Below are 144,179 nucleotides of genomic sequence, written 5' to 3'. Positions count from 1 at the left end.
GGATGAGAGATCAGTGTGTGCAGTGTTATAGGTCCCTATGGGATAACAATGATCAGTATAAGAGATCAGTGTGTGCAGTGTTATAGGTCCCTATGGGATAACAATGATCAGTATAAGAGATCAGTGTGTGCAGTGTTATAGGTCCCTATGGGACCTATAACACTGCAAAAAAAATGTAAAAAAAAAGTGTTAATAAAGGTCATTTAACCCCTTCCCTAATAAAAATTTGAATCACCCCCCTTTTCCCATAAAAAAAATAAAACAGTGTAAAAAAATAAATAAATGAACATATGTGGTATCGCCGCGTGCGTAAATGTCCGAACTATAAAAATATATCATTAATTAAACCCCGCACGGTCAATGGCGTACGCGCAAAAAAATTCCAAAAAAGCGTATTTTGGTCACTTTTTATACCATTAAAAAATGAATAAAAAGTGATCAAAAAGTCTGATCAAAACAAAAATAGTACCGATAAAAACTTCAGATCACGGCACAAAAAATGAGTCCTCATACCGCCCCATACACGGAAAAATAAAAAAGTTATAGGGGTCAGAAAATGACATTTTTAAACGTATAAATTTTCCTGCATGTAGTTATGATTTTTTCCAGAATTTTGACAAAATCAAACCTATAAAAGTAGGGCATCATTTTAACCGTATGGACCTACAGAATAATGATAAGGTGTCATTTTTACCGAAATATGCACTGCGTAGAAACGGAAGCCCCCAAAAGTAACAAAATGGTGGGGTTTTTTTTCGATTTTGTCGCACAATGATTTTTTTTTTCCGTTTCGCCATGAATTTTTGGATAAAATGACTAATGTCACTGCAAAGTAGAATTGGCGACGCAAAAAATAAGCCATAATATGGATTTTTAGGTGGAAAATTGAAAGGGTTAGGATTTTTAAAAAGTAAGGAGGAAAAAACGAAAGTGCAAAAACGGAAAAACCCTGAGTCCTTAAGGGGTTAAAGGGGTACTCCGGTTGGTACTTTTTTTTTTTTTTTTTTTTTAAATAATAATTTGGTTCCAGAAAGTAAAACAGATTTGTAAACTACTTCTATTAAAAAATCTTAATCCTCCCAGTACGTATAAGCTGCTGAATACTACAGAGGAAATTATTTTCTTTTTGGAACACAGAGCTCTCTGCTGACATCATGAGCACAATGCTCTCTGCTGACATCTCTGTCCATTTTAGGAACTGTACAGAGCAGCATATGTTTGCTATGGGGATTTTCTCCTACTCTGGACAGTTCTTAAAATGAGACAGAGATGATGACAGAGATGTCAGCAGAGAGCACTGTGCTCGTGATGTCAGCAGAGAGCACTGTGTTCCAAAAATAAAAGAATTTCCTCTGTAGTATTCTGCAGCTAATAAATACTGGAAGGATTAAGATTTTCTAATAGAAGTAATTTACAAATCTGTTTAACTTTCTGGTAGGGATCAACCAATTATCGGTTTGGCCGATATTATCGGCCGATAATCACGATTTTGGACATTATCAGTATCAGCAATTACCTTGCCGATAATGCCCCGCCCCCAGCCAGAGACTATCATTGCCTCCCCCCATCCTCTGGCCAAATGCTGCTGCCCCATCGCCTCCCCCCATCCTCTGGCCACATGCCGCTGCCCCATCGCCTCCCCCCTATCCTTTGCCCATATACCGCCGCTGCCCCATTGCCTCCTCCCATCCCCGGTGTTATAATTACCTGTTCCCGGGGTCCGCGATCATTCTGGCTCCTGTGTTGTTGCTGTGCGCTGCGCAATGACGAGTGACGTCCCCGTCAGTGCGCACAGTGACAGCGTCGGACACCGACGGAGCCAGAAGGATTGCGGACCCCAGGAACAGGTAATTATAACACCGGGGATGGGGGGATGCGGTGGGGCGACGGCGGTATGTGGGCAGAGGATGGGGGGGCAGCGGCAGTATGTGGGCGGAGGCGATGGGGCAACTGTGGTGGTTAGACTCAGGACCCCAGGACAGGCAGGGGGAAAGAAGCGTGTGGCGGCTGCGGTCTCTGGCCCGGCAAAAGCCGCTGCAGTTCATTGATTTAAAGAGCCCGCTTTAAATCATTGATCTGCAACGGCTAATGCCCCGCCGCGGGGGGTTTGAAATAGCCGATAACTTATACCGGAATATCAGTATAAGTTATTGGCCGGAAAGGTGACAGATTATCGGTATCGGCCCTAAAAAATCGATATCGGTCGATCCCTACTTTCTGGCACCAGTTGATTTAAAAGAAAAAGTTTTCCACCAGAGTACCCCTTTAAGGACCAAGCGTTCTTCTGTTTTTCCATTTTCGTTTTTTCCTCCTTGCATTTTACAAATCATAACTTTCAATTTTGCACCTAAAAATCCATATTATGGCTTATTTTTTGCGCCACCAATTCTACTTTGCAGTGACATCAGTCATTATACCCAAAAATCTACGGTGAAATGGGAAAAAAATAATTGTGCAACAAAATTGAAGAAAAAACACAATTTTGTAAATTTTGGGGGCTTCCGTTTCTACGCAGTGCATATTTCGGTAAAAATTACACCTTATCATTATTCTGTAGGTCCATACGGTTAAAATGATCCCCTACTTATATAGGTTTGATTTTGTCGGACTTCTGGAAAAAATCATAACTACATGCAGGAAAATGTATACGTTTAAAATTGTCATCTTCTGACCCCTATAACTTTTTATTTTTCTGCGAACGGGGCGGTATGAGGGCTCATATTTTGGGCCCGTATCTGAAGTTTTAAGCGGTACCATTTTTGTTTTGATCAGACTTTTTGGTCGCTTTTTATTCATTTTTTATGGTATAAAAAGTGATCAAAAATACGCTATTTTGGATTTTGGAATTTTTTTGCACCTACGCCATTGGCCGTGTGGTTTAATTAACAATATATTTTTATAGTTCGGACACTACCACATATGTTTATTTTTATTATGTTTTATATTTTTTATATGGAATTTGGGGAAAAGGGGTGTGTATTAAACTTTTAACATGGAAGGGGTTAATGTGTTTTTTTTTTACTTTTATAAACTTTTTTTTACACTTTTAGTCCCCTCTGGACCACCAGGGAGCGTTTACAGGGTTCTTTAGACAAAGTTGACTGCGGCGATTAGAGATGAGCGAACTTACAGTAATTCGATTGGACACAAACTTCTCGGCTCGGCAGTTGATGACTTTTCCTGCATAAATTAGTTCAGCTTTCAGGTGCTCCGGTGGGCTGGAAAAGGTGGATACAGTCCTAGGAAAGAGTCTCCAGCCCACCGGAGCACCTGAAAGCTGAACTCATTTATGAAGGATAAAGTCAGCAACTGCTAAGCTGAGAAGTTCGTGACCAATCGAATTACTGGAAGTTCCTTCATCTCTAGCGGCGATCTAAAGGGTTAATTGCCCGCCGCGGCTATCGCCGCATTTCGGCTATTACTGCCGTCCCTCAGCTGGTATGACGCGGGTTCGAGTCAGGAGCCCGTGTCATACCCAGTTAACAGCACATGGACGAGTATACACGTCCATGATCGTTAACCAGTTAAATACACAGATTTTGTTCAATAAAGTTTGACTTCTTATTAAAGTAATACAATAATAGAAAAACAATAGAAATTGGGTATTATTTTAATCACATTGACCTACAGAATAAAGATAACATTTCATTTTTACTACAAAGTGCACTGTGCAGAAGCAATATTCCCCTCCCCCCCCCCCCCCCCAAATACTTTTTCATTTCACTGTACAGTTTATGGTAAATGAAAAGTGTAATTACAAAGTACAATTGACAATTGGACTCTGAGAAGTCAGAGGAAAAAGTGAAAATGCAAAAATGGACCTTAAAGGGATACTTCGCCCCTAGACATCTCCTATCCAAAGGATAGGGGATAAGATGTTAGATCGGTGCGGAGCCGCTGCTGGGGATCCCCGGGATCCCCGCTGCGGCACCCCGCTCTCATTACAGCACAGAGCGAGTTCGCTCTGTGCATAATGACGGGCGATACGGGGGACGGAGCAGCGTGACGTCATAGCTCCACCCCTTGTGACATCACGGCCCGTCCCCTTAATGCAAGTCTATGGGAGGGGGCGTGACGACCACCACGCCCCCTCCCATAGACTTGTATTGAAAGGGGCGGGCCGTGATGTCACGAGGGGCGGAGCCGTGACATAACAATGCTCCGGCCCCTGTACTGCCCGTCATTACGTGCAGAGCGAACTCGCTCTGCGCAGTAATGATAGCGGGGTGCTGCAGCAGCGATCCCCGGGGTCCCCAGCAGCGGGACTGCGGCGATCTGACATCTTATCCCCTATCCTTTGGATAGAGGATAAGATGTCTAGGGGCAGAGTACCCCTTTAAAGGGGTACTCCGCTCCTCAGCATGTTACTCTGCTCCCCAGCGCCCGGAACATTGAGTTCCTGGACACTGTGGGCGGGCTTCCGTGTTCACGCCGGCCGTCTGGTTACGTCATGTGACATCATGTCCCGCCCCTCAATGCAAGTCTATGGGAGGGGGCGTGACAGCCATCGCGTCCCCTTCCCATAGACTTTCATTGATGGGGCAGGCCGTGACGTCACGAGGGGGCTGGGCCTGAACACGGAAGCCTGCACACAGCGTCCAGGAACTCAATGTTCCGGACGCTGGGGAGCAGAGTAACACGCTGGGGAGCAGAGTACCCCTTTAAGGGGTTAAACAATACATTTAGGTTAAGAAACAACTGATTTGTTATATTCATCTTATCTCTCCTTGAATATAACATAAACCACTGTCCACCATTACTTCCATATCTAAAGAGACGTTTTATTGCCTCTGACCTGTTATCATTAAATGGGGTACTCCGGCGCTTAGACATCTTATCCCCTATCCAAAGGATAGGGGATAAGATGCCTGATAGCGGGGGTCCCGCCGCTGGGGACCCCCGTGATCTTGCACGCCGCACCCCGTTAAAATCAGTCCCCGGAGCATGTTCGCTCCGGGTCTGATTACAGTCGATCACGGGGCCGGAGCATTGTGACGTCACGGCTCCGCCCCCCCGTGTGATGTCACGCTCCGCCCCCTCAATGCAAGCCTATGGGAGGGGGCGTGACGGCAGTCACGCCCCCTCCCATAGGCTTGCATTGAGGGGCTCTTTCGCTCGCGTGGTCGGGATCCGAAGCCTCCAGTGTTGCCAGAAGCCGTTGAGGTGGGTGCTGCAGCCGAGAACCCGGGGGTCCCGCCGCTGGCATCTGATAAGATGCGATCAGGCATCTTATCCCCTATCCTTTGGATAGGGGATAAGATGTCTAAGTGCCGGAGTACCCCTTTAATACAGAGTGAGAAGGAAGCATTGTTTCCTCTGTGTTAGCCAGTAGTCACATGTGCCACATTGATTGTATGGTTAACAGCGGTTTCCCTCATATCTATGTGGTACCTGGTGAATGCCAAGTCTAATCCATGGCGTGTGTGCACAGATGACACATTTGTGGAGTGGGTAAGACGATTCTGAAAGATAATCTTGTTATGTAAGGAGATGAATATCTATGAAGATTATGGGCACATTAGAATACATGATCGCAATGTTCAGCAGTGCAGCACATTAAAGCCTGCAGTAAGCCATTAAGTGATGTTAGGATATGCCATCACCCTATGATCAGTGAGGGGACGATCTATGGAGCCCCCCTCTAAACTAGATATGAAAGAGGCTGCAGCTTCCTGGGAGTCCATAGAAAACCGTGAATGCATGCGCAGTTTATTACGGACCTCGTAGCGGCTTAGTGTAGCCGGAAGTCCGTAGTGAACTGCGAGCACATGCACAGCTTACTATGGACCTCAGGAGCGTAGTGGGAGCGAGACAAGCGTAGTTAAAAATCATTAAAGTGAAGGGACTACATGTAGTTAGTGTAGCTAGCTTAGTCTGTAGGGTAATTAGCATAAGTGGATTAACTACAACTCCCAGCATGCACAGACATGCTGAGAATTGTAGATAGCGTAGCATAGTTAGCGTAGGTGGTGGAATATAATTCCCAGTATGCCCAGGCAGGATGGGAGTTGCAGTTAGCGTAGCTAGCTTAGTTTGTAGTGTACCTTAGTTTTACAGTGAATGGACTACAACTCCCAGCATGCCCAGACAGCCAAAAGCTGTCCAGGCAGGTTGGGAGTTGTAGTTTTGCAACAGGAGACATAGTGTAGTAAGTGTAGCGTAGTGTAAGCATAATTTACACAGGTGTAGTATAGTTAGCTTAGTGTTAGAGGCAGAGGGAGTGTAGTTTTGGGAGTGTAGCGTAGGTGTAGTATAGCTTAGTCTTGCAGTGAAGGGACTACAATGCCCAGACAGCCAAAGGCTGTCCAGTCAGGATGGGATTTGTAGTTTTGCAACGGTACCAGAGGCACTTGCACTCTGCTACGTTAATGTAGCAGAGGTCATTGTGCTCTGGTACATTAACGTAGCAGAGGAAAGTGCGCCCTAAGCTGCACTAGTTAATTCATTAGGGGTATACAGCCATCTACACTGCTCAAAGAAATAAAGGGAACACTAAGATAACATCCTAGATCTGAATAAATAAACTAATTGTATGAAATACTTTCGTCTTTCCATAGTTGAATGCACTGACAACAAAATCTCACAAAAATTATCAATGGAAATCAAATTTATCAACCCATGGAGGTCTGGATATGGAGTCACACTTAAAATCAAAATGGAAAACCGCACTACAGGCTGATCCAACTTTGATGCAATGTCCTTAAAACAAGTCAAAATGAGGCTCAGTAGTGTGTGTGGCCTCCACGTGCCCGTATGATCTCCCTACAATGCCTGGGCATGATCCTGATGAGGTGGCGCAATCCTGGACAGTCTGTGGTGCCATGTGGCGTTGGATGATGGAGCGAGACATGATGTCCTAGATGTGCTCAATCAGATTCAGGTCTGGGGAATGGGCGGGCCAGTCCATAGCATCAATGCCTTCCTCTTGCAGGAATTGGTGACACACTCCAGCCATATGAGTTCTAGCATTGTCTTGCATTAGGAGGAACCCAGGGCTGGTGTGCTTGGCACTAGCATATGGGCTCAACGGATCTGAGGATCTCATCTCGGTACCTTATGGCAGTCAGGCTACCTCTGGCAAGCACATGGAAATGCCGCCCCACACCATTACTGACCCACCGCCAAACCGGTCATGCTGGAGGATATTGCAGGCTGCAGAACGTTTTCCACGGCGTCTCCAGACTCTGTCATGTCTGTCACGTGCTCAGTGTGAGTCTGCTTTCATCTGTGAAGAGCACAGGGCACCAGTGGCAAATTTGCCAATCTTGGTGTTCTCTGGCAAATGCCAAATGTCCTGCACGGTGTTGGGCTGTAAGCACAACCCCCACCTGTGGACATCGGGCCCTCATACCACCCTCATGGAGTCTGTTTCTGACCGTTTGAGTAGACACATTCACATTTGTGGCCTGCTGGAGGTCATTTTGCAGGGCTCTGGCAGTGCTTTTCCTGCTCCTCCTAGCACAAAGGTGTAGGTAGCAGTCCTGTTGCTGGGTTGTTGCCCTCCTATGGCCTCCCCCATGTCTCCTGATGTACTGGTCTGTCTCCTGGTAGCGCCTCCATGCTCTGGACACTACGCTGACAGACACAGCAAACCTTCTTGCCACAGCTCGCATTGATGTGCCATCCTGGATGAGCTGCACTACCTGAGCCACTTGTGTGGATTGTAGACTCCATCTCATGCTACCACTAGAGTGAAAGCACCGCCAGCATTCAAAAGTGACCAAAACATTAGCCAGGAAGCATAGGAACTGAGAAGTGGTCTGTGGTCACCACCTGCAGAACCACTCTTTATTGGGGGTGTCTTGCTAATGGCTTATAATTTCTACCTGTTGTCTGTTCCATTTGCACAACATGTGAAATTGATTGTCAATCAGTGTTGCTTCCTGCGTGGACAGTGTGATTTCACAGAAGTGTGATTTACTTGGAGTTACCTTGTGTTTAAGTGTTCCCTTTATTTTTTCGAGCAGTATATGTATATATATATATCTATATCTATATAGATGGCTGTATACGGTGATCAGAAGGTCACTTACCCACCTCCGTTCCCACTCAGTCACTTGATGTGGAGCTACACAGGAAAATGACAGAGCTAGAACAGAGGTGGTAAGCTAGGCTTTCCAGGGGAAGAACCCCCAAAAATGTACTAACCCATTTTATTAATTTTTTTTAGTTTTTCTTCTCTTCTCGTTTCAGATACGTGAATGCAGAGGACTATGCCAGATTAGGTAGACTTCGTGTACTCAGTGTGCTACTGCTCCTATGTCACCTCAGGGTACTAATTCCCCTTTGTCCCCTCAGGGTACTACTGACCCTATGTCACCTCAGGCTACTACTGACCCTATGTCACCTCAGGGTACTAATTCCCCTATGTCACCTGGGAGTACTACTGACCCTTTGTCACCTCACTGTACTACTGCTCCTATGTCACCTCAGTGTATTTCACCTCACCGTTCAACTGCTCCTATGTCACCTCAGGATGATATTGCTCCTAAGGGGGAGATTTATCAAATCCTGTCCAAGGAAAAGTTGCTGAGTTGCCCATAGCAGCCAATCAGATCACTTCTTTCATTTTTGACAAGGCCTCTGAAAAATGAGGAAGCAATCTGATTGGTTGCTATGGGCAACTCAGCAACTTTTCCTCTGAACAGGTTTTGATAAATCTCCCCCTATGTCTCCTGATCATTCACCTGCTTCTATGTCACCTCAGTGTACTACTGCTTCTATGATCTCGTGTACTACTGCTTCTGTGTCACCCCAGTTTACTACTGCTCCTATGTCACCTCACTGTACTACTGCTTCTATGTCATCTCGGTGTACTACTGCTTCTATGTCACCTAAGTGTACTACTGCTACTATGTCATCTCAATGTACAACTGCTTCTATGTCACCTCACTGTACTACTGCTCCTATGTCACCTCAGTGTACAACTGCTCCTATGTCACCTCACTGTACTACTGCTCCTATATCACCTCAGGGTACTACTGCTTCTATGTCACCTAACTGTACTACTGCTCCTATATCACCTCAGGGTACTACTGCTCCTATATCACCTCAGGGTACTACTACTCCTATGTTACCTCACTGTACTACTTCTCTTATATCACCTCAGGGTACTACTGCTTCTTTGTCACATCACTATACTACTGCTCCTATATCACCTCAGGGTACTACTGCTCCTATATCACCTCAGTGTACTACTGCTCAAATGTCATCTCGGTGTACTACTGCTCAAATGTCATCTCGGTGTACTACTGCTCCTATGTCATCTCGGTGTACTACTGCTCCTATGTCACCTCAATGTACAACTGCTTCTATGTCACCTCACTGTACTACTGCTCCTATGTCACCTCACTGTACTACTGCTCCTATGTCACCTCACTGTACAACTGCTTATATGTCACCACACTGTATGACTGCCCCTATGTCACCTCAGTGTACTGCTGCTTCTATGTCACCTCACTGTATGACTGCCCCTATGTCACCTCACTGTACTACTGCTTCTATGTCACCTCGGTGTACTACTGCTTCTATGTCATCTCGGTGTACTACTGCTTCTATGTCATCTCACTGTACTACTGCTTCTTTGTCACCTCACTGTACTACTGCTCCTATATCACCTCACTGTACTACTGCTTTTATGTCACCTGAGTGTTCTACTGCTTCTATGTCACCTCGGTGTACTACTGCTTCTTTGTCGCCTCACTGTACTACTGCTTCTATGTCACCTCAGTGTACTACTGCTTCTATGTCACCTCAGTGTACTACTGCTTCTATGTCATCTCGGTGTACTACTGCTTCTTTGTCACCTCACTGTACTACTGCTTCTTTGTCACCTCACTGTACTACTGCTCCTATATCACCTCACTGTACTACTGCTCCTATATCACCTCACTGTACTACTGCTTTTATGTCATCTCGGTGTACTACTGCTTCTATGTCACCTCGGTGTACTACTGCTTCTTTGTCACCTCACTGTACTACTACTTCTATGTCACCTCACTGTACGACTGCCCCTATGTCACCTCAGTGTACTACTGCTTCTATGTCTCCTCAGTGTACTACTGCTTCTATGTCTCCTCAGTGTACTACTGCTTCTATGTCTCCTCAGTGTACTACTGCTTCTATGTCATTTCAGTGTACTACTGCTCCTATGTAACCTCGGTGTACTACTGCTCCTATGTAACCTCAATGTACAACTGCTTCTATGTCACCTCACTGTACTACTGCTCCTATGTCACCTCACTGTACTACTGCTCCTATGTCACCTCACTGTACAACTGCTTATATGTCACCACACTGTATGACTGCCCCTATGTCACCTCACTGTACTACTGCTTCTATGTCATCTCGGTGTACTACTGCTTCTATGTCATCTCACTGTACTACTGCTTGTTTGTCACCTCACTGTACTACTGCTCCTATATCACCTCACTGTACTACTGCTTTTATGTCACCTGAGTGTTCTACTGCTTCTATGTCACCTCAGTGTACTACTGCTTCTATGTCACCTCAGTGTACTACTGCTTCTATGTCACCTCAGTGTACTACTGCTTCTATGTCACCTCAGTGTACTATTGCTTCTATGTCACCTCAGTGTACTACTGCTTCTATGTCACCTCAGTGTACTACTGCTTCTATGTCATCTCGGTGTACTACTGCTTCTTTGTCACCTCACTGTACTACTGCTCCTATATCACCTCACTGTACTACTGCTTTTATGTCATCTCGGTGTACTACTGCTTCTATGTCACCTCGGTGTACTACTGCTTCTTTGTCGCCTCACTGTACTACTGCTTCTATGTCACCTCACTGTATGACTGCCCCTATGTCACCTCAGTGTACTACTGCTTCTATGTCACCTCAGTATACTACTGCTTCTATGTCACCTCAGTGTACTACTGCTCCTATATCGCCTCACTGTACTACTGCTTTTATGTCACCTGAGTGTTCTACTGCTTCTATGTCACCTCGGTGTACTACTGCTTCTTTGTCGCCTCACTGTACTACTGCTTCTATGTCACCTCACTGTATGACTGCCCCTATGTCACCTCAGTGTACTACTGCTTCTATGTCTCCTCAGTGTACTACTGCTTCTATGTCACCTCAGTGTACTACTGCTTCTATGTCATCTCGGTGTACTACTGCTCCTATGTAACCTCGGTGTACTACTGCTCCTATATCGCCTCACTGTACTACTGCTTTTATGTCACCTGAGTGTTCTACTGCTTCTATGTCACCTCGGTGTACTACTGCTTCTTTGTCGCCTCACTGTACTACTGCTTCTATGTCACCTCACTGTATGACTGCCCCTATGTCACCTCAGTGTACTACTGCTTCTATGTCTCCTCAGTGTACTACTGCTTCTATGTCACCTCAGTGTACTACTGCTTCTATGTCATCTCGGTGTACTACTGCTTCTATGTCACCTCAGTGTACTACTGCTTCTATGTCACCTCAGTGTACTATTGCTTCTATGTCACCTCAGTGTACTACTGCTTCTATGTCACCTCAGTGTACTACTGCTTCTATGTCATCTCGGTGTACTACTGCTTCTTTGTCACCTCACTGTACTACTGCTCCTATATCACCTCACTGTACTACTGCTTTTATGTCATCTCGGTGTACTACTTCTTCTATGTCACCTCGGTGTACTACTGCTTCTTTGTCGCCTCACTGTACTACTGCTTCTATGTCACCTCACTGTATGACTGCCCCTATGTCACCTCAGTGTACTACTGCTTCTATGTCACCTCAGTATACTACTGCTTCTATGTCACCTCAGTGTACTACTGCTTCTATGTCACCTCAGTGTACTACTGCTCCTATATCGCCTCACTGTACTACTGCTTTTATGTCACCTGAGTGTTCTACTGCTTCTATGTCACCTCGGTGTACTACTGCTTCTTTGTCGCCTCACTGTACTACTGCTTCTATGTCACCTCACTGTATGACTGCCCCTATGTCACCTCAGTGTACTACTGCTTCTATGTCTCCTCAGTGTACTACTGCTTCTATGTCACCTCAGTGTACTACTGCTTCTATGTCATCTCGGTGTACTACTGCTCCTATGTAACCTCGGTGTACTACTGCTCCTATGTAACCTCGGTGTACTACTGCTCCTATGTAACCTCGGTGTACTACTGCTTCTATGTCATCTCGGTGTACTACTGCTTCTATGTCACCTCGGTGTACTACTGCTTCTATGTCATCTCAGGGTAAAGGACAAGACACAAATATTCAGCCTGGAAGAATCCTGAAGACAGTTCATGATGATTTATCATCTCCTGGGATCCTGTTATATAAATATCTGGCTGAAGTATTATGTCATCCTCAGCGAGGTGGTGAATGGAGTTATACAAGACATTCATTGCTGTCCATTTTTCCATGACCATTCCTTAGTGCTATATCAGTGTATGTCTATCACATCGTGTGTACACGCCGCGGCATGTGAAAGAGTCCAACATGTTCTCTCAAAGTCACAGGTGTTCTCTTGTTACAGTACATACTGCAGGCGAGCGTGCATTTCGGTCTTGTATGAGATCACACTGTGAGCCGTATGCTGCCATGGAGCCCTGACAGAAAGGGGAAGTTTACTTAAGCTGGTTTGATCGTCTACAGTTATGTTCACACAGAAGAACTTCTGTGCGGAATTCCGCATTGGAATCTCACACAGAGATTCCACAGGAGCAGAGTCCAATTGATTTCAATGAGATTCTACTGCGCTGTTCCCATAGTAGAATTTCCTCATCGGAAACATCTGGCACAGAAATTCAAATGTCTATTCTTTCTGCGGACTCCATGCGGAAATACATTGCCCTCTTCTAGACGATGCATTCCCGAGCGGTCCTAGCGCTGGCATGTTATACCGGTGCTCCGCATTCAGGGGCAATGTCCACACGGAGATTTGCCGTGCGGACATTGCCCTGTGTACATAGCCTTATGCTGCATTCACACAATGGAAATTCTGCTAATCTACATCAATTCTGCATCTGCAGTGCAAAATTCTGCAGATTTTAAACACTTGCAGAATCGGTGCAGAATGCATACAGAAATGTCCGCGTGGATTCCACGTGATTCCACATCTCAGGAAAAAAAAAAAAAAGATTTGATTTAATTAGTGATAATTTGTGCTGATTCCGTATGGAATCTGCATGCATTCTGTGCAAATTCCGCACAAATTTGGCAGAAAGTCAGCCCCACTGACTTCAATGGGATTCCGCAGCCGAAGTCCGGAAAAATATGAGACTAGACTTATATTTTTCCGGACCATGGAAAAAAGAATTTCAGCAGTGTAATTCGGAATCCCATTAAAGTTAATGGGCAATACATTTTGGTGGAATTCCGCGCTGAAAATTCATGCAGAATTTCCGCGGCCTTAAAAGCCGTAAGGTCCCTAGAGTCTCATGCACCAGCCCCAGGACCTGACAGCTAAGGAGAACATAATGGGGATGCTAATCTCTTCAGTTCTATGTGATACTGCATAGAGAGGAGGAAAAAAAATGAAATGATATGTGTCTTGGCTAGTATAACTAGCTTTTTTAATTACTTTTTTTGTTTTGTTATGGTCACACTGTAAATAGATGTTGCATAAAATGCACTATATATGTTTTTTTTTTGTTTGTTTACTTTTTATTTTTCAACCCCATATACCAGTGTCTTCCAAACAGTGTGCCTCCTGCTGTTGCAAAACTATAAATTTCCGCATGCCCGGACAGCCTTTGGCTGTTTATGTGTTTTTCCAAACAGTGTGCCTCCAGCTGTTGCAAAACTACAACTTTCCGCATGCCCGGACAGCCTTTGGGTGTTTATGTGTTTTTCCAAACAGTGTACCTCCAGCTGTTGCAAAACTACAACTTTACGCATGCCCGGACAGCCTTTGGCTGTTTATGTGTTTTTCCAAACAGTGTACCTCCAGCTGTTGCAAAACTACAACTTTACGCATGCCCGGACAGCCTTTGGCTGTCCGGGCATGCGGAAAGTTGTAGTTTTGCAACAGCTGGAGGCACACTGTTTGGAAAAACGCATAAACGATACATGTGCAAAATAACATTAAATTAGGAAGAAAAAAAAACTGGCATTATAAAATGGGTGTAAGGGTTGGTTCACATCACGTTTTCTCCCATACGGGAGCGCATACGGCAAGTGAGAGTTAAAACCTAGCGCTCCCATATGCCTTTCTATGCGCTCCTGTCTGTTATTCATTTCAATGAGCCGGCCGGAGTGAAACGTTCGGTCCGGTCGGCGTGAAACGTTCGGTCGGCTCATTTTTGCGCTGTATGCGCTTTTTCACCGGAACTAAAACCGCTGTTGTTGGTTGAGCGATGATCTCTCTCTCTCTCTCTCTCTATCTCTCTCTATCTCTCTCTATCTCTATCTCTCTATATCTACCTATCTATCCTGGGAGGATACACACATCTCCTATTTGGGCCCCTTTAGGGTATGTTCACACTGATTCATATTTGCGCGGAATTCTCGGTGAAAAAATGCGCTCAGAAATTACCGTACTGCATTCCGCACAGAAATCAGTGCGGAATTCAGCGCGGCATATGATACATTTATTTATTTTTTTAAAATCTGCGCAATTTCCGCACTAATTACGTGCGAAAGTGTGGCGGACTGAAATTTTTTTTAACATTGAGTTCTATGGGGTTAGGACGCAAATTCCTCATGAAGAAAGAACATGTTCATTCTTCATGCGGAACGTAATTCAGTGACAGAATTCCGCTAGCATAAATTCCTCAGTGTGAACTGAGGAGCAGAAATTTCATTACATACTATGGGGTTTTTCACTGCTGAATGAATTGGAGATGAATAAGCGAGCAGAATTACTCGAGTAAATTCCTCTCCAAACCTTCAGTGTGAACGTACCCTAAGGCTCTCAAATCTCTACAAGAGAAGCTTGGAGAAACAAATGAATTCTATGGCTGCTACTTACCCAGAGCACCAAGGGTGTATTCACACTGCGGAATCTCTGCTCGCTGAGTTCAGTGGGCGGAGATTCCGTCTGGGGGCCGCTGCCCGAAATACTTTGGCGGTAGGACCAGGCGGCACTGCGCACTAACCATTGACTGCTATGCAGTGCCCGCGGACTTCCACGCAAAGAATGAACATGTTTTTTCTTTGCGCAGAACAATTTCAGGGAATTGTCCACTGCTGAAATTTCGCAGTGTGAACGTGTCTCGCGGAAGACCCATTCACACTGATGGTAACGTTCACTGCGTGGAATTCCGCTCTTGGAATTCCGCAGTGTGAATATACCCTGAAGGTCCTATTCACATGAAGAGGGCTGAGTTTCAATACCATAGTCGTGCACATACAGAATAAAGGGGTTCTCCGGAGGAAAAAATAGTTTTAGAAAAAAAGTGGTGATAGAAAGTTAAACAAATTTGTAAATTAGCAACAAAGAGTGTAGAAGCCAGCGGTAAAAGTAACTTCACCTTTATTCAGTCCAAGTGAAAACATCGACATGGATCAATCTCAAGAACAATAGAAATGGAATAAAACTCAAACGCTCGGCACGACGCGTTTCAGGTCACGTGACCCTTCATCAGATGCATGATAGGTAGTGGAGAGGTGGAAGATTATATAGAGCTAAATGGAACAGGCGTGTTGACAGCAGCTCAGGGATTAACCCTATAAATTCCACAGCCTAATCACCTCTCAACTGAAAATCATGATTACAAACATGACAGGGGGTTCCATTACAAAATCAATAATTGAAAGAAAAATAATGCACACATAGAAAAAATGTTATACAAAAGAATAATATTCAAAACAGCTAATACATCTAATAATGTAATAGATTACTTCTATTAAAAAATCTTAATCCTTCCAGTAGTTATCAGCTGCTGAAGTTGAGTTGTTCTTTTCTGTCTGGCAACAATGCTCTCTGCTGACATCTCTGCTTGTCTCGGGAACTGCACAGAGTAGAAGAGGTTTGCTATGGGGATTTGCTTCTACTCTGGACAGTTCCTGAGACACGTGTCATCAGAGAGCACTTAGACAGAAAAGAAAAACTCAACTTAAGCGTTCAGTACTTATGAGCTGCTTAAAGGACATCTGCAGCGGTACAAACACTTATCCCCTATCCTCAAGATAGGGGATAAGTGTTTGATCCCGGGGGTTCCAAACACTGGGGCCCCCGGCGATCTCCTGTACGGGGCCGCGGCTCTCCCGTGCAGGGGGCGTGCCAGCCGCAGCATGACGTTGTGGCCGGCACGCCTCCTCCATACATCTCTATGGGAGAGGCGGGGAGGCAGCATTCGTGCCTCCCCACATCCCCCATACAACTGTATGGGGAGGGGGAGGAGACGGGGCGTCACCATCGACCTCTAGGTCGACGCTACGTCACCATGGGCGCTAATGCCGGCGCCCCATTAGGGAGATCGAGGGGGGTCCCAGCGGTCGGACCCCCCGCGATCAAACACTTATCCCCTATCCTGTGCATAGGGGATAAGTGTAATTCCGCTGCGTTGTTCTTTTCTGCTTAAAGGGGTACTCCAGTGGAAAACCTTCTTTTTTTTTTTCTAAATCAACTGGTGCCAGAAAGTTAAACAGATTTGTAAATTACTTCTATTAAAAAATCTTAATCTGTCCAGTACTTATTAGCTGCTGAATACTACAGAGGAAATGGTTTTCAGCTCTCTGCTGACATCATGACCATAGTGCTCTCTGCTGACATCTCTGTCCATTTTAAGAACAGAGTAGGAGAAAATCCCCATAGCAAACATATGCTGCTCTGGACAGTTCCTAAAATGGACAGAGATGTCAGCAGAGAGCACTGTGGTCATGATGTCAGCAGAGAGCTCTGTATTCCAAAAAGAAAACCATTTCCTCTGTAGTATTCAGCAGCTAATACAGTAACCTCCCGACCTACGATGGCCCCGACATATGATCAAATCGACATACGATGGCCTCTCAGAGGCCATCGCGTGTCGATGTCGGCATCAACATACAATGCTTTTTTATGTCGGGGCCATCGCATTAAGTGCTATCCGGCAGCGCAAAATGCTTAAGCTGCTGCCGGATAGTAGCTTAATGTTCCCCGTGTGGTGCGGTAAGTATTACTTACCCCTCCACGATGCTCCGGGGTGCCCTCCGGGTCCAGCGCTGGTCTTCCGGTGTCTTCTCGGCCCTCTCCGATGACGTCAATACGCTGCTGCGCATGTCCTCCAATAGGAATGGCGTACGCAGCGGCGTAATGACCTCGCTACGCAGGCTCAGTAAGGCCTTGCGGAAGACAGCAGAGGACCGGAGAAGACAGCGGAGGACCGGAGAAGACAGCGGAGGACCGGAGAAGACAGAGGAGGACCGGAGAAGAGAGAGGAGGACCGGAGAAGAGAGAGGAGGACCGGAGAAGACAGAGGAGGACCGGAGAAGACAGCGGAGGACCGGAGAAGACAGCGGAGGACCGGAGAAGACAGCGGAGGACCGGAGAAGACAGCGGAGAGCCCAGCGGAGGCCCGGGGTCACCATCGGGAGCGGCGGGGACAGGTGTGTACAGCTTCCTATACTTTACATTGCACGAATCCCTCAACATACGATGGATTCGACAAACGATGGCTCGTTTGGAATGAATTACCATCGTATGTTGAGGGACCACTAGTACTGGAAGGATTAAGATTTTTTTTAATAGAAGCAATTTACAAATCTGTTTAACTTTCTGGCACCAGTTGATTAAAAAAAATTAAAAAAAGTTTTCCACAGGAGTACCCCTTTAACAGTGTTTTATTTTTATTATAGTGTTTTGGACTAGATAAAGCTCTTATGACAATTGTCGGTCCTTTCTGTGGTGGATGGGGGTCAGCATGGGTTCTTTGACTGTTCTGTAGATACTCTGCCCCATACGTAGCAAGCAGCGATGTCCTGTGTGATCTGACACCTTTCTATCATAGACAATAGGAACTTTTTCAGTAGTTTGCTCACATCTGTGGGATCTGAACAGACAGGCTAGCCTTTACTCCCCAGTTAAACAGATTTGTAAATTACTTCTATTAAAAAATCTTAATCCTTTCAGTACTTATGAGCTTCTGAAGTTAAGGTTGTTCTTTTCTGTCTAAGTGCTCTCTGACGACACGTGTCTCGGGAACCGCCCAGTTTAGAAGCAAATCCCCATAGCAAACCTCTTCTAAACTGGGCGGTTCCAGAGACAAGTGTCATCAGAGAGCACTTAGACAGAAAAGAACAACCTTAACTTCAGAAGCTCATAAGTACTGAAAGGATTAAGATTTTTTAATAGAAGTAATTTACAAATCTGTTTAACTTTCTGGAGCCAGTTGAGATATATATATATATATATATATATATATATGTGTGTGTTTTTTCCTGGATAACCCCTTTAAAGAATAACTGGCGAAAAATTAACTTATCTCCTATCCACAGGATAGGGGATAAGTAGCTGACTGCTGGGACCCCCTGCGATCTCTGGGACCCCGACTCTCTTACTGAGGAGCCCTTGTCGTCTATCCACAGATGGCACACGCTTCATTTATTTCTGTGAGAGTGCCGATTTCCCATATAAATGAATGGAACGCTTGCCAGCTGCAGCACACGCTCAGCAACGGGTCCCGTCCTGGAGATTGTGGAAGGTCCCAGCGGTCGGACCCCCCCCCCGCGATCAGCTGCTTATCCTCTATCCTGTGGATAGGGGATAAGTTATTTTTACACATCCCTTATTCATTTCATGTACAACATATGGCAACATGTGTTTTTACTTGATTATGTTTGTGTATATTTGTTTTTATGCATTATTACAAATCTTGTAATCAATCTGTCGCCCGGAGAGGAAAGGGTTAATAGAAACAAAGGTGGAGATTTCTCTCGCCGCTAGGATATAAAAACCCTCACCTGTGGACAGTTTGACATCACCGAAGAAGAGTGCATGCGCTCGAAACGCGTCTGATGATCTGGTTGGTTTTATCTGCATCCTGTGATCTTCAATAAAGCTGTTCGTTTTTTGCAAGTGCTGGATCATCGTTCTTTTGTTCTTCATAAGTTATTTTTCACCTGGAGATCTCCTTTAAACCTCTTTTTGTAGGTACTGACCATTGCGTTCAAGGAACACCCCACAAGACCCGCAGTTCCGGACATGCTCTGACCCAATCGAATAGTCTTCAAAATTTGGCCTTGGTTACTCAGAACCTTATGCTCGCCCATTTTTCCTGCTTCCAACATCTCAATGCCAAAAACTGACTGATCACTTGGTGCCTAACATGTTCCACCCCTGACAGGCGCCATTGTTACCAGATAATCCGTCTTATTCACTTCATCTTTGTATCTGTATCCCTCTATTTCATCATGTCTCTAAATTATAATCTTAATATCCCCCTCAAGGTGCCTCCAGCTGTTGCAAAACGAAATCTCCCAGCATACCTGGACAGTCTTCGGCATGCTTGGAGCTGTACTTTTGCAACAGCTGGAGGTGCCCTGGGTGGGAAACACTGCTATAGAGGGTACAGTTGGACCCAGTCCTAGGGGCCCCATGAAAGCAGGAAATAATTCAGAAGCACATTGTGGTTGTTATTCTCGTGGCCTCCTGGCATGGCGCTGTATCGCGTGGGTATTATTTATTACTTGCACATATAGTCCTATGTTACTGGTTGTCCTATTCATTTTTGCTGCAACTTTATTGTTCATTGTAGGGTGTGTGTGTAACTGAAGGGCAGTGTTTTCCAGACAGAGTGCCTCCAGCTGTTGCAAAACTACAACTCCCGGCATGCCTGGACAGCCGAAGGCTGTCCAGGCATGCCGGGAGTTGTAGTTTTGCAACAGCTGGAGGCACACTGTCTAGAAAACACTCTTAGGGCTGATTTATTTGCGGGTTTCCCGCTGCGTATTTAAAAAGGGGCGGCTTCTCGGCTATCCACCGCAGACTCTACTGACTTCAATGGGGCTTGCGGCGGATTTTCTGCAGCGTAAATTCCGCCACAGAAAATCTGCTTCGGACAGCCGAGAAGAAACCGCCCCTTTCGAATACGCAGCGGGAAACCCGCAAATAAATCCGCCCGTGTGAACGTACCCTTATAGGGAGGGGGTACAGAGAGTGCAGATGCACCCAGTGCCAGGGGCCCATAAAGGTATTTCTTTCCTACATGAGGGGACCAGCACTATAAATAAAGCATCATAGCTGGGGGTCCTGTTACATACTTTGTATTGGTGCCCAACATATGGCACTGGCTGCAGTGGTCACGTGTCTGTATTGAGAAGAACCATATTACCTCTACCATAATACCTTATCTGACCTTTCCAAATTCATCCAGAAATATGAATAACAAGAAAATTCCCAAACTTACCCTAAATACATGATCTTTGATAGAAAAAGGTTTAGTACTTTGAAGCTATACATGTCCTTTTCAGTAAATTTTTCATATAAAGAGAGCAAAAGGTCTAAAAATTCCATTAATTCAATATCTGCTAATCCAGAAAACTTGGTTACGCAGCAATTGTCTCCATAATTTGGGACTTCAAAAGACTGGAAGCAGAAAAAAACATAGAAAATTATTCTGTGTAGCCACAATTATGTAACACCTGACATATAGTGACATCTAGTGGTTAAAGAAGGTATCTGCACATAAGGTTCTTAAAGGGGTATTCCAGGGAAAAAAAACTTATATGTATATATAAACTGGCTCCAAAAAGTTAAACTGATTTGTAAATTACTTCTATTAAAAAATCTTAATCCTTCCAATAATTATCAGCTGTTGAAGTTGAGTTGTTCTTTTCTGTCTGGCAACAGTGTTCTCTGCTGACATCTCTGCTTGTCTCAGGAACTGCACAGAGTAGAAGAGGTTTGCTATGGGGATTTGCTTCTACTCTGGACAGATCCCGAGACGGGTGTCATCAGAGAACACTTAGACCGAGAAGAACAACTCAACTTCAGCAGCTCATAAGTACTGAAAGGATTAATATTTTTAATAGAAGTAATTTACAAATCTGTTTAACTTTCTGGAGCCAGATGTTATATATAGTGGATCTACTGTACATTTGTGATTTGTAAACTTTTGGGTACATTCACTTGTAGCAGTTTTGCTCCAGATTTGATTTTCTGTCCGAATTTTTTGGACAGAATATCTGCAGCGGAATATAGTGGCAGCAAAGCGGATAATATTGTAACATATGTTGTCCCCAAGTTGCAAGAACTTATCTATGTGGATTTTTCAACCTACAAATTTTTTATGTTAAAGGGGTACTCCGATGAAAAACTTTTTTTTTTAAGTCAACTGGTGCCAGAAAGTTAAACAGATTTGTAAATTACTTCTATTAAAAAATCTTAATCCTTCCTGTACTTATTAGCTGCTGAATACTACAGCAGAAATTCTTTTCTTTTTGAAACAGAGCTGTCTGCTGACATCATGAGCACAGTGCTCTCTGCTGACATTTCTGTCCATTTTAGGAACTGTCCAGAGCAGCATATGTTTGCTATGGGGATTTCCTTTTACTCTGGACAGTTCTTAAAATGGACAGAGATGTCAGCAGAGAGCACTGTGCTCATGATGTCAGCAGACATCTTTGTGTTTCAAACGGAAAAGAACTTCCACTGTAGTATTCAGCAGCTAATAAGTACAGGAAGGATTAAGATTTTTTTAATAGAAGTAATTTACAAATCTGTTTAGCATTCTAGCACCAGTTGATTTAAAAAAAATAAAGTTTTTCACCGGAGTACCCCTTTAATGTCATTGACCGTACGGGAGATATATAATGTTATATTTTAATAGTTCGGACAATTACACATGCACCAATACCAAATATATTTATTTTTATTATGTTTAAATATTTTTATATGGAAATGGGGGGAGGTGTGAACTTTTAATATGGAAGGGGTTAATGGGTGTTTTTAAAAACTTTTATTAAACTTATTTTAAATACACTTTATTAGGAGAAATCATTAGATTTCTCATACAGATCAATGTAGTTCTATTGAACTCCATTGATCTGTGTTCATTTGGTTGAGCCTGCTCAAGGCAGGCTTAATCAAATGCAGATCCACATGGGCAGCCATGGAAGGAGAGGTGAGCCCTCTGGCTACCTCCAGAATGGATCGCCCCCTCCGTGATTGCATTGCGGGGGGGGGGCGATCCACCCCACTAGACCACCAGGGATGGTTAACAGGTCTCTTTTGATGACGCTGTCAACTCTGACAGGGGCGATCTAAAGGGTTAATAGTCTGGAGCCCACTCCATACACCCTGAGCGCCGGTGTAGCCCTCCAGATGTTGCAAAACTTCAACTCCAAGCATGCCTGGCCAGGCATGCTGGGAGTTGTAGCTCGGCAACATCTGGAGGGCCATATGTTGCCGAACTACAACTCCCAGCATGTCTGGGCATGCTTGGAGTTGAAGTTTTGCAACATTTGGAGGACTACATTTTGGACACCACTGTATAGTGGTCCCATAAAAATGAATGGAGAGCATGCCAGCTGCAGTACACGCTCAGCACTGGGTCAGCTGCTTATCTTCTATCGGTGGCCGGGGACCATCAGCCGGGGGCCGCTGGGTATGGAGCGGGCTCGAGTCGGGAGCCCGCTCCATTCACCCTGAGCGCCGGTGTGAGGTGCATACTTGCGTCCCATGCAAGTCTGCGTCCACTGCTCCCGTCAGTCTGCACCTCACACCGGCGTTATAAAAATAAAGGGGAAAATCGGTCCAGCTCTGCTTGCCCGATACAGGGCTAAATGCAGGAAAGATTCACCTGCCCGTCACCCGGAAGTACATGTCCCGGGCATCGGGCAATAGGATTTCCACATCCCTGAATTTACTAGAGGCTAGATGTTACAGTGTAGTGAACATGTTGCAATTCAATGGGAAAATAGCAGTCCTGAAAACCACCATGACTGCTGTATATCAGCGGTCTAGTGTTTGATGCTTTCTCCACACACTCCAGTATTAGATGTCTGCACACGTGTGACATTCTCCTTTCAAGTCTATGAGAGTAACTGATCTAAAGTCTTGGCCACTAGGTGTCTCCCTCCCTGCAATCTGCTGTCCACTGCCTGTTGTTAGGGGAAATCGGTGTCTAGTAACAGCCTCAACAAGACAGGTTACAGAAAGTGGGGTTGGGGCTCAGCATGTTCTCTGTGTTAGAGGAAAGGGAGACTGAGAACCATGCTAGGTAAATCAAGGCTTCCCTTATCGCAACAGTGCTATGTGTAACCCTTTCCGTGCTTTGCTGTTCATTTCCTTTCTGCTCATAGCACCTTACATATCCAGTGTATTAGTACCGCCTTCTGCCTCACATGTCGTTTGTAGTAATGTACTGTGTAAATCATCCCCAGCACAGTTACAGCCTGTTAAGTGCTTAGGGTAACTCTTTCCTTGCCGTCCTGTTGTTTCTTTTATGGTGGCTGATCATATAGCACCTTGCAAAAATACAGAGCATCAATGACCAATTTTCCCCCACATGCCATGTATAGCAGTGAACTGTGTCAATCTCCCCCCCCCCCCCCCCCCCCATTACAGTGCCAACCTGTTCAGTACTTAGGGCAACCTTTTCCTTGCTATCCTGCTATTTCTTTCATGTCTGATCACATAGCACCTTGCAAAAAGTTCATTAGTAACCCTTCTAATCCCCCTTGTTATCTATAATAGTGTGGTGTGTGAATAATCCCCCAGGACAGTACAGCCCGGTCAGTGCACTTTCACCAGCACTATGTCATAACAAGGCAGAGAGGAGTATATGATGTGTTGTTCTGTTGGCCAGAGGAGTAAGAGAGGAAGAAACTGTGTACTATGGGCAAACAAAACAAGCCTGGGTCCTGGCCCCTGATATTGAGTGAATGAAAATTAGCTGTGCACCATGGAAAGGGTCAATCTAATAAAACATGTATGTTTTGAAAACTTTAAGGATACCCCCAGTTATAAATCCATAAGCATTAATATGGAGTTCATCCTCCTTTGTAGTGATAAAAGCTTCCACTTTGTATTCAATATACGGATCTTACCCAGTTGAGATTTCAGGTGCTCACTACACAGAACTCCACTGTATAAATAGAATTTCTCTCACCCCCTACAGTGGAACTCTATGAACTTTTCTCTCTTAATGTACATACCTTTCTGAACAGCTGGAGCACACCATTTATACCTCTTGTTCTCCACTCTTGTAGGTTTGGGCTACTACCTCACAATTCTACCATACAGCATCATATCTTGCACTTTACATGCCAGGTTTGCATTTTACCAGCCGGTAACATAGATCTTTCCAGTAATTGATATATATATATATATATAATTTTTTTTTCCAGCCCCAGAGAAATATTAAAATACCCATGTACTTTACTTTTCCCTGCCATCTTCCTCATTACCCACTCCAGGTACGTTTTTATTATAAAAGTCCTTTTTTCTTTTTTTTTTTCTTCCATAAAGTATATTATAAAGTAAATGAAGTCATTACAAAGTACAATTGGTGACGCAAAAAACAAGACCTTATATGGGCCTGTAGGTTCAAATTTTACAGCATTATGAATTTTAGAAGGGAAGGAGGAAAAAACGAAAATTTGCTGCGTCCTTAAGGTGAAAATAGGCTGAGTCCTTAAACCTGTTAAATCCTGTTGTTAGGGGAGTGTGCATGAGATAAACCAGGTGACCTGCCAGCCCCAATGGGAATCCTCCAAATTTGCCCCATATATAGGAGTTCAGAGTTCAGATTTAGCGCTTAGGTAGAGCCTGAAGAAAGTCTGAAGAGACTCAACCTAACAAGTCTTATCCTGCAACCACACATCTTCTAAAGCAAGTCCCCTGCGATCAGGTGAACTTCAAAGCCTAGCGGTAAGCACTCAGTCTGGGGCATTCAAGTCAGTCATACAAGTCAGTCATTCTGCAGCACTAAAGTCAGCATGGATTGTCATACAGCCAGTCAGTCATTTACAGCACAATTCAAGCTACTACAAGTCCCAGCAAAGCAATAGGCTTCCAAGGTTTACCCTGCACCTCCCTTTGTACCAATCTGAGCTGTAACAGATTTTACCATCTATCCTGCCTCAGTAAAGTAAGTTTATCCGTAACCTTGCGTCAGAGTATTTATTGCCCCGTGCCTGGACCAGGAGAAGCTGGCTCAACCTCAGACAGTGTTTAGGTTAACCATGCTCTGGCATCACGAAAAGGTTAATATTCACATTACCATCACCTGACACCACACTACCTCTGGATATGGGGGGGGGGGGTTCTCAAAACCTGAGCAGAGGAAAAGTGGTGCAGTTACTCATAGCTACCAATCAGATTTCTTTTTTTTTTTAAAGTCCTCTGAAAAATAAAAGATGCAATCTGATTGGTGGTTGCATTGGGCAATGGCACCATTTTCCTTTGAACAGGTCTTGATAAATCTCCCCCTTAGTGTATGTAGAATTCTAACATTGTCAGCAAACTTAGTCACAATCAGCAGGAGTTATGCTGCCACCTGCTGGCAGCACAGAGTATATTGCCTTTAGAACAGTTCTTGCAGGATTCTTGAACTTCGAAGGGTCTCCAGCTTACAGAACCTTTTGTAACTTGGCCAAATTAAGCGAGGGACTTCCAGGACAGTGGAGATGGGCCCAGAAGCCACTTAAATTAATATGCAATGGTCGCAAACTGTGGCCCTACAGATGTTGCAAAACCTCAACTCCCAGCATGCCCGGACAGCCAACGGCTGGGAGTTGAAGTTTTGCAACATCTGGAGGGCCAAAATTTGAGACCACTGCTGTAAGGCAAGAAAAAAGTGTCCTTGTTTGCCCACATGTATTAAAGAGGTGCACCACATTCTTCATAAATAGCAAAGTAGTTTAGATGTAGACACATTTCGGAGTGTTGTGGCATGAGGTTGTGCAAAAATCTTTTCAAGTCAACTGGTGCAAGAAAGTTAAACAGATTTGTAAATCACTTCTATTTAAAAATCTTATCCCTTCCAGTACTTATCAGCTGCTGTATACTACAGAGGAATTTGTGAAGTTCTTTCCAGTCTGACCACAGTGCTCTCTGCTGACATCACTGTCCATGTCAGGAACTGTCCAGAGCAGGAGAGGTTTTCTATGGGGATTTGATTCTGACATGGACAGAGGTGTCGGCAGAGAGCACTGTGGTTAGACAGAAAAGAAATTCACAAATTTCTCTGTTTTATACAGTAGCTAATAAGTACTGGAAGGATTAAGATTTTTCAATAGTAGTCATTTACAAATCTTTTTAACTTTCAGGTACCAGTTGATTTGAAAACATTTGTTTTCTACTTGTTTTCACCGGAGTTCCCCTTTAAAATTAAGAAATCACGACCACTGCATTAAAGGAGAATTCCGGAATAGGAAAATTATCGTCCATACTGCTGGCAGTAAAAAATAAACAGGTACATACCTCCCTTCGCTCCCCCGGTGCCTCTGGTAACCGGGTCTGGCCTCCGACACGATCCTCTTCCTGGTTGCCGGTGGTCAGGAAGAGGATCGCGGCGGAGGCCGGAGCTGGTTACCGGAGGCACCGGGGGAGCGAGGGAAGGTATTGCCTGTTTATTTTTTTTTTTACTGCCGGCAGTATGGATGATAATTTTCCTATTCCGGAGTTCTCCTTTAAGCAAACCATGCACAAAAATATGCAACAAATGTACACAAAAAAGCAGTGTAACTACAATGATAAACTCAACCCATAATAATAACATCAGATGGAAAAAAAATTACATGTGAACTAACAAATGTTTTCCTATTGAAATGGAGATTTAAAATATTGGCAGAAAAATCAGTCGTGGAGATTCTAATTTTGGACTCGTTGAACACGTTCATTCTTTCGGTGAAATATGCGAGGACTGCGCTGCCGTCAATGGTGACAGCGCATATCTGCACGGTCCTAATGCCGATGGATCATGGTGGTGCCCGCTGCAGGGTCCACCCTCCACCCAAAATATCTCTGGGCATTAATGTAGTGTGAATGTAGAGATCAAAGGAGGCGCTCAATTCTGGCTATCGTAATGTAACCTGAACAGTACAGGAACCTCCGCTGAATGTGTAGTATATAGAGGTCTACTGTAAACCATGCAGAGCGCATATAGATAGATACAGGAGCATAATATGGCGTCCACTGAAAACAATGTGCCCTCCACATAGCACAGAAAAATGCAAGACCCACCCAAGCACAGGTCACTGTTTCTAGCAGATTTTCTCATTGGCTTCAAAGGGTTGTAGGCCCTCCTTTATTAACCCCTTAAGGACCAGGCCATTTTACACCTTAGGACCAGAGCGTTTTTTGCACATCTGACCACTGTCACTTTAGTCACTTTAGTTATCATTCTGATTCCGAGATTGTTTTTTCGTGACATATTCTACTTTAACATAATGGTAAAGTTTTGTGGTAACTTGCATCCTTTCTTGGTGAAAAATCCCAAAATTTGATGAAAAATTTGAACATTTTGCATTTTTCTAACTTTGAAGCTTTCTGCTTGTAAGGAAAATGGATATTCAAAATAATTTTTTTTAATTCACATTTCCAATATGTCTACTTTATGTTTGCATCATAACATTGACGTGTTTTTACTTTTGGAAGACACCAGAGGGGTTCAAAGTTCAGCAGCAATTTTCCAATTTTTCACAAAATTTTGAACCTCGCTTTTTTTCAGGGACCAGTTCAGGTTTGAAGTGGATTTGAAGGGTCTTCATATTAGAAATACCCCATAAATGACCCCATTATAAAAACTGCACCCCCAAAGTATTCAAAATGACAATCAGTAAGTGTTTTAACCCTTTAGGTGTTTCACAGAAATAGCAGCAAAGTGAAGGAGAAAATTCACAATCTTCATTTTTTACACTCGCACGTTCTTGTAAACCCAATTTTTGAATTTTTACAAGGGGTAAAAGGAGAAAATGTATACTTATATTTGTAGCCCAATTTCTCTCGAATAAGGACATACCTCATATGTCTATGTAAATTGTTCGGCGGGCGCAGTAGAGGGCTCAGAAGCGAAGGAGCGACAAGGGGATTTTGGAGAGTACGTTTTTCAGAAATGGTTTTTGGGGGGCATGTCACATTTAGGAAGCCCCTATGGTGCCAGAACAGCAAAAAAAAAAAAAACACATGCCATACCATTTTGGAAACTAGACCCCTTGGGGAACGTAACAAGGAAGTGAGTCTTAATACCCCACAAGTGTTTCACGACTTTTGCATATGTAAAAAAAATATTTTTTTTCACTAAAATGTGTGTTTCCCCCCAAATTTCACATTTTTGCAAGGGTTAATAGCAGAAAATACCCCCCAAAATTTGTAACCCCATCTCTTCTGAGTATGGAGGTACCCCATAAGTTGGCCTGAAGTGCACTACAGGCGAACTACAATGCTCAGAAGAGAAGGAGTGATATTTGGCTTTTTGAGAGCAAATTTTGCTCGGGGGGCATGTTGCATTTAGGAAGCCCCTATGGTGCCAGAACAGCAAAAAAAAAACACATGGCATACCATTTTGGAAACTAGACCCCTTGAGGAACGTAACAAGGAATAAAGTGAGCCTTAATACCCCACAGGGGTTTCACGACTTTTGTATATGTAAAAAAATATATATTTTTTTTCACTAAAATGTGTGTTTCCCCCCAAATTTCACATTTTTGCAAGGGTTAATAGCAGAAAATACCCCCCAAAGTTTGTAGCCCCATCTCTTCTGAGTATGGAGGTACCCCATAAGTTGACCTGAAGTGCACTATGGGCAAACTACAATGCTCAGAAGAAGAGGAGCACCATTGAGCTTTTGGAAAGAGAATTCGTTTGGAATGGTAGTCAGGGGCCATGTGCATTTACAAAGCCCCCCGTGGTGCCAGAACAGTGGACCCCCCCCCCCACATGTGACCCTATTTTGGAAACTACACCCCTCACAGAATTTAATAAGTGGTGCAGTGAGCATTTACACCCCACTGGCGTTTGACAGATCTTTGGAACAGTGGGCTGTGCAAATTTAAAATAAAATTTTTCATTTTCACGGATCACTGTTCCAAAAATCTGTCAGACACCTGTGGGGCGTAAATGCTCACTGTACCCCTTATTACATTAAAGGAGGGGTGTAGTTTCCAAAATGGGGTCACATATGGGGGGGGGGGTCCATTGTTCTGGTACCATGGGGGCTTTGTAAACACAAGTGGCCTTCAATTCCGGACAAATTTTCTCTTCAAAATCCCAATGGCGCTCCTTCTCTTCTGAGCATTGTAGTGCACCCATAGAGCACTTTACATCCACATATGGGGTATGCTCTTACTCAGAAGAAATTGGGCTACAAATTTTGGGGGGGCTTTTTTTTAATTTTCCCTTGTGAAAATGAAAAATTTAGGGTGACACCAGCATTTTAGTGAAAAATTTTTTTTTTCATTTTCCCATCCAACTTTAATGAAAATTTGTCAAACACCTGTGGGGTGTTCAGGCTCACTATACCCCTTGTTACGTTCCGTGAGGGGTGTCGTTTCCAAAATGGGGTCACATGTGGGTATTTATTTTTTTTGGGTTTATGTCAGCACCGCTGATCACCAATTTAGGCCTCAAATGTACATGGTGCGCTCTCACTCCTGAGCCTTGTTGTGTGTCCGCAGAGCATTTTACGCCCACATATGGGGTATTTCCGTACTCAGGAGAAATTGCGTTACAAATTTTTGGGGGTCTTTTTTTTCCCTTTTACCTCCCGTGAAAATAAAAAGTAAAGGACAACACCAGCATGTTAGTGTAAAAAAAAATATTTTTTCACACTAACAGGCTGGTGTAGACCCCTACTTTTCTTTTTCATAAGGGGTAAAAGGAAAAAAATCCCCCAAAATTAGTAGTGCAATTTCTCCCGAGTACGGAGATACCCCATATGTGGCACTAAACTTTTTCTTTGAAATACGACAGGGCTCTGAAGTGAGAGAGCGCCATGCGCATTTGAGGACTAAATTAGGGATTGCGCAGGGGTGGACATAGGGGTATTCTACGCCAGTGATTCCCAAACAGTGTGCCTCCAGCTGTTGCTAAACTCCCAGCATGCCTGGACAGTCCGTGGCTGTCCGGAAATGCTGTGAGTTTTTGTTTTGCAACAGCTGGAGGCTCTGTTTCGGAAACACTGCCGTACAATACGTTTTTTATTTTTATTGGGGGGGACAGTGTAAGGGGGTGTATATGTAGTGTTTTACCCTTTATTATGTGTTAGTGTAGTGTAGTGTTTTTAGGGTACGTTCACATTGGCGGAGGTTTACAGTGAATTTACCGCTAGGAGTTTGCGCAGCTCATACTTTGCCGCAGCTCATACTTGGAGCAGAAAACTTACTGTAAACTACTTCTATTAAAACATCTTAATCCTTCCAGTACTTATTAGCTGCTGAATACTACAGAGGAAATTATTTTCTTTTTGGAACCCAGTGCTCTCACGCCCCCTCCCATAGGCTTGCATTGAGGGGCGGAGGGTGACGTCACACGCCGTCGGCCCTGTGGTCGCCGGTAATAAGACCCGGAGCGAACACGCTCCGGGAAATTATTACAAACGGGGTGCCGCATGCAAGATCACGGGGGTCCCCAGCGGCGGGACTCCTGCGATCAGGCATCTTATCCCCTATCCTTTGGATAGGGGATAAGATGTCTAAGCACCGGATAACCCCTTTAAAGGAGTACCAGATTGCAAAGTCTAGCGTCTGACAGGACACTCAATCTGATGGTAGTAACACAGCTACTTAAAGGGTTACTCCAGTTTAGTAAAAATGTATCTCCTATCCAAAAGATAGAGGATAAATGTCAGATCCCAGTAGTCAGACCCTCTTTGATCTCCTGCCCGGGGGGCCCTGGCTCTCCCCATGCACAGAGCTGTCGACCACCGCATAAATTGGTAGTCAACACGCCCCTCCAGGCATCTCTATGGAGAGCCGGAGATACACAAGTACAGTGTTTCGGCTCTCCCATAAAGACATGTAGGGCGCGTGCCGACCCCCGCTACGTGCACAAGGAGAGCCGGGGCTCTGTGCAGGAGATCGCTGGGGGTTCCAGCTGTCAGACCTCTGACTTATTTCTTATCCTTTGGATAGGGGATAAATTTTACTAAACTGTAGTAACTCTTTAAAGGGCTACTCCACCCCTAGACATCTTATCCCCTATCCAAAGGATAGGGCATAAGATGTCTGATGGCGGGGGTCCCACCGATGGGCACCCCAGACATCCGTTGCACTGAGTGAACTTCGCTCCATGCCACATGACTGGTAATGTGGGGCGGAGGCTCGTGATGTCATGGCCATGCCCCCTCAATGCAAGTCTATGGGAGGGGGCGTGACATCAATCACGCCCCCTCCCATAGACTTGCATTGAGGGGGTGTGGCCGTGACGTCACGAGCCTCCAACGTTCTAAATGAATGCAGGGTGCAGCTGGGAGATTGCGGGGGTACCTTTGGATAAGATGTCTAGGAACTGAGTACCCCTTTAAGTAGCTATGTTACTACCATCAGATGGAGTGTCTCCTGTAAGAAGCGAGACTTTGTGGCCTGCTAGGTTGCATATAGTATGTGTATTTAGTGCAAATAAGGAATCTAATAAGGTTCTATATCGTGTCTAGCTGTATGGCCTTGTATGAGGCATCCTATAATTACAGGGCACGTGCTAACACCGTCTCCTAGACCAGATAGCCTAATGGCAGTAAATGAGCCTCCGGCAGTCATGCCTGGAGCAGGTTTCAGCTACCCACCCCCCTCTCTATAGTAATTACCTGTCTTGAAGCCATCGCCTTATGTTCATTGTTAATGTTGCGTGTATGCGAGGCCGCATTGTACGCTTCATTGCCTCAACCTGCTTTTAAAAGCTCAAAATGAATATGCATTTAATGGCAGAAAGAAGGGGGCCCAGCCTTATGTATCATACAACCCCCCCCAGATCACCTTGTGAATAAACCAGGATCTCCACAGAGGGAAAATATTTGCATGTCAAGTCGACTAAGAGCTGCGGAGACCTCAGCTGGTGTACGCCTCACACCTCATAACGCTGTGGTCTGCTGCTCCGCCATCTGTCCCATCAGCTGTAAGTCACCTCCGCTCCTTTGTATTAATGGAGAAGCCGGCATTAAGGCCCCCAGGAGCACACAGATGGAAGGGGAGGGGGGGGATGGCGGCTCACAATGATGTCACTGCACAGAGGTAACCTGGTTAAATCTCAGCCAACAATAGACAACTACTGTACTATTCTTTGTTCTAATTTTAGCATCAATCCTGGAATATGGAGCTCCGTTATAATGCAAAGCGCTGAAAGGCTTCAAGATTTCTTGGGACGTATACAATTTATGCTGTAGGATTGCACACAAATTTTCGTGTGACGTCTTTTATTTATTTTTTATTCGACCATAAAAAAAATCGCCATGGAAAACTGCTCCCTCATGTTTTACTTAGACCATGCATCCCCTCCCTAAAAAAATCAAAAAAAAATCGTGGGTTTTAGTATTAAGGGAGAGCTTCGGTACTTAAAGGGTTACTCCGCTCCCCAGCGTCCATCACATTGAGTTCCTGAACGCTGTGTGCAGGCTTCTGTGTTCACGCCTGCACCCTCGTGACGTCACGGCCTGCCCCTTAATGAAACTCTATGGAAAAGGGGCGTGACGGCAGTCGCGCCCCCTTTCCATAGAGTTGCATTGAAGGGCAGGCCGTGACGTCACGAGGGTGCGAGCGTGAACACAGAAGCCTGCACACAGCGTTCAGGAACTCAATGTGACGGACGCTGGGGAGCGGAGTAACCCTTTAACAGTTTATCACCTATCCACAGGATAGGGGATAACGAATAAGTGTCTGATCGCGGGAGGTCCGCCCTGCTGAGTCCTACCGTAATCTCCTGCCCAGCGCCGGGGCTTTCCCCATGCACGGAGCGGGAACCGCTCCGTGCATGGGGAGAGCCGGGGTGCCGGGCAGGAGATCGCAGGGGTCCCGGCGGTCAGATCCCCTATTAGATATTAAATGGGACTGAACTAAAGTTTCACATTTTGGCTGTGATTCTACACCCCTTTAAAGAAACTGCATGGTGAATGGCGTAAACGTCAAAAGTAATATAAATGTCCAGAATTGCTGATTTTTGGTCACATCATATACATAAAAATTTTATAAAAAGAAAAAAGGGATAAAAAAAAAGTCATATCTAAACAAAAATGATATCAGTAAAAACTCACAGCACAAAAAAAAAAAAGTCCACATTCAGGCCCTTTTATGAAAAATAAAAAGGTTATAGGGGTCAGAAGGAGACAATTTTCTTACAAAAAATCATAATTTGTTTAAAAAGTTATAATTAGTTTTAAAAGATACAGAGATATTAGCACCTGTACTTGGGTATCTTTGGCACTCCCATAGAGCAAGAAGCCAAGCCGACACACCATTCCATGCACAGGGCTACACAAAGGGGCACCGTTCTGGAGATTGAAAGGGATCCCACCAGTCGGAACCCCTGTGATCAGTCACTTATCGTAGGGGATACGTTTTCAGTGAAGTAATCCTTCAAGTGTACCTGTCATACCGCAGGAAAAAAAATAATGCTTATATGTCTCTAGGTCATGCAAATTACTTATGTCTTTTTATGGGTCTAGCTTCTATACAGTGGTCCCTCAACATACGATGGTAATCCTTTCCAAATGAACCATCGTATGTTGAGGGATCCGTGCAATGTAAAGTATAGGACGTTGTACTCAACTGTCCCCGCCGCTCCGGACCGTCACCGCTGCCCTGGATGTCACTCTCCATCGCTGTCGCCGCGTCCCCTGGGCCTCTGCTTCCCCGAGATCCTCGCGCTCGACGTGATGACAACGATGGAGAGCGCCAGCGATGCAGGGGATCCCGAAGAGGACGCTCCGGAGCCCAGAGAACAGGTAAAAGACCATCACCGGAGCACCGTAAATGGCTATCCAGTGGCAGCTGAAGCAGTCTGCGCTGCAGGATAGCCGTTTATGCGATGGCCCCGACATACAAAAGCCTTGTATGTTGATGCTGCCTTCAACATGCGATGGCCTCTGAGAGGCCATCGCATGTTGAAATTATCGTAGGTCGGGGGGGGGGGGGGGGGGGTCACTGTATTTGGCTCACAAATTCCTTTGTTCTGCTTCTCAATCATTCTGACATCCAGGGTCAGCAAGAGTCGTGTGATGCAAGCACTGAGCCCGCCCTCACTCACCATACATTCACTTCCTCCCTGAGTTTGCTGTGCTGGGTCTCCATCAAATCACTGCAGGCTGCTCTGTAAACGCTCTTCAGTCTATCAGGCTGCAGCATGAAAACAGGACAGGAGTGAGCACAGAGGCGTTCCAGTCCTCCCTCCTGAACTTTGTCCTAGCCTGTGCTTCGGCTGGGGGCAAAGATGATGCTGCAACTAGATAGAAGTATGTTCTGGATGCTATAGGGACCCCTAGTGGCCTTTATAAATATATTTTTTTAAGCCATGATTTCTATAAAAAAGGAGAATGTTTTTTATTTTTTTAAAGTATATTAGAATGGTTAATGTTTTGCCAAAATGTGCTACATATGAAAGTGCATGCAATGATTGTGTATAGTACCTGCCCTCTATGTATAGAGTTTCATAGCAACTATTTCTCATAATTTATATATAACTTAGGTATCGATTTTATTGGATGTTTTGGGGGCTTAAGGACCAATTACTAGTCTTCCATAGAGTTTTGGTCTCAAGATACAATAGTTTCCGCTCAGAAAATACGTAGTGTGAATGGGCCCTAAGTTTTTTATGCTACTTTGCTGGATTGACAAACACTGAGAAGTCTGTCCTGAAGCTTCACAGCACGGTTGCATTTTGGCAACTAAACATAATATACACATAAAAACGTATTTGCTGACGGTATAGACCCAAAAACATTCCAAGTGACTGCTGAAAATCAGTGCATCAAAAAGCAATGTAGTATTACAATCAATGAAGGCGTATGTGCGCTATATTAAGTGTCTAATGGCTAGCTGGAGGGCACGTCGCATACATAAATAATGTAACGCAGGAGCTTTGTCTGTCTTCCTTGACTTTCTGTTCATCTGGGCCGGGCCCCTGCTGCTGCCTGCCCTTTGCAAGTCTTAGAACCTCATCAGAAGGGGGCAGCTGCAACTTGTCCGTGTCACAGCGGTCTGCTAGACTCACACTACCCCAGTTATTATTAGCAGGAACCGTCAACTATATTAAGCAGCAAAACTGCTGGAAGCACAGGAAATAAGCATTTCACAGGAGGCGCTGTAGGTGTGTGCTGCCGAGAAGCGCACACGAGTATAAAGGCCAATCCACAAGAGTATATGACAACACACAAACATCAATACCCAAAGTAGGCAACAGGATTCATAGTTACAACAGAGAATTATATGCCGATAGTGGAGATTACCCGTGTATCCTGATCATAGACATATTGCTATAGAAAAGGAAATGTACCAAAGAGCAATTCATACGGTCATTGATAACAGGTGGCAGATCTATCTCCCAATGTGACCATAAACATGCAAACATGGATTGCCACCCCCCTTACCAAAGTCAACATAGGCTAGGCACTGCACTTGGCCTCCCAAATGATTAAAAACGAATGTGTCCCATGGTCAGACATGAACATCTACAAACCCTACTCTTTATACGGGTCAGCTTTCTAAGCATTATTTGTGCAGAGATCATTCCACAGGAGAGGGGAGGCTGAGCTCCTATTATCTTCTCTACCTACCTCCCATCACAAATAGAATATAAAGATCCTGCTTAGTTTTAGGCCTAGTGTGGTCGGAATAAAAACCTCCGGATCTCCGCTGAAATCTCCTGCCATCTTTGTAGCCAGAGACCAGTCCTAGATTTGCACGGGTTTCTAGGCAAATCCGTATCCTGAATGCATTAGTCTCGGGCTACGAAGTTGTTTGGAGATTGAAACATATATTCTGCCATTGGACCTTTATAGGAATTACGATTTAATGTACTAAATGTAGCCAACTGAGGTCTACATTTTTCCCTTCCATAGGCTGGGTTCACACCACGATTTTGCAATACAGTTCCCGTATACAGTTTCAATTTGAAAACCGTACGGAACTGTATTGAAAACCGTATGCCAAAAGATGCATCAGGTTGTGTCCGTTTTGCATCTTGTACGGTTTTATCAGTTTTTTTTCCTGTACCCAAAACTGTAGCCTACCCCGTTTTTTGGTCCGGGTGAAAAACCGTATTGAAATGTATACTTTTTTTAAACATGGGATTCAATGGGAACCGTACAGAACTGTATGTGCGTACGGTTCCATCCGGTTTACACCATACGGTTTTTGACTATGCAGTTTTTTTTCTTGGAATCTCAATAAAACAAGTGAAACTTTATTTATAATGGAATGAAAAGTTAAAAACACTTTTTTCTTAAAATGTATGCAACCGAAACATTTTTCAAACCGCATACAGATTAAAATTTCTACACAGTTTAGTCAGGTTTTGAGGAATCAGTTTTTTTAAATCGAAAACCTGATACGGGAACTGTATTGCAAAAACATGGTGTGAACCCAGCCTTATAGGGAATCTGTCAGCTCTATGTCATGGAGACTGTGCTGAGCAGCAGCATGCCTGCCTTCTCCCTCTCCCATCCCTCCCTGCTTAGCTTTCAGCACTGAGCTTTGAGGAAAGGAAAAGGCATCCATGATGCTGCTCAGCAATGAAGCTCTGAGCACAACAGACCATTTATATCTTACAGAATAACCGTACATATTTGGTTAATGGGCTGAATGTAGTTACTAGATCAGCTTTTCCCAACCAGGGTGCCTTCAGCTGTTGCAAAACTACAACTCCCAGCATGTCCGGACAGCCAAAGGCTGTCCGGGCATGCTGTGAGTTGTAGTTTTGCAACAGCGGGAGGCACCCTGGTTGGGAAACCCTGTACTAGACTATTACCTACACACAGTCCATGACACTTAAAGGGGTACTCTGCCCCTAGACATCTTATCCCCTATCCAAAGGATAGGGGATAAGATGTCAGATCGCCGCGGTCCCGCTGCTGTGGAGCCCCGGGATCCCCGCTGTGGCACCGCGCTCTCATTACAGCACAGAGCGAGTTCGCTCTGTGCGTAATGACGGGCGATACGGGGGACGGAGCAGCGTGATGTCATGGCACCGCCCTCGTGACATCACAGCCCGTCCCCTTAATGCAAGTCTATGGGAGGGGGGGTGACGACCACCACGCCCCCTCCCATAGACTTGTATTGAAAGGGGCGGGCCGTGACATCACATGGGTCGGAACCGTAACATAACGATGCTCCGGCCCCTGTACTGCCCGTCATTACGTGCAGAGCGAACTCGCTCTGTGCTGTAATGAGAGCGCGGTGCCGCAACGGGGATCCCGGGGCTCCCCAGCAGCGGAACCGCGGCGATCTGACATCTTATCCCCTATCCTTTGGATAGGGGATAAGATATCTAGGGGCGGAGTACCCCTTTAATGGGCCATCTGCTGGTGCACTGGGGTATACACTGACATACCTTTCTGAAGCGTTGCTGACATACAAACCACCAACCTGCTATGAGCCATAGTATATGACAGGAATTCAGCTTAATAAATTAACAGCCTGTTTGCCAGCGCAGCACATTCACAATGTAGATTTCAAAATATGCTCCGAAATTTTTATCACTCAGGTCCTATTGAATAAGAGACTCATTACAAGAAATAAACTCATGTCAAACTGCTTTATTACATCTTAAATAACAGTACATTTTAATATAGTATCTATCTTGCATCCAGCGTTCTTGTAGTACACTGACTTTAAAATTAAATACAAAAGGTGAAAGGGAGTAGGGGGTGCAAGAGAGCTCTACATAGTAATTTATGCATGAAGTGGGCGGGGCATCTTTGCCAGTTCCCGGCCTAACGCACAATTACAGCACTTTTTTTTGTACAGAAAGAGGAGAAAAAAATAAAAATAAAAAGCCTCTACTGCTAAAGGTTGAGTATCGATCATATACAATTAGGAAGAAGCTAATGAAATTAAAAATAAGAAAAAAAAAGTGAGATATTTTCTTACTGCACAGACCGTGGAACAGAGGTGGAGTTCCTGTGTATTGGTTTCCAGATCTTTACAGTAACAGATCGGTTTGAACAGAACAGGGAGGGAAATAGAAGGGAAAGCTGTTCTTGGAAGAACAAAACAAATCAGATGCAAGATCCTCTTTCTACAAGAACAGGCTGAGAAGCATCAACTTAAACCAGGGTAAAGTTTAATGTCACATTTCCCAACCCTTCCTGAAAAATCGTTTGTTTTTTATTGATTTTATGCAATCGTTTGAACAGGATGTTTTTTTTATTTGTTTTAAAAAAAAAAAAGTGAATTAAGCTACTCGTCAAAGTGCTCATTTTTTGCACTGAATGTTTTATTTTCATTTTATTTTTTTCGAAAATGGATACCTAAGAGTAGCTGTGATTATATATATAAAAAAAAAAAAAAAAAAAAAAAAAGCACAACCGCAATAGTTATTTCATTCTTTTTAAACAGGTTATTTTTTAAAATGAAGAAAAACGGAAAAAAAACCAAAAAAAAAAAACCATCTAAGGATTCTCTATTTGCACATTATTAAGCAACTCTACAGCATGCAATCTTAAGAGGAAAACCCATCCCTATGGCAAACACACCCCCACCCCACCCCGCCAACAGAAGAATAAAAGCTTTCTGAAGTTTTAACTTCGAAAGTTCAAGATCATTATTTTCAAAAACATTAATTTGTACATCATTTCATACACATCTGACTTTATATCCAAAGAGTACAGACATGTACTTCTGTCCACGGCTGCTGCTCCTAAGCTATCAGTACGGAACCCAGGGTAGTGTTCACGAAATATACCCTTGTATGTCTCATTCTCGCTTCCCAGTGTTAACTGAACAAGTGTACGGAGGGGATGTGGGTCTGAATGTATTTTTTTTTCTTAGGCGAATAAAGGATTTGACATGTGTAGGACAAAATTAACAAAAAAATCTGCCAACAGCATACTGCACCAACAAGACTACTAGATGCCCATCTAGAAGTACATGTCTTTGCTCAAAAAGGAGCATGCTAAACCATGACTGGTGCTTGATGTAGGCGCTTTGCAATATAACTATGGATGCTGCCAGCTCTAAAAAAAGGGAAATAAATCTTGTCCCCAACCCAGAAGAAAAAAATAAAATATACACATATATATAAACAAGAACTATGGGTTAACCTCAGTAGCAAAGGGTGAGCTGAACATTGCTCCGCAATCTTGCATGCTCTCGATCCCTGAAGGAGTTCTAATAGTGTGTTGGGTGCAAGAGGAGAAGGTGGAGTGGTGTAGATGCATTCATAGAACAGAACACAGTTCATTGGCATCGGTGGTACAAAGAACTGTACATGGTTAACCGAGTCCTTCCAACACTCCAGTCGCATCTGTTGCAGAGTCCCAACATGGACGGTCAATATTTTAGGATGACAAGATTCTAAAGGCACTCCAGGCATTGGGTTACTAACATTTCCCAAGCAGTTGGTGCTCAAAAGTAACTCAATTACTGGAGCAACCTACCCGGGGAGGGTTGACAGATTGTACATATGACCATTACATGGAGGGCATGAGGATGTCTAATATGCTCTTTAATGTTCATACGGTTCTGTACCTGTGCAACAGATTTGTTTTCAAAATAGACAATACAGGGACAGTTTACAGCATTTTAACAGGCCCACATGTCTATCACATCCCACCTTCACTTAATGGACCATAAAAGAGGGGGGGGCGCAAAAAATAAAATAAAAAAAAAGACAAAAAAAAAAAAGACAAAAAAACCTGTTAACTGTTATTTTACAATCCTGTACTGCAGTTCTCACATTAACATCCGGCCTTAAGATAATGAAGAAATCCAGACTCTGCTCTAGAACCTTCAGATTAACAATCATGAAATGGACTTTACGCTTGGTATAGCTATTTCTTGGTTATCTCATACGGCGCATAGTGTTTTGTATAATTATTCAAGACAAAAAAAAAGGTGAACATAGGGGATGACAAAAAAAAAGTAAAGAAAAAACAAGTTAAAATTATAAAGAAATGGTCCCAAAAGGAATGCACAATTCTCGGTTTCAGAACCACAAAACAATTCTTTCTATAGCAAATAATTGTGCTCTTGTTTTCAGCAAAAATGAGAGGAGAGGTTCTGCCCTTTGATGTATGGGAGTAGGGAGAGTGGGTGTCCACGTTAGTATGGTTGGATCGGATATGCTATGATTTAAAATTTCGAAGGTTGGAATGCTCTTCCAGTCATGGAGAAGTCCGCTGGGTGTCTAGGAAGGAGAGGAAAAAAAATATTTACTAATCATAAAGACAAATGGCTCTTAGGATTCAGGTTCAGTCACCCAATATCCCGACCTTCACCTGGTGGTTCTACAAATATCAAACCTACAACCCAACCCAGGAAAGAGGTGAAGAGACACCAGCAGCCATCTGCATAGCCAATGGCTGCATGACTGCGTGTGTCCATCATAACAGTGTGTCCAATAGTCATAAAATACACTTGTTGATCATATGCAGCACCTTATTGTTTAGAGCTGTCTCAACCTCTACATATTCCTGCATTCATTTTTTTAAAGGTGTTCTTCACTTCCTTAATATTTTTATGGCTCAAAATGACAGAATAAAACTCCACAATCCCCCATTTTGACACTTCCAAGGTAACACTGCCCTCTACACAGACATGTGACTACTTCAGCTGTGACACAGCAATGTCATTTTGGACCGTGAAGCGTGGAGACTGAAGGGACCTGGGAAATATTGAGAAGGGGGGGGGGGGCAGATGTTTAGAGGAGGTACAACTACCATTATCCTATGCTGGCAAACTCTCTTAAAGGGGTACTTAGGCAAAAAACATTTTATCCCATATCCAAAGAATAGGGGATAAGATGTCTGATCGCGGGGGTCCCCGTGATCTCTGGGCCAAGGGCGGCCAGAACACGGAAGCTTGGAGCCTCAGTGTTCGTGCAGTCCCGCCCCCTCCATTCATGTCTACGGGAGGGGGAGTGACTGGAAAAAAACATTTCTCCCTCTTCTTGAGCTTCAGCTAAGAGTCTATTACGAAAAAAGGGAAAGGATGTTGACCAGTGTGGTCCCCAACCCAGTCCTCAAGGCCCACCAACATTCCAGGCTTTTCCAGCAACTCCATTGGAATAGAACAGGGAAAAATTAAAATCATGGACTTTTTCTTCATTTTATTTGGAGTTCAGGATACATGATTTACTTGTCATGGCTGTACCACTTTGCATTTATTACGGTGTGTGCCCAATGTGTTTTTACCGCTGTTTCAGAGTTTCCGTTTCAGCCCATTTAATATCGCTTTATGCAAAAAACATGAACTACATCAACTACTATTATGTTAGCCCAAAATGTATACATTATTTTTTTTTAATGATGCATGTCAATAGGAAACAACATATGCTCTAGGGCATACCCTTAAAGGGGTACTCCGCCCCTAGACATCTTATCCCCTATCCAAAGGGTAGGGGATAAAATGTCAGATCGCCACGGGCCCGCTGCTGAGGACCCCCGGGATTGCCGCTGCGGCACTGCGCTATCATTACTGCACAGAGATAGTTCGCTCTGTGCGTAATGACGGGCGATACAGGGGACGGAGCAACGTGACGTCACGGCTCCGCCCCTCATGACATCACGGCCTGCCCCCTTAATGCAAGTCTATGGCAGGGGCGTGATGACCGCCACGCCCCCTCCCATAGACTCATATTGAGGGCCGTGACGTCACGAGGAGCGGGGCCAAGACGTAATGATCCTCCGGCCCCTGTATTGCCCGTCATTACGTGCAGAGCGAACTCGCTCTGTGCAGTAATGACAGCGGGCTGCCGGAGTGGCGATCCCGGGGGTCCCCAGCAGCGGGACCGCGGCGATCTGACATCTTATCCCCTATACTTTGGATGGGGGGGATAAGATGTCTAGGGGCGGAGTACCCCTTTAATGTATACTTTTTTCCTATAAAACGCATACGTTAAACAACAACATGGTATGAACGCACCCTTACAAATTAAATTTTTGTTTGTTTTATTATTTCATTAACTGAGTTCTACTAAATAAATTGAAAATAAAAATTTTCTATTAAATTTTTATTTTTTGTGCCTACTGGTTGCTGTATTATACATGATGGGAGATAGAGTAATATTTGTGCAAAAAAAATATTTGTGCAAACAGTGGAGCAGTTTCACAGAAACCAGATTCCAGCTTTAAAAAAATAAAAATTAAGTACACAGTATTATTGATTGCTATCGGCAACGGCTCCACTGCTCTAATAATAAATAATAATGATAAAATAAATAACGATAATATAAATCATATTTAAATAATGATTTTTTTTATTATAAAATATGCATCAGAGCACAGGGAATACAAATGTTCCCAAAAAAAAAAAATATATACAATTTTTATGAAACGCTCCAGGTTTCCCTATTGTAAAGATGTCCCCATAACAGGAGGACGGATCACCAGGACGTGGTGAGATTACGCCTGCGCTCAATGTCTGCGCGTTCATAGTGAAGCAATCTTTCTTTGGATGAAAAATTCTTTCTAAATGCTGCCACTTCCCTGTATTGCCATTAATAAACCCTGACAACTAAAAGGGATTCTCCATAAGTGACAGTTACCAGGAATCAGAATAGTTTAAGAAAATCTGCACGGTTTACCAAACATTCGCCTCGGCTGGCTGGAAGGAAAAAGTAAACCTGTCAGGACGATGGATGCCGAGAAGGAAAGTTGTTGATACTTACAGACTTTAGTTCCAAATCTTGAGGAAGCTGTCCCATGACCCTGTTGCCACTGCCATGCCATCATCTGTCACTCCCAAGCAACTTACACGGTTATCGTGACCAGCAAGGACACCTTGAAAGAAAACATTGGAAAGTGGGTGAAGCTTAGCAAGGTTAAGACATTAACACACTGTCTGCTGATCTCTGCAGCAGACTACATTAGAAATGCATGAGTAGCCCGATGGCCTAAATAATTCACAATGCCATCAGAATGCTTGCTGCATTAACAGCTGGTCAAACTGCTGGAAGCTATTCCAGACCACACTTACGTAGACAAAAAGCCCCACGCTCCGGTGGCCCCCTTCCTACAGAGCAGCATTTATTATGGACACCCCCCTACAGACCAAATCATGGTATTCTCAACAGGCTTCGGGGAGTGTCCTAGGAGATAACCCCTATGCACAGTATCAGGCAGTCGGAGAAAGCAAATAAACCATGCTTATTCCACCGCAAGGCACTAGGATCAGCTACACAACCTGCCTCTTGTAATGTTCTGTAGCAGAGATAACATTACGCTTTCTACAGGCAGTTATACTGGGCAAAGATCAATAAGCACTTCCTGAAAGCAAACAGCCATACCGCATCACTGCATGAAGACATATAGCAAGGTCAGATTGCCATAGAGCAGTATTTTCCAACAAGGGTGCCTCCAGCTATTGCAAAACTACAAATCCCAGCATGCCTGGACAGCCGAAGGCTGTCCGGGTATGCTGGGAGTTGTAGTTTTGCAACAGCTGGAGGCACCCTACTTTGGAAACACTGCCATAGAGCAACATAACTAGCTATTTCATTAGGGATTATCTAGGACAGTAAAAGTAAGGCTGTCCAGGAATTCGGGGAGCTTTAAATCATTGAACTGCAGCAGCTTTTGCGGGGCCAGAGACCGCCGCCGCCACCCGCTTCTCTCCCCCTGCCTGTCCTGGGGACCTCCTGAGTCCAACCACCATCACTGAATCCCCCCCCCCCCCCGCCGGCCAGAGACAGCAGACGCCTGCTTCTCTCCCCCTGCCGGTCCTGGGGTCCTCCTGAGTCCAACCACCACCGCCGCTGACCCCCGCCTATCCTCTGGCCAGAGACGACCGCCGCCCGCTTCTCTCCCCCTGCCTGTCCCAAGTCCAACCACGGCCGCTGCTCCATTGCCTCCCCCATCCCTGGTTTTATAATTACCTCTTCCTGGGGTCCGCGCTACTTCTGGCTCCGGCGGCATCCTGAGCTGTCACTGTGCACACACACGATGACGTCGTGTTGAGGACATCACTCGTCATTGCGCAGCGCACATCAATAGCGCAGGACGCCGCAGGAGCCGCAAGTAGCTCGGACCCCGGGAACAGGTAATTATAAAACTGGGGGTGTGGGAGGCAATGGGGCAGCCGCTGCGGTGGCGCTCTCTGGGCGGGGCAGTAATTGCCGATAACGTCCAAAATCGTGAATATCGGCCGATATCGGCCAAACCGATAATCGGTCGATCCCTAATAGGCAACCTTCGGCACTGCAGATGTTTTCGACTACATCTCATGATGCTTTGTCTGTATTTTGGCTGTAAGAGCATTATGGGAGATATAGTCGAAAACATCTGCAATTCCGAAGATCGCCTATGCCAGCTATAAAGCAACATAACTCTAGCTATTTCATTAGGGATTATTTAGGATAGTAAGAGTAAAGTTATGTTGTATAAGCCCAGGAGATGCAGAAATCTAAAGTTAAACAGGTCGTCCCATCTAGTCAACTTGCTTTTTTACCGGCCACTGCAAATAGGCCAGCTGAAACGGGGCAGTTACGCAATTTGCAGAATTGTCATTACCTTTAATGGAAGTTAACGTAAACCGTGTAAATGGCTGGACAGCGTTGTTTGCGGAATTCCCATTTAAGCTAACAGGCGTTCCAGAAGAAAATATGCAAGTTCCCCGCTTCGGTTTTCCCGACCACTTTAGGGTGCCGTGAACAGACCAGAGATGGTTGGAAAAAGCCGAAATGACAAGATGGTACAACCTCTTTAAAAAGAGGATCTTAGGGAAAGTGGTTGGCTGGACAATAAGTGTGTTAACACCCTAATATGAGTCACGCACATGTATTCACTGGTAGAGGACACCGGTTACAATGTGCCTCGGGTTTTGTTGGAGCATGCACATGATCCTGAAGGGGGAGAGGAATAATCTGCTGTCAGACAATTCCGGTGGTTTCCTAAGGCTGGTTTTACCCTGGTGTATTAAGGCTGCATGTGCTGGTCCGACCGCAGGTCCAATGACCCAAAGTGACAGGTGTCAGTTTGGGTCATCAGAACTGCACACAGGCCAGAACTTGCTACAAGATACAAATAAGTGTTTTTAGTACACCAGTATTAGGGGTATTTTTTTTATCTCAATTTGTTATCGCTGTGTGCATAAATGTCCGAACTATAAAAATATAATGTTAATGATCAGATACGGTGAACGGTGTAAACGTAAAAAAGCCACAACATTATTTTTTTGTCTTTTTTTGTAAAATGCAATAAAAAAAAAAAATCGCAAAAGTGGTACTAAATAAAGTACCACTAACAAAAAAAATAAAAATAAAAAAAGGTACAAAAGAAAATACAGATCATGGTCACAAAAAATGAGCCCTCACACATCCCTGCATACGGAAAAAATGAGAACGTTAGATGTGCTCAAACTAGAGCAATTTTAAAACGTACTGATTTTGTAAAAGCAGTACAATAATAGAAATGCAGTCATGGGTATCATTTAAATCGTAGTGACCCACAAAATAAACATGTCATTCTTACTGTAAAGTGAACAGCATGAAAACAAAAAACCCCAAATTGGCAAAATTGTGAATTTCGTTTTCGTTAAATTTCCTTACAAACTTTTTTTGGGGGAATGAGTGATGCCATTACAAAGTACAATTGGTCATGCAAAAAACAAGCCCTGACATGGGTCTGTGAATGGAAATATAACATAAGTTATGAATTTAAGAAGGAGAGGAGGAAAAAACAATTAATTGTCTGTGACCTTAACGGGTTAAATACATATAGCAGACTAGATGGAAAGTGGCCTCTTTCTGCAGATGCTATGAAAGGAAGGTTTTTTTTCGTGGATAGATTCCCCTCTGATAATTCCTATTTACTTAATGTGGAATATGTTTTCTATGATAATGTTTTCTATGTGCGATGTTTTTTTTCCTGTTCTGTAAACCTGATCTTGCATCCTCCTGAAATCCCCATGTGGGCGGCTTTTGCTGTCCTGGTCTTTAAATGCTTCCTTTCATAAAACATTATTAAAACCCCTTTGAAGAGACTCAATCCAAAAATATTTCTGTGGCCGCGCATTGCAGTGTTCACATATGTAGTGTGAAATGGCAAACATTTTCATGTCGACTTCACCAAAACATAATCTCTACCCTAGTTTTGGGAGCCAATTAACCTCCGCTAGGACATCTCTTTATGGGAAAGGTAATGTTTGAGACTGTGTGCTATATCACAGACCAGCATTATACATATTTCATGAGTGTAGAGCGATGGTGTCTAAAACTGTGGCCCTCCAGATGTTGAAAAACTACAAGTCCCAGCTATATTTCATGTGTAGAGCAGTGGTGTCAGAACTGTGGCCCTCCAGATGTTGCAAAACTACAACTCCCAGCATGCCTGGACAGCCAACGGCTGTCCAGGCATGCTGGGAGTTTTAGTTTTGCAACATCTGGAGGGCCACAATTCGGACACCACTGGTTTAGAGGACACAGTGGCAGCATATTAAGAATAGCTCAAGTACTGATAACAGACAGAATACTAAAGATCATCTATACGAGTTATACCTGCTCTGTCGGCCTTAAGCGTGTCCCAGACGTTGCAATTGAAATCGTCATAACCGGCTAACAGGAGGCGTCCGCTCTTTGAGAATGCTACTGAGGTGATGCCACAGATGATATTGTCATGAGAGTAAACCATCAGCTCCTGGTCTGCACGAAGGTCAAAGAGCCTGCATGTGGCATCATCTGAGCCAGTGGCAAAAGCATTACCATTGGGGAAGAACTGAGAAAGTAAAAAAAAAAAAAAAAAAAAAAAAAAAAAACTTAATACAGAAAGAAAAACAAAATTGAACTTTCATCTTCAAGTAAACCCACTAAAGGTACGATCAGACGAGTGGCTTTTCCGCACGTATTTCGCTGCGGATCCGCTGCTGAAGGACCTCTATATACTGCCTTTACATGTGCCTGCTCAGAGAGGCAATACGCTGCTAAGAGCAGACACACTGATGTACGATTCGCGGCGCGCATGTGCAGTATACTCGCACATCACGGCAGCTCTTGGCCTAGCTCATTGAGCAGGGGGAGCGGCCGAGACGTGTGCGAATAAACCGCGCATGCGCAACGACTCGCACATCGCTTCTGTGTGTGCGCACGTAGCGGCGTAATGCCGCTCCGAACAGGCACATGTAACAGCACCATACAGAGGTCTTTCTGCAGTGTAAAATACGCTGTAAATTCCCTCGTCTGAAGGTACCCCGACACTGGAAAATACAATACACACTATGGCCACTTGCTTTAGTTATTGGCAGTGGATTGAGGAAAACAGGTTGGGTTCATGCAATTGTGACTATTTCAGGTTAAAATGTTTCATAGAAGGGGAAGGGAAGATCTAACTGTTTGCATTAGCCAAAAAATAAAATAAAATAAATTCCCCATTTTTTGGTCAAGTCACTGTTTTGGGTGAAATCTCATTAAAGGGGTAGTTTGAGATCTCTGCGATCTCTCTGTACCGGGGCCAGGCTCTCCGGCCAGATAGCGGGTGTCGGCCTCCGCACGAAGCGGCGGCCGACACGCCCCCTCAATACACCTCTATGGCAGAGCCGGAGATTGCCGAAGGCAGCGGTTCGGCTATACCATAGAGTTGTATTGAGGGGGCGTGTCGGCCGCTGCTTCGTGCGGAGGTCGACACGCCCCCTTCCCACGGGCTGTCGGGGCTCCGTACAGGAGATCGCGGGGGGCCCCAGGGGTCGGACCCCCCGCGATCTGCAACTTATCCCCTATCCTAAGGATAGGGGATAAGTTGTTCACCACTGGACTACTCCTTTAAACCCCACACCTATACATGGAGAATACTTACACAGATAGCATTTATGTCAGACTCATGGCCGGTGAAGGTCTGTCGGCACATCCCTTCTCGGATATCCCAAAGTTTGGCTGAGGCATCGCAGGCCCCAGACACAAAGCACCTGGAATCTGGAGCAAGGGACAGGCTCATTACATCCCCAGTGTGTCCAGTAAAGGTGGTTGTCTGCTGACCAGTTTCAATGTCCCAAAGAGCGCTGCACACGAGGGAGAAGAAAGGAGATGTTATAATGTTGTCTACAAAGATTGTACCGATTACTGCCTATAACCGTGGTCTTCAAACTGCGGCCATCCAGATGTTTCAAAACTACAACTCCCAGCATGCCTGCGTTGGCTGTCAGGGCATGCTAATAGTTGTAGTTTTGCACCATCTGGCGGGCCACCGTTTGAAGACCACAGTCTACATCAAACCATTTAACAATGCGGCTTGTTGGGCACCAAAATAATCACGAAAAAACTTCTGCAATAGGGGCCCCATTGTTTTTTAAGGGAAATCAGTTCAAATACATATGATACATTAAACGTTGCATTCAGTTTGAAAAAAAGCATCAGGAATGCCAAACATGCCTTGGTCCCTTTAAAGGGGGATCATCTGCATCCAAAACTTGAAAATACAGTTTACACAAATTAAAAGGAGTTGCGCAGCCGGAATCTGAGGAATTCTGATTCATATTTTGCCAAAAAGAAAGATCTGCATTGTGAACCAAGCCTTAGTTCAGTGTTTCCCAACCAGGGTGCCTCCAGGTGTTGCAAAACTACAACTCCCAGCATGCCTGGACAGCCAAAGGCTGTCCAGGCATGCTGGGAGTTGTAGTTTTACAACATCTGGAGGCACCCTGGTTGGGAAACACTGCCTTAATTTCACAAATATCTCAAGATCTTGAAAATTGACAAAGAGGGTGTCTTGTAAGGCACCATTCACATAAACACCATTTGAAAATATACATTTATTGCATATCCAAGTTATGTTACAAGGGAATACACCCTTTGAGATTTTTTTTAGTGTGGATTTTCCCTCTGCAGTTTATGCCACGATTTTAAATGTGGCTATAGGCTCATTAAAGGGGCATTAAAGGGGTACTCTAGCATTTGACAACTTAAAGGGGTACTCCGCTGCTCAGCATTTGGAACAAAATGTTCCAAACGATTAGAGCCAGGAGCTCGTTACATCATAGCCCCGCCCCTCATGACATCACGTTGCCCCCCTTAATGTAAGTCTATGGGAGGGGGCGTGACAGCCGTCACACCCCCTCCCATAGACTTGCATGGAGGGGGCGGGGCTATGACATCTCCTGGCACCGGCTCTATGCGTTCGGAACATTTTGTTCCAAATGCTGAGCCGCAGAGTACCCCTTTAAGAATCTGATCACGAGGAGTCTGACTGCTGAGAACGTGTTCGTAGGCAGAACTGATAAATCCCTACGTGGAATCCACGCACATGCCACATCAAAATCTGCTTGAGAATTAGGGGCCTGATAATATAGTCAAATATATCAAAACGCAGGGACAGTTTCAGAAAACAGAATCATCGCCCCTTGTCTAACCACACTACACACAGTAGATTATACACTAACCAAGTGGTATCTCCAGAGCTGGTTATTATTTGGTTATCATCCAGAAAGCGACAGCAGGACAGATATCCTACAAAGACAAGGAAAATGGTTACAACAGTAATTCTGATGTTTACATGAATGTATCTACTAAGTAACAGTAACCTGGATGTATATAGAAATATAATTAAACTAAAAACAACAGCAAAGTACCTAAATGGCGAATTAGCTGATCAAATGAGTAAAAACTACATTTTAAATAAAAAAATATATAAAGATTTAATTGGAGTAGAATGAGGGGGCATCAAAACCGGCAGGAACAGACCGGGTCTGTCATAAAGAAGCAATAAATACGCTTCTATGTGATACTCTGTATTCTAGTTATGTAACTTTTTTTTTTTTTTAAAGAATGTATTCAGAAAATACCTTTAAAACTCATATGGTGTGTAATAGGAGTTAACACTTTCCAGCAAACGGACGTACATGTACGACATCACAGCAAACATGTGATCACAATTTTAACCCAACAAATGCCAGTCAATTCCTGCTGCCACCCCATCAGTGCCCAAGTGACAATATCCAAGGATGCTGATGGGGTTGCCATGGTTGGTGGGTGCCCATCAAAGATAAAGATTACTTCTATATGTTATTGCAGCTGTTTTAAAAATATATATATAAGTTATGTCTTATGTGGCAATGTAAAAATTTAAAAGGGGTACTCCAGTGAAACTTTTTTTTTTCCTTCAAATCAACTGGTGCTAGAAAAGTTAAACAGATTTGAAATTACTTCCATTAAAAACCTTAATCCTTCCAGTACTTAGCTGCTGTATGCTCCACAGGAAGTTGGGTAATTATTTCCAGTCTGACCACAGTGCTCTCTGCTGACACCTCTGTCTCTGTTAGGAACTGTCCAAAGCAGGATAGGTTTGCTATGGGGATTTGCTCCTACTCTGGACAGTGGTGTCAACAAAAAGCACTGTGGTCAGACTGAAAACAACAACTAAACTTCCTCTGGAGCATACAGCAGCTGATAAGCACTGGAAGGATTAAGATTTTTTAATGGAAGTAATTTACAAATCTTAAGGATAGGGGATAAGATGTCTGATGGTAGGGGTCCTGCAGCTGGGGACCCCACAATCTCTTCAGTGCCATGGTGACGTCACTACTCCGCCCCCCCCCGTGATGTCAAGTCCCACCCCCTTGATACGAGTGTATTGGAAGGCTATTGAGTGGGCGTGATGTGACATAACAGGGGCAGAGCTGTGACGTCACTTTGCTCCATCCCCTACATCGCCCCATCATCACGCACAGAGCCAGTGTGCTCTGTAGTGATGACGGCAGGTGGGTGCTGCAGAGATTGCAGGGGTCCCCAGAGGAGGGATCCCCGCGATCAGACATTTTATCCCCTATCCTTTGGATAGGGGATAAGATGTATGGGCAGAGTACCCCTTTAACAACTCCTACAGTCCTCAATGAAGTCCTTAAAGGGGTTGTCTGGGTTGATAAAAATGTCTTCTCTTCTGCTCCCTGGCACTCACGTCCGCCTTCTCTACATTTCAGAAGTATACCTTCTGAGCTGAGAGGGGACAGGTGGTAGTGCCTATTATCACACGCGGGTGAAACTACAACCAATAGCTGCACAATGTTGTGGTGAAATTGCTGAGGCAACCACATCACGCCCAGCAAGCTCAGCGCACAAGTCCTATTACAGGTGCTGTCCAGGGAGCAGAAAAGGTCTTCCCTATTCCGCTACTCTATGCAATTTTTGCCCTCGCTAGGTGTAGGAAAAATACGTTCTGAGTCAAGAGGTGGAAGGTGTCAGTGGCACCATACAAGCATGCAATGACCAATAGCTGCATGAAACCATGCCTGATTATTGCGACTGCCACTTGCCCACTCTGGTCTCGGAAGGAAGACTATTGAGACATGGAATGGGCATAAGTGAGTGCTGGAGATAAGTAATAAGTATCTGGTCAGTGGAGATCCGACTACTAGGTACCACATGACCACAAAAACAGGAGTTCAGTATCGCCTGCATAAATGGCGCAGCATTATCTTCATTTATTACAAAACAAATGGAGTGGCACTGTGCATGTCCACTGCACCATTCACACAGGACAATGAACTCCTGTTCCCTGCAGTTGGACCCCACCAAATCAAATATTTATTACTTATTCTTTAGCCCAAATCATGAGCCATCAGAGCGGTCCCCTGCAGCCTCTACCCTCCCCGCTGGCCTTGATTGACAGATCCTTTTCCGTTTTGGGTGTAAGGAGGGATCTATCAATCAAGGCTGGTCGGAAGAGGAAAAGCCACCGGGGACCACCCTAAGGATTTACGGTTCTGAGCATGAAAAAATTATAACAAGTTCCCTGTAGCACATTGTAGCACTGTCCCACTAGCACATTTTATAAATCATTTACTACTTAACATAAAGTGCTGACCAACCCCAAATTTTGTGGTGAGGGTGTCTAATACCCCCCTGAAAGTTTTTCCTGGGATATAGATACACAGATGAGCTGTGACAGGCCTGGCTTCATGAGATGCACCACAGACATTGTTTAGGGGACTTGATGAATCAATGAGGAAACGTAAGGAATTCTGTATGGGCAGAGTGAATCTTTTCAAACCTCTTCATTTCAATCAGTAAGGGGGAGGGGTGTCCCTATATAATGTATATCAAATGTGTATGGAACAGCAACTACACCCACCTGTGTGACCAGCCAATTCACGGCTCACTCTCACGTTTCCTTCACGGGTTTTCAGGTTGTAAATTGAACAAATGTTATCAAGACCACCGCAAGCCACATAGTTTCCAGATGGAGCGTAAGCACATGTCATCACCCAAGATGAACGCAAGGGAATTGCATGAACCTAGGATGGGAAAATATTTGAAATCCAACATTAAAATTTAGGAAGTTTGAGTTTTAGTTTTGCAACAGCTGGAGGGCCGCAGGTTGGACACCACGGACTAAAGCACAACTTATTCTGTATACACCAATCACAGATGAAGTAATAGAACATGGATTATATGACGACACTGGCACCTGTCTGGGTGGGACGTTGGAGGCTATAAGGGAAATGTTTGCCCTAAATTGCCCAGATCTTTCAATCTGATCTAGACACTGAACCCTGTTACTTATAGGAATTGAAAGATCAGCTGGAATCTGCTGCTAACCTTTTGGTGCCAGACACCTTCAGAGGACTTTGAGAGCTCATTGCTTCAACGGGTCTACACAATATTAGATTTTAATGTTACAGCTGATTGTTCTAAGGAAAAAAATAAACCAGAAACATGACTACTATGGGGTTAATTTATCTTTCCATATTACTCATTCCTGGGCGGGCAGGTAGCCAGCCACAGGCACTAAGGCATTGGTTCTCAACCTTTTTTGGCTAAGTTCCCCTTGACAGCCCATTCCCAAAAATTTGTATCCCCATATTAGATACAATTTGTAATGATTATAGTATAGTTCATATGCTTTACTTTCCTCTATAACAGGCCTCCTGTTCATATCCCTATCTCCCTAGTCCCCCGATTTACAGGTGACGTTTACTTTTTTCTTTCTGGCCTAGACCGCCATTAAGATTTCTCCCATACAACACATCTCCACAGAACCAACCAAGCAAACATTTTAGGATTATTTCTGCAGTACAATACCCCCCCTATTTACAAACTCCCCATGTTTATTGTCACACACCGTAATTGTACCCGCTTTGCTTCCCCATAAACTTGTTAGGCCCCCTCTGTGCCCCCAAATATAGCTGTAGGCCCCCAAACTGCCCCATATATAGTTGTAGGCCACCATACTCCCCCGCTTTGTTGCTCCACTGCTCCTCTGGTCTGGGGACCTATTGTTATGGCTCATAGCAGTAGGTCCCCGGTCTGCAGGGGCAGCAGAGCAACAAAGCTGATGGTAGTTACTGCCCACAGAAGCCCAGTGCCCGCGCTTCCCCTTTGCTGTCCTCCTGCTCCACTCCTCGGTGCGGTGACGTCAGCCGACCATTTATTTCAATGTGGTCCAGACCAGTAACCAGAGGCTGTGGCTGCCATTACTGATTTTTTTCTTCAAGTACCCCCTGGAGAACTGCTAAGTACACCTGAGGGTACTTGTACCCAGGGTTGAGAACCACTGCACTAAGGGATGTGGATGCCCTGGATACAATATACCTATAAAGTGACTATTTTCTGTCTTGGTGGAATGCCTATTACAAGTACGAAGATCTTGGCCAGTCATGTCCTTGATGCCCAAGGGGTGAGCAGCACTTATTGTTACAATCATCATCCATCATGACTGGGAACAATGGACCCTCCTTGCAGAATATGGATATGTATAACATGCAAACACAATTGTGCACAGTAAGAACACTGCTTGTTATGGTGTAAACATGTGTCTTAATTGTAACAATTGCGAGCCCTCCATTTGTGCCAATAATAGAGTTGTAGTATGGCAGCTGTTGGAGTGCCACGCGCTGGTGGGAGCACGGTCTTAAAAAGATTGCAAAGGTGCAAAATCACAGCCGCTACTGAAGACAACAGGTTTGTTTTGTGAACCCTCCTTCCCACAGCTAAGCAGTAATAAACAGGTTGTGAAGAAGATATCTGAAGCACGCCATCAGCATACCAACAAAGACGGGTTTTGTTAACTACGTGTGTTTACACAACAGCTTTTTCTAGGAACATAGCCATAATAGAATGTCCCTTACTTCTTATTTGGATAATACAAATCATTTGCTTGCTGGGGCAGGTGCCAGTCACGATCATTGCGAGCCGACAAAACCACGCCCGCACAGGATAACCAATAGCTGCACAAAGTTGCGACAATATTGTGCAGCTATTGGATGTTGCGTGTGGGCATGGTTTAACTCGCAACTGCACCCTCAACTCAGAAGGTACACTTGAGATGGGTAAGGGGGCAAAAGAGCCTGGGTGCAGACCAGGTAGGACCTTTCCTGCACCCTTGAAGCACACCTTTAAAGCGTACCTCTAATAGTTATCCTAACTGCAGATTTGCTTAAACCTCATGGCCCCTTCTGATCCAGTGACCTGTTCTGAAAACTATCACGACCTGGAGATGGATTTGTTGTTAGTCCTATAGATCTGCATGGGACTCGTAGCAAAAACCTCTCCAGATCAAAATACTTTAAGAGTAGTTCAAGAGGCAGTCAAATTTAAGCACATCTTCCGTCAGGACAATGATAAGAGGTGCGCTTTAAAGGGGTACTCCACCCCTAGACATCTTATCCCCTATCCAAAAGGATAGGGGATAAGATGTCTGATCACGGGGGTCCCGCCACTCGGGAACCCCGCAATATAGCATGCAGCACCCACCCGTTACTGCTCCGGAAGCGCTGGCCGTCACGCCCCCTCCCATAGACTTGCATTGAGGGGGCGGGGCATCACACGGGGTGTAGTCGTGACGTCACGATCTTCCTTCCCCGTGGTGGGGAGCCAGACCCTCCAGCGCTTCCGGAGCAGTAACAGGTGGGTGCTGCATGCTATATTGCGGGGGGTCCCCCGCGATCAGACATCTTACCCCCTATCCTTTGGATAGGGGATAAGATGTCTAGGGGTGGAGTACCCCCTTTAGGCTCAATACCCATGGTTTGTGGTGTCTGGGCAACATACATTAGATAGGTGTCACCTACATAGGAGCAACATACATTAGACCAGTGAGTGTTTACCACCTAGGCTGGGTCCAGCATGCTGGGAGTTGTTTTGCAACAGCTGGAGGCACCCTGGTTGGGAAACGCTGCATTAGATAGCTGTTAGCCATAGAATTATTATGCAGACAGCTCATGAATTTACACTTGGCAGTGATTGGATCGTTATTTCAATATAAAAAGTTCCTGAATCACCACAACATTAGTGTGCAATCAGGCGGATTCCACTAAAATCAGTGGGTGTTATGTTAATCTAGTCTGTACAGCAATCTCAAAGCAAATGTCAAAGAAATGGTCATGTAAAAAAAAAAAAAAAAAGCAGGCAGACTACTGTAAGGCTGGAGCGGAGCAGCTTGATATATAGTTTTGTGGTAGAAAGAAAATTTTGTATTTTATTCAGCTAAACCTCTGCTCAGTCTGTTTAGGAGTCCAGTGGGTGGTGCTCCTTAGCGATTGACTTTTTGGAGCACACTCAAAGGGAAGGCGGTCAAACCGTAGTACAACTGCCCATGAGCCTGCGCATGGTGAACTGTTCACTAATATTTTAGATAATACAGAGGTCATCTTTTTGCATCTAGGTCAGCTGAGGCATCCTCTATATCAGTGGTCTCCAACCTGCAGACCTCCAGATGTTGCAAAACTACAACTCCCAGCATGCCCGGACAGCCAACGGCTGTCCGGGCATGCTGGGAGTTGTAGTTTTGCAACATCTGGAGGTCCGCAGGTTGGAGACCACTGCTCTATATCTACCAGACAGAAGGTTTCACCATCATGACAGATAGGGATTAATTACTGTAAGGGCAGCGAGACCATGTAGCACAGAGGTTTTATAATGTTATTTATTGTTGATTCATTACACAAATTTAACCCCTTAAGGACGCAGGGCTTTTCCACTTTAGTTTTTCCTCATCACCTAAAAATCATAACGCTTAAAATTTTTGCCATATACAGACCCATATGAGGGCTTTTTCTTGTGCCATCAATTGTACTTTATAGTGACATCAATCATTTCCCCACCAAATTTACGGTGAACCAAGAAAAAAAATATATATTTGTGGGGCAAAATTGGAAGAAAAAAAAAAAAAAAAACATTTTACAAATTTTGGGGCTTCCAATTCTATTGCAGTGCACTTTTCGGTAAAAATGATACCATATCTTTTTTATGTAGGTCTATACGGTTACAAGGATACCTAATTTGTGTAGATTTTATTTTACTACTTAAAAAAAAAAAAAAAAAAATTATAACTACATGCACCAAAATTTGTATGTGTAAAATTGTCATCTTCTGACCCCTATAATACATTTTTCCGCATATGGGGAAGTATGAGGGCAAATTTTTTGCGCCGTCATCTGAAGTTTTTATCAGTACCATTTTTGTTTTGATGGGACTTTTGATCGGTTTTTATAATTTTTTTTAGAGTAAACAAAGTGATCAAAAAGACGCAGTTTTAGACTTTGGAATTATTATTATTTTTTTTTTTACATGTACGCCATTGACCGTGCGGTTTAATTAACATTATATTTTCATAGTTCGGATATTTACGCACGCATCGATACCACATATGTTTATTTTTATTATGTTTACATATTTTTATATGGAATTTGGCAAAAGGCGGTGATGCAAACTTAATATGGAAGGGGTTAATGGGTATTTTTATTTTTTACTTTTTATTGAAATATATATTTTTTCTTTTAACACTTAAGAACACCCTGATCAAAAGTCATGGGTCAATCTTTAAGGCCCCATGGACCAGACAGATTCTCCATTTAACCTATGTTGGGGCCTGGAAAATAGGAACACTGTATTATAAAAACTAATACAAAGCTTCAACATCCTTAACCCTTACAGGACCCATGACGTACATGTACGTCATGAGTCCGCTCCTGTTCTGTAACGGGTCGGGCCCATCCGGTACCCGTGGTGCCACGCGCTATTAACCCTTTAGACGCGGCGTTCAAAGTTGATCGCCGCGTCTAAAGTGAAACAAACTTTGCCGCTTAGCTCAGGGAGCTGTTCGGGATCGCCGCGGCGAAATCGTGGCATCCTGAACCACCTACAGGACAGCTGGAGGGTCCTTACCTGCCTCCATGCTGTCCGATCGCGGAATGACTGCTCAGTGCCGAGATCTGGGCATGAGCAGTCAAGCGGCAGAATCATCGATCAATGGTTTCCTATGAGAAACCATTGAACGATGTAAAAGATCAGTGTGTGCAGTGTTATAGGTCCCTTATGGGAGCTATAACACTGCAAAAAAAATCACCCCCCTTTTCCCATAAAAAAAAATTAAAAAAACTGTAAATAAAAATAAACATGTGGTATTGGCGCATGCGGAAATGTCCGAATTATAAAAAAATATCATTAATTAAACCGCAAGGTCAATGGCGTACGTGCAAAAAAATCCAAAAGTCCAAAATAGTGTATTTTTGGTCCCTTTTTTATATCATGAAAAAATGTATCAAAAGCGATCAAAAAAGTCCGATCAATACTAAAATGGTACCGTTAAAAACTTCAGATCACGGCGCAAAAAATGAGCCCTCATACCGCCCCATACGCGGAAATATAAAAAGAAAGTTACAGGGGTCAGAAGACGACATTTTAAAACGTACAAATTTTCCTGCATGTAGTTATGATTTTTTCCAGAAGTACAACAAAATCAAACCTATATAAGTAGGGTATCATTTTAACCGTATGGACCTACAGAATAAAGATAAGGTGTCATTTTTACCGAGAAATGTACTGTGTAGAAACAGAAGCCCCCAAAAGTTACAAAATGGCATTTTTTCTTCAATTTTGTCTCAATTATTATTTTTCCGTTCCTCCGTAAATTTTGAGGTAAAATGACTGAATTCATTACAAAGTAGAATTGGTGGCGCCAAAAATAAGCCATCATATGGATTTTTAGCTGCAAAATTGAAAGTTATGATTTTTTAAAGGTAAGGCGGAAAAAACAAAAATGCAAAAAAGGAAAGGACCCGGGGTTTTAAGGGGTTAAAAAGAAAAGAAAAAAAAAAAAACACATAGGAAAAATAAAGAATAATTTTGGACCTAAAAACCTGTATGATAAAAAGGTGCATTTTCTTCACTTTACATCAGATACTGGAGGTCGTTCCATACTTGTACCCCTTCTGTATGACACGCATGAAATACAACCCTAGGCAGGCAGCTCCTGAGAGCTAAAAAGTGTTGACTGAGACAGGAAGAAGCTGCAAACCGCAAATGAAAGAGGTCAGGGACTCTAACATGGAGTAACCCAATCGCTGATGCCAGGAAGGGAAGAAAAGTTGCTAATCTAGAAAAACTACATTAGACAAGAAGTAGAGGTGGCTTCAGATTACAAAAGTTTTCTTTTGCAACTTCTTTATAAATCACTGCTGTGCAGGCTCTGTATATATAAGATTTGTATTGTATGTATACAATTTTGCAGGCTGAACAACTTGGGTATACTTTGGGGCTCTCAGAAGACAAAGAAAAAGAAAAAAGGTCTTGCACGCCAGAGTTTACACAAGCGCAGGTTTACTTTAGCACACCATTTGTTTCCTGTATCCCGGGACTATAAATCACAGGAGACATTCTGCAGGAAGAGCTGATCTAAGCCAGGCCCCCTGAATCCTGCCAGAAGGCTCCATGTGACATCAGACGTTATCTCAACACTACTGCCCTCAGTATAAACGTTGAATGTATATGGTGTGTAAGAGACCTGGAGATGGTGGTTTTATGGTAAGCATGAATAAGAATATCATATCAGACCTACTTTCCGGTTAGAGACAAGTATCTATGGCTACAATAAGTATAGTGGACAGAGGCTGGTATAATGCCAAGACCATTGTTTCCCAACCAGTGTGTCTAGAGCTGTTTGAAAACACCATCACCCAGCATGCCCGGACAACCTTTGGCTGTCCGGGAATGCTGGGAGTTTCGCAACAGCTATAGGAACCCTGGTTGGGAAAGTGTCCAAGACCACCACCCACAGAGAATATAATATAAATACTTACATAAAATTGAAGGCCTTTCCTCAGAATAGGCAAGCAATATTAGGGTACGTTCAGACAAGTGGATCCACAGCATATTTTACGCTGCAGATCCGCCTTTAGATGTGCCTTTAGATGTGCCTGCTCAGAGCGGAAATACGGCGCTACAAGCAGACACACTGCTGTGATGTAGGAGTTGCCGCACATGCACGGTGTACTCACACACATCGCGGCTGCTCCCCCTGCTCCCTGAGCTAGGCCGAGGGCAGCCGCAACGTGCGAGTATACTGCGCAAGCGCAAAGCGGCTCGCACATCAGTGTCTGCTCACAGTGGCGTATAGCCGTTCCAAGCAGGCACCTGTAAAGGCAGCATACAGTGTTCCTTCAGTGGCGGATCCACAGCGTAATACGCACTAGGGGATCCGCTCGTGTGAACGTACCCTTAGACTGGAAGTTACCTGGCACCACTGCCCTTCAGATGTTTGAAAGGGCCTGCAGCCTCTTCTAAGTTTTCTGCTGCACTGTAAGTCGTAGCGGTGCAAGCTACTGCAGCAAACCAAGCCATTTAAGTGACCAAGACAACGCCGTGGTACCTTGCACCAATACTAATACTACTGACGAGGCAAAAACAAGCAGCCGGAAACCCTGAAGAAGCTGCGGCACTCGCAGGAGCACTGCAGCCCCTGCAAATGGCAGGGTGCTGGGAGGTGGACCCCTGTCAATATTGATGGCCCTTAAACATTTTTAGCTCATTTATATGAAGCAGTATAAAGGAGAGGAGTGGTCAGACAACACTGCCCGCCGTTCAGAGAAATTCAAAGCGTGAATCGAGTGTGTCAGCAAGTTAAGAAAACTATTTAAAGGCTTGCAAATGGTATTGTGTACTACAAAATCCCTCTGTGATGTGCTGAAGGGTCAAAAAAGCTGCAAAAACCCAATAAGAGTTCTGTGCCATCAGCTCTAAATCTCATGTTATTAATGGATATAAAAATCTGGCTGCCTACAACCATCTCCAGGGGAATGAATGATTGCATAGAGGTTTATATGGCTTTCATTTATTGCAGACAGCTCCCCTAGTGGTGGTTGCAGGTTACAAAAAAATTATAATTTTTTTTTTTAAGGGAAACGGGACTTAAAGCATTTTTTCTCATTTTATAAATGTAGGTCTATGTATGTAAGTGGGCTAATAGAATTCACACAAGTTTATGATCGTGAGAAAAAAAAATGTCGGCACTTGTTATGAGGTACTATGATGCGTACGAATCAGCCTTTACCCAGCCTGAAACGGCTGATAGGATTGAACAATAGATTGCAAAAGCAGATCAGGCCATTGGCAAAACAGCCCAAGGGTATTGTGGTTCTGCTAAACAAAACTTCGGCCCCACTGTTCTTTCAGTACAACAGCGGAGGGTCTGGGTCAGTGTCCAAGGAGTTGATAAAGAGGACATAAATCCTGAGATTGCTCAGCCAAGGAATCCAGTGATGTGCTCTGGACACAATATTTCTGTCGCTGCTGACATTTCGGATAACACGCTTGTTTGGGGGGGGTTAAGTGTTCTTTCAGGAAGAGTAAAAGCCAACAAGTAAAATTGTTTTATATTTAAGCTCCCCATAAAACATGCCGTCTACTAGTTAAAAGGGTATTCCGAGTTCAATTGTCTAATTCCCTATAGTGTGGCTAGGGGATAAGAAATACTTAGAATACCCATTTAAACAATCTACAGTACTGTTTCCCAACCAGGTTGCGTCCAGAAATTGCAAGACTACAACTCCCAGCATACCCGGACAGCCTTCGGCTGTCCGGGCATGCTGGAAGTTGTAGCTTTGCAACAGCTGGAGGCTTATTGGTTGGGAAACAATGCTCTATAAAATTCAACAGTCTGGTACAAGTGCAGATTGGTACAAGTGGTCTGTGATAATAATATACACAATTAAAGCTCCTGGGTTTACTCTGACTCTGTCACGCACCTTGTTTGTGGTGTAGCTGTCCCAGATGATAAGCTTGCCATCCTGGGAGGCACTAACTAGCAGCCTGCAGGGAAAAAGGGCACAAAAACACAGACATTAGCCAAGAAGCACTGCCGATTTAGTTCAAACTACTTACATGGCTCTAAGAACAAGTAACATCTCTCAAACCTTAGTCCACTATATAGTTATAGGGGTTCTCCCATCATCATAACACCTGTCCATAAGCCCTACAACACCACATATAGTCGATTAAAATTACACTGCTCCTAGGTAAATTTTACCCTGGTTAAATAAGCCATCTGTAAGGACAAAACCCCTTTAAAGGGGAACTCTGGTTTTGGGGGTTGGGGAGACAACAAGCCCCCTCCAGGCATCTTTAAGGTAGAGCCAGCGATACACTAGCGCTGTACTCATGCATCTCTGGCTCTTCCATAGATCGCAATGCAGAAGGTCGCAGTGGAAGCACCCCTCGCAATCAAACACTTATCCCCTATATTGTGGATAGGGGATACGTTTTTCAAAACCAGATTACAGCTTTAAAGGGGTATTCCAGGAAAAACTTTTTTTTATATATCAACTGGCTCCAGAAAGTTAAACAGATTTGTAAATTACTTCTATTAAAAAATCTTAATCCTTTCAGTACTTATGAGCTTCTGAAGTTAAGGTTGTTCTTTTCTGTCTAAGTGTTTTCTAATGACACGTGTCTCGGGAAACACCCAGTTTAGAAGCAGATCCCCATAGCAGACCTCTTAACTGGGCGGTTCCCGAGACAAGTGTCATCAGAGAGCACTTAGAAAAGAACCACCTTAACTTCAGAAGCTCATAAGTACTGAAAGGATTAAGATTTTTTTTTTAATAGAAGTAATTTACAAATCTGTTTAACTTTCTTGAGCCAGTTGATATATAAAAAAAAGTTCTTTCCTGGATAACCCCTTTAAGTAAAACCTAAATCAAAAGCCCAAAGATGACCAGATCTTTTTCGTCGATCTGATACATGCAAAAAAACAAAATGTATTGCGGATTACCAGCCAGTAGGATGCATGCGTCGACTTGATCTAAAAGGCTTTGATATTTCTAATGCCTCACTGACATCACGAATTTTGCATCCATTGATCGTATTGTTTAAATCAGATTGCCTAAAAATCTTATACTACAAAACATTTACCAGATTCATCTTAAAATTGTATTTACCGGATTAATCTTAAAAGAAATCTATGTATGGTGGTAGTAAACATAAAATGCTATCACATAGAGTCAACAAAGTAAACCCCATACAAAATAAGTAACTGAACAACCTGCGTCTTCCAGATTAACAAGTCACTGCCAGACTAATGGCAGTACAGTGCGGATCAAAAGTTTGGGCACCCCAGGTAAAAATTTGTATTAATGATGGAAAAGATGGAAAAAAAATCTCCAAAAGACATCAAGTTACAGATTATAACCCACTTACAGATTTGCTGGTTGCTATTAGTAACAAATCCTCTTGCCGATATTTACAGCACCCGATGGAAAGACTTTACTTTCCGGTAAACAAGTCACCAGAGCCAATAAGGAATGGAGACATAAGTCAGCTCTGAAACCAGCAGAACTGTATGAAAATATAGACTAGAATACAGGTTGTTATATATGCTATTTGGTGCCCTTTTTTAGATGTCTCAATCTTTTTACTTTTTAAGCTTGTAGCTTAAATAGGATTTAAATAAACATAAGAAAAATTGCTCTTTCCATAAGACCTACCTGGAATCTGTGCCCCAGTGCATAGCATAGATTTTCGCAAGGTGGCCCCTCAGTGTACGTCTAGTGCGCATCTGAATTCGACCTACGGGATCAATATTGGCGGTGATCTAAATTAGGGAAAAAATGGGAATAAAAAAAAAAAAAAAACACTTTATTAGTAGAATATATGAGAACCATCACTTAAAGAGGTATGGGGTATGAAAACTGTAAATATTAAACAAAAAGTTACAGGAATGAAACCTTACCTGAGCCAGAGTGGCATCTGCGCATGCTTTTCTGGCATCCTGAAAAGACAATGGAAAAAAAATGAGTTTAATTACCAATGCAATGAAAAGATCATCTGTAACAAATGTAATGGAAATTCTCTTTATCAAGTGCGCCGTTATATCCAGTTATGGTCTATTTTTCATTTTACGCCAGTTTTCCAGAAACTATCACCATTCAATATTGCAATAAGGCTGATCATATACTTTACAAGGGTGTTGGCCGAATACTTATTCAGCCAACAGCTATACCCGCCCATTGCTAGTATAAAAGAAGGGGAGAAACAAGCGCTCCATAGTGTAAACACGCTCCAATGAAGGAATCAAATGTCAGGCAAGAGCCACTTACCAAAGTTGGTTGTGTAGCCTCATACACAACAATGGGGAGCGTGAGGATAAAGTAAAGGGGACCTCCAACCGTAGCTCTCCTGCCGTGGGGTGAAAACAGGATGGGCTTCACAGAAAATATCAGGTTCAGTGGGCACTGAAAGGATCCACTACAGGTAAAAGCAAGGATAATTTAAAGGTAAAAATGCCATTTTTACCATTAAATTGTCCCTGCTTTTACCTGTGGTGGATCCTTTCATCGCCCACTGAACCTGATATTTTCTAGGAAGCCCATCCTGTTTTCATTGCTAGCATAGATATCGCTCTGAACTGAGAAAGGGAAGCCCCCCCCCATACACCAATTAAAAGATGGCCACACCCTATGATTTTGGCCAGGCTTGCAGACCACCTAACATGTATGGAGGCCGACTCCACACCGGCAGATTATATCTGGAGAAAGAATCGCCAGACATGTTTGCATTAAACTAATAAGCTGCCACAAGAGCTGTCTGGCAGCGGCAACTCTCCCCCGTCCTAGTGCCGATTTTGTGGGTACCTGCTCCAGATGGAATCTCGGCCCAGTCTTTGGGTGGAGATGCTGTAGTGTGAACGAGCCCTTATGTGTATGGGGTGAACTTTAGATATGGCTGCTGCCTAGACATTTACTGAAGGTGTATGGGCACCAGCTTATCTCCCTTGAGAGCAAAAGGTTTCACGTATGTTGAAGTCAGCAAGCTTGTCTGAAATGAAAGGGGTATTTCAGAGTACCACATTTTCCAATGGGGTGTAGGGCCGGGCGGTATGACCAAATCCGCGTATCACAGTATTTTTGTAACTTTCGGCGGTTCCACGGTATATAACGGTATTTCCCCCCCCCCCCCCAAATTATCAGCCCAGCGCTGCGATATTCTGCACCCCCCAACAAAAAATTATCAGCCCAGCGCTGCCCCCATGTCACCCGCTGCCCTCCTCGTGCTTTTTGTTGCCGCCGGCGCAGACACAAGGTAAACGAAATAAACTCACGCATGTTCAGACGTCAGCCTTACGCTAGGGACGGGAACGTTGAACAGTCGTCAGCCTATCACCGGCCGCAGCGATGTTCCGCCTCGGCCGCTGATAGGCTGAGCCCACTGTCATGTAAGAAGCTGCCCAGAGCTTCTTACATGACAGTAGGCTCAACCTATCAGCGGCCGAGGCGGAACATCGCTGCGGCCGGTGATAGGCTGACAGCTCTCAGACGTTCCATTCACCAAGAAGCATTTGTTTATTTTTTGCTGCCCGGGCATAGATACAATATAGAGCAGTGGTTTTCAACCTGCCGACCTCCAGATGTTGCAAAACTACAACTTCCAGCATGCCCGGACAGCCAACGGCTGTCCGGGCATGCTGACAGTTGTAGTTTTGCAACATCTGGAGGTCGGCAGGTTGAAGTCCACTGGTATAGAGTGTCAGCGTCGGTGGCCGCAACAAACATGAGGAGGGCAGCGCATGCGGGTGACATCAGTATTTACCCAGATGGGGACAGCGCTGGGCTGATAATTTGGGGGGGGCAGAACTGCGTTCACGGGTGACTTGTGATTAGTTCCCCGATGTGGGGACAGTGCAGCGCTGGGCTCATTCATTCATTCATTACCGAGGGGGAGGGGCCCAACCGGTATTGCGGTATGGGTTAAAATTCATATAGTGCAGCACAAAAATGTCGGAATTCAGTATGAACCGGTATACCTCCCCAGCCCTAATGGGGTGCCCTTGAGGCACATTGAAAAGAAAAAAAAAAAAAAAAAAAAACACTCTCCTGCCTGATCCCTTGCAGTTCCCAGTTCAACAATGCACTCAACACCTGCAGCTTCCTTCCTGTGAGACTTTGTCCCCATAGCAAATGCCTGCCTATCAAATAACTAACCACAGTGATGACAGGCCTCAGCCAGCGATTGGCTGAACAGACATTTGCTGTGCGGACGACACAGGAAGGAGGAAGCAGTAGGTGTCCACGTCTGTCTGCATGGGATCAGAGTAGACAAGTATATTTTATTTTTTGTGCATAGAGTCCATTTTTTATTAGTGTGGCACCAGAATCTTAATGTGCATAGCCACAATAGAAAATGACCAATACCAGTGGGTAAAAAAAATAAAAATACTAAAAAAAGTACTCATTTGAATTTTTTTAAAACTGTAATTTAATCTTCGGATACATGACATTTATGCAGATGTGACTTATATTTTCTGTTTTGTGTTTTAATTTAATTTATACTATGCCTGAATTTATAATTGTAATGCTTAAAACTTAAATTCTGGCCATTTGTTTCAGTTCAAAAAGTATAAGCTTAAGAAAAAAAAAAAAAAAAAAAAAAAAAAAAAAGGATATTTACATTGTTGTACAAGGCCAAGTTTTTGTAAAAATTTCCAAAATCTGATGCGAGGATGAGTAACACTACACCATTTAGACTTTTTTTTTGCGTTTTGTCAGAAGTTGTGTGCAAATCCCAGGAAAAGCTCACACTGGTAGAAATGCAAAATAAAAAAAAGTGAAAAAAAAAAAAAATCTGTGGGTGGAAAAAGAAAAATGTACATAACTAATACATGTCACCGCTTCTGCACAACAGACCTTTTAGCGGATACACTAAACTAAAGACATCCAGGAAGTCTGCTTCTGGCTGGAGCCAAGCTTTTAATAACTGTTTAGAAGAGCAGAGAATTAATGAAGGCTGAGAAATATTCGCTTTCTGCCGCGCCGATGTGTACAGAGATAAAGCAAGCCGCCTGGGAACAATTCCTGGTCAGGTATTTGACCATCTATAGTAGTTATCTATTTCTATAGAATTCGTTTACCAACCGGAGGAGTCTTAAGAGCCGATGAAGAAATTGTCCTACCTCTGAAATGTCCGCTCCGGTCTCCTAACTAGGGGACATAGTGGAGTAGGGAAAGTTATGTTGTATCACCCGTAAACCTGGCTCTGTCATTCTTTATGGCTGTATTCACACTGCGGTTGGAGCATACGGCTGCCGAGGGGAGGACTGCGCTCCCGGGGAGGGGAAAACTGCACGCTCCCGTACACCAGCTGGACCGGCACCGAACTCCATTGACTTTAATGAGCCGACAGGAGTCAAACAGTGACTCTGGTCGGCTCATTTTTGCCCCGTATCCGGTTTTGTGACTGGACCTAAAACCGGATACGGGACAGAAATGAGCCGACCGGGGTCACTGTTTGGCCGGTCCGACTGGTGTACGGGAGCGCGCGGTGTACGGGAGCGTGTACGGGAGCGCGCGGTTTCCCTCTCACCCCAGCCGGATCAGGCAGCTCCAACCGCAAATGCAGCCAAAAGCAGTGTTTTCCAAACTGTGCGCCTCCAACTGTTGCAAAACTACAACTCCCAGCATGCCCGGACAGCCTAAGGCTGTACGGGCATGCTGGGAGTTTTAGTTTTGCAACAGCTGGAGATACACTGTTTGGAAAACACTGCTCTACGGTAACCAGTCCTAGTTAGGACTCTAAAAAAGGGACTGGCCAAGTAACATATGTTGTTTACAAGTGAACGAAAGAGGAAGGAAGCATTTTTTTTTTTTATACACTGAGTTATTTATCTATCATCAAGCTTTGATCTTGCTATACTCCACCTTAAAGAGAAATAATATGGTAATCAATCTGCCACCTTATTAGAGTAGGGGACAAATTCAGATTTCCTTTACCATACTGGCTCCCTAACATGATACCCGTATGAGAGGCTCACTCTTAGTGTATCAAAAGGCTCTTGTATGGACCGAGGGCTATACCATGACTAGATTGGCGCTTATTTAATAAGGCATTATACTGCTCAATGAACTGAAGTTTGGTAGCACATACGATCCCTGGATCATTCGTGCAGCCCTTTTATTTTGTCATTGCCAGCCACATATCCATCTACACAGGGGAGACATGCAGCCAATAATGATTTAAATGGGATCAGCTGACAAATGTACATTTTCTCATTAGTCAGCTGATCAACTGTAATACACTGCTCAAAAAAAAAAAGGGAACACATAACATCCTAGATCTGAATGAAAGTGGAAAACCACACTACAGGCTGATCCAACTTTATGTAATGTCCTTAAAACAAGTCAAAATGAGGCTCAGTAGTGTGTGTGGCCTCCACGTGCCCGTATGACCTCTCTACAACAACGCCTGGGCATGCTCCTGATGAGGTGGAGGATGGTCTCCTGAGGGATGTCCTCCCAGACCTGGACTAAAGCATCTGCCAACTCCTGGACAGTCTGTGGTGCAACGTGGCGTTGGTGGATGGAGCGAGACATGAAGTCCCAGATGTGCTCAGTTGGACTCAGGTCTGGTGGATGGGCGGGCCAGTCCATAGCATCAATGCCTTCCTCTTGCAGGAACTGCTGACACACTCCAGCCACATGAGGTCTAGCATTGTCTTGCATTAGGAGGAACCCAGGGCCAACCGCACCAGCATATGGTCTCACAAGGGGTCTGAGAATGTCATCTCTGTACCTAATGGCAGTCAGGCTACCTCTGGCAAGGACATGAAAATGCCACTCCATACCATTACTGACCCACCGCCAAACCGGTCAAGCTGGAGGATGTTGCAGGCAGAACGTTCTCCACGGTGTCTACAGACTCTGTCACAATGTGCTCAGTATGAACCTGCTTTCATCTGTAAAGAGCACAGGATGCCAGTGGCGAATTTGCCAATCTTGGTATTCTCTGGAAAATACCAAATGTCCTGCACGGTGTTGGGCTGTAAGCACAATCCCAACACCTCCCCATGGAGTGTTTCTGACCATTTGAGTGGACACATGCACATTTGTGGCCTGCTGGAGGTAATTTTGCAGGCTCTGGCAGTGCTCCTCCTTGCACAAAGGCAGAGGTAGCGGTCCTGCTGCTGGGTTGTTGCCCTCCTACGGCCTCCTCCATGCTCTGGACACTATGCTGACAGACACCGGTAACCTTCTTGCCACAGCTTGCATTGATGTGCCATCTTGGATGAGCTGCACTACCTGAGCCACAATGTGTGGGTTGTAGACTCAGTCTCATGCTACCACTAGAGTGAAAGCACCGCCAGCATTCAAGAGTGACCAAAACATCAGCCATGAAGCATAGGTACTGAGAAGTGGTCTGTGGTCACCACCTGCAGAACCACTCCTTTATTGAAGGTGTCTTGTTAATTTCCACCTGTTGTCTGTTCCTTTTGCACAACAGTATGTGAAAAGGATTGTCAATCAGTGTTGCTTCCTGAGTGGATATTTGCATAACTACTTCAAGGGCGGGGGGAGTCTTCTATTACATCCTATGAATGAATCTCAAAGCAGATATGCTTAGGTCACTAAATATCAACTATGATTGTACTTTATTGTTTCTCTGTAAGAGACTTACTGCGCTCTGCTTCTGCAGATTTTGCTGCCCACTGTCTTCAATTGGTAGCAAAATCTGCAGAAGTGGAACTGCAGCAGAAAACACAATGTGTGAAAGTACCCGTAATGGTTTATTCACACGTACACCGTGTCCTGCACAGATCTGATGCGCAGGATTTTCTGCTACAGGTTTCAATCTAAAACTCAATGACTAAACACTGCTTCAAATCCTGCACATGAAATCTGAATGAGTGAATAGTCCCTCAGGGTACGCTCACACGTGCAGGATCTGCTGCATATTTTTGGTGCATATTTTCTGCAGCTGACTTTACTACCCATTGGTCAATGGGTAGCAAAATCAGCTGAAGAAAATATGCACCAAAAATATGGAGCAGATCCTGTATGTGTGAACGTACCCTGAGGGTGTGTTTACATGTACAGTAGCCTGTGCATATTTAATGCTGCAGATTTTTATGCTGTAGACTTCACTGTAAACAAACTTCAAATCTGCAGAGGATACTGTACACTGGGTGAGAATTACGTCCTATAATTCTTTGGTTTCTCTATCTAGAATAATGATAAGGATTGCTAAATGTCCACAATAACTTTTCTATCAACTCCTAAAGCCTACATTGCCCAGACCCCTTGAATAGCTGTATAGCTTAGAGATGTAGACTAGGTACTTCTAAAACTAAGAAAAATCAAAGGCTGTCCAATCAACAATAATACATCAGTTACTTGGCAGCTTATTTTTTTTAACTGGATTTAAGAACAAAAATTAATATGGTAGTTTTTGCCTTTTTTTTTGCTTTTTTATAGCATTTACAGTTTAGGTTAAATATCGTGAGTATTTTTTATAGGCTGGGTTGTCATGGACATGATATATCAAATATGTATATATTTCTTAAATTTATAATGGGGAAAAGGTGGGGCTGAATATTGTTATTTTTTTACATTAATTTGTCCCACTAGGGGACTTGAGTGAGTGTTCTGTTGATCACACATACAGTATTAATACAACGGAGTAGAGATCTGTTAGACTTAGGCAGAGCCTTATTGGCTTCCGTAGCTAGGACAGCGCCATTCTGAGTCCTTCAGTTACCATAGCTATTGTCTGCACCCAGCAATCATTTCACAGGGTGACGTTGGGGGACTGCGGGAGCTACCACCCTGTTAGATGCTCCGGACGCTCAACACTTGTGGCAGGAGCCAGAAAACATGTCACAGCTGACATCGGCAATGCTGAGCCGGTGTCCTCCTCCCGTCATACAGCCAACACTTGTAATACAATGATTTTAATTATAGATTAGTTGTTTCATCCAACCTAAATCCTTTATCATTTAGTATAAAAGCACAGGCTCATGATAGAGCCCTATACACATTTCTTTACAATAATAATCAATCAAGAAATTTATGCAGATAAAGACTTCACATGCATCCATGTGGTTGTGCACTTCGGTTGGTGCATCTCAGCCAAGGTTCTTGGCACCTAAGGCTCCAAAGGAGCGGGTCCGGGGCTCCACAATAGACTATTTACAAAAGGAAAAGGCAACCTGTGCAATAATATAGCACAAGGCAAATGTATAGTCTTTGTTACCGCCTCTACAGCAGGCTTCTTAGAGGTAGCAATAGGACGACGGCCTCCTCAGAAGTGGAGAAATCCTTCAGGAGTATCTTCCTTGGACTTTTGTCATATATAAAGGCTCCTAAAGATGCAGCAGGCAGGTAGACTGAAGGCTACACTTCCAGATGAGATTCCACAATTACAACCCTGATAAGGAATCCTGCACATTTGAGGTATGCAAAATGACCAAAACAAAAGTATAAAGTTTATCTTTAGGTTGCCACGCAGTCTGAGAGAGGGAAAAAAAAAAAGAACTGGCTCGAGCCAGAGCAGGCGTCTGGGTTGAAGGATGGATTTTATTTACATTCTGGAAGTTCGGCTGTAACCTCATGTTCAAACAGTGAGAAACTATTTAAAAACAGATCCGTCCCAGATCAACAAACCAGAGAAGGGAATGAGAACACCTTCCATCTACTAACATTACATAAGGAAGTTAAGGAAAGGGGAAACCAGGCACAAGACAACTCTATATTTAAAAAAATGAAAAAAAAAAAAACATTCAAAGTATGTATTTACTTACTCTGATTTGGTTCTTGAGTTGCTCGGCCTCCTGGCGTAGCTGATCAAGTTCACTCATGGTTCTTCTCTAAGATGAAGCTTCTCTACCACCAACACTCAGTTCTGAAAGGAGGAAAACAAAAGGAATCCATCAACATCAAGTTTCCACCATACACATTACTTCTACAAAGTGTATGGTAACAAGTCTGCCCAGTCCCATGGAACCTACACGGAGACAACCATTCCCTATGTATTTACCACCAAAGACCGACCTTTGGCAACATATCCGGCTACACGATGTGAGACAGCTAATATACTGTAACCAACAATGACCGCAAGTCAAACTACAGACCTGAGGCAGAAACCCAAAGCAGATATCTTAATAAAAATTCCACTATTCTAAGGAATGGCATTAAATAGACTCCAAAAGAGAACACTGAGTAATAAACTTCATCAGGAGACGGCCATAACTGTAGGTACCGGTAGAGAATTTGTTCGCCACCTTTATAAAGTCAATCATGTAAAGAATTATCCAATCTATACATTCCAACAGCTTACCAATTGTTTTGTCTTAAATACAAGGTAAAAAGTTTACCCCATCACCATGCGTTTCACGTCTTTCCAATCTGATAATATGCCCAGAATTATACTTACAATTCCCCTGAAACAGAGGTCTAGGCAGCTGTAAACTCCTGCAACAAGGCGCAGTGATGTGCTCTACAGCTACAGCCCTTTCACCTGTCCTCCATACAATGTCATCTTTAAGCTCGAATAGATCTGAGTTACTCATTTAAATCCGGTTAACACAAAACCCGGCTGAGAGTCTTAAATTGTCCACTATCCTTCTGACCCTAATCCAACGTTTGCTTTTCTTTTCGGGCTTTCAAGGACAAAAAAAAACCTGTTAAAAAGCAGCAGATCTGAACCCGGTAGGAGAATGTAAGAAAGTTTACACACGACCATATGTACAGAGGTTTGGGAGGGTTGTATTATGGATTTATAAGGTGGCCAATGAAGCCAGATGATACTGCTTAGTGCTGAAACCATACAGAGTGTTGCCCACAAAACCCCTTTCTGCGGGGCTCAAGTCCTGCAGGAACGCGAGGGAACTGAGTTCCTGCACTTTTTCCAGAGCAGGAACACCATTCCTATTAGCAGGAGTTCTGCAGGGCAAGCCCTTGGGTGGGAATCTTGGGTGAGTTCCTTCACTTGGACTTGACCCCTGCCCTTTTTGTTGTATCCACTAAGACTCAGAGCTTGGAACGCACAGGCATACATGAATATAGAGAAGTGTTTCCCAACCAGGGCGCCTCCAGCTGTTGCAAAACTACAACTCCCAGAATGCATTATATCCGGGCCTCAACAGATGGGACCTGTACGCGGTCCTGTTCTTATAAACGGCTGAGCTCGGCTACTTTGAACAGTTCAGATGCATAATATACAAATGTTTAAGTATATATTTATATTACTTTATGACACTATTTACAATTCATCATTTTTGTATAAATGGCCAGTTTTGTTACTTGATAGAAGTAATAGTAAAAGCTGTCACATATACCTTGGAATAGCTGTCCAGATAAAAACATAGGATAGCCTTGAGGGTAGGGCAGTGTTTCCCAACCAGGGTGCCTCCAGCTGTTGCAAAACTACAACTCCCAGCATGCCCGGACAGCCAAAGGCTGTCCGGGCATGCTGGGAGTTGTAGTTTTGCAACAGCTGGAGGCATCCTGGTTGGGAAACACTGATTTAGAGCTATCAAAGCAGGTACGCACCTATAAAAGAGATACCACTTAGAGGTAGAAAGGTGCAAAAACACCAGATGGCCGACAGTCGAGACTAATATACTTAAATCATTAAATACAGCCTGATAAGAATGTCTGCAAAGTACAAACTAATGCCAATCCCTTCTTCACGAAAGGTCTATACTATTAAAATTTACCGCTCAATCTGAACCCAACTACTGGATAGGACTGCTGTACAAGACACTGATCTGACAGGCATGAAAACCCACCAAGCAAAAAAACCTTATGTAACACCCAATAAACTCCTGCTGCTCAACACGAGCAACGCCTGCAAATGCCATAAAAACCCGCAACGCACTCCGCTCACCTCTGTCCTCCTGTCCCACCGTGTACTTTCCAATGCTCATATGAGACGCAGACACAGAAGAATGCATCTGAGTGTAAATCCTCTTAATCTGGTTGACGAAAATGTTCCTCCTGGTAATGTTCCCGGTGGCAGTTTCCTTAAAGTGACATTTACCAACAAGCCCGAGTGTGCACAAGTTAGGCTGGAGTCACATCACGTTTTTACCAATACGGGACCGCATACGGCTAAAACCTTGCGCTCCCGTATCCCTGCCGTATGCAATTCATTTCAATGCGCCGACCAGGGTAAAACTGACTCCGGTCGGCTCATTTTTGCCCCGTATGCGGTTTTCCACCACACCTCAAACCGTGGTCGACTACAGTTTTAGGTGCGGTGGGAAAACCGCATACGGGGCAAAAATGAGCCGACCAGAGTCACCGTTTCACTCTAGTCGACTCATTGAAGTGAATTACATACGGGTGGCATACGCAGGGATACGGGAGCGCAAGGTTTTAGCTCCCCCCAGCCGTATGCGGTCCCGTATTGATAAAAACTTTATTTTAAAACCAGCCTTACGTAGGGGATTCTGTGACAGATTTCAGGGTTAACAACAAGGGTAGACAAGATGACGACCGACCAGTACTGTGGTCTAATGGCCATGATTGGCGCCCCGATTGACGTATGGAAATAGTGAATCAGACTGGATTTACAAGTAGCATCTATAACCCAAATGAAATTGATCCAATCATTATCTGAACTGTAGAATTTGAAAATTTGACAGTGGTAAAAAAATTAAAAACCTGAATAGAAGAATGGGAGCAATGCCACTAGATTTAACCATGTAAAACTGTAGACAGAGCCAAGTTATTTAAATGTTATCAATTGCAGAAAACTCCATAAAAGCTAAGGCAAATTTTCAGGCAAGGCAAAAATCTTAAAGGGGTACTCCAGTGGAAAACCTTTTTTAAATCAACTGGTGCCAGAAAGTTAAACAGATTTGTAAATTTACTTCTATTTAAAAATCGTAATCCTTCCAGTACTTAACTGCTGTATACTACAGAGGAAGTTCTTTTCGGATCTCTTTTTCTGTCCACAGTGCTCTTTGCTGACACCTCTTTCGGTATCAGGAACTGTCCAGAACAGGAGCAAATCCCCATAGCAAACCTATGCTGCTCTGGACAGCTCCTGATACAGACAGAGGTGTCAGCAGAGAGCACTGTGGACAGAAAAAAAAAAGAAATCCAAAACGAAAAGAACCTTCTCTGTAATCTACAGCTGCTAATAAGTACTGGAAGGATACAGATTTTTAATAGAAGTAATTTACAAATCTGTTCAACTTTCTGGCACCAGTTGACTAAGGGGGAAAAAAAATGTAAAACGTTTTCCACCGCAGTACCCCTTTAAGAGATCCCAACTTTACAGACTGCGTGTGTGTCTGGCACAGCCCACTAACCCATTCTAGTAGCTGAAGTTATTCTGACGCTAGTGAAGCTCTGTATTATCTACAGAAGTCCCATAGAGAAGCACGTGCACAGCCGCTCCTTTCCCTCAGAGGACAAGGGGCCTCTGTGCTCATGATCAGTCGCACCCCCACCGGTCAGCTACTTGGACATATGTAATCCCCTCTAGATGCAAGTTACCTAACACTTTTTAGACTTAAAACTTTGCAGACAAGATTTTTTAGTAACTGGGGCATTAGTGGAGAACTTCCTAGAAAGACCCCTGGGGAGGAGCGACGGAGGAAGTAACCTAAGTGAAGGCCCACAAGCGGTGCAGTAGATTTTCAGTCCTAACATTAGGCATTGCCAAGGATTAAGATGCAGTAATGAGGATCTCAAGAAAATGCAGCGTTAGGACAATAGAAGATTATACTTTCAGTGAACTGGGGAAAGGGGAGGGGGAGAACCAAGTGAACATTAAAGCCACCAGAGCCGTCTGACTACATCTACAAAGCTTTTGCAAGGCCTCTGTTCTTGGCCAGACACAGAAAAGACCCAGTAGCTTCATGATTCAGAAAGAATAAACTATGTTCTGTAAGAGCCCATCCAATTACAGCATATCTATGATCAAAGAGTACCTGCAGAGTCCCAGGCCAAACTCCACCCCAACAGAACACACTACTTCATCCTACCACCATGAGAACTTAGGCCACAAATTCACACTTCTTTTAGCCAAGCAATACGATCCTATAAAAAAAAAGGTGAGAGCTAGGGCTGGGCGGTATACCGGTTCATACCAACATTTTTGTGCTGCACGATATGAATTTTAACCCATACCGCAATATCGGTTGGGCCCCTCCCCCTGCGCTGTCCCCACATCGGGGAACTAATCACAAGTCACCCGCGAGCGCTGTTCTGCCCCCCAATTAATTATCAGCCCAGCGCTGTCCCCATCGGGGTAAATACTGATATGTCACCCGCATGCGCTGCCCTCCTCATCCTCATGTTTGTTGCGGCCGCCGACGCTGACACACTATACCAGTGGTCTTCAACCTGCCGACCTCCAGATGTTGCAAAACTACAACTCTCAGCATGCCCGGACAGCCGTTGGCTGTCCGGGCATGCTGGGTGTTGTAGTTTTGCAACATCTGGAGGTCCGCAGGTTGAAGACCACTGCTCTATATTGTGTGGTATCCCTATGCCCGGGCTGCAAAAAATAAAACAAAATAAACTTTAACTCACCTCCCGTTGGTCCGGTACCGGCCTCATCTGCTTCCTAGTGAATGGAACATCGGGCAGCAGTCAGCCTATCACTGGCCGCAGCGATGTTCCGCCTCGGCTGCTGATAGGCTGAGCCCACTGTCATGTAAGAAGCCGCCCAGAGCTCCTTACATGACAGTGGGCTCAGGCTATCAGCGGGCGAGGCGGAACATCGCTGCGGCCGGTGATAGGCTGACGGCTGCCCGACGTTTCCGTCCCCAGCGTAAGGCAGACGTCGGAACATACGCGAGTTTATTTTGTTTACCTTGTGTCTGCGCCGGCAACAAACAGCACGAGGAGGCCAACGGGTGACATGTGAGTATTTACCCCGATGGGGGCAACGCTGGGCTGATAATTTTTTGTTGGGGGGGGGGGGGGGGGGGGCAGAATAGCACAGCGCTGGGCTGATAATTTGGGGGTGGGGGGGGTGGGGGGAGGAAATACCGTTACATACCGTGGAACCGCCGAAAGTTACAAAAATACCGCGATACGCAGATTTGGTCAAACCACCCAGCCCTAGTGAGAGCTGTATATTACAGTGACCAACCATACAGGTGTCCTAAAGGAGATGTAGTTCAATAAACTTTTGACCCATTAGAAGCACATTAGAAGTTTCCATTGTAGAGCCCCATCAGCTAGGCAAAAGTGCTCTGAGCGTTGTGTCCCTAAGGCTAAGTTTCCACTTGGTTTTTTTCTGGCAGTTTTTGGAATACTGCCACTGCAGTTTTAGAGCCAAAGCCAGAAGTGGATCCATAAGGAATAGGACATATAAAGGAAGGACTTATACTTCTCCTCCCTTATGGATCCACTTCTGACTTTGGCTCAAAAACTGCAGTGGCAGTTATCCAAAAACTGCCAGAAAAAGAACCAAGTGGAAACTTAGCCTAAGACTTGCCGAGCCCATCAGAAACTATTCATATCTGTATACAGCAAACATGGCTTATCGAGGAAGGGCTGATCAGAAATGAAGGGGAGTAGTGCTTTGCTGAGCACTTTTACCTATTCATTTTAGAAATCTGTGAGGGTCTTCATGTCCCCCGACACTCAAAATTTATGGCAACTTTTTTTTAATGATAAATATCCTTCATGTGTTTGGACTGGAAATATATATGACCAGAGCTAAGTGTATAAAGTACTTAGGCAGAGTGCTAAGTGGTCAAAAACACCATAAAACTGCACTCTTTACAGCGGTTAAATACTTTTGCCATGCTTCTGTTTTTTTTTTAGCAGTAGTTTGTGGTAAACTGTGTGTAGTCGCAATAATTTCTTATTTCTGGCAGACTACTGACCCGTGTGCATATATATCCTAACCTGGTTACATACATTTACTGACAGATTAACCATTCAAGGACACCTATTTAGATTAAAATGCTTAAAACCCAGCCGAAAGCCTGTTCCTCACGAGCGTATAAACATAGCAATATGGATCCAAAATATGGGCATATTATGGATGAAGTGGCATCAGTATGTCATCTGTATGTCATCTGTATTTATGTAGAGTAAATATAGACGGATGAGACGTTGAATTAAACTTTGAAAAACTAAAGTAATATGGATTAGATATGGAACACAGACACATCTGTACTTTAAACCCTATTCATAGATTTTTGGCATCAATACAAAGCGGCTCGATTAAGAGCATTGAAGAATTTAACATTCCCTCTTCTGCCCATGCTGGAAACTGTTCCAAATATAAATGAATACAGCCATGTGAGCACAGCCTAAAACCCAAACGCCATGAACCTTCTAGGCCACATATTGCTATACATCAAATCTAAACTGGTCACCAGAAAAATAAACTTTTGATGGGTCCTAAAGACCCAAAGTGATAGTGAGAATTAGGGATGTAAGAAAAAATCGATTCTCGCGATAATCGCGATTTTTCATTTGCCGATACAGAATCGATTCAAAATATTTTTGAATCGATTCTTTTAGGGATGTGGAATTTTTAATAAAACACACTTTTCTTACCTGCCAACGAGCCCGCGGAGCTCCGGTACAGGTGTTCGGTCCCCGGGCTGTATTCTTCTTACTTCCTGTTAGTCCGGCACGTCACATGGAGCTTCAGCCTATCACCAGCCGCAGGGATGTCCCGCCTCCGCTGGTGATAGGCTGAAGCTCCATGTGACGTGCCGGACTAACAGGAAGTAAGAAGAATACAGCCCGGGGACCGAACACCTGTACTGGACTGTACCGGAGCTCCGGGGGCTCGTTGGAAGGTAAGATAAAGTGCGTTTTATTTTATTTTGCAGCACCGGAGTACTAGATCGCCGCTGTCAAAGCTGACAGCGGCGTCTATTGGGATCTATGAATGCTCCCAGGTGGGCGATATATCGCGATGTATCGTCACCTAGACGGTATCGCGATATATCGCGATATATCGAATCGCCACACTGGTATCGCGATTCGAATCGAATCGCCAAATTCTTGGCGATTCACACCCCTAGTGAGAATGAGCAGTACAAGTACACGCTAGGACTGGGCGGTATGGCCAAATATGTGTATAGCAGTATTTTTGTAACTTGTGGCAGTTCCACAGTATATAACGGTAACCCCCCCCCCCCAATTAATTAGCCCAGCGCTGCACTGTCCCCATCGGGGTACTACTCACATCACCCGCAAACGCTGCCCTCCTCGCCGTCCTATTTGTTGCAGCCGCCGGCGCTGACGCTCTATATTTTATCCCTATGCCCGGGCTGCAAAAGGTAAACAAAAATTAACTTTAACGCATGTTTCTACGTCGGCCTTACGCTGGGGACGTGAACGTCAGACAGCCGCCAGCATATCACTGGCCGCAGCGATGTTCCGCCTCGGCCGGTGATAGGCTGAGCCCACTGTCATGTAAGAAGCCGACTTCTTACATGACAGTGGGCTCAGCCTATCACCGGCCAAGACGGAACATCGCTGCGGCCGGTGATAGGCTGACGGCTGTCTGACGTTCACGTCCCCAGGAAGCTGGTCGGGACCAATGGGGAAGGTGAGTTAAAGTTTAGTTCACCTTTTGCAGCCCGGGCATAGGGATACAGTATAGGAGTGGTCTTCAACCTACAGACCTCCAGATGTTGCAAAACTACAACTCCCAGCATGCCCGGACAGCCAACGGCTGTCCGGGCATGCTGGGAGTTGTAGTTTTGCAACATCTGGAGGTTGAAGACCACTGGTATAGAGTGTCAGCGCCGTCGGCCGCAACAAACAGGAGGACGAGGAGGGAAGCTCGCGGGTGACATGTGAGTAGTACCCCGATGGGGACAGCGCAGCACTGGGCTAATTAATTTGGGGGGAGGGGGGTGAGAAGCAGAACAGCGCTCGCGGATCACATATGATTAGTTCCCCGATGTGGGGACAGCGCAGCGCTGGGCTGATAATATATTCATTCTCTAGGGGGAGGGGCCAAACTGGTATTACGGTATGGGGAAAAATTCATATCGTGCAGCACAAAAATGTCGGTATTCAGTATGAACCGGTATACCGCCCAGCACTAGTACACGCTTAGCATGTTTTTTTCCAGGTTCTGAGTCACGTCACTGAGCCCGTTAACTGTAGTCTTCTGACCGATATTGGGATGCCAATGGGAACAGCAGACCCCCCATTCACTACGACAGTGTGGTACAGTCCTAGAGATCTGTCGGCGTCTGCGCAGATCCTGACTGATACGTTTTTTTTTTTTTGTGATAGGTAGACTAACTGATAAGGGTGAGTTTTCATGTTTTTTTTTTTAAAGCAGACTGATGTAAAATCAATTTTTTGACTTTGCAATAGAAAAAAAAATTGCATCTAAAAACCTGAATATGAGAACACACCCCAAAAAAAATAAAATAAAAAAGAGCTTTTAGGAAACAGCTGGCGTTCACTAGTTCCATATCTTCAATTGCATTTTCACAAGAATTACTCCATTAGAATCTACTATTAGCCTCCAGGGAGGCATCAGAAAGCGAATAGTCATTTAATGCCACTTAGAAAGTGGATTGTGACAATTCTGCAGCTCATGGCCATGACAGGGGCGCAGGATGTTATCTAAAAAACCCTCTTGCCTCACACTCTACACTGGCTGATTAGCTTTCTGCTGCGGCTTGAAGAGGAAAAGGTGTGGTAAATCAGTCCTGGGTGTGGGTTCCTCAAGTCATCACAATGACTTGGTTCACCATGACAAACAGCAAAACACTCTCCAAACTACAACCGGCATGAAGAGTATTTGGCCAAGGCTGCCGCATTACAGCTTAAACACAATGGCCACTTTGGAGATGCTGGCACAATGTCATGGGCTATCCTGTTACAGGGGATATTATGGGGCCTAGCATTATATCTGGGCCTGAACAGAGGGGAACTATACGCGGCCCTAGTGTTAATATAAAAACGCTATGAGCTCTGCTACTTGGAACAGTTCAGATGTAGTATATACAAATGTTTGAGTATTTATATTACTTTATGGCACAATGTATAAATGGCCAGTTTTGTTACTTGATAGAACAGTAAAAGCTGTCACATATACCTTGGAATAGCTGTCCAGATAAAAACATAGGATAGCCTTGAGGGTAGGGCAGTGTTTCCCTACCAGGGTGCCTCCAGCTGTTGCAAAACTACAACTCCCAGCATGCCCGGACAGCCTTCGGCTGTCCGGGCATGCTGGGAGTTGTAGTTTTGCAACAGCTGGAGTCACCCTGGTTGGGAAACACTGGGGTAGGGTCACACTACACACCGTATTCTGCTTCTGCATATTTTTCTACCCATTGAGGCCACAGGGTAGCAAAATCAGCCGCAGCAAAATACGTCACATGTGACCCTACTCTGAAGGTATAAAAGATAGTGGCGGAACTGGAAGATGCTGGGCCCTGGTGCAAAAACGGTTAAGGCCGTGTTCACACAGCAGAATTTCTGAGCAGAATCAAGCTCTAGAGTCTCATTGATGTCAATTGGACTCTGCTGCATAAATCCCAATCTCAACATGTGCAGAAAGAAAGAACCCGTTCATTCTTTCTGCAGATTCCGCACAGAAATGCATTGCTGTCTATGGAGACGGCGCACTTCACAGAGTGGGCGGAACATGCAAATTTAGGGAATGCCCGTCTGTTTTCCGGGTGGGCATTCCACACAATTTACACTGTGTGAATATAGTCTAACATAACTTGCACTTCTATGCTCCAGGTATATGAACTTTACCTGCAAAACCCTTTACCTGGTTGGAAAACAATGTAACTTTTTTTTGCTAAATTGATATTACTTTTGCTACAAATAAATTTCCATTCCATTCACCCCAATATCTTCAATAAAATATAGCAGAGATGCCCATTTGCATCCACCAGGCTGCATCCAGATGTTGACAAACCAACTCCCAGCAGCTGCTGGCTGTCCGGGCATGCTGGGAGTTGTAGTTTTGCAACAGCTGGAGGCCCCCTGGTTGTTACACTGCAACAGTAGGAGGCAGCTAGACCGGGTACAATGCCTTCCACACAAGGTAATAATGGGCTTCAGTCTCCACACTGTGCAAGCTAACCCCCTAACCGAGGGGCTGTTACCTCTCTCACCAGATAAAGGAGGTAGCAGGGGTGGCACTTCTGTAGAGCTATGGTTAGACAGCAGGAAAAAGGAGGAGTTGCTGATTGGCAAGCTTAATAGCATACAGACATTATACACTGCTCAAAAAAACTAAAAAGAGAACACTAAGATAACACATCCTAGATCTGAATGAACCGTATTAAATACTTTCGTCTTTACATAGTTGAATGTGCTGACAACAAAATCACAAAAATTATCAATGGAAATCAAATTTATCAACCCATGGAGGTCTGGATATGGAGTCACACTCACAATCAAAGTGGAAAACCCCACTACAGGCTGATCCAACTTTATGTAATGTCCTTAAAACAAGTCAAAATAAGGCTCAGTAGTGTGTATGGCCTCCACCTCCCTACAACACCTGGGCATGCTCCTGATGAGGTGGAGGATGGTCTCCTGAGGGATGTTCTCCCAGACCTGGACTAAAGCATCCGCCAACTCCTGGACAGTCTGTGGTGCAACGTGACGTTGGTGGATGGAGCAAGACATGATGTCCCAGATGTGCTCAGTCGGATTTAGGTCTGGGGAACGGGTGGGCCAGTCCATAGCATCAATGCCTTCCTCTTGCAGGAATTGCTGACACACTCCATCCACATGAGGTCTAGCATTGTCTTGCATTAGGAGGAACCCAGGGCCAACCGCACCAGCATATGGTCTCAAAAGGGGTCTGAGGATCTCATCTCGGTACCTAATGGCAGACAGGCTACCTCTGGCAAGCACATGGAGGGCTGTGCGGCTCCCCCAAAGAAATGCCACACCATTACTGACCCACCACCAAACCAGTCATGGAGGATGTTGCAGGCAGCAGAACGTTCTCCACAGCATCTCCAGACTGTCACATGTGCTCAGTGTGAACCTGCTTTCATCTGTGAAGAGCACAGGGCACCAGTGGCGAATTTGCCAATCTGTGTTCTGTGGCAAATGCCAAACGTCCTGCACGGTGTTGGGCTGTATGCACAACCCCCACCTGTGGACGTCAGGCCCTCATACCACCCTCATGGAGTGTTTCTGACTGTTTGAGTGGACACAAGCACATTTGTGGCCTGCTGGAGGTCATTTTGTAGGGCTCTGGCAGTGCTCCTTCTTGCACAAAGGTGGAGATAGCAGTCCTGCTGCTGGGTTGTTGCCCTCCTACGGCCTCCTCCACGTCCTCTCATGTACTGACCTGTCTATTGGTAGCGACTCCATCCTCCCGACACAGGAAACCTTCTTGCCACAGCTCGCACTAATGTGCCATCCTGGATGAGCTGCACTACCTGAGCCACTTGTGTGGGTTGTAGACTGTCTAATGCTACCACTAGAGTGAAAGCACCGCCAGCATTCAAAAGTGACCAAAACATCAGCCAGGAAGCATAGGAACTGAGAAGTGGTCTGTGGTCACCAACCTGCAGAACCACTCCTTTATTGGGGTGTCTTGCTAATTGCCTAATTTGCTAATTTGGGGCAAAATTGAAAAATAAATAAAAAAAAAAGGCATTTTGTAATTGTTAGTGGCCTCCATTTCTACGCAGTGCAGTTTTCGGTAAAAATTGCACCTTATTCTGTAGGTCCATAAGGTTGCAAGGATACCCAATTTATACAGTTATAATTTATTTTACTACTAAAAATAAATTATAACTGTATGCACCAAAATTAATACATTGAAAAAATACCTCTTCTGACCCTTATAACTTTTTTTTATTTTTCCATATACAGGGATGTATGACTACTAATTTTTTGCGCCGTGATCTGAAGTTTTTATTGGTACCAATTTTGTTTTGATAGGACTTTTTGATCACTTTTATTCTTTTTTTATGGTATAAAAAGTGAAGCTATTTTGGACTTTGGAATTTTTATGCGAGTATGCCGTTGATCGTGTGGTTTAAATTAACTATTTTTATAGTTCGGACATTTACGCACTCAACAATACCATATTCATTTTTATTTACAGGTTTTTTTTTTTTTAAAGGGGAACTCCACTGGCCGGCATTCGAAAATAACGTTCAGAATGTTTTTGCGCTGCAGGGGTAGGCAACACCTTCGTGATGTCATGCGCCCTCAATGCAGGTCAATGTAATTGGGTGTGACAGCTGTAAAGACCGAAGGAAGCACAGGAGTCAGCAGAGAGCACTGTGGTCAGAAAAGAAATTTAAATAGAAAAGAACTTCCTGTGGAGCATACAGCTGCAGATAAGTACTGGAAGGGTTAAGGTTTTTAAAAAGTTGTAATTTACAAATCTGTTAAACTTTCTGGCACCAGTTGATTAAAAAAATAATAATAATTTGTATCCCTTTAAGGCCAATTTAGGCAAGCATGGCACAAAGAATCCACTGGGGACAGCCCCATCACTCATCATCCTGACCAGCTCCCTTTAAGGCCAGTTCACACTTCATTTAGTTTCAGCAGTATTGGAATCTAAATTTAGGAGGCATCTAAGCTTTTACAGTTTTTTCTTTCCTTGGATCCATTCCTAAATTTCTTTTTTATAACCAAATCCCAAAAAAGCAACAGGCTTCACTGGGTGGTCAGGAGGGATTAAGAAGCCATCAGGAATCCAGACTGCACACATAAGAGCAGCGTGGAGATGTTGGAAGCGAAAAGTAGCATTAAAAGAAAAAAAAAATAAAGAATTTTTTTTTTTAATTTCTTTGCCACAGTAGCACAACCAAAAGAATGTGCATATTGAAGAAAAAAAAAAAATTATAAAAAAAATAAAAAAAAGGAGCATTGACACTACGGAGTTTCCAAACTGATAAATCCAGGTGCAGCAGCCAGCCATTGTTCTTTGCTGCACACTGCAGAATTTCAGAGATGAACATTCTGTCAGCGGTTGCACTCAGACATGCATATGCACAGTAACGGCACGGGTCTGAACGGATCTTCTCTGCGTGGACATTCTGTAGCATGAATACGCCCTTAGCTTTTATTTAACATGACACTGCCAGATAAGGGTGTACCCAGACCTAGCAGTTATGGTGCTTTTTTTTCTATGGCCGTTTCGAAATCGTGGCAAGATGTTGCAATTTTGTTGTAGGTTATATTAAAAAAAATTTATTGTTTTGTAGAATTTCAGCAAACAGTAAAATAAAACAAACAGGTAACATATCCACAGTTTAAAAGGGATTGTTGATGAATAGAAACACAGAGCCAAGTTCTTCCAAAAACTAGCACCACCCCTGTCCTCAGCTTGAGTTTGGTATTACAACTTGGCTCTATTCACTTCAATGGAATTGAGCTGCAATGTAAAGCCCTGTGTGGGACTGGTTTTTCAATCCCGCTAAAATGTTTGTCCAATCCCGCCCGCAACATGGGAATGTACATACACTAGAGTGCAATGCTCTGCATATACTCTGCAATGCTCTGCATATGTATAGCGGTGTGTGTAGTACATTCCTATACATGGGGGGGGTATGTGCAGAGCATTGCACTTTAGTGTATGTACAGATGTGAATAGCAGTGACTGTGCAAACACAGGTCCTGGGTCACTGACCGATGCAATGCTCTGCACATACCTGGTCTACGGGGATGTATGAGGGCAAATTTTTTTGCACCGTGGTCTGAAGTTTTTATTGGCATCATTTTTGTTTAATAAAAACCGATCAAAAAGTCCAGTCTATTTTTTTATGGCTTATGAAGTGCCCAAAAATATGCAATTTTGGACTCTTATGTGTACGCCATCGACCGTGGAATTTAACATTTTTCAGTAGTTCAGACATTTCCACACGCGGCGATACCACATAATTTTACTAGTAAGGGCCCTTGCAGAGGCAAAAAAAATTAGATGTTATAATTTTGACTCTTGTTAAAAGCAGCAGGAGGAGGAAACCACATTGTATCTATTAGGTGAAAGACAGGTCAGTGACCAAAAGGCTTTCGAAACACGCTCACTAGTAAGTGACAGGTTCACAACAAAACCAATTCCTGCTAAATAAATGTTGTAATAAGACAACGATAAAATGAGGCAGTCTCTGCAATAACTAATGTTGTCTATGGGTTTAGTGGCTCATGGTTCCATTACAGCCCGGAAAACTTCTATTAAGTGTTCGTACGGAGAAAGCCATTTCGGAGTAGATGTGCTCCGGGCCACATCCATCATGCAGAACTAAAATTCATTTTACAATGGATTAGTTCTCTCAATGGGAATAGCCGGCAAAGCTCTCAGTTCATTCTCTAAAAAGAACTTAAAGAGTAAGAAGACATTCCCCTCCGTTGCCTCTCGTACATCTACGATGGTACCTTTAAAAAAAAAAAAAAAAAAAAAAAAAAAAAAAAAAAACAGGGCAAAAGGCTTAATTTTTTGTTCGAAATTAAACAAATACAAGAAAATTGCCCAATTCTCTTTTATTTGTTTAAATAAAGCAAGGAATCATGTCTCGATTATAGGTGTGATGTATCCCGCAAGGCTCTTGGGGAATCCAGTAGTTACGATGTCTACTCCAGTGTAGTCATCAAATTGGGGGATGGGGAAGGAGGAATGGATAAAAGAAGGCTAGGAGGTCATGTCATTTTGGCTTTAAACCCAAGGTACATGATTCTGTGTACTTACATGAACAATAGGATTGAATAGACAGGATTTTAAAAAGAGCACCACTTGTGTACAGGCTGTGCTCTGCACGGTACCTCAGATCTATTTGGTCAAAGGAACTGAACTACAATACCAAACAAAGTAGATACACTTAAGGTACCATTTCTAGAAAGAAAAAAAAAAAGTTTATACAACCCCCTAATTTAACCCCTTAAGGACCCAGCCATTTTACACCTTAGGACCCGGCCATTTTTTGCAATTCTGACCACTGTCACTTTAAACATTAATAACTCTGAAATGCTTTTAGTTATCATTCTGATTCCGAGATTGTTTTTTCATGACATATTCTACTTTAACATGGTGGAAAATTTTTATGGTAACTTGCATCATTTCTTGGTTAAAAATCCCCAAATTTGATGAAAAAAATTGAAAATGTAGCATTTTTCTAACTTTGAAGCTCTCTGCTTGTAAGGAAAATGGATATTCCACATATATTTTTTTTTATTCACATATACAATATGTCTACTTTATGTTTGCATCATAAAATTTATGAGTTTTTACTTTTGGAAGACATCAGAGGGCTTCAAAGTTACGCAGCAATTTTCCAATTTTTCACAAAATTTTCAAAATCACTATTTTTCAGGGACCAGTTCAGGTTTGAAGTGGACTTAAAGGGTCTTCATATTAGAAATACCCCATAAAAGACCCCATTATAAAAACTGCACATCACCCCCCTCCCCCCCAAGTATTCAAAATGACATTCAGTCAGTGTTTTAACCCTTTATGTGTTTCACAGGAATAGCAGCAAAGTGAAGGAGAAAATTCACAATCTTCATCTTTTACACTCACATGTTCTTGTAGACCCAATGTTTGAATTTTTACAAGGGGTAAAAAGAGAAAATTTATACTTTTATTTGTAGCCCAATTTCTCTCGAGTAAGCACATACCTCATATGTCTATGTAAAGTGTTCGGCGGGCGCAGTAGAGGGCTCAGAAGCGAAGGAGCGACAAGGGGATTTTGGAGAGTACGTTTTTCTGAAATGGTTTTTGGGGGGCATGTTGCATTTAGGAAGCCCCTATGGTGCCAGAACAGCAAAAAAAAAAAAAAAAAACACATGGCATACCATTTTGGAAACTAGACCCCTTGAGGAACTTAACAAGGAATTAAGTGAGCCTTAATACCCCACAGGGGTTTCACAACTTTTGCATATGTAAAAAAAAAAAAATTCACTAAAAGGTGTGTTTCCCCCCAAATTTCTCATTTTTGCAAGGGTTAATAGCAGAAAATACCCCCCAAAATTTGTAACCAGAACTACAATGCTCAGAAGAGGAAGAGCGCCATTGAGCTTTTGAAGAGTGAATTTGTTTGGAATGGTAGTCAGGGGCCATGTGCATTTACAGAGCCCCCCGTGGTGCCAGAACAGTGGACCCCCCCCCCACATGTGACCCCATTTTGGAAACTACACCCCTCACAGAATTTATTAAGGGGTGCAGTGAGTATTTACACCCCACTGGCATTTGACAGATCTTTGGAACAGTGGGCTGAGCAAATGAAAAATAAAATTTTTCATTTTCACAGACCACTGTTCCAAAAATCTGTCAGACACCTGTGGGGCGTAAATGCTCACTGCCCCCCTTATTACATTACGTGAGGGGTGTAGTTTCCAAAATGGGGTCACATGTTGGGGGGGGGTCCATTGTTCTGGCACTATGTGGGCTTTGTAAACACACGTGGCCTTCAATTCCGGACACATTTTCTCTTCAAAATCCCAATGACGCTCCTTCTGTTCTGAGCAGTGTAGTTCGCCCGCCGAGCACTTTACATCCACCTTTGGGGCATTTTCTTACTCGGAAGAAATGGGGTTACAAATTTTGGGGGGCTTTTTTCCTATTTTCCATTGTGAAAATTAAAAATTTAGGGTAACACCAGCATTTTAGTAAAAAAATATATAATTTCTCATTTTCCCATCCAACTTTAATGAAAATTTGTCAAACACCTGTGGGGTGTTAATGCTCACTATACCCCTTGTTACATTCCGTGAGGGTGTAGTTTCCAAAATGGGGTCACATGTCGGTATTTTTTTGCGTTTGTCAGAACCGCTGTAAAATTAGCCACCCCTGTGCAAATCACCAATTTAGGCTTCAAATGTACATGGTGCGCTCTCACTCCTGAGCCTTGTTGTGCGTCCGCAGAGCATTTTACGCCCACATATGGGGTATTTCCGTACTCAGGAGAAATTGCGTTACAGAAAACTTACTGTAAGCCTGCCCGGTTGAATGTACCCTGTACATTCACATGGGGGGCAAACCCCCAGCTGTTTCAAAACTACAATTCCCAGCATGTACTGACAGACCGTGCATGCTGGGAGTTGTACTTTTGCAACAGCTGGAGGCACACTGGTTGGAAAACCTTCAGTTATCGAACTCAATATTTTCCAACCAGTGTGCCTCCAGCTGTTGCAAAACTACAACTCCCAGCATGTACTGATCACCGAAGGGCATGCTGGGAGATGTAGTTATGCAACAGTTGGATAGCATTGATCAGGGTTATTGATGCTTTACTGCTCCTGCCTGGATCTCAGGCACGGAGCAGTCATTTGGCGACCAGACGCCGAGGAGGCAGGTAAGGGACCCTACTCGTGCGTCCTAGCTGATTGGGACACCAAGGTTTTACCGCGACGTTCCGGATCAGCCTGACTGATCAAGATACGGCGATCAACTTTTAATCGCCGCATCTAAAGAGTTAATGCCAGACATCTGCCAGTTTATAAATGGCGTTTTGCAGCAAGGGGTTAAAGGAGTACTACATTGTTAGACACTTAGCCCCTATTCGCAGGTCTGACCCCCCCCCCCCCCCCAATCTCCTGTATGGGGACCCAGCATTGCTGCAGCTAATTGAGATGAGCGAAGTTACAGCGTTTCGATACGTTACAAACGTCTCACAGTCGCTTATTTTAGTCTGCATAAATTAGTTCAGCTTTCAGGTGCTCCGGTGGGCTGGAAAAGGTGGATACAGTCCTAGGAAAGAGTCTCCTAGGACTGTATCCACCTTTTCCAGCCCACCTGAAAGCTGAACTGATTTATGCAGGCTAAAGCAAGCGACGGCCGAGCCGTGAAGTTCGTGACAAATCGAATCACTGTAACTTCGCTCATCTCTAGTGGCTAAAATGCGTTTCGTCACTGAGGTCGACAACATGCTTGCTCCATACAGCTCTATGGGAGAGGCAAGGATGCAAGAACGTGGCAGAGTCGGGGCCCCGTACAGAAGATTGCAGGGGGTCCCAGCATTCAGACCCCCTGCAATCATACACATCCTCTGTCCTAAGTATCTAACACTGCAGCTTTCCTTTATTGTTAGAAACTAGCCGTAGAGTCTGTCTAGTCTGCAACCAATGACAAAGCACTTCATATGCCATCATCTGGTCTCTCTTATGGACCCTATACACATTAGAGCAGAGTTTCCCCAAACAGAGTGCCTCCGGCTGTGACAAAACTACAACTTCCATCATGCCCAGACAGCCTTTGGCTGTCTGGGCATGCTGGGAGTTGTAGTTTTGCCACAGCTGGAGGCACCCTGTTTCAGACATTTTGTGTGTCCCTCCAACATTTAAGTTAAGTGTGTGGCAGGCTCCCGACTCCCAACAGATGAAGGGCCTGTCATGTTGGATTTTATAATGCCCAAACATTTTGTTCCCAGTGAGATAAGTAGCCATTAGAGCTATTTCGCAGTAACTTACCCTTCCCCTCTTCATTGAGAACACATGAATTTTAGTCTGTACCAAACTTTCACGTTTATGGGACAATTGGAAATGATAGCTATCGGCCAAATTAATGTTTAGCCAACTGGCATAGGAGTTGTATAGCTTACCTTTATATAACTTCAAGCCATTTCGTGTCAAGAGGAGGGGGGGGGGGGGAGGGGAGCTCCTTGTACACAATACATCAAAGGAAGTCAAGAGTGATGACTTCAGCAGTAAGAAGGGAAGCAGAACACAACTCCTTCCAGAAAAAGAAGAAACTGACAGAAATTAAAGGTTCTGTCAACCCGAACCCTGACATTTAGAAAAGGCTTATTCCCCCAACGTGCTCACAATGACAACAAGCCAACCAAATGCACCCGTTCCTTATTCACTACACGAAAAAAAACAAAAAAAACAAACAAACACGCTGTACTCCTCTACAGCACAGAGCGCTAGTTCTGTATTATACACAGAGAGGAGGGGGTTACAGAGAAGCTTGCAGTTATTGGATGAAGAGACCCAGTACAGCACAGCAGACTCAGGTAGGAAGATGTTATGCAGAGTAAAGACACGCCCACACAAAAGCACAGAATGACAAATCAAGTGAGCAACAGATGGAAGGTATTTGTGAGAGGAATATAGGTGCTAGACAAAAAAAATATATATGTACATGATCAGGATTTGGTACTGGGTAAGATAATTTTTAATTTTTTTTTTTTAAATGTCTGACAGGTAATCTTTAACCCTCCAGGGGGAGAATTCTTCTTTTCCACTGACATTTACAAAAAAAAAAAAAAAATCTAGGTTTTGTATGAAGAACATTAAAAAAAGCACTATTGTAACTGCTAGTGGCATGCATGTATGTCACACCTTACTAATCGTACACTATGTCTCGCACAAATGGTAGAAAAAAATAAATTGTAGACTTGGCGGTCAACTGGATATTGGGAAGGCCTCAAAAGCGAGATGCAAATTGCATTTGGTCAGGATCAACTCAAGCAGTATCTCCATGACTTAGCCATTCCCACCAGGCTTTCAGTGGCCAACTAGCATCATAGGTTAAAGCAAACAATGGTTAACATTTAGATACATGATCGGTTGTTGAACGACGGACACAGCATTGTGGTCACAGCTCATGACGTGTTGTGTGCACGATGCATCATCCAACATTTCAATCAAAGCAATGTAATGTCATTGACCCATGTTACAGAGCAGACATTCATAAGCTAAGGGGACGTTCATGGTGTATTGCTGTGTCCGAACATCAGATGCACTCTTATGTGAGCAGAGCGTGAAATGACCTTACTCTGAAAAGTAGTTCACTGTCTTTCCTTGGGGGGGGTTACAACAAAATCAATCTAGGACACCAGCAGAAGTAACTAAATGAATCGTGGTATCAAGAGTTAACACATGCCCCTACATAATATAAACAAAATATATAAATAAATAAATTATATATATAATAAATATATATATATATATATATATATATATATATATATATATATATATTCTCTGGCCCATCTCAGTACAGGATGCAGCCTCATTTATTGCTGCTTAGTGTTTCTAGTAACCGGTAATTACAGTAGTAGATGCAGCAGACCGCAATGCACCCACCTGGCCTATAGATTACAGGGAACACCAATCCTAGAAACAAAATGACGGGAGAATAGTGTTCTGCATCTGTCAACCTGCAATTTTTTTATTCTTTTTTTATTTTATTTATTTATTTATTAAACCCCCCAAAACAGACAAACCTCCTAAAGAAAACAGCAGTGTAAAGGGGGAAAAGCCAATGTGAGAGTATAGAGCAGTGTTTGCCGATCAGTGTGCTTACAGATTTTGCAAAACTACAACTTCCAGCATGCTGGGAGTTGTAGTTTTGCAACAGCTGGAGTCCCACTGGTTGGGAAACTATGGTAAGGAGAGACATAGCGGTGCAGGGAGAAAAATGGAGAGTCTAGTGCACAAAGTTAGAGGAAACAACCTGTTAATAGAGTAATTCTTTAAGTCTTCTATCACTTGTATTTACAGGGTAGGGGGGATAACGTGCAGATTAGTGAGGTTCCTACCGCTGGGACCCCACTATTTAAGTCCCACAGGTAGTGAATGGAGCAGTGGCGCAGTATGCCAGCTGCTGCTCTCACTCAAGGGACAACTGATCTCTGTGCCCGTGGTTGAACCCCACCATTCAATAAAAGAATCCCTTTGAGGGTGTATTAAAACGTACAGTATCCTGCACAGATTTGATGCGCAGGATTTGAAGCCGGGTTCAGTCATTTGGTTTACATTGAAATCTGCAGCTTTAAATCCTGCACATCAAATATGCTCAGGATATTGTACACATGAATATACCCTGAGGGTACATTCACACGTACAGGATCGTGCTGCATATTTTCTGCAGCTGATTTTGCTACCAATTGAAGTTAATGGGTAGAAAAAGAAGCTGCACAAAATATTCAGCAGATCACGTACGTGTGAACGTACCCTGAAGGTGTTTTGTGGGTCTTTAACAATGATCTATCCTTAGCATAAGTCAACAGTACCAGAGGAATAGTGGGGGTCTGACTCCCAGCACCCCATCAAGTAGTTGATTTAAGGGGGCTGCTGTGCTAGGGTAAGCGGCATGATTATGACCAGGCATGGTGCCCTTTATTGAGTAGATGTGCCCAATACTGCAGCTCAAACCTATTCACTTGACTAGTAATATTTGTAATTTTAGTGCCTGGTACAAGTTTTACTGAAGAGGTTAAAGTGCTCGCCCAAGTCTAGCAGCCCCTCAAATGAACTGGCTGGGGGAGGTGTCCGGAATCAAACCCCCACCGTTCTGATACTGATGGCCTATCCTAATGAAAAGTCCTCTATATTGAAGTTACAGAAAACCCATTTTCAATGATAAACAATTCAGGCAAAACTGGCATTCCTATGTGAATTCCTGTGTCATGCACCACTCCCTGAAGCTTTTATATGTACAGTAAATATCTCATGAATTAATGTAGTGGCAAAAGTGGGTGCTGGCATTGACCAAGGTGCAGACGTCATTCTCACAGCCAAGGATGTTCCCTTTAACATGATAGCGGGGTCCGTTTGCTGGGACACTCAACCGGCCAATATCATCATGTGAATTCCGTTAGCACCAAACTCTGATTGGACTTAATGTTTGATTTAGTGTTTGCTGACAGGATCTATGCCTGAATACATAACTTCTACAGAGCCATAAGCCATGTGAATAAAGCCTCTACACCAAGTCATCAAGGCTTCAGTACTATGGCTTCTGCTTAACGTTACCACCAAAAACAAAGGAGATGCTAAAACATAGCATAGGTAAGGATGTTGTGGGCATGGCTTGGCATCAACATGGGTATCATCTTGGATTCTGACTGCTATGGGTTTTTGCTAGTAGGAAAGTGGCCTAATCTGCTAATTTTGGTAGGATCAGCTGACTAACATGTATGGGGTGTACTATCTTTCACCTGATGGCAGATGTCTGGGCAAAGGTGGATCAAGCAGTTGGATTTGCTTTCGTTAGGTGAGATATGCCACTCCAAGATGCCCCTGGCAATGGCTTATCACCGTCCCCTCTCCATTCAGAGCACATTTAGCATGTATTTGTAAGAATGAGGGGAATAGCGGTCATCTAGGGTGCATGGGGAGCTTACTTTATAGTGAAGACTTGATGTAGCCTTTGGGAGTCAATCAACATTTCCAGTTGTCAGAAAATATTTTATAGGCTAAATAAATAAAAAACACACAAAGTGCATTATACCCACAAGTGTCGGGTTCAACCTTAAATAGAAAAATGTTCAGTATAAAAAGGTATATGGCTGGAAATAACTAAACTGAAATTACTAAATAACATTGAACAATGTACTGTACAATGCACACGCTAAGTAAACGCACCCGCTTGGTTGGACTGAGCTGATCATTTATTGATCTTTACAGCTGATGAGTGGACTTTATATTTTTGGGTTACTCCTGCCATGAAATAAAATTTAAGCTGCTTACACAAAGGATCTGACATAATGCTCTGTTTGCCAGTGTTTTTGAAAGCAAAGTTTCCCCAGTCACAAGAGCAAAATTGGCCAAACTTACCTGGTTCAGCCAAACAATTCATGTTCATTTCTGCATGGGAGTAGGAGGATAATATCAGGCATGTTAAAATTCAAGATGCCCAATCCTTTACTCCCCACAAGTAGCCCACAAAAGGTGTCTGGCAGAGGCTCATTCCCCTCCCATATTACTCATATGGCAATGTACCTCTGGTCTGAACATGACAGCCAGGTCAGCACTTTATGTGCAGATTTTGCTGCAGATCCATGGGAAGTAGAACTGGGCTTTGTTATAGATTACTTCTTCCACACTGAATTGCAAATCTGAACAGAAAGCCTACATCAGATCTGCATGGTGTGAATGAAAACTAGCTAACAGAACCCTTACTATCCCCGTTAGGGTAGGTTCGCACTATGCTTTGATAATACAGGAACCAGAGTGAAAACCGGGCGCTCCCATATCCCAGACGGACCCAACCCGTGTATCATTCATTTCCCTCCAGCTGGATCCAGTTCCCATATTAAAACGTAGTGTGAACCCACCCTTACAAGTACCTGGAAGCCACTGGGATCTATATCCAATAGCAAAAAGATCTGGGTCCAATAGCGACAATCTAGTGTGATGCTAGTGTGAATGTGGCCTAAGGTAAACAGATGGCAAAATTTGCCTGTGTTACATGCGGACCATGCTCCAGATTTACAGTCTATTTTAAACCCTGTTACACTGAACACGGTGAAACCCAAGGTAAAAATCTACAACACAAATAGACAATGTAGATATTAAAAGCTTCCCTGCAGATCTGTTTCCATATGGAAAATTCCCACATCGTGTGAACAAGCCCTGACATCAGTATAAAAGCAGTGAAATATAGAATAACTCATAAAAGGTTTCTCTAATTCGCCTCTGAGAGTTTGTGCCCAACTCCAGATCTTTATCCTCCTCCCTCCATCAGAGCAATTCTCAACATGTCGGCTTTTCTCTTATGTCAAGACATCTAGAAGCTCCAACAACAACTACAAACACTGATCCTAACCAACAAAACCCAAGACTGCTGATAGAGATATTAATATATATATATTAATTATATATATATAAATTATATATTAATTATATATATATATATATATATATATATATATATATATATATATATATATATATATATATATATATACATACACACATACATACACACACACACACACACACACACACACACTGCTCAAAAAAACAAAGGGAACACCAAGATATCATATCCTAGATCTTAATGAATGAACTAATATGAAATACTTTCATCTTTACATAGTGGGATATGCGGGAAAACAAAATCACAAAAATTATCAATGGAAATCAAATTTATCAACCCATGGAGGTCTGGATATGGAGTCCCACTCAAAATCAAAGTGGAAAACCACACTACAGGCTGATCCAACTTTATATAATGTCCTTAAAACAAGTCAAAATGAGGCTCAGTAGTGTATGTGGCCTCAACGTGCCCGTATGACCTCCCTACAATGCCTGGGCATGATCCTGATGAGGTGGAGGATGGTTCCTGAGGGATGTCCTCCCTGACCTGGACTAAAGTATCCTCCAACACCTGGACAGTCTGTGGTGCAACGTGGCGTTGGTGGATGGAGCGAGACATGATGTTCCAGATGTGCTCAATCGGATTCAGGTCTGGGGAATGGGCGGGCCAGTCTATAGCATCAATGCCTTCCTCTTGCAGGAACTGCTGACACACTCCAGCCACATGAAGTCTAGCATTGTCTTGCATTAGGAGGAACCCAGGGCCAACCACACCAGCATATGGTCTCACAAGGGGTCTGAGGATCTCATCTCAGTACCTAATTGCAGTCAGGCTACCTCTGGTAAGCACATGGAGGGCTGTGTGGGCCCCCCCCCCCAAAGAAATTCCACCCCACACCATTACAGACCCACCACCAAACCGGTCATGCTGGAGAATGTTGCAGGCAGCAGAAAGTTCTCCACGGCATCTCCAGACTGTCACATGTGCTCAGTGTGAACCTGCTTTCATCTGTGAAGAGCACAGGGCACCAGTGGCAAAATTGCCAATCTGTGTTCTCTGGCAAATGCCAAACATTCTGTAGTGTTGGGCTGTAACCACAACCCCCACCTGTGGACATCGGGCCCTCATACCACCCTCATGGAGTCTGTTTCTGACCATTTGAGTGGACACATGCACATTTGTGGCCTGCTGGAGGTCATTTTGCAGGGCTCTGGCAGTGTTCCTCCTTGCACAAAGGCGGAGGTAGCGGTCCTGCTGCTGGGTTGTTGCCCTCCTGCGGCCTCCTCCATGTCTCCTGATGTACTGGCCTGTCTCTTGGTAGCGCCTCCATGCTCTGGACACTACGCTGACAGACACAGCAAACCTTCTCGTCACAGCTCGCATCGATGTGTCATCCTGGATGAGCTGCACTACCTGAGCCACTTGTGTGGGTTGTAGACTCCGTCTCATGCTACCACTAGAGTGAAAGCACCGCCAGTATTCAAAAGTGACCAAAACATCAGCCAGGAAGCATAGGAACTGAGAAGTGTCCTGTGGTCACCACCTGCAGAACCACTCCTTTATTGGGGGGTGTCTTGCTAATTGCCTATAATTTCCACCTGTTGACTGTTCCATTTGCACAGCAGCATGTGAAATTGATTGTCAATCAGTGTTGCTTCCTGAGTGGACAGTGTGATTTCACAGAAGTGTGATTGACTTGGAAATACATTGTGTTTAAGTGTTCCCTTTATTTTTTTTTAGCAGTGTTTGCAACAACGGGCCTAATGTGTGAGAAAAACTGGAGCTTTTTCCCATAACATCCAATCAGAGCTCAGGTTTCCTATCTTAAAAAGATCTGGTAAAGTGAAAGCTGAGCTTTAATTGGTTGCTTTGATAAGCCAATCTTATGCTCCTAGTTACACTGTATAAGGCTGCTCTCGCACTACAGTGTACTCACCGGCTATTATACATCCATTATCTGTATTAATGGATCATTAAAAAAAAATCCAGATGAAATAATGGGTGCTAATGGGTGAATAACGTCTGTCAAAATAACGAGCATATTCATATTAAGACCCTTTAACATCCCTCATGTACGGCCGTTTTAACACCACTGCCTACAGACTCCCGCAGCTGGGACTACTACTACTACCATCATGGAACAGACTTGTTTCCATGATGGGAGTAGTAGTTCCCCGGCTGCGGGAGTCTGCGTGGCTGGGGAGGCTATATTAGTGTTTGTACTACTACCCCCATCATGGAACAGACTCTGAGACCCCTCACTTCTGAGACCCAATGCGATCAGAAGTTATTAAACAGGGAAGCGGGCGGCATGCTCCACTCCCCTGAAATGTACGGTGTATTTTTACTTTCACTTTTAAATTCCCCGCCAGGATCCCTGAATGGCCGGCACCAAGGAGCCATTCAGGGCTCCCAGTGGTTTTAAAAATACTAATTTGACCCCCAAATGTATGCCCCCCCAAGCATATTTACAATTCATCAGCCCCAGTGTGCTTATCCTTATCCCCCTCCCCCCTGTCCTTATTCCCCCTCCCGCTGCCTGCTCCTCATGTTCATGGAGCAGGACAGCAGTGGGACCTGTCCCGCATGTAGGCTTCCTTCATTCGCCAGGACATGTCTATTTTCTGCTGCTCATCTTCGTACCTGACAAAGATGAGCACCAGAGAATAGACATGTCCAGACGGTGCGCTGATTGCGCTAGGATCATGGCGGCAGTGGGGACATGTCGGGCGGCGAATGAATGAAGCCTACATGCGGGACATGTCTGCTTCATTCATTCATTGCTGCCGGTTCCCAAAATGTCCCGCTGCTGCCCTGATCCAAGAAGATGAGGAGCAGGCAAGCAGGGGGGAGAAATAAGGATAAGCACACTGGGGCCAATTATTATAAACACACTTGGGCCAATGAGTAGGTATAAACACACTGGGGCCAATTATAAATATGCATTGGGGGGGGGGGACATACATTTGGGGGGTCAGAGTAGTAGTTTAAAAACCCAGCTGGGAGCCCTGAATGGCTCCATTCAGGGCACCCGGCGGGGGATTTCAAAATGAAAGTTTACACAGTAGTATGTACATTGCAGGGGAGCACAGCATGCCGCCCGCTCCCCTGCTTTATAACTGCTGATCGCATCGAGTCTCAGAAGACCCGATGCGATCAATACCTTATCCCCTGTACCACTACCCCCAACATGGAACAGACTGTTCCATGATGGGGTAGTAGTACAAACACTAATGTAGCCTCCACTGCCGCCGGCAGACTCCCGTAGCTGGGGGAACTACTACTCCCATCACGTAAAGGGGTCTGTTCCATGATGGGAGTAGTAGTAGTCCCTCAGCACTGCAGGAGTCCTCTGATGTCACCTCTTCTGAGCATGCTCAGAAGTAATAACGGATATTATAAACCGGGTGCAAACGGAGGACATAAAGGCTCATCCGTTTGCCATAGACTTCAATGTTAAAATTTTACCGGCAGTTATTCCACCATTATTTTTGACAGAAGAAAAATTAGTGCAGGTGAAGTTTTTTCTTCCATCACAAATAACATCCGTTATTCATAACTGGCTATAACGGGTGATAACGATATTCACAAAAATCCCACAGACATGAATGAGATTTTGAAACGGCCATTTTTAAAGGGTTTTCTAATGGAAGTTTATAGTGGATCTTTTAACGGAGCAAAAGTATAGTGTGAAAGCAGCCTTACATACATCCCACAGTCCTCCAGTGCAGTAAGTTTCCTATATATCACACTGCTGACATTTAGCTCTAAACACACAACCATACTCAAATTCATTACAGATCATCTGTTACAGACTCTCATGTCCATAACAGGTTATGGATTCTAGATCTATAGGGACAGAAGGTTTATCCAGGGATCTATTCTGATGCCATAATTGGAGTTCGGGAAGGAATTTTTACCTCGAGTATGAGTTTTTTTTTTGCCTTCCTCTGGATCAACTCAGTAGGGACTCATTATGGTTATAGGTTGAACTTTATGGACTCTGGTCTTTTTTTCAACCTCATGAACTATGTTACCATGTCAAAAAAAGTCCTTAAGCTTCTGTTAAAAATGTCTTGGATGCCTAAGGGTCCTCATATCTATGGCCAACACAAGAACCAAATATAAACCAATAGATTATTGTTGGATCATTCACTTGGTCAGTGTTTCCCAACCAAGGTGCCTTCAGCATGCTGGGCGTTCCAATTTTGCAATGGCAGGAGGCACCTGGTTGGGAAACACTGGCTTACATCACTGTTGGCTGCACATCAAAGATGTGATCTGACCAACATTTGGTTGTTTCTCAGCTGATCACTGGGTCTAATACACAGGCCCATTCCTTCCAATAATCGCTCTATGTAATAGGCCCTTCACTCCGAGCCAAAGATATGTTTACATAAAAAGACATGCCCTTTATATTCTGAGGCTATGGTGGCTTTTCACATCATTGGCAAACAGCAGATATTACCGTGAGGATGTGAGCAGAGACTACTCCCCTGCAGCAGCTGTTCTGGTTAAGGGTGTTGCCAAGTAGGGAACCTCTGAGTATATTTGTGAGAACCACATCTGGGCTATAAAATATGGCAAAAGCCAAGATGGACATTGACACCTATGTGAACTTAGCCTTATATTCCTAGAATTTTCTTCTTCTTGCAGTGCCACAGTAGCAGAATTTTCCTACCACTCTTGTATGAGCAACAGGTTTGACCCAAATGCTGACAGGTTTAAAGGGAACCTGTACCATTCAAAATGCAGTCCATTCTGTAGGCATCTCACTATAGAACAGCAGAAGCCAAGCAGAATCATAGTTATGTGGGGAAAGATCCAAGATATTCTGTCATTTACTCATGTAAAACTCTGGGCTATGAGGGTCAGTTGTTCTCAGGACTGACATCTATATGTATACAAGTGTATAGAAAGCTGTCAGGACCACCCACTTGAAGACAATCCAGAATAATCAGAAGTTTCTGCCCAGGAGATTCTGTCGGCACGTTACCGACAATATCAGTCAACACTTGGAACGCTCGGACATGTGCCATCACCACTGACAGTAACACAGTCAGGGCAAAATTGCGCTAACAGAATGAACACCTTAATGCTTTTGGCTGGTCCTGAATCTTGAAATTACACTGTGGAATTTTAAGCATTGTGAAAGGTGCAGCAAAATTCCATTTAAAACAATGGGGCTCTGTTCCAAGTGGAGCTCTGCAGAGGAATTTTTCTGGTGGAAATTCAATGGATATCAATCTGCTCAGCTCTTGCTGCTCTGGAACAGGATGCCTGCGTTGTCAATGTGACCGGTTCCTTTTAAGCGGGCCGCAGCGCTAACCCTGTCAAACAAGGTCTGTAGTATGTATCCACCCAAGTGAAACATCCCAGGTATTATATTTAAGAGTAGAAATGCTGGGATAAAAATCGCAATGTTAAGAAAAACCTGGTTTACAAAAAAAAAAAATAATGTTTTTTAAATATTTATATATATATATATATATATATATATATATATATATATATATATATATATTATATTGAATGAATTTAAAATAAATTCTCCAATCTAATAGACCAAGAAAGGTTCCATCAGGCCAATACAGTAACACTACAGATACTGTGAGCTGAATAAAACATATGAACTGACAAAAGATCCTGAAAAGTGTACAGGGCCATAGAAATATCCTATACGTTATAGGGTTCTCAGAATGGTGTCCATCCTATATCCACTGCTCTATAGGCTTTATATGGAGTCAGCTTCCTGTCAAAGCAGAACAGCAGTGTCAGCAGAAGGAACAGATCTCCATTTTGCAGCTTTCGTACACTAAGCTTGTAATGCACTCGGTCCTCATAGCAACTGGCAGGAAACACTCAGCTACATTACAGCACAATGCAGATCAGGGCTCCTCACAAGCCATGTCGAGATAGGGAAAAAGCCCAACCCCCTCCACACACACACTGTCATTATTAGCAGGGATCAGAATAGATGTAATATGACCAATGCATTTCCATGCAATAGGGATGGGTAACAGGCTGCATGACATCAATTAAAAACCGGGGCCTTACACTTGGGCTGTTGCAAAACTACAACTAGCAGCATGCTGGGAGTTGTAGTTTTGCAACCAACAGCTGGACACTCATTTATAATGTGGGCCTGCCGCATTGGAGTCTCAATAATAAAGCTTACCATATGGTTTAAGTGGATGTAACCAAAGAGAATGCCAATTATTAAGATAGCGATGCAGCAAGCCAAAATCCAAGGGATAGTAAGAATATAATCCCATCAGGGGACTAAATCATCAGCCGGGACCCATATTCCAGTGTGACCTTTCCTTATGTGCAGAAAGAGCTTAGCAATTACATTAGGAATAAATGCCAACAGTATGGAGGGATTGGCGACTCTCACCGAGCATCAGCTTGTTCCGTGCAAGGCGTTTAAAGCTACCTATGTAATCCGCACAAAGTGTTATGTGGAATCTGTGTCAACGTAAGCAGAGGAGGAGCGTGGTTAAATTGAAAAAAATAAAGATTATAATTATATTATAATATATTATCTATATCTATACACACAATATATCGGTTTCAGTGGAAATAAAGGAGAAAAGTTCTTCAGTGGCCATCTTTGATTCATTTAGGCACTATTACATAATTGTACATGGTCCTCTATGTCCCTTAGAATTCTCCACTAATGTCTTGCACAAGCAGAGAGCCTGTAGATACACAGTGCTATGCGGCACGATATGCATCCAATGAAATGCTGCAGGAAAAAAAAAAAAAATACAAGCCTAAAGGTATAGCATTTTCTATTTTTAGCAGGATTTTGTTCCAATAGGTTTTCTGTTCTATTCATCTCTCAAACAAAGAAAGAAACAAAAATTTAAAGATAGCCGGGTTTAAACGGGCAGACAGAGCCATGGCTAATGCAACAAGCTGCCTACTTTAAAAAAAGTTTACAAAAGGTTAAAAGACAAGAGAAACAAGGGGAAGGGGAGCCATTAATGAAACTTTACTAGGACAGGAAAGAACAATTTTAAGCAAACAACAAGCAAGATTTCACCTACTCCATGCACCCTCCATTCATCTCTATGGGAGAGCCAAAGCACTGTACTCCGGTATCTTCGGCTCTCCCATAGACATGCATAGAGTTTGTGTGGGGCACCGGGAAGGAGATTGGAGGATCCCAGCGGTCACAACCCCGTGATCAGATACTTTGGATAGGGGATACATTTTCCTAAACAGGACCAATCCTTAAAATACAAAGCCAGGAATTGTCACCGCTGCCCTGGATGTCGCTGTCCATCGCAGTCGCCGCGTCCCCGGGGTGTCCCCCAACGTTTCGGCAAGGCCTCTGCTTCCCCGGCATCCTCGCTCTCCGTCGCGCCATCACGTTGCTACGCACGCCGCTCCTACTGGATGACGGGGCGGCGTGCGAAGCGACGACGACGGAGAGCGCCGATGATGCAGAGGATCCCGAAGAGGATGCGCCGGAGCCCCGAGGACAGGCAAGTGGTCGTCAGCGGACCACATGGGGCACCGTAAATGGCTATCCGGTGGTGGCTGAACCAGTCAGTGCTGCCGGATAGCCGTTTATACGATGGCCCCGACATACAAAAGCACCGTATGTTGATGCTGCCTTCAACATGCGATGGCCTCTGAGAGACCATCGTATGTTGAAACGATCGTATGTCGGGGGCCATCGTAGGTCGGGGGGGGGGGGGGGGGGGGGGGGGGGGGTCAATGTATAGATTTGTAGGAAAAGTTCCAGAATGTTTGCCAATTTAAACCACTGCTCATTGTGGGCTAAGTAGTCACGTGGGAGGTCCTACTCTTAATGATTGACAACTCTGTACCTACGTGTGTGTATAAAGAGCAGGCAAACACTTAGTACAACTGCCCAGATGACTACTTAACCCAGAACGAGCAGAGGTTTACATGAATATCCTAATACGGTTACCAAAAAACTAAAGTCAATCTGCTCAGCTCTTCCTGCTGTACAATAAGAGACTGGACTGCAGTTTTAGGCTATGTTCACATGGTGGATTCCAATGGGATTCTGCCCACAGCCGAATTTACGTTTCTGCCGCAAAAATCCAGATTCCATTGTCCGCAAGAAAAAACAGTCTTTCTGCGGAGTCATGCTCGGAAATGCATTGCCATCCTAGCGCCCGCAAGATTGTTCAAATGTGCGGAATGTCAGCCAATGTTTTCCAGGCAGACATTCTGCACAGAATCGGCCATGTAAACAAAGCCTTACTGTGACGAGTTCCCTTTAAGTAGTTCCAAATATACAACTCAAACACTGGAACAAGTAGTCTATTCCAGTATTTATCTATCACCTGATCTCTCTATGGTACCCAGAACAGACAAAAATTCTGGTCACCATTTACATACAATCTGTCTCCATTTTACTGTTTGTTACAAAAACAGAGCCAACTACACTATTGTATATGAACAAAAAAAGTTAAAGTAGCAATTATTTTATAAAGTAAGTCTATGGAAAAAAATAAATTCTGTATGGCATACACAGCATCCTCTTTTTAGGATCCGTTGAAATACTTTTTCCTTTTCAAGTGTATAAAACGTCTATGGAAACAAACGCATTGTGAACCCAGCCTAAGACAACCTACCCAGAACAGTATTACCTGTTTTCTTATCTTGATTAGTCTATGCATGTCTTAGTAAATGGGCGATCACTGTGTCTATGGTGAGCTGAAGCAATGATACTAGATCTTTCAGAATGCAGATAAAAGCATTTTATACAACCCACATGATCTGGAATGGTCTGGAACTGGAGAAATGCCAACATTTTTCACCAGAAGTCAACATTTTTTTTATGGGTTATCAAATAAGTTGCCTCTTGGGCTATTTGCCCACACAAATCAGGAAAACCCCTCAAAAGACACCATCATCTGGTGGGCTAATATTAGCATGACCAGTTTGTTTGTCTTCCTTTTAAGAAGTTTCAGTGCCATGCGTCATCCATTCAGGTCACACATCTGCCTGGATGTTTTTAAGACTCACACCTACAACGTAAACCTTAAACTTCAAAGGAAAAGAAATGTTTTTTTTTTTTTTTAGTAGAACAGCATCCATGTGACACCACTATGAGTGTGAACTGTAGGAGAAACAATACAAAGCTCTGAAATCATAAGAGGTCTTATGTTAGAACGGATATCAGACTGACCGCTGGGACTTCTACCGATTTTCAGAACAGAGATCACCAAGCCCCTCCATCCACAGGGTGACTAGAAAAGCATTAGCAAAACAACTTAAATTCTATGCCATGGCCAAAAGTAGTAAAGCTTTAGAGAAGAAGAGTAACCTAACTGGGTAACAAGCAGGACATCTGGGTTATTTGTTTCAAGTAAGGGCAAACAATCCAAAACAGAACATTAAGACGTTAACCCCTTAACGACAACAGATGTAAATGTACGTCCTGGTTTGGCGGGACTTCCCGCACCAGGACTTACATTTAATGTCCTGTGTATGACCACAAGCATCGGAATGGTGCTCACGTCATACACGGCAGGTTCCGGCTGCTAGTAGCAGCCAGGGACCCGCCCGTAATGACCGACATCCACGATCGCACGGATGTCCGCCATTAACCCCTCAGATGCCGTGATCAATACAGAGCGGCGATCCGATCATCCAGCATGGCGGCTGGAGATCCCCTCACCTAGCTCCTGCCGTCTCCCGGGGTCTTCTGCTCTGGTCTGCGATCGAGCAGAGCAGAAGATGACCGATAATACTGATCAGTGCCGTGTCCTATACATAGCACTGAACAGTATTAGCAATCAAAGGATTGCTATAGATAGTCCCCTATGGGGACATAAAAAGTGTAAAATAAAAGTTGAAAAAGTAAAAAAAAAAAAAAAAAATTTAAAAAAATGTGAAAATCCCCTCCCCCAATAAAAATTGTCAGTTTTTGCCATTTTACCCCCAAAAAGCGTAAACAAGTATAAACATATTTGGTATCGCCATGTGCGTAAATGTCTGTACTATCAAAATATATGTTAATTATCCCATACGCTGAATGGCGTAAACTTAAAAAAAAAATTTTTTAAAGTCCAAAAATGCAGCTGTCACATTTTATTTAAAAAATTTAAAAATGATCTAAAAAAGTTTTATATATGCAAATGTGGTATTGATAAAAAGTACAGATGACGGCGCAAAAAATTAGCCCTCATACCGCTCTATATATGGAAAAATGAAAAAGTTATAGGTGGACAAAATAGAGCGATTTTAGATTACTGATTTTGTACAAAAAGTTTGATTTTTTTAAGCGGTACAAAAATATAAAAGTATCTATCCATGGGTATAATTTTAATCGTACTGACCCAAAGAATAAAGAACACATGTCACTTTTACCATAAAGTGTATAGTGTGAAATCAAAACCCTCCAAAATGCGCAAAATTGTGGTTTTCATTTAAATTTCCTCCTTAAAAAGTTTTTTGTTGGGGGTTCGCCGTACATTTTATGGTTAAATGAGAAGTTTTATTACAGAGTACAATTGGTCACGCAAAAAAATAAAGCCTTTATATGGGTCTGTAGATGGAAATATAAAAGGAGTTATGGATTTTAGAAGGAGGAGGAGGAAAAAATGAAAGCGCAAAAATAAAATTGGCCTGGTCCTTAAGGTGAAAATGGGCTTGGTCCGTAAGGTGTTAAACCTGAACACCAGCTCAAAAAAAGTGACAACCAGGTATCATTAAGTGCTATGGGTGTGCTTCAAGACCACTTGTCAGCAGTTTCATGATGGGCTTGAAATATACAGGGAGAAACATGTCAATCAAACCCACTGGGGCACAGAAGCCAGCTGGGACCACCCACATGACTTTTCACCCTTTTCCCGCTGTTTTTAAAAGACGTCTCTGAAACTGCACAATGTTTCAAAGTAAATCATAGGAGGTTTTAATAATGCATCACATTAAAAGAAACCTGACCAAACCCAGACACACAGGATCTGCTTTGTATCCACAAGTCATAAACTACTGCCAAGAAATGTCTAGCAGCGGCTTATCCCCCTCTCCTCACTGAAATGTTCCCAAGTGTGCATGTTTATGAAGAAGAGTGACCCAACAAGCATGCGGTCGTGTATTTCATAGGTATGCCACCTGCACACAAACGGGTGTGGAAATTTTATTAAAAAAATACTTGTCCACGGGACTAAAACGGAGCAAAATCTACTTGTTCCTCATGACGATCCACTTGTCTGGACCAATTTTCACTTTTACACTCATTTTTTCCTCCTCGCCCTATCATAGCCATAACTACCTACTATAATGATACAATTTTTCAATAACATTCAATAAATAAATAAAAGATATAAAAATCGGTGATGTGAAATTGAAATCGTAAAAGAATTTTGCAAATTTGGTGGTTTTCTTTACTACAACATTTACCTTGTGGTTGAGATAACATGTTTTGATACTTTAGGTCGTCTGATTACAGCAATACCAGATTTGTATAGTTTACATAATATTTTACTAATTAAAAAAAAAATAAAAAATTTGACCCCTGTAATTTTTTTAATTTCTTTTTCGCATACCGGGCTGTATGAGGGCTCATTTTTTGCGACAATCTATTTTTTGTATCGGTACCATTTTGGTATTGATCTGACTTTTTAATCGCTTTTTAAAAGATGTTTCTGGGATATTATAAAAATTGCAATTCTGTGCTTTGATATTTTTTTTTACATTTACGTCATATACAGTATGGGATACATAATGTTATATTTTAAGAGTTCGTACAACTACGCACGCAGCGATACTAAGTATGTTTATTTTTATTATGTTATGTTTATACATGTTTTTATATAGGAAAAGGGGGTGATTTGAACTTTAAACATGGAGGGGTTAATGTGTGATATATATATTTCTCCCCCCCCCCCCCCCCCCCCACAGACTTTTAGGAGGAATCATTAGATTCCTCATACAGATCAATAGAGTTCTATTGAACTCCATTGATCTGTGTGCTCTGCGCTCCATTGATATAGCATGACTGGACTAGGCTCTATCAATGACAGGGCCATAGACCCCAGGGTGCAGAGGTAAGCCCTCTGGCTACCTCTATAGTGGATCTCTTCATGCTGCTGGGGGTGATCCACCCCACCAGGAAGCATTCACATGTCCCTTTAGACACCGCTGTCAGCTTTGATAGCGGCGATCTAAAGGGTTAATAGCCAGCCGCGGCAATCGTTGCATGCTGGCTATTAGCTGCGGCCCCCGGCTAATGAGAACAGCCGGGGGCTGCAGAGTATGGAGCAGCCAGGAGCCCGCTCCATACAAACTGCTGAGCGCCGTTGCGCTTGTCAGGGCGGCCCTGCTTGCCCGAAGCAGGGCTAAGGGACGGAAAAATTCACCTGCCTGGAACTGCATGTCTCGGGCGATAGGAATTCCACATCCCTGACAAAAATATGAATGTCAATTCTATGCTTACACCAGGCAGCATTTATAGGGCATCGGCAGCTCTCCAGGTAGTCACACATCCTTAGAGCGTACCTGTCAGATCCAACAAAACATTTTTAAAATATATCCCTCAGTACCTAATCCTGACCATGTACATCTAATTTTTATGTGTCTAGCCACTTTATATATTTTTTTATTACACTTAGTTTAGCTCACTAATCTGAATTCCTCTCAAAGGGAGGGGGTGTGGCCTCACTGCAGGTCTCCGGCCCCTCCCTCAGTATGCTGTCTGCTCACATCTCCCCTAGCATTAGCAAAACTACAACTCCCAGCTTGTCCTCACTGACAGTAGCGGGACACAAGCTGATAGTGGGAGGATTTTTCCTCCAGGTGCGAGCCCTGCGCTCACAGCTGTCAATCAAGGAAGTGTGTCCATGACATAGGTGATGACGCATGGACACAGCAGGACTAGTCCAAGCAGGCGGGGGTCAGTTTGACTGGCTTTTTCAGTATTAATTTTTCAGTTTTGCATGTTTTACAAAACTTTTCATATGTTTTATCTGACAGTGCCCATTTAACAAGGCCTAAAAAGGTATGTTCACACAGCGGAATGCCCGTACGGATTTCCGATGGAATATTCCTTGTGGACATTCCGCTGCAGCAGAGTCCCATTGATTTCAAAGGGAATTTGTAGCACTGTGCACATGGCAGAGTTTTCACTGCATGTTTCTGCAGTGGAAACCCTGATTTGGGCATTCGAAAGAAAGAGCAGATGTGTCTATTATTTCTGCGGATTCTGATCAGAAATGCATTTTAGTCTGTGAGACTGTGCATTTCCGAGAGGTCCTAGTGTCCACTCACCAGTGTATTTTCCGGGCAGATGTTACACACATTTTACTGCTACCCTAATAGGGAAAAGTTCAGGCCACCTGATCTCTTTATACCTGTGGTCTCCAAACTTTGGCCCTGCACATGTTGCAAAACCACAACATCTTCAGGGTCGCAGTTTGGAGAACACTGCTTTAGACAAATTGGCTCCATTGGCCTGAAAAATTGTTATTTATCTATGATGAATTGTGCCAATGTGAAAGTGAATAGGAATACCTCATTAAAATCCCAGGCTTTACCCTATTGGATTAAGGGGTGAAAATCCTGCAATTTACTCAAATTTTGACATATTAAAAATCAAGGTTAATACAGCTGGAATTCCGTATGGACAGATTCTAAGTCTGAACCTGTGGTGTCCAAACTGTGGACTCACAGGTTGTAGTTTTGCAACAGCTGGAGGTCCACAGTTTGGAGACCTGAGCCCTATATAGTTTTCCTCCAGAAACTGACTTCCTAGTCTTACAATAAGACTTCCTGTCCTCCAGCACAGGAAGTCAGGATTACAGAAACCTCATCCCATACAAAAACACTTCATTGGCAGCAATCAGATACTCAATTTCAGGCCTCGTGCATATGACTTATCAAGAATTCACGAAACATTTATAGACTTCTATGAGCCCCTAATGTATCTTACTGAGCCTCATAATATAGATGAAACTCCATAATGGCACTATATATGGCAGCACATGGGGTGTCTAAGCCTATCAAAGGCCATAGGTACTTTGTGTGCCACTCAAGTGTTACTTAGGTACACAAGCATATAAAAACATGACCTAAACATATGCATGGTGACTGTGCCCTGTATGAATTGCCACAGATTCAGAATGTACGGTACTTCATATGGCTACATAGGAAGAAGAGTTTTATAGGCTGGTACAGTATTATGCACAGTCAATAGAAAATACTGAAAACCTAAACAGAAACTGGATGGTTGCAGAATGAGGAAAACTCAGCATGCGTTGTTACATAGGAATGCTGCCGAATCAAAACATGATATTCATGAGCTCATAGGCCAACATTACCTGACCAAGACCTTTCCAATACATCCATGTCCACAAGCCCTAACCAAAAAAGGCATTATTTCAACCTTTTGCCCAAAATAAAGTATTAAGACCTAAAGCTTGTTTACACCTAAATTATACCAGAGATTAAATCGGCTAACCAGAGCAGCTGACCACATGACCAACACTGCCAAAGGTGCTCATGCCAAGATACGAACAGCAAGACCGCTGACTGCAAGTGTATTAGTGTGGAGAGACCCTAGATTTTTTTACTTTTCTATTTTGCATCAAAACTGGGCGATAAACAGCAGCTCAAAAATGTATGAAACTAAAGGGGAGGAAATCTGTAATTATCGGAATTGGTAATCTGGGTGTCCTCGAACGGTGATAGCACCATGGAGAAAGGGCCCTTCTCCCCAGGGACAAGAAATCTGGAGACAAAAGAAGAATGTTGCAACTCGTCTCGGCAGTTGATGACTTTTCCTGCATAAATTAGTTCAGCTTTCCGGTGCTCCGGTGGGCTGGAAAAGGTGGATACAGTCCTAGGAAACTCTCTCCTAGGACTGTATCCACATTTTCCAGCCCACCGGAGCACCGGAAAGCTGAACTAATTTATGAAGGATAAACTGCCGAGTCGAGAAGTTCGTATCGAATCACTGTAACTTCGCTCATCTCTAGTTGTGACCAAAAGATGTGGCAGAATCATCTAACATCCTGTAGTGTCAAATGAAGGTGAGGTGAGTATCAGGTGACCACCTTGCAAACTTGTCCAGTAGAGGCCACCATTTTTTATACCAAGGAGACAGCTAGAGCCTGGGCAGAATATGTTCCAAACAAAGGAGCCGTATAGACCAAGGAGATTACCCGCCTGCTTGCATATAGCAAAATTCCTTTTTGGGATCCGAAAACTGAACAAACAAGAAATTAGACTACCTAAAACACAATACACCTCCTAACATCTAATATATGAAAAGATCACTCTTCGTTTGATGGATTCTCACTTAAAGATTACACCCTGAGCCCTGTAAAAAAAAAATGAAAGGAAGACAACTTTCAGAAGAATGGCTGGATCTATTCTAAGCTCTGCCATAACTCCAGAATAAACCATTTTTTCCTGCTTTTTCCAAAAACTAATCTAAGACCTTGCCAAAAAGAATGCTGCCTTCACAAGGGATACCACATCTGCATTTTTGACCCCATATTCCTCAACCAGTTTTTAAACCAAATCGTGTTGGAGAACCCACAGAAAACTGTGGATCCTGCCGAAAACCTAAGGGCCTCCATGAGAGTCAGCTAGGAATGCTGCAGGCTTTTCCAAAGTGAATAAGAAGGCACGCAACTCTTCCCTAGGGACTTTGGGGGAGATTTATCAAAACATGTGTAGAGGAAGAGTGGTGCAGCTGCCCATAGCAACCAATCAGATCGCTTCTCATTTTTCACAGGCCTCTGAAAATTAAAGAAGCGACCAGATTGGTTGCTATGGGCAACTGCACTATTGCTCTATACAGGTTTTATTAAGTCGCCACCTGTGTCTTTATATGTCATTAAAGGACCTAGGTACAGAGGTGGCCCCCATGCTTGGAAAGCAAAGCTTATTCAACAATTCAAATCTCCCTCCTCTAGGCCATTACCCCTCACCTGGCATCTGATGTCACTTAATGTGCTACTTAGAAAAACCAGGAAAGTAATGTGCTCCACTACCATTCGCACCATCCAGGATCTAAAGTGGGGTAACGTGTCAGCAAATCTAGGCCCTATTTTGACTGTCCAGTCCCTGCTGTAACAGCGCCTGAAAGCATCTCCATCTAAGCCTGCACCAGGAAGCCATGCCCAGTGGAGGCTGTATGGATGCAGATACCAGGTGGAGAGAGGGAGCAGTGTACTGGGCCTAGTCCCAAATCAGTGATCTCCACATCCCTAGCATGTTGCAACCACAGCCTTCCCAAACTAAGGGGGGTCCCAGCTAGAGATAAACTTCCACATGCAAGACCAACTTCAGGCATTCCTCCAGGGACTGAAAAGCACTGGGGCAATAGGAGAGCCCTTACATTTTTTAAGGGTTTCCTGTCCCTAAAGATCGAGGCCCCTCTCTCCATGGTGCTATCTTGGTGAGAGGGGAGAGAGACTGGGAACTTTTTTTTAATACTAAAAAGCACAACTTATTTTGCTTCTGTTTGCAACAATAGTAACTGGGCTGAGGCATCAGACCTCCATAGAAGCAAGGCTGTGTAGTGCTGCTGGTTGTGGGTTTGGGTGTCAGTTGTGGTTTACAGGTCTACAACGCCTAGGAGAAAACTGCAGGTCTATACTCAAAGTGTCTCTGCTGTGATGTAAGAAGCGTGACAAGAGTTCAAACTAATCGTAACAACATGAAGCCTTCCCAAAGAGTCACAGTCCCCATAAAGATTAGGAGAAAAAAATGTCCCAATGATTTCAGTGGGACAAGCCAACTGTAAAACGTTAATAGGGGGTAGAAGAGAAAGATACAGACATCTTGGATTTTAACTGTCCAACCTTTTTGTTTGGAAAGCGATAAGGAGTCTGGCATATCCCTTCTCTATTTGGGACACATGAACGCTCAACAGAGTCAAATGTTCATAAGCATGGAGGGATACGCAGAGATCGCTATTGTGTGTATCTAGCTTTTGAAAATGTTTACATCATGCAAAACATGTCCATAGGGGTGTTTTAGCTTCATGGAGGTTGAAAGTGTGTCTTTTTGGGTTGTCTGGAAAAGTTTTTACCAAGAAATGACCCTGGGCGCATAGTAACCTGCTCCAATCCGCCTGTCATTCCAACAGCACCTGTCCATCCAGCTTCTTACTACATCCAAAAGATGCATTGACCCTAAAAATAAACTGCCCTCAGTCGATCACTGGCCGCAGCGGACCCAGAAACTGAGCGGATGGACAGTCCCTGAATGGTTGGCGCACCACAGAAACAAGCACCTGGTACAGTCAGAAGGAGCAAGGAATCTGAGAAAAATGAATATGTATATTTTGCCTTGGCAGCACCTCAGAGCATTAATACAAATAAATCATCCTTTGAAACCTTTTTAAGAGCGATCTAGGTAATATAACTAAGTATACTGAAGGGGAAAAAAGTTGGGCATTGTTGGACTTTAAAGGGGTACTCCGGCTCTTAGACATCTTATCCCCCCCCGTAGGCTTGCATTGAGGTGCGGAGCGTGGCGTCACACGGGGGCGGAGGCGTGACGTCACACGCCGCCAGCCCTGTGGTCACCAGTAATCAGTCCCCGGAGCAAACATGCTCCGGGGACTGATTTTAACTGGGGTGCCTCGTACAAGATCACGGGGGTCCCCAGCAGCGGGACCCCCGCGATCAGGCATCTTATCCCCTATCCTTTGGATAGGGGATAAGATGTCTAAGCGCCGGAGTACCCCTTTAAAGACATACAAACATTTGTTACAATGAAGTCTTACTGTGACAGATGCCACTGTATGGCATTTGCTTAAATGGTACAACCCAGCAGATATGTTCATCAGGGTTCCATAATGTATTGTGAATACGCTAACTAGAGATGAGCAAACTTACAGTAAATTTGATTCGTCACAAACTTCTCGGCTCGGCAGTTGATGGCTTATCCTGCATAAATGAGTTCAGCTTTCAGGTGCTCCCGTGGGCTGGAAAAGGTGGATACAGTCCTAGGAGACTCTTTCCTAGGAATGTATCCACCTTTTCCAGCCCACGGGAGCACCTGAAAGCTTTACTAATTTATGCAGGGAAAGCCATCAACTGCCGAGCCGAGAAGTTTGTGACGAATCAAATTTACTGTAAGTTCGCTCATCTCTAACGCTAACTAGAGCGCTCTAGGAACCAATGTAACTATTTTAGACACAGTAAAGGGATCTTTCACAGACAGCAGTACATATGAAACCAAGATGCCAGATGCCAGTAATACTTGTAGATAAACTGCTGTGCTGGACTGTGCAGTGCCACTGCCATGCCCTGATTCTTTCTGCCTACCAATCCCCCAAGAGATAGATATATATTTATATGCGCAAATACTGCAGAATATGAAGGTCTCTATAGAAGTGGGATTTTACAACAGGGTATATACGACAGAACAGTCAAGGATTTATTTCAGTGTCCGCTAAACTTTTATACGAGCTCCTGATACAAGATTATTAGACTGGAGCAGTGTTTCCCAACCAGGGTGCCTCCAGGTGTTGCAAAACTACAACACCCAGCATGCCTGGACAGCCGAAGGCTGTCCAGGCATGCTGGGAGTTGTAGTTTTGCAACAGCTGAAGGCACCCTGGTTGGGAAACACTGGACTAGAGCTACACAAAAAAAAAAAATGAAAGCCGCTAGGCCACAAAGACATCAACGCCATATCAACGTATACAGCGTGCTGAGAAGTGCAAACACCAGTCACGCCGATCTCCTCAATACTGATAGAAATCAGCTGCTATTAACCGCTTAGTTCCAGCAGCTATTATTCTACATTTCCATATTAATCAGACAGCAGCTCCCACATACAGGTTATGCAAAAGAACAAACGTATAAAGGTCAGGTGGGAATGGCTGGGAACACACAGTGAACAAATATAGGCCCAGCATACAGATTATTATTTTTTATATATTACTTAATCACGGATAGGTCCTCCTCCCACAGGCAATGTGTTTAAGAAAAAGACGGAGACCAGAAATAGAAATCAAGGGACAAAAAAAAAAAAATTAAAAATATATTACAACCAATGAGCACAAGAAAGAGAAAGATTTCAGGCTGCTGAAAGTTGCCGATCGGAAAATGGTAACTAAGGGAGATACAAGGCCAAGATGGGAAGCGAGGCTGCCTTGTCTCAAGGAAAAGGATTTTATCATGTAAAAAGAAAGGCTGAGACGCCATCTTGTTGCAGTAACTGGGCCTAGGATCTGACACTTCCCATTCATTCACTACATATGAGGGGAGGTGTTAATAAGCAATACTAGAAAGTGTGCGCTTCTTAAGATTTCTACCTTCACGTCAGTGCACATAAAATAAAAACAACATAAATATGCCCATTTCCCCGGGTGCTAGGACTATCCATATCAAGTGTTCCATCTAGATAAGGATTATACAGCTGTTTCTTGCAATGCTTATCAGCTGGGCCGCACCATGACTGTCCATTGTACAGGGGGCAGGAGTTAACGGTTACAGGCCAGCTTCCCCATTTTACCATTTCCTGTCAAAAAGAAATACACCGAGACCAAAAGGGAAGATAAGCAGAACGATAAGCAGAACGAAGAGCTAGAGCCAGAATATAATGGAGAGGAGGAGGGGGAGGGCTGGGATGCAGCTGACATGCAGAAGAGGAAGGGGTTAACAGCCTGCTTTTTCCTGCATCTGTCATCCAGAACTGGGCAATGATAAATAGGGCCTAGCACCCCCGCCGACCCCCTCTATCTAAACCAAAATCTACCCAAAAATAATTACAGATGTGGAGCTGTTTCTGCATCCACATACATGTAGACCAGTGGTCTTCAGCCAGTGGACCTCCAGATGTTGCAAAACTACAACTCCCAGCATGCCCGGACAGCCGTTGGCTGTCCGGGCATGCCGGGAGTTGTAGTTTTGCAACATCTGGAGGTCCGCAGGTTGGAGACCACTGATGTAGACGATGACATTCCTGCTTATTGCCCTTTTCCCGTTGCATTTAAGGGTAAAAGGAAAAAAAAATAAAAAATAAAGAATCCACCATTATTTAGCACCCACCGTCTGGGATGAATTCTGCAGCAGCTGTGCATGCTCCTGGGCACCATCCACCACAAATCATACATGCTGCATCGCTGGCCTGGATTATATAGATATATATATATATATATATATACACACACTAGAACACCAAGTCACAGCCCTGGGCTCCTGTTCCCCCCCAAGGCTAGAGGCGAATCCCACAGCCGTGTAAATAAGGAACACAGCAGATTCTAACAAAATGTCTCCACTGAGCCCTCCTCCTCCTCCTCTGCCGCCTCCTCCCCCCCTCCTGGCAGGCTTGTGCCCTCTAATACACCCCCACCTAGAAGGATTACTAAAATGATGCACCCACCACTGCTCCCCCCTTCCTGATCTTACACATCACCCCCCGATCTCTGCTGGATGAGCCCTATATATAGTGATCGCTATTGTTTACAAGGCAGAGCTGATACATTGTTTCCACCTGTCCCCTCCGCCATCTGGGATACATTGTATCAGCTCGGGATACACTTACATTCTACATATTTATTCTTATGAAGGAGAAAAGAAAAAAAAAGTATCTGGCGCGAGAGGGAGGAGGGGGGCGACATCGGTGATGTGATTGATAGGGGAGGGGGGCATCACCGATGACCCACGACTCAGCCCAGAGATAGAAGAGCGTGGACGATCTGCTCCCCACAACCGTATCGGGCGACGTCTCGGATGTCTTAAAGGGACAGGGCAAGACGCCAGGAGGAGACGTTACCTGCTGTCCAGCCAATGTGTGACCATCCACGGCTATCTTCTCGCCCCTTCCTCGGCCTGTTGTCTTCGTGCCCCAAGGGCTGCGATCCGCTATGGCCGGAGTCCTCCTTCCTTTCCTTCCTTTTTCCCCCCGGAGGCCCACAGCGTGTTCCGAGACTATAGGAGGGCGTTTGGGAGGTGAAGGGCGGCCGGAGGAGGGAGGGGGAGGGGGGGACGGGGAGGATGAGGGGAGCAGGAGACGTGCTGGGCGGTGACGGGAGGGAGGACGGGCGGGCGGCTGTTTCCTCTCTGTCGGTTCTCCTCGGTTGCCGGTTGGGTTCCCCCTCCTTGGTGGTTGTGGTGTGGCACAGCCCGCACTGCCGCCGAAGACTGATACGGGAGGGGGGCGGGGGAGGGACAAAAAAAAACACAACGCGCTCAAAACCGCCGTCCCCCTCAGATCACTTCAGCCATCGAGCAGAGATGGGCGCGGTAACCCTGCGGACAGCGCCGGGAAACCCCACGCACGAGCAGGCGGGGCTAATGTGCGATAGGGCGGGGCTAGTGGGAGGCGACGACGTCATGACGCAGCGGCTCTGGCAGAGGCACGCTGCTGCACGGAGGAGGGAGGCGCACTCATTAGGGGAAGGCTGAGAGCGGCGAGTGGATGGCGAGTGACAATCAGGACTGATAGAAGAAGCTGGCCGTGTCGCCCATAGCAACCAATCAGCGCGCAGCTTTCGTTTCGTAAAACGGTGGGGTGAAATGAAAGCTGAGCCGTGATTGGTTGCTAAGGGCAACAAAGGCAGGAGATGTAGGAAGCTTGATTATAGCAAGGGTCTCTTTGATGCCCACAGCAACCAATCAGAGCTCTGCTTTTATTCTATCAGGCCGGGTACACACTATGGAATTTTTTAACCAGAATTCCGCTTCTGAATTTCGGTCAAAAATGTCGCTGCATGGGGGGTAGAATTAGATTAAATGGATTTTCCATTAACCCATTCACACTTATGAATTTTTGTCGTAAAATTACGATCTAAAAATTCTGTCAGAACATTGAACATGCTCAATGTTTTGGCGGGATCCGCGCCACAGACATTACCTTTTATGGGGACGGCAATATATGCGTGGTCTCAGCTGCCCGCCATTGGAATCTCTGGCCGCAATTTTTTTCGGATTCTGTAGTGTGAACCTGGCTTTGAGCAAAGCTGGAGGAGGCGCTCCGTTCACTACAGCGTACTGCCGGACTTCTCCAGCAGAATCCAGTCATCAGATGTTCTGAACCTCCATGGTGTGCATCAGGGCTCAAGTCCTGCATGAACTCATGGGAACGGAGTTCCTGCACTTTTTACCACAGCAGGAACACAGTTCCCATTAGCAGGAGTACTGCAGGACTAGCCCTTAGCGTGCATTCCCACAGGGCGTATACGCAGCGTATTTGACGCTGCGCAAAATTTATGGCAGCAGCGGGAAATACGCTGCGTATCCCTTGCTCACTATACACACAGGGCTTTCCGCCAGCAGCCCTATGTGTGTAGTGAGTTTTGGAGGCGGAGCCGCGCATCACAGACACGCTGGCACATGGCCCCGCCTCCAAAACTCACTACACACATAGGGCTGCCGCCGGAAAGCCCTGTGTGTATTGTGAGCAAGGGATACGCAGCGTATTTTCAGCTGTTGCCGTAAAATTTGCGCAGCGTCAAATACGCTGCATATACGCCCTGTGAGAACGCACCCTTAAAGAGTTACTCCACCCCTAGACATGTTATCACCTATCCATAGGATAGGGGATAAGATGTCTGATCGCGGGGGTCTCGGCTGCGGCACCCCAGACATCCGGTGCACGGAGCGAACTTCGCTCTGTGTCGGATGACTGGTGATGCAGGGCAGAGGCTCGTGACGTCACAGTTATGCCCCCTCAATGCAAGTCTATGGGAGGGGGCGTGACGGCCGTCACGCCCCCTCCCATAGACTTGCATTGAGGGGGCATAACTGTGACGTCATGAGCCTTTGTTGCTGCACCCGATGCTCTAAACGAACACCGGGAGCAGCAGGGAGAACGTGGGGGTCCCCAGGGACGGGACCCCCGGGATCAGACATCTTATCCCTTATCCTTTGGATAGGGTATAAGATGTCTAGTACCCCTTTAAGTGTAAATCTAGCATGAGTTCCCACACTTTTTTTCCCCAGGACTTGACCCCTGGTGTGCATGTTGGGAATTGTAGTTTTGCAACAGCTGGTGAGCTGCGGGTTGCAAAACTAAAACTCCTGGCATGTCTGGACAGCCCTTGGTAGTTTTGCAACAGTTGGAGGCACCTTGGTTGGGAAACTGTGCTTACACTTTATAGTAGTATTCTCCAACTTATGGCACACCAGCTGTTGCAAAACTACAATTCCCAACATGCCCAGACAGCCATAATCCTTCTAAGCATTGTGGATATTGAGGTTTTGCAACAGCTGGTGAGCCACAGGTTGTAGACCACTGTACTAGGGCCACACAACCCGGTTACAGGGTCAGGCTACGTTCACACTGCCGGTTGTCTCCGGCAGTGTGAAGCCCGTTATTTTAGGATTGAAAAAAGCCGGAGAAAAAATAGTGCTTGCACCAGCTTTTTCTCCTGCTTTTCTCTCCGAAAATAGTGATACAATGGGGTCCATTGAGACCCGTTATTTGCCGGTATGCTCAGGCAAAATTACGGCTGGTAAACTGGGAAAAAAAAAATTTGAGTTTGACAGTCGAATTTGCCGGAGCATACCCGCAGTGTGAAAGGGGCCTTTTTGTCAACTCAGAAATTATTTTAACTATGGAACTCCAACTAAACTCTTTGGCTGGAATTTATCATTGTAGGTGTAAGTGAAGCATTTTTCTACACCTTTTTTTTTTTTGTGTGCTGGTAATGTGTAGGAGCACCAGATTTATTAAAGGAGTAGTCCGGCGGGCACTTTTTTCCTTTTTTCCTGTTCGGGCTGCAAAATAAAAGAAAACACACTTTCTCTTACCTGCCAATAAGCCCCCGGAGCTCCACTACAGGTGTGTATTCTTCTTACTTCCTGTTAGCCCGGCACATCACACGGTGCTTCAGCCTATCACCGGCCCCAGCGATGTCCCGCCTCGGCTGGTGATAGGCTGAAGCTCCGTTTGACGTGCCGGACTAACAGGAAGTAAGAAGAATACAGCCCGGGGACCGAACACCTGTACCGGAGCTCCGGGGGCTCATTGGCAGGTAAGAGAAAGTGTGTTTTCTTTTATTTTGAAGCCCGGACGGGATAAAAGGAAAAAAGTGCGTGCCGGAGTACTCCTTTAAATGGTCACAGAGCATTGCATACATTTTAGCCGACATTTATCATTGTCTTTAGACTGTTTTTTTTGTGTCTAGAAAAGGCGTAAAAGAGGTGCAAGCAGGGTTTATTTGCGCCTTTTTATTTAAACATTTCTGCTGATTTTGAGTTGTAATCCACTGATTTTGGCAATACACATGATATGGAAGGGTTTTATGAACTGGGCCTTTTTGTGAAAAGGCGCAAAGCCACTGAAAAGTCTCTAAAACGACACCAGCCCAGACTTAGCTTAGCTTTTTGGTGTATGTAAAGAGAGAAATTTCAGAAAATGTGACCTACACAAAATTTATCAAAAGCTCTGTGACCATTTAAGAAATTTGGTGCTCCTACACATTACCAGGACACAAAAAAAGGTGCAGAAAAATGCTTCACTTACACCTACAATGATAAATGCTTCACTTACACCTACAATGATAAATGCTTCACTTACACCTACAATGATAAATGCTTAACTTACACCTACAATGATAAATGCTTCATTTACACCTACAATAATAAATGCCGGCCTGTGTGCAGGTAAACATTTTCTGAAATTTCTCTCTTCACATACACCAAAAAGCTAAGCTAAGTCTGGGCTGGTGTCGTTTTAGAGACTTTTCAGTAGCTTTGTGCCTTTTTTGCGCTTTTTCACAAAAAAAGACGCAGTTTACAAAACCCTCCCATATCATGTGTATTGCCAAAATCAGTGGATTGCAACTCAAAATCAGCAGAAATGTCTAAACCAAAAGGCACAAAAAAAGGGGCAAATAAACCCTGCTTGCGTCTTTTCTAGACACAAAACACAGTCTAAAGACAATGATAAATGTCAGCCACTAACTTTCTCCAGATAGCAGAGGTTGAGGGAAAGGAAGATCAGTCTATTGGATTTCAGCATGTCTGATCCTTTTGTTCTAATGGAAGATAAGATGCTGCCAGAGGGTGTCTTGTGGTGGCTTAGGCTAAGTTTCCACTTTTTTTTCTTGCAGTTTTTGAGCCAAAGTCAGAAGTGGATCCATAAGGGAGGAGAAGTATAAGTCATTCCTTTATATGTCCTATTCCTTTTGAATACATTTCTGGATTTTGCTCAAAAACTGCAGCGGCAGATATCCAAAAACTACCAGAAAAAAAAACAAGTGGAAACTTAGCCTAAGGGTACGTTCACACGTGCGGATTTTCGCAGCGTATTTAGCTGCGGATCCGCTGGTCAAGGCCCGCTCTATGCTGGCTTTACATGTGCCTGCTGGTAGCGGCAATACGCCGCTACGAGCAGACACACTGCAGCAATGTGCGTGGCGTACTTGCACATGGCGGCTGCTCTCCCTGCTCTGAGTTAGGCAGAGAGCTCCCGCGATGTGCGAGTATACTGCGACTCGCACATCGCAGTGTGCCTGCTGGTAGCGGCGTATTGCCACTACGAGCAGGCACATGTAAAGCCAGCACAGAGCGGGCCTCCACCAGCGGATCTGCAGCGTAAAATACGCTGAAAATCTGTGCGTGTGAACATACCCTTAGGCTAAGTTTCCACTTGTTTTTTTTCTGACAGTTTTTGGAAAGCTGCTACTGCAGTTTTTGAGCCAAAGTCAGAAGTGGATCCATAAGGGAGGAGAAGTGTAACTTCTTTCTTTATATGTCCTATTCCTTTTGAATACATTTCTGGCTTTGGCTCAAAAACTACAGTGGCAGTTTTGCAAAAACGAATATATATAACTGCCTTAGGCTATGTTTCCACTTGTTTTTTTGCGGGAAAGGCGCCAAGAAAAACACCAATTCTGCCACATGGCGTTTTTTTGGCCAAAAAACGCTGTGGCCAGATGCAAGCCTGTGGCCAGATGCTGCCCCCTCAATGCAAGCCTAAGGGGGGGGTGTGACAGCTGTCACGCCCCCTCCCATAGGCTTGCATTGAGGGGGCGGGGCGTGACATCACACAGGGACGGAGCCGTGACGTCACAATACTCCGGGTCCGTGATCGGCAGTCATCATACCCGGAGCGAACATGCTCCGGTGGCTGATGGTAACGGGGTGCTGCGTCAAAGATCACGGGGGTCCCCAGCGGCGGGATAAGATGTCTTAGCGCCGGAGTACCCCTTTAAGGATGATCTGTATGTTATTATTACCTTTGATAGTAAGGGGCATCTTTTCCCCTATCCATTACCCCTCAACTCCTTTTAATATTGTTGTAGTTCCCTATAAAAGACAGACTGTTGGGCAATGCCAAGTCCTAGTGGCAACCCATAAACACACCCTATGTCTACACCACTGGAAAAAAAAAATACTGTATATATATATATATATATATATATATATATATAAAGAAACTCCGCTACAAAACAAGGCCTAACATGTTCGTGCATATAGGCTCTCGCTACATCAATAATCTTTGACAATAGTTGTTTTTCAGCACACACACCACAATGTAACAATGCATACAGCTTCTTACACAAAAAAAGGGATAAGATTCATTTCCATAGTTAAATTTACATTGGAGTACTGTAACAAGCTGTATCCAAGATTTACATTTTGAAGAGCATGCAAATTTAAACAAATGAGCTTTATTTAGCTGACAAACACAGCTGTAACGAGTAATGGTAGACAGGAAGATTTGGAGAGACAGAGTATAGCATAAAGGAATCAGCCTATAAAAACTGATCCTCTGGATAGGCCATCAATATTACAACAGTGGGCAATGTTCACACTACGAAATGTCCGTACGGAAATCCAGAGATGTGAACACAGCCTGAGGGTCCAACTCCCAGTACCCTGCTGATCAGCTGTTTGATAGAGGCCACTCATGCGTCTGCCGCTGCCTCTCCAATGCTTAATTGTGATCGTCTTTGTATCAGTATTAGTAGTAGTGGTGCAAGCCACTGTAGTATTACACAGTTCACTTGAATGGGACAATGCTGCAGTACCTTTTGTCACTGCTACTATGGACCCATGCACATTTCAGAATTATTCCAAGCGGAATTCCCCTTGCAGCAGCCTCCACCGGAATAAGCTCTTCATAGGGATTCTCCGCCCCGGGTCGGTGCTGCAGCGGTACAGACACGGTAGCCTGGGGAGGGGGCATGACAGCTAGTACACAGCAATCACACACCTTCCCATAGACATGAATGGTGGGGGTGTAGTGTGATGTCATGATCACAGATGCCCCAGGCTTCCGTGTTCCTAAGGCCACAGCACCGGCTGAAGGATGGCAGGGGGATCCCACGGCCGGACCCCGTGCGATCAGACATGTGACTCTCTATTCTTTGGATAGGGGATAACATCTCCAGGGGCGGAGTACCCCTTTAATGGCCAGGCATGAAGCGACATCCTACTGACTGCAATGCAGTTTTTGGCGAAAGAATAGACATGTCCATTCTTTCTGCAGAATCCTGATACGCGTCAGAAGTTTAGTTACGAACCTTGAGACTATGTTTCCATGGCGAAAAATTTGTGGAATGTCCAGCTGGAAAACACGGGTGAACATTCTGCAAATTTACCACCTGAGATGCATGAGCAGTTTGTTATACATTTATGTTGTTTCTTTATTCGAATTAGCAGTTTCTGACTTTGATGGAGGATTTCACATGAAGTTTTTACAACATTTATGCAGTTTGCCCCCCACAGAGTACAACAGTAACCACAGTTTATTTCATCTTTATTTTTTAATATATAAATTATGTTCTTTTGTAAGATGCTTAATGCATACAAGAAACAACTAGTGTTGCTCGCGAATATTCGCAATATTCGCAAATATTCGCAAATATAGCACTATATATTCGTAATTACGAATATTCTTTTTTTTTTTCCACAGTACACATCACAGTGATCATCCCTCTCTGCTTCCAGCTTGTGTGGTGTAATGAAGGCTCTAATACTACTGTGTGAGACTGGGGTGCGAATTTTCGCATATGCGAAAATTTGCATATGCGGAAATCAATCGTGAATATTACAAATATGCAAATTTAGCGAATATATGACGAATATTCGTCCATATATTCGCAAAATATCGCAAATTCGAATATGGCCTATGCCACTCAACACTAGAGACAACATCACAACCTGACTTCTCCAGTAAAATTCAATAACTTGCTAACAGCAGTATATACTGTATCAGACATTTTATTATGTCTTATTTGCCCCTTTCCAGATATCCTATGTTATAATAACATTTTGACCACTTAAATTTTTTTTTCTTTTTTAAACCTTATGTTGTGACTTTAAATTCATATACAGTGACCCCCCGACCTACGATGGCCCCGACATACGATCATTTCAAGATACGATGGCCTCTCAGAGGCCATCGCATGTTGAAGGCAGCATCAACATACGATGCTTTTGTATGTTGGGGCCATCACATAAACGGCTATCCGGCAGCGCAGACTGCTTCAGCTGCCAAGGGATTGCCGTTTACGGTGCCCCGTGTGGTCCGCTGACGATCACTTACCTGTCCTCGGAGCTCCGGCGCGTCCTCTTCGGGGTCCCCTGCATTGTCGGCGCTCTCCATCGTCGTCATCACATCGCTGCGCACGCAGTCCCATCATCCAATAGGAGCGGCGTGCGTAGCGACGTAATGGCGGCGACGGAGAGTGAGGATGCAGGGGAAGCAGAGGCCTTGCCGGAGCACGGCGACAGCGATGGAAGGCGACATCCAGGGCAGCGGTGATGAGCGATGACAGTCCGGAGCGGCGGGGACAGGTGAGTATAACCTCCAATACCAGTGGTCTTCAACCTGCGGACCTTCAGATGTTGCAAAACTACAGCTCCCAGCATGCCCGGACAGCCAACGGCTGTCCGGGCATGCTGGGAGTTGTAGTTTTGCAACATCAGGAGGTCCGCAGGTTGTAGACCAATGTCCTATACTTTACATTGCACGGATCCCTCAACATACGATGGTTTCAACAAACGATGGTCCATTTGGAACGGATTACCATCGTATGTTGAGGGACCACTGTATATAAAGTTAGTCTTGGTTCACACTGTGTTTGGGGACAATGGGGGAGATTTATGAAAATCTGTCCAGAGGAAAAGTTGTCCAGTTGCCCATAGCAACCAATCAGATCGCTTCTTTAATTTTTAGCAAGGCCTCTGCAAAGTGAAAGAAGCGATCTGATTGGTTGCTGTGGGCAACTGGACAGCTTTTCCTCTGCACAGGTTTCGATTAATCTCCCCCTATGTTTTGGTGGGATTATTTGAACACTCTTTGCCCCAGACATATACAACTTCCCAAATAGAACGTTGTTAATTCTTGTAATGCAATCAGATCAGGTTGTGTGTTGGATATTGCAGCTCAGCTCCATTGAAGTGTATTGAGGCAAGTTGTAATCCCACACATAACCAGGATAGGCGTGGTGCTGTTTTTGGAAGTAATTAGCTCTGTTTTTCTAATCCTGGATAACCTCTTTAACTAGATAATTATGTTTTTCACATTGATGTTGGGTTTTCCAATATTAGGAAATGTTTTAAAACAGCACCCAAGCACCATCCACCACATTGTTGGCGCAGTGTTACCATAACAGACACAAACCACAGACAGGCATGGTGCTGTTTGTGGAAGAAATTCTGTACAATGACTTTCAATAAACTAATTTGCGATAACACACTCATTACCTATCCTGTATATACAACATATTAACGGTGGCTCAACCCTTAAAAGTAGGGATCGACCGATATCAGTTTTTTAGGGCCGATACCGATAATCGGGGGAGGTTAGGGCCGATAGCCGATAACTTATACCGATATTCCGGTAAAAGTTATCGGCTATTTATCCCCCCGCGACACCGCTGCAGATCATTGATTTAAAGTGGGCGCTTTAAATCAATGCACTGCAGTGGCTTTTGCGGTGCCATAGGCAACCACCCGCTTCTCTCCCCCTACCTGTCAGGGTGGTCCGGGCCATCCATCCTTCCTGTAGTGTCCGGCGGCATTCCGGGTGGAGGGTGAACCGGTCCGGGCTGTCCTTCTCCGGGGGTCATCTTCTCCACTCCGAGCAGGCTCCGGCCTAGTACGCTGCATAGACGCCGCTGCGCAATGACGCCCGTGCACAGCGACGCACCTGACGTCACGGTGCAGCGGCGTCTATGCAGCGTACTAGGCCGGAGCCTGCCTGGAGTGGAGAAGATGACCCCCGGAGAAGAAGGACAGCCCGGACCGGTTCACCCTCCACCCGAAATGCCGCCGGACACTACAGGAAGGATGGATGGCCCGGACCACCCCCATTATGGGTAAGTTTCATTTTTTTAATTCACTCACGGTATATCGGTATGGGCAAAAATCCATACCGTGGGAGAAAAAAAAAAAACGGTATCCGGTTCATACCTGTATACCACCCAGCACTACGGTGGGGGGTGCGACGCGGTGCGGTGGGTCGGGGGGGGGGGGGCGGTCGCGGTGCGGCGGGTCGGGGGGGCGGTCGCGTTGCGGGGGGCGGGGGGCGTGGCATTATTGGCAAGGTAATTGCTTCCAGTTCTTATCAGCTGCTGTATACTACAGAGGAAGTTCTTTTCTTTTTGAATTTCTTTTCTGTCTGACCACAGTGCTCTCTGCTGACACCTCTGTCCATGTCAGGAACTGTCCAGAGCAGGAGCAAATCCCCATAGCAAACCTCTCCTGCTCTGGACAGTTCCTGACACGGACAGAGGTGTCAGCAGAGAGCACTGTGGTCAGACAGAAAATAAATTCAAAAACAAAAGAACTTCCTGTGGAGCATACAGCAGCTGATAAGTACTGGAAGGATTAAGATTATTTTTAAATCAAATCTGTTTAACATTCTGGTACCAGCTGATAAAAAAAAAAAAGTTTTCCACCAGAGCACCCCTTTAAGGCTGCATTCACATCTCGTTTTTGCAATACGGTTCCCGTAAAAGTAGGTCTTAAAACCGGACCGAACCGTATACAACCGTGTACAACCGTATATACCTCTGTAAGGTTTTAAACCGTATATGGTTTGAATACGGATGTCCGGTTGCGTACGGTTTAATACGTTTTTTGAAAAAAAAAACGGATACGGTTTTATGTTTGTCCTTAATTAAATAAAGTTCTTTTTGTTCTATTTGTGGGAAGAACTTTTGGCGTGCACCGCGCATGTGCAAACTGCAAAACCGTATGGTGCAAACCAGATGGAACCGTACGCACATACGGTTCAGTACGGTTCCCATTGACCACCATAAAAAAAACGTATACGGGTTGTATACCGTTTTTCACCTGGACATAAAACCGTAGTGGACTGCGGTTTTATGTACGGGAAAAAACGGATAAAACCGTAAATGAGGAAAAACATACACAACCGGATGCTACGTTTGGCATACGGTTTTCAATGACATGTCTATACGTACGGTTTGCAATACGCTTCCGTACGGTTTTTACACTGAAACCGGGTACGGGAACCGTATTGCAAAAACGAGATGTGAATGCAGCCTAAGCAACAGAAGGTGACTAATTCCCTGCAGACCAAATTAGGAGAGTTGAAAATCTAAGTGAATCAGAAGTACTTCAGACGGTTTGCTGATGCATTGTAGGGTGCTGAGCACTAACTCGAATATAAATAAGCAGTGAAACAACTTATAGGATTCAGCCTAAAGGGAATGGGACCTAGACTACAGAATGGGCTGCCAATGGAAGGCTGGAGCCACATGGGAATGTCCGTCAATACACTTATACACTGGGGGGGGGGTGCTCAGAAAGGGGTGTGTCTGAGACAAGCACTGAGATCGCCCTCAATCACCATGCATTCACTTCCTCCCTGAGTATGCTGTGCTGTGCTGGGTCTCTTCATCCAATCACTGCAGGCTGCTCTGTAACCCCCTTCTCCATGTTTTCAGATAGTTGTCTGATAGATGGGACAGGAGTGAGCACAGAGGAGTGTTTCTTTCACCCTCACTTCCTTGACTTTGTCCCACCCTGTGCTTCAGCTGGGACAAAGATGATGCTGCAGCCAGACAGGATCATGTTCTGAATGGTATGGGGACCCCTAGTGGTCTTTTTTTAATAAGCCATGATTTCTATAAAAAGGAGAGTTGCCAAAATGTATGACATATAAAACATTTTTGATTCTGACAGTGCCAATTAATCATGCATACTGCATTTGAAAATGTCAAGGTAAGCAAGGTAATCATAAAATGTATCTTATACTCTGGGGGGGGGGGGGGGGGGTTATTATTCTACCATGCTGGCTTTTCAAGCATTAAAAAGTCACACAGTTTTGTGCAAATGAAGGCTTAAAGGGATTATCCACATAAGGTGATTTTAGTACGTACCTGGCAGACATGCTTAGGAAGGATCTGTGCTTGTCTTGGGGCTAGATGGCTATGTTGTGAGATTACCATAGCACTGTGGCTAGATTTTTGGGAACTAGTATTTCCTGTTTGATTTTTCTTTTTTTGACTAAAAATCCCATAATTCCATTTTCCTCCCTCCCACACATCAGCTACCCCACCCATTGAAACATAAATGAGCTGCATCCATTCAAAAGACCTGTGGTTTTTATTTGACTGTGCTACAGGGGCTGTAAAGTTAGTGTAGTTCATAATATAGTGTCTGTACTTGTGTGACGGTTTCCTCACAATTCTTCTGTGATTTTCACCCCAATATTTATTTTTAACAGCATACAAAATGACTGTTGTCTCAGATTTTTCCCAGGTTGCAATGCGGCCGAGACCTGACTTTCTAGTCAGCTGATGACAGGGAGCCTGTCTGCTTCAATGGGTGGAGTGATCAATCTGCAACTAATGCAACAGCTGTAGGCACCCTGATTGAAAACCACAGGTCTTTTGAATGGATGCAGCTCATTTATGTTTCAATGGGTGGGGTGGCTGATGTGTGGGAGGGAGGAAAATGGAATTATGGGATTTGTAGTCAAAAAAAGAAAAATCAAACAGGAGATACTAGTTCCCAAAAATCTAGCCACAGTGCTATGGTAATCTCACAACATAGCCATCTAGCCCCAAGACAAGCGCAGATCCTTCCTAAGCATGTTCATTACTGTCTGCCAGGTATGTACTAAAATCACCTTATGGGGATAACCCCTTTAAGCCTTCATTCGCATAAAACTGTGTGACTTTTTGTCCTTCTACACCAGTCATGATTGTTTAAGTGGGTGTGGCCTGGCGTAACAGGGGGCATGGCCTACTAACATATCTAGTTTATTGCAATATATATATATATATATATATATATATATATATATATATATACAGCTAGTGTATATTGTAGCTAAAATGTACACCAGCTCAGAGCAGGTGTGCGGGACAGGCTCAGTAACACCTGATTCATTACGAGGCCTGAACCTCTTAATGAATCAGCCGAATGCTACGGCCGCCGGCACTTTACTGTGAAACGCCATTCTTAGTAAATCACCCCCATAATACTAAAATTTTGGTGCATTTAGTTCTACGACTCTGGTGCATTTTGCTTTGTAAATCCCCCCCATTGCCACATGTTTGTAAAAATGAACAAAAAATTTAAAAATTACTTGACAGTAGCAACCAATCCCAATGCAGCTTTTACTCCTTATAGGTGATAACTATCAGATCCAACTGCTACAACCCCCTATGATACTGAGAATGGTGGGATGCACATGGACCTTGCGGCTCTATTTATTCTTCATAGGAGCTGCCAGAGACATTGTGCCTCCAGCTGTTGCAAAACTACATCTCTCAACATGCCCGGACAGCCAAAGGCTGTCCGGGCATGTTGAGAAATGTAGTTTTGCAACAGCTGGAGAGACAAAAAAAAAAAAGCTGAACTGTGATTGGTTGGCATGGGCAACAAGGCCAATTTTTCTGTGCAACAGGAGATAATACTAGTGTACATCCTGGGTTTACACATTGATAGAAAGCATTTATTTTTCCAGCATTTTCAGGGTTAATAGAGTATACAGAATATATATCCAAAATATCCCAGTTAATTTAATCCTAGTCATTTCCATGAATGAGGGTAAACACTCTGTGGGATTATGTAAATGGAGAATTATTTTTCTATTAGTGAAACAACTGTATATTAGAGAAAGGCGTAAACGATACACTGGCTCTCCGTGCCAAAATGGTGGATTACTAGAGGTCAGGATCAGTCCTCTTTGCCCAAACATGAAAATCTGACGAAAATCCAATTAGATCTAGATCGGATTGTTTTATATTTATGCCAGCTTTCTATAAATTCGGTAAATAGCCCATATGTTTGCTATTCTGCCATGCAGAATCTTTTCTATTAGCTTCACATTAGTAGCATTACATGAATTGTCACTATCAAGTCCTTGCATCACCAGTGCTGGAGACCAGGGATTATGATGTAAGCTAAGCGTTCTCATGCACTGCACATTTTAGTATGCCTAGGGTATGGGGGGGGGGGGGGGGGGAGATCTGGGGTCCAAAGGCCCCTCTGTCAGATAAGAAGGCACCTTTATCGTACATAGTAGATGATTCGGGCCCGTAGCGCTGTATAAACATCATCACTATTTGGATTTCTGGATATTTTTAGGAGCAAGAATTCACTTGCTGACATTGTGCAAAGTCTGGCCACTTTCCATCAACTGCGATGTTTCATTTATATGACTATTATTATTTTGACCTTTGGGACCAATCAGGGTCCAGGTTGACTGCTATTGCTTGTAGTGTTGAGCGGCATAGGCCATATTCGAATTCGCGAATATTCGCGAATATATGGACGAATATTCATCATATATTCGCATATTCGTAATATTTGCGTTCTATTTTCGCATTAAGCGGAAAATTCGCGAATGCGAAAATTAACATATACAAAATTAACATAAGCGACAATTCGCATATGCGACAATTTGCATATACTAATTTTCGCATATGCGAAAATTCGCAAAGTAGTATTAGAGCCTTCTTTACACCACACAAGCTGGAAGCAGAGAGGGATGATCACTGTGATGTGTACTGTGAAAAAAAAAAAAAAAAATGAAGAAAAAAAAAACAACGAATATTCGTAATTACGAATATATAGTGCTATATTCGCGAATATGCGATATTCGCGAATAAAATTCGCATTGCGAATATTCGTGAGCAACACTATTTACCACCACCAATATTTTCTGAAAATGCAATAGCAAATATCTAAGCATCATTAATAGGAGAATAGAAATCTTTTTTTTTACTTTTCAGATTGTTGTCTCACAAAGACAAAAATTATAGAAGTAATTTACAAATCTGTTTAACTTTCTGGCACCAGTTGATTTAAAAAAAAAATAAAATAAAAAAGTTTTCCCACGGGAGTACCCCTTTAAGTTTATAGATGCACATTGCGGTCTCTATATCTGTAGGTTTACTACAATATCTTATATCTGTAACCTGAGACTGTCCCTATCACAGTTTCACTGTCTCTGTTACAAAATAAGTTTAAAATCGCTATATGCCTGATCCAATATTTCATACCGTGGAAGGTATAAGCTGGGTAAAAATATAGATTATTGTGTCCTCTGGGCATGGACATTTATTACAGATTCGGCAGCTCCCACAGGAGTGACTCAGCCGGCAAAAAGGATATTATTTATACCAAGGGAAAAATGGTTCTGTATACTATGCATGACTGTAGCATATGCTGTATTTCAGAGTTCAACAATTGCATAAGTCTTTTTTGGCAAACAAATATTATTATTCCGTCACTTAAATTTATCTACGAATGGAAAAAAAAAAGCCAATTCAAATAATTTACCGTAATATATATGAAAGCCAGAAGCTTAGAAATTTTTCAGAAGTATTCTTTTTTCCACTTTGAGGCATGTAGGAAGGTTACATACGGCTTGTCCCTCTCGCAGTACACTCCAAACTTTGGCCCTCCAGATGATGCAAAACTACAACTCACAGCATGCCCGGACAGCCAGCGGCTGTCCGGGCATGCTGTGAGTTGTAGTTTCCCAACATCTGGAGGGCCACAGTTTGGAGATCACTGTACTCATTGATTTCAATAGACATCATGTAATACTTTCGACCCCCCTGTGGTGGCGCTGCAGGGGAAATTAACATCAATTATCACATTTCCCTACTTAAAGGAGTTATCCAGGAATTGAAAAACACAGCTACTTTCTTTCAAAAACAGCTCCCCGTCTGTCTCCAGGTTGGGTGTGGTGCTGCAGCTCAGTTCCATTGAAGTGAATGGAGCCAAGTTGTAAAACCACACACAACCTGGAGACAGATGGGGAGCTGTTTTTGAAAGAAAGTAGCTGTGTTTTTCTATTCCTAGATAACCCCTTTAATAAATAAGACTGCTCAGGCTTCCTGTGGCAGAACACCCTATGCCCAGCTAACTTTTACAGACTTTTGGCATATATCAAACAAAAAATGCAGATTTAAGAAATGGGTCTTGGTGCTGAATAAAGCCCTACAATAAAGAATGGAGATCTCCATGTCTTCTCTTAATGGAATGAGTCTTTGATGATATCTCCTTAACTTGAAATCTCTTATAGTGGAGTAAAAAAAAAAAAAGAGAGACCGCACGAAGGGTGCCTCGTGTATTAGCCCAGCAGGAGAGAGAAGAACTAGATGTCGGGGATACAGACTCTTCTAGTAGATGGCCGCTCACCTCAAGAGATGAATAATTGTGCCTGTCACCCTATTGTATAGGGTATCATAAGATGAGATCTGCTGCTGAAGCCGGGAGGTCACAGGAAGCCGGAAAGTTCCAATCCTGGAGAAGTTTCAGAGAGAACGGGAGGAAGAAGACCTATCGCCCTGGCGCTGCGGATGCTTGTCCCAAGAAATTCAATGGAGACATGAGTATGCAAACATAGATCCCTCGGCAGGGACCACTTTATTGGACAAAAATAATAAAATGCGGGGTACAGATTACGCGTTTCGAGGGAAACACCCTCTTCATCAGTTTCCCTCGAAATACGTAATCTGTACCCCGCATTTTATTATTTGTTTCCAATAAAGTGGTCCCTGCCGAGGGATCTATGTTTGCATACTCCTGTCTCCATTGAATTTCTTGGGACAAGCATCCGCAGCGCCAGGGCGATAGGTCTTCTTCCTCCCGTTCTCTTTGAAATCTCTTAGGCCGGGTTCACATACGAAAATGTGCAGAATGTCTGCCCGGAAAACCCGACATTCCGCACATTTGAATAATCCGGCGGGCGCTAGGACCAATCGGAAATGCGCCATCTCATAGACGGCAATGCATTTCTGAGCGGAATCTGCAGAAAGTATAGGCAAGTGTTTGCATAGTGCAGCAGAATCCCATTGAAATTAATGGGACTCTGCTCCAGCTGAATGTCCATGTGGAATATTCTTGCTGTGTGAACATGGCCTTATTGTGAAATATCACTGATTTCAATGGCGTGGTGACCGCACATGCCATAAAGATGTTTTGTATAGTTTATATAAAAAGAAAGGCTTGTTCATTAGTTACAAAAACAATAAAAAAAAACAAATACACATTTTCGGGGGGAGCCATCACCTTACTCAGATCGAACTTTAATCTGAGGAAGCGGTGGGCTACCCCCAAAATGTGTATTTGTTATTTTTTTTATTGTTTTGTAACTAATAAACAAATCTTTCTGTGGATTTATGATGATCCATGTTTAGTGTTTTAACCCCTTAAGGACTCAGCCCATTTGGGCCTTAAGGACTCAGCAAATTTTTTTTTGCTTTTTTGTTTTTTCCTCCTCACCTTCTAAAAATCATAACTTTTTAAATAATTTTATCCACAGACGATTATGAGGGCTTGTTTTTTGTGCGACCAGTTGTCCTTTGTGCTCAGAGCACAATACCTATATACCCCTGGCTGTAGAGCGGATATCAGAGGTCCTGCTGCTCGCAATCCTTCCGATCACTGGCCACAGTTTATCGGTAGTAGGATAAAGTGCAAAATGGTAAAAAGGATATTTTTTGCAGCGCTGTAGATAAAAAGAGACTGAGCTCTAATAAAAGTTAAATGACATTTTATTATAGCACATACAACTAGTTTCCAGACTGGAAAAGGCCCTTCATCAGGAAAGTGCATCTATCCTGATGAAGTGCCTTTTCCAGGCCGGAAACATGTTGTATGTGCTATAATAAAATGTCATTAAACATTAATTAGAGCTCAGTTTCCTTTGATCTACATGGTCCAGCGCTGCAAAAAATATCCTTTTTACCATTTTGCACTTTTTTCTTATCCTGGAAACACCATTAAAAAAAGTTTCATGCTGCCAACACAATGAGCATCATGAAATAGGGGCAAGCTCCCTTATTCTAATGATGTATGATTTACTCTTTAATGCTTCCACATTTTAGAGGAATCAAAAGTTATAACACTGGCCTGGGGACGGGACTGGGTCATAGGGGTGGTCCCTAGAGGCTCTTACCTGCCCCACTGGCTTGCACTGAGAGAACCCTATATGTAAATCGGGATAGATCTATCAATTAAGGTTTGATGTTGCAAAAATAAAACTCCCAGCATGCCCAGGCAGCCTTTAGCTGGGCATGCTGGGAGTTGTAGTTTTGCAACAGCTGGAAGCACCCTGGATGGGAAACACTGCTCTAGGAACTAGGAACCCTTTTTCCAGGCCTCTGTTGTAACTGTGATTCCTCTAAATGGGGGTATTATTTCACAGTGAATCATTATTAGAATAAGTGGCTGAACTGATGACAGGTGCCCCTTAATATTAACATCCAAACATATACTTTCATATATTGCCCACTTTATACAGCCAATAAATGCAGAAATAAAGTAACATTCAGTGTCTATACAAGACCACAGTGGGTAAGACCTCAGTGCAGAACAGAATGTAGTGGAAAAATTCCACTCAGAAACATCCGATTTTGGCCTCTGGACATGTCAATTCTTTCTGCGGAATCCATTTGGGAATGCATTGTTGTCTATAGAGACAATGCATTTTCGATTGGTCCTAGCACCAGCATGTTCTGTCAGCGCCTGCTGTCTGCGAAATGTCTCCCAGACATTCCCCCAAAAATCCACTGTGTGGTCCCCATAGTCTAGAGCACCATAGTGGTTCTTCACTCATTCGCCCAGTTTGCCACACCCGTAAATCAGTCCTATCTATGAATTTTTGTTATGCTGTACCACGCTACAATACATGCTCTCCACAACCTTACGAACGAATGCACTTAATATAAATTTTACATACATGCATGAACATAAAACTAAATATACACGTACCTGCAGATCTCGTATATGTTAAAGTAGACAGAAGTACCATAAGTGCCACTAGGACCGGGTAGGTAAAGAGCTTTCTGCTGACGGCAAGGACGCACCCGAGCTAATAAATTTCAGAGCTTGCTAGTTTGAGAGACCTACAGGGGTGCTCAATGATTAGGTATGAAGGTGCAAGGGGCCCATATACTTTCCTCGCATCTGTGCCTTGAGCTATGTCCGTCCCTGAGTCATGAACATCACTCGCCGAAGGGTTAACGCAAAATGGAAATTGTGATTACTGGTATCTCTAAACAAACTTGGATTTCTCAATCTGCTTTACCTCTCAGTATTCTCCCTTGTCTCCAATTAACTCTAAACAGGGTAATGCTGGATATAGGCAGAAGGGTTCCCAGGGGGCTCCAGTCCCTTTGCCTTTAAAAACAACACAATTACCAGTTCCACCGATCACAAAGATGCTCTAGAAAAATGTACTCAATTGGGGAGATTTATCAAAACCTGTGCAGAGGAAGAGTGGTGTAGTTGCCCATAGCAACCAATCAGATTGCTTCTTTCATTTTCCACAGGCCTCTTTAGAGGCCTGTGGAAAATGAAAGAAGCAATCTGATTGGTTGCTATGGGCAACTGCACCACTCTTCCTCTGCACAGGTTTTGATAAATCTCCCCCAATGGGTATTATACAGTAATAAACACAAAAAAAAGTCTGATCATGTGATCCTTTCCTCTATTCTGTGACTTAGAACCCAGATAATAAAATATTCCATATATTCATTACGTGCTTGTTAGGCTAGGTTCAGACTATGGAATTTCCGCCTGCAATTCCTCTTTGAAATTGCAGGCGGAAATTCCGCTTGCTAAAATGTATAGTGTAGTGAATGGGTTTCCGTTCACAAATTCACAATTCGGAATTTGTGAAGCGGAATTTGTGAACGGAAAATCCACTTGGAAATTTCCGCCTGAAGAAAGGGGTTGCTCTTTCTTTAGGCGGAAATCCGCGCGGAACACATTGCATTCTCTTGGAGACTACAGTGTCCGCGCGGTCCTAGTGCCGACTGATTCAGTCAGCGCTGGCCGCACTCGGAATCACTCGGAAATTTTCTGCCCGGAGATTCCGTAGTCTGAACCTAGCCTTAATCTTTGGGTGTAATTGGACAGTTCTATGTTATCTTTACGTCTGCATTCAGTAAATAGCCAGAGCCCTAAAACATTTACAGGGATTTTATGGACTTAACAGTCAATTCTTGCAAATAATTCTGTAGCATCTTTTCTCATAACTCTGCTTTATACCTTTCTTCCTGACTATATATTAATAAATTGACAACTGGGTGTTGCCATTCCTCTTTGTCACATAGGTGCAGGAGATGCAAAAACAGTGCAACTTGTGGAACGACACTGTTTACACAACTTTCTAGTCATTGCAAAATGCAGAAAACATCTGTCTTAGCCATATGTGGCTTACTAACCACCTCCAGATGCTGCAAGCAGGTCATAGGGGGCCCTTCTTTTTTAGGGTAGGTGCAGGCCTACATCTGTCAAACATTTATGACATATGCCATACATGTAAAAATAGGAATACCCCTTTAAAGTGTCTGTCCATGTCATTCAACAAAACTTTTGCCATGTCACAGAAAGGCAGGGGGAACAGAAAGACTTTACAGGGGATCCCTGATGGTGCATGGTAGGTAAGTATGTGTTTTTTTTATTTTTATTATCTTTACTGTCCAATCAAATATTTCTACTATCTGAATAAACCCCTTAAATGAGTAGTCTGGAGAACTAAATTTATCGGAGAGGGTATGTGTGTCTGATTGCAGTAGGTCCGACTGCTGGGACTCCTCACCATCTCCTGTATGAGGCTCCATGAATTTAGTTCCCCTGATTACCCTGTTAAAGGGGTACTCCGCCCCTAGATATCTTATTCCCTATCCAAAGGATAGGGGATAAGATGTCTGATCATGGGGGTCCCGCTGCTGGGGACCCCCGCGATCTCCCTGCTGCACCCGGCATTTCTTTAGAGCGTCGGGTGCAGCACCTGAGGCTTGTGATGTCACGGGCACGCCTCCTCCATGCAAGTCTATGTGTGGGGGTGTTACGCCCCCTCCCATAGACTTGCGTGGAGAGGGTTTGCCACTAACATCACAAGCGGGGCATGACCGTGACGTCACGAGCCTCCGCCCCGCATTGCCAGTCATCTGGCACGGAGTGCAGTTCGCTCAATGCACCGGATGTCTGGAGTGCCGCAGCCGGGATTGCGGGGGTCCCCAGTGGCGGGACCCCCATGATCAGACATCTTATCTCCTATTTTTTGGATAGGGGATAAGATGTCTAGGGGCGGAGTACCTCTTTATGTAAATGTTAGTAAGCTGCAGTACCCTACACAGCCACAACTGTTTATATGGTGCTGTACCTGTGTAAAAAATTATAAAAGACTGTTGAATGCCTATTGTTTCTTCCATAAGTGTTAAAGTGGCCCTGTCAAGTTTCCTATGCTATCCTATCCAAGGGCAGGAAGTCAGGTGCTATGGTGAGCTTGGGGATATATACCCTAGTGTTTTTGTTTTAATTTACTACTTTAAAGTACAGTATAAAGCTGTTGAAATGCTACACAAATGTAGCAAGCCACTCTTAACAGGTGGCCTTGACGTGGTTAATGGGCTTGCACCTTTTGATCAAAAGGCACATTAACCCCTTAAGGACTCAGGGTTTTTCCGTTTTTGCACTTTCGTTTTTTCCTCCTTACCTTTAAAAAATCATAACCCTTTCAATTTTCCACATAAAAATCCATATTATGGCTTATTTTTTGCATCGCCAATTCTACTTTGCAGTGACATTAGTCATTTTACCCAAAAATGCACGGCGAAACGGAAAAAAAAATCATTGTGCGACAAAATCGAAAAAAAAACGCAATTTTGTAACTTTTGGGGGCTTCCGTTTCTACGCAGTGCATATTTCGGTAAAAATGACACCTTATCATTATTCTGTAGGTCCATACGGTTAAAATGATACCCTACTTATATAGGTTTGATTTTGTCGCACTTCTGGAAAAAATCATAACTACATGCAGGAAAATTTATACGTTTAAAAATGTCATCTTCTGACCCCTATAACTTTTTTATTTTTCCACGTACGGGGCGGTATGAGGACTCATTTTTTGCGCCGTGATCTGAAGTTTTTATTGGTATGATTTTTGTTTTGATCTGACTTTTTGATCACTTTTTATTAATTTTTTAATGTTATAAAAAGTTACCAAAATACGCTTTTTTGGACTTTGGAATTTTTTTGCGCGTACGCCATTGACCGTACGGCTTAATTAATGATATATTTTTATAGTTCGGACATTTACGCACGCGGCGATACCACATATGTTTATTTTAATTTTTTTTACACTGTTTTATTTTTCTTATGGGAAAAGGGGGGTGATTCAAACTTTTATTAGGGAAGGGGTTAAATGACCTTTATTAACACTTTTTTTTAACTTTTTTTTTGCAGTGTTATAGGTCCCATAGGGACCTATAACACTGCACACACTGATCTCTCATCCTGACCACAGGCGTGTATTAACACGCCTGTGATCAGCATTATCGACGCTTGACTGCTCCTGCCTGGATCTCAGGCACGGAGCAGTCATTCGTCGATCGGACACCGAGGAGGCAGGTAAGAGCCCTCCCGGTGTCCGATCAGCTGTTCGGGACGCCGCGATTTCACCGCGGCGGTCCCGAACAGCTCGACTGAGCAGCCGGGATACTTTCAGTTTCACTTTAGAAGCGGCGGTCAACTTTGACCGCCGCTTCTAAAGGGTTAATACCGCACATCGCCGCGATCGGCGATGTGTGGTATTAGCCGCGGGTCCCGGCCGTTGATTAGCGCCGGGACCCACGCGATATGATGCGGGATCGCGGCGCGATCCCGCTTCATATCGCGGGAGCCGGCGCAGGACGTAAATATACGTCCTGCGTCGTTAAGGGGTTAAAGGGGTACTCCGGTGGAAACCTTTTTTTTTTTTATTTTTATTTTTTTAAATCAACTGGTGCCAGAAAGTTAAACAGATTTGTAAATTACTTCTATTAAAAATTTTTTAATCCTTCCAGTACTTATTAGCTGCTGAATACTACTGAGGAAATTCTTTTCTTTTTGAAACACAGTGCTCCCTGCTGACATCTCTGTCCATTTTACAAATCTGTTTAACTTTCTGGCACCAGTTGATTTAAAAAAAATAAAAGTTTTCCACCGTAGTACCCCTTTAACAGCCTGTTCGTTTTTGAAATTATAAGTAGACCATAGTACAAGTTATGGATGTGCTGCCTTGTTTCTGTTTCTCCATTTGTGAGTTTACTGTTGAAATGCTGCTAGGACTTAAAAGTCTGTGAGTCCTGCTTTGCCCCACCCCCACAGAGTCATATAGGGGAAAAAATGGCACTTACTCCACATGAGCGAGGCAGGAATCACAGTCTTTTTCTGGTAGCACATACAGCTCTTTACTGAATCAGACAAAGCTCATCATGCCTTACACCTTTCCCGTTCAGGGAGCCTTTAGTTAAAATATGTCTCTTTGCTACGGTCTGTGAGATTTTGCTAGTTAAAAAAAGAAACAGCACATTTTCCTGCTTTGATTCATTATAATTCTTCCTCACAATCAAATCAAATATCATTTCATCTGTCGAGAAATCAGACAGGAAGGGTCTTGCATATGTATGTGTGATTGGTTGTTAATCAAGTCTGCAGTCATCAGATCAAGTGAATAAATGAGAACGCACCGTAGACTGCGCTGAAAAGTCCCAAGGACTTGTCCTTCATAGCACAACTTCTGCTCAAAATAACAAACGACACTGTTGTGTGCACTGGCAGCCACTAAAGGTGGCCATACATTTTTAATAAATGTCTTAATACCATCGAGCTGATAATTATTTCTTCCAGCCTCCCCATTAACATAAATGTTTGGCACGGCCTATAGGGAGGAATAGGCTGCAGCCATACAACTGATGGTTACTTATCTCTCCCAGATCAATAGGGTTAGGCAGTGAAATTCTAAAATGTCCAACTACTCAAGGCTTTCCTCTCATCTCTAACCACCCAAAAAGCTAAGGACAGCTGTCCCTGTAAATACAAGTGTACCTACAACTGTTCATCAAGTGCTGCAGTTTAATCTCTCCACCCTTTAGCTTTTCAGCAGCACCAACAGTAGCAGCTCAGTACTTAGGATAACTCTTTCCTTGCTGCTGCTCCATTTTTTCTTTCTGCTCACATAGCACCTTGCAAACTCAGTTTAACCCCTTCTCCCTTCAGATGCCTCATACTACATTTAGTAATGTACAGTGTAAATCATCAGCCCAGTGCAGTTCCAGCATATTTAATCCAGTGCACTTTCTCCAGCACTATGTCATTGCATAGCAGAGAGGAGTATGTGCTTTGATTGGTCAGAGAAGTAAGGGGCAAAAGGAAGTCGATATACACTGCTCAAAAAAAATTAAGGGAACACTTAAACAACGCAATGTAACTCCAAGTCAATCACACTTCTGTGAAATCACACTGTCCACTCAGGAAGCAACACTGATTGACAATCAATTTCACATGCTGTTGTGCAAATGGAACAGACAACAGGTGGAAATTATAGGCAATTAGCAAGACTCCCCCAATAAAGGAGTGGTTCTGCAGGTGGTGACCACAGACTATTTCTCAGTTCCTATGCTTCCTGGCTGATGTTTTGGTCACTTTTGAATGCTGGTGGTGCTTTCACTCTAGTGGTAGCATGAGACGGAGTCTACAACCCACACAAGTGGCTCAGGTAGTGCAGCTCATCCAGGATGGCACATCAATGTGAGCTGTGGCAAGAAGGATTGCTGTGTCTGTAAGCGTAGTGTCCAGAGCATGGAGACGCTACCAGGAGACAGGCCAGTACATCAGGAGACATGGAGGAGGCCGTAGGAGGGCAGCAACCCAGCAGCAGGACTGCTACCTCAGCCTTTGTACAAGGAGGCAGTGGCGTTGCGACCAGGGTGTGGGGGGTGCGGCCCGCACCGGGTGACAACATCCTGATGGGGTGACAGAGGGTACAGTATGTGGCAGATTTATATTCAGAGGGTACAGTATGTGGTAGTATTATATTCAGAGGGTACAGTGTGTGGCAGATTTATATTCAGAGTGTACAGTATGTGTTGGTATTATATTCAGAATGTACAGATGTGTGGTAGTATTATATTCAGTGGGTACAGTGTATGGAAGGTTTATAATCAAAGAGTATAGCGTATAGTAGTATTATATTCAGAGGGTACAGTATGTGGCAGATTTATATTCATAGTGTACAGTATGTGTTGGTATTATATTCAGAATGTACAGTGTGTGGTAGTATTATATTCAGTGGGTACGGTGTATGGAAGGTTTATAATCAAAGAGTATAGCGTATAGTAGTATTATATTCAGAGGGTACAGTATGTGGCAGATTTATATTCAGAGGGTACAGTATGTGTTGGTATTATATTCAGAATGTACAGTGTGTGGTAGTATTATATTCAGTGGGTACGGTGTATGGAAGGTTTATAATCAAAGAATGTAGTGTATAGTAGTATTATATTCAGAGGGTACAGTATGTGGCAGATTTATATTCAGAGGGTACAGTATGTGGCAGATTTATATTCAGAGGGTACAGTATGTGTTGGTATTATATTCAGAATGTACAGTGTGTGGTAGTATTATATTCAGTGGGTACGGTGTATGGAAGGTTTATAATCAGAGAGTGTAGTGTATAATAGTATTATATTTAGAGAATACAGTGTCTGGCAGGTTTATAATAATACTTGTTTTCATATAGAGGATGAGAATGCGCTGACATAGTGAGGAGACGTCTGGGCGTCACATTCTACAGACAGAAGTTTTAGCTGGACCAGGCGGTATGCACCATTTGAATTAGATAAGGAAAGACTATAGAGAAGATGTCACCTGTAGTCACTGATATCATTGTACATTCTCCTCACTATAGAGAAGACGTCACCTGTAGTCACTGATGTCATTGTGTATTCTCCTCACTATAGAGAAGACGTATCCTGTAGTCACTGATATCATTGTGTATTCTCCTCACTATAGAGAAGACGCCACCTGTAGTCACTGATATCATTGTGTATTCTCCTCACTATAGAGAAGACGTCACCTGTAATCACTGATATCATTGTGTATTCTCCTCACTATAGAGAAGACGCCACCTGTAGTCACTGATATCATTGTGTATTCTCCTCACTATAGAGAAGACGTCACCTGTAGTCACTGATATCATTGTGTATTCTCCTCACTATAGAGAAGACGTCACCTGTAATCACTGATATCTGTCACGATTCGGCAGGCTGGAGGTGGATCCTCTGTGTCAGAGAGGGATTGGCGTGGACCGTGTCAGTGGACCGGTTCTAAGTTGCTACTGGTTTTCACCAGAGCCCGCCGCAAAGCGGGATGGTCTTGCAGCGGCGGTAGCAACCAGGTCGTATCCACCGGCAACGGCTCAACCTCTCTGACTGCTGAGATAGGCGCGGTACAAGGGATAAGGCAAGAGCAAGGTCGGACGTAGCAGAAGGTCGGGGCAGGCGGCAAGGATCGTAGTCTATAGAAACAACAGGAGGTCAGGAACACAGTATGGGTAAACACAGAAGTAGCTTTCTCAAGGCACTAAGGCATCAAGATCCGGCAAGGAAGTGCAGGGGAAGTGAGGTAATGTAGCCAGGGAGCAGGTGGAAGCTAATTAGGCTGATTGGGCCAGGCAGCAATCATTGGTGCACTGGCCCTTTAAATCTCAGAGAGCTGGCGCGCGCGCGCCCTAGAGAGCGGAGACGCACGCGCCAGAACATGAACGCCGGGGACCAGGACAGGTGAGTGACTTTGGATGCGATTCGCGACCGGGCGCGTCCCGCCATGCGAATCGCATCCCTGCCGGCAATGTCAGTGCAGCGCTCCCGGTCAGCGGGTCTGACCTGGGCGCTGCAGGGAGAGAAACGCCGCGAGCGCTTCGGGTAGGAGCAGGGACCCGGAGCGCTCGGCGTAACAATATCATTGTGTATTCTCCTCACTATAGAGAAGACGTCACCTGTAGTCACTGATATCATTGTGTATTCTCCTCACTATAGAGAAGACGTCACCTGTAGTCACTAATATCATTGTACATTCTCCTCACTATAGAGAAGACATCACCTGTAGTCACTGATATCATTGTGTATTCTCCTCACTATAGAGAAGACGTCACCTGTAATCACTGATATCATTGTGCATTCTCCGCACTATAGAGAAGATGTCACCTGTAGTCACTGATATCATTGTGTATTCTCCTCACTATAGAGAAGAAGTCACCTGTAGTCACTGATATCATTGTGTATTCTCCTCACTATAGAGAAGACGTCACCTGTAGTCACTGATATCATTGTGTATTCTCCTCACTATAGAGAAGAAGTCACCTGTAGTCACTGATATCATTGTGTATTCTCCTCACTATAGAGAAGACGTCACCTGTAGTCACTGATATCATTGTGTATTCTCCTCACTATGTCCTATCAGAGCTGTAGTCACTTGTAAGTTCTACAGTTATGGTGAGTGAAACTACAACTCCCAGCATAACCTTACCACTGCATAAAGGGGTACTCTACTGGAAAACATTTTTTTTAATCAACTGGTGCTACAAAGTTAAACAGATTTATAAATTACTTCTACTTAAAAATCTTAATCCTTCCAGTACTTCTTAGCTGCTGTATAAGTGATTCACAGGAAGTTCTTTTCTTTTTTAATTTCTTTTCTGTCTGACCACAGTGCTCTGTGCTGACACCTCTGTCCATGTCAAGAACTGTCCATAGTAGGAGCAAATCCCCATTGCAAACCTATCCTGCTCTGGACAGTTCCTAACATGGACAGACAGAGCAGTGGACAGACTGGAAAGAACTATACAACTTCCTGTGGAGAATACAACAGCTTATAAGCACTGTAAGGATTAAGATTTTAAATAGAAGGAATTTAAAAATCTGTTTAACTTTCTGGCACCAGTTGATATAAAAGTAAATGTTTTCCAGTGGAGTACCCCTTAAGTAATTCTGGGAGCTGTATATTTAAATGGTGAAAACTTCTTTAACACTTTCCCATTCTGTGGCAACTGGTATATCTGATTATTATACTGGAATTTCTCACAATGCGCTACACCAGTGGTGTCTGTCACAACAGGCTAAAACCTTACTGAGGGGGGTAGGTATGGGGTGACACCCTTTTCTACCGCACCGGGTGACACCAACCCTAGCAACGCCACTGCAAGGAGGAGCACTGCCAGAGCCCTGCAAAATGACCTCCAGCAGGCCACAAATGTGCATGTGTTCACTCAGTCAGAAACAGACTCCATGAGGGTGGTATGAGGGTCCAACCTCCACAGGTGGGGGTTGTGCTTACAGCCCAACACTGTGCAGGACATTTGGCATTTGCCAGAAAACACCAAGATTGGCAAATTTGCCACTGGTGCCCTGTGCTCTTCACAGATGAAAGAAGGTTCACACTGGGCACATGTGATAGACATGACAGAGTCTGGAGATGCCGTGGAGAACGTTCTGCTGCCTGCAACATCCTCCAGCATGACCGATTTGGCGGTGGGTCAGTAATGGTGTGGGGTGGCATTTCTTTGGGGGGGGCGCACAGCCCTCCATGTGCTTGCCAGACGTAGCCTGACTGTCATTAGGTACCGAGATGAGATCCTCAGACCCCTTGTGAGACCATATGCTGGTGCGGTTGGCCCTGGGCTCCTCCTAATGCAAGACAATGCTAGACCTCATGTGGCTGGAGTGTGTCAGCAGTTCCTGCAAGAGGAAGGCATTGATGCTATGGACTGGCCGCCCGTTCCCCAGACCTGAATCCGATTGAGCACATCTGGGACATCATGCCGCGTTGCACCACAGGCTGTCCAGGAGTTGGCGGATGCTTTAGTCCAGGTCTGGGAGGACATCCTCAGGAAACCATCCGCCACCTCATCAGGAGCATGCCCAGGCGTTGTAGAGGTCATACAGGCACGTGGAGGCCACACATACTACTGAGCCTCATTTTGACTTGTTTTAAGGACATTACATAAGGTTTGATCAGCCTGTAGTGTGGTTTTCCACTTTTATTGTGTGGAGTGTGACTCCCTATCCAGACCTCTGTGGGTTGATAAATTTGATCTCCATTGATAATTTTTGTGTGATTTTGTTGTCAGCACATTCAACTATGTAAAGATGAAAGTATTTCATACGATTAGTTCATTCATTCAGATCTAGGATGTGTTATCTTGGTGTTCCCTTTATTTTTTTTTGAGCAGTGTATGTGCACTACTAGGAAACAGCCCAGCTCAGGTTCCACCCCCTGAAATTGATAATATTAAAAATAGCTGTGCACCATGGAGGGGACTCTCAGGTGCTCAATGACAGCAGTTAGAGAGAGCAAGAATCACATTGTCACCTCTCTAAAGGGTTAATTTAACAAAACCATGCAGGTTTTTTTTTTTTCTTTTGAAATGACAGGTACACTTTAATTCCTTAACTAATGTGTTTTAAGTGTTCTTTAGATAGCTATTATATTTGTTTGCCTATGGACCCTTTTAAGGCCCCATACATTTTAGAAAATAGTCACTGATTGTCTAATGTGCATGGTCCCTCTCGACATGTAAACTTGGAGGGGATAGGCCACCGACTGAGCTGTCTAGTAGCAACTTACCC

At 43.9% G+C, this 144,179-nt stretch overlaps 1 protein-coding gene across 2 annotated transcripts; it reads right to left on the bottom strand.

Annotated features, from left to right (window-relative positions):
- Window positions 1-37,553: 37,553 nt before the first annotated feature.
- GNB1 (G protein subunit beta 1) lies at window positions 37,554-115,762 on the bottom strand. 2 transcript variants are annotated; one of them, XM_056542635.1, is made up of 11 exons: window positions 115,103-115,762; window positions 70,731-70,831; window positions 62,895-62,933; window positions 62,650-62,756; window positions 60,913-60,976; window positions 52,023-52,185; window positions 49,336-49,402; window positions 47,757-47,958; window positions 46,466-46,682; window positions 42,641-42,752; window positions 37,554-40,159 (listed from the first exon to the last, which is right to left on the bottom strand). In XM_056542635.1, the coding sequence occupies exons 2-10, from the start codon at window positions 70,785-70,787 to the stop codon at window positions 42,646-42,648; spliced, it is 1,023 nt and encodes a 340-aa protein (XP_056398610.1). In that variant the 5' UTR covers window positions 70,788-70,831; window positions 115,103-115,762; the 3' UTR covers window positions 37,554-40,159; window positions 42,641-42,645. The 2 variants fall into 2 exon arrangements, with proteins under 2 accessions (XP_056398610.1, XP_056398611.1); XM_056542636.1 differs by lacking the exon at window positions 115,103-115,762 and adding an exon at window positions 114,376-114,537.
- Window positions 115,763-144,179: the final 28,417 nt, after the last annotated feature.

Source organism: Hyla sarda, chromosome 10, assembly GCF_029499605.1.
Source record: "Hyla sarda isolate aHylSar1 chromosome 10, aHylSar1.hap1, whole genome shotgun sequence".
NCBI lineage: Eukaryota > Metazoa > Chordata > Amphibia > Anura > Hylidae > Hyla > Hyla sarda.
Note: the sequence above shows the minus strand (reverse complement) of the source record. Positions and strands in the feature narration are given on the sequence as shown.

What these genes read in the sequence shown, in the direction of transcription:
- GNB1 (XM_056542635.1), bottom strand. Translation starts at nt 70,787, where the DNA reads ATGAGTGAACTTGATCAGCTACGCCAGGAGGCCGAGCAACTCAAGAAC. An exon ending in AACTCAAGAACCAAATCAGA is followed by an intron (nt 62,934 to 70,730) that starts GTAAGTAAATAC and finishes TTGTCTTTTCAG; the next exon opens with GATGCCAGAAAAGCATGCGC. An exon ending in CACTGGGGCACAGATTCCAG is followed by an intron (nt 60,977 to 62,649) that starts GTAGGTCTTATG and finishes TTTTCCCTGCAG; the next exon opens with GCTGCTAGTTAGTGCCTCCC.